The 121,896-nt window shown below is 47.0% G+C and overlaps 1 protein-coding gene across 3 annotated transcripts; it reads left to right on the forward strand.

The window, feature by feature from the left end:
- The first annotated feature begins 26,141 nt into the window (after positions 1-26,141).
- Positions 26,142-111,423, forward strand: COMMD9 (COMM domain containing 9). Of its 3 annotated transcripts, none has more exons than XM_086959894.1 (7): positions 26,165-26,262; positions 37,915-38,040; positions 79,551-79,690; positions 84,997-85,031; positions 88,135-88,238; positions 93,220-93,380; positions 108,478-111,423. In XM_086959894.1, exons 1-6 carry the CDS (start codon positions 26,212-26,214, stop codon positions 93,358-93,360), a joined length of 597 nt encoding a protein of 198 aa, XP_086816020.1. In that variant the 5' UTR covers positions 26,165-26,211; the 3' UTR covers positions 93,361-93,380; positions 108,478-111,423. The 3 variants fall into 3 exon arrangements, with proteins under 3 accessions (XP_086816019.1, XP_086816020.1, XP_086816021.1); XM_086959895.1 differs by having other exon boundaries at positions 93,220-93,374; XM_086959893.1 differs by lacking the exon at positions 108,478-111,423 and having other exon boundaries at positions 26,142-26,262; positions 93,220-93,402.
- The last annotated feature ends 10,473 nt before the right edge of the window (positions 111,424-121,896 follow it).

Below are 121,896 nucleotides of genomic sequence, written 5' to 3' on the forward strand. Positions count from 1 at the left end.
CGGCAACCGAAACGCATCCAGTTGACCCTTCAAAGCTTGACTGTAAATCGATGGACTTTCACAGTAGCCCTGAGGAGCGCGTTTAAACCGGAAGCTACGTCCACCAAGAGAGAAACCGAAAAGGTCCCTGCTCTCTTTGGCAATCGGGATGCTGAAAAACGCATTTTTCAAATCAATCACCGAGAACCATGAAGCGGTAGCTGGAATCAGAGTCAGTAGCGCCGTGATGTCAGGCACAACAGGGAATTGAGGAACCACAATTTTATTTACCTCCCGTAAATCGATAACAAAACGATAAACAGGCGGTTTTGTAGGATCTGTACGCTTTAGGATGGGCAGTACAGGGCTATTGCACATGTTTCCCCGAGTTTCCTCAATAACATCTTTCTCGATCAAATCATAGATGATCGCTAACAAAGCTCGTTCACCATCAAGGGAGATACGGTATTGGGGAATACGTGGCAATCGCACATTAGATTTCAACTGAACAACATAAGGGGAGATATCAAGTAGGCCCACATCATTTGGACCCGTCGCCCACAAAGACGCAGGAAGAGAACTCAATTCCGGTGGAAGCTTATCGAGGGACAAATACATGGGAGAGACTACCCTCTCTCCTAACGTAAGCTTTACACCCGTAGGAGAACAATACAAAGTCGCATACAAACGTTTAAGCAAATCCAGACCCAAAAGATTTTCGCCACAACCAGTAGTCAAAATCAACGGAGCTTCGAGCTCACGAGGCCCAATTTTAAGGGGCAAAGGGCGCGAAACTGGATTGCTAACGGGGGCGCCAGAGAATCCAACGGAAACATTTGTTAAGCCAGACAAAGGTGCGCCAGGGAGTTTCGAATGCATGATAGAACTTTTCGCTGCACCAGTGTCCAACAGAAAAGGCTCAACGACGCCCGATGTAGCAACTGCGACGTAAGGCCCTCTCTGATCAACCGGAACTGATACCACTCCCTCTCCTTGTCTTTGGCTGTCCTAGTAATTACTATCGTCAGTTCCCTGATCGACGTAATAATCGTCTACATTGTACTGCGCAGATCGTCCTTGCGATGATCCACGTTGATCGAAACAGTTATTAGAATTTGATGAATTGTCAGAGCGATCATTCTGAGCACCACGACCTCTACCACGTGATGCGTGCTGTGAACCACCACGGCCTCCTTTAGATGAATTACCACTGTTACGTTCATTTAAGGCAGGGCAATTGAATTTAATGTGACCCTCCTGTCTACAATAAGCACATTGATTGTACCCTAACGAAGATCTTTGGAAAGAGGAATCATTACGCGGCTGCGATCGATTCGATTGCGACTGTGATCTATTCTGCTGAGACGCATTCTGATTAGAACGTGGCGGAAACGCTTGTTGTAACAACACTTTAGTTTTTAACTCTTTCGTCTTTTTATCAGCACGGTCATTTTCTTCTTTCTCTCTATTCTCGTAATATTGTGCCGTTGCCAATATCTGAGCTGAGGTAGAAACGGCCCATGCACTTTCTGAATTCTTTAATTTATTGCTCAAATCGGGCAACAAGTTCGACACGAATTTATCCACAAACAACCTCTGTCCACCCTCAGTACCCATATCCTGTCCACTATGGTCAATAAATGCTTCTTCGAACCTCGTAAAGAAGTCTGAAACACTTTCGTCTTTCTTCTGTTTGCAAGCTGACAATTTGTCCCAATTTACTCTCATAGCTGGCATAAGTGTCTTCATTAATGTTATTATCCGCTGAGGAAGAGCAGCAATCAATTGATCGGGCTTAGTAGCAGCCACTTGTCCAGCATCTGCCGCTGTAATGGCAGCCCAATCACCACCTAATTCATTTGCGTGATCTTGGTGACGAATCTTAGCCCATACCGGTTGCGGTACGACGTTGCCAAACAACATGTCGATATCGGCAAGATTCATTACCGTAGCATCTACGAGCTGCGATAATTCCTTATAATACCCAGTAGGATTTTTACGAGGATCGGGCAAAGATTGTTTCACCTGAAGCACTTCCGAACGTTTCCATGGGAGGTGTATCCATACTCTCTCAAAATGTGCCGCTACTGGCTGGGCAGCATTAGTATTATCAGCTGGTATCCAAACCGGCGGAACTTCACGCATAGGATATTGGCCAGACTCGTCTTGTCTTTCAATATCCTCAACGAACAATGCATGAGGAATAGGAGCGGGACGAAGAGATAGCAACCGCTCAATAGCACGTCGGACATTAGTGTCGACTATCAGTCCAGTTGCGAACTGAAGCCGAAGTTCAGACAGGGCGGTCAGCACCTCGTCAGGCGCATCGGCCGCTATCTGATCATGAAGGAACTTGCACATTTCGTCAAACACATATCTCTGAGTTGGTATGTTGAATTGATTAAACGTTTCGAGGACAACACGAGGTGGATTTCTAAGAGGGTTTACCATCCAACCCATCGCCATATTATATAGCGCAACACGTTCTCTGTTACCAGGGAGCTGACTACGTCTCTGAGGACCATCAGAACCAACAGACCCAAAAACAGGTCCGAGCGACTGAAAGAAGTTTGTCGCAAGGGGAGAATTACGATTACGAGTAGAGGGAGAAGAGTAAGACACAGGACTAACAAGAGAAGGAGTAGAGACAGTAGCAGCAACAGGGGTTAATAGCACAGGAGCAGTAGCGGGAGCAGGAGTATGTGGAAGCGGAGGAGCAGTGGGAATAGAAATAGACAAAGGAGCAGGAACAGTCGGAAGAGCGGGTGCAGGTTGAGGAACTGGTGGAGGAACAATAGGTGGAAGAACAGGTACGGCAGGGACCACAAGAGCTGCGGTACCCTGTACGTACGGAGGTGGCGACTTCATAAGATAGGACATTAAAGGATCCTCAACTGCCTCTTCCTTCTTATCCGACTCCGTAGGCAAAGACGGATAGCATTTATCTATGGACATACGCTGTAGTCTTTCAAACACTTCCTTATCCTTATCCTCCTTATCACGCTGGAACTGCTCAGCTTTCTTCACTATAGTAGCAACATTATCTCGCTGACTACGTTTATTCTGTCTGATTTCTTTCTGTCGGGCTTCTTTGCGCCACAACCGAAAGGCATCAAACATGGCCGGCCTTGATTTACGTTCGAACAACTTTATTTCTAGATTATCTAAGATCGATGCCTCGAAGCTACCGTGAGGTGGCCAACGAAGGTCGCCGTCTTTCTTTGTATATTTAACCCAATAATCGTTAAAAGCAATCGGGCCTAGCCCATGTTTGCTATATAAGTCATAAGTAGGAGTTCCAACCGGAGGTATCGGACATGAGTCCTCCAGCAGGGAATCCGCACCACAAGGTCTAAAACAACTGAACAAAGTACTGCGACCAGGCATCTTGCACACTAGCCGAGTTTCACAAACTTCAAGGGTTACGGGATTTACCAAGTCCCAGCAAAGAACAAAACCCTCGGTCTTTGGCGGCTGCAGTCGTCAAACAAATACAACAACAAAGTACGCTAGCAAAGTGTCACCGACAAAAACACTCACACAGCGTTTACAACAAAAACACTCGCTAAAGTGTCAACAACCAAGAACTCTGGGAGCGACCCACAAATACTTAACTCAAAGATCGATGGCGTCACCAGGAAGGCCCGTCAATCGTCTCGCTATACCAAGGTCTACGCCAGGCGCCAAAACAGGTCTACAGTCAGGGCAGCAGTCCGTCGCAGCCGTCAGGAGGCGGGAATCTTCGCGGGAAAAGTCTTCGGGCCACTTATTTCGACAACAGGATCGATGAAGCGGGGTGCACCTTCCCTCGGAGATTTCACACGAAGTTCCTCACGATCGTCGGGCTTGGACCGGTACCACTGATGCAGCCCCACGTTGGGCACCAACTGAAGGACTGGGTTCTTTTGGACCCAGCGGTGCCAGGGCACAACACCTGAAACCTTCGTGGGTAACCTGCTCCGGCGTACAAATCACAGAGACACGGGACACTTCCTTCGGCGTCAAAGATTCAAGGTTTATTTGCTGCAGGGAACACAGAAGTCACAGGAAGTACATCGAGTGTAGTTCAGGGAGACTGCTTCAAATTGGTTCTGTGGATCGCTCCTTTTATACAGTTTTTACCCATAGGATAACATTGAACACAAAAGTTTACAACCCGGTTCCCACATTTCGCTCTCAGAGGGGTCGCTTTGGTCACTTTGAAACACACAAGGTCCGGAACATAAGTGCGGAAACATTTGGCGGTTCCCAACTGTAAAAACCCATCTTCCCACCATTAGCAAATTCCAATCAGCAGTAAAGTAGATCGAAATAGGAACGAAGACAGGTGCAGGGGAAGACGGAGACAGTGGGGAGATCGGAAAGGGTGTAAAAGGGGAGGTGTCGGAAAACACGAGATACAGGCATCAAAGGGACGTGCCTAATGAGATGCACGGCTGAGACAATAAGTCCGTGCGGCAAGATGAGCCTCGAGCGGCGCCATCTGCCTTACAGCAGCAACCCCCTCGTCATAAAGACACTTACAAAGAACATGTGTCTTCCGCAAATATCTTGGGAGTCCCAGGGTCGCGAAGCGGACAGCGTCCGTTCGCTGGCTACTTGAGGGCAAGAGACAAAATGGATGCCGTATCTAAGATGGAACCCGTGGGTACAGATGAAAAACCCACATAACAAACGAACGGTCTAAGTTAGCACAGCGAAACTGCGCATACTTACTAAACTCATCATTTGCGGTTCATAGATACCAGACTCGACCATATTCGTGCGAGTCGAAAACACCACTTACAATTGTCACGGAACCTCAAACCCGTTCAATAAAGGTCGTCGGAAATAGACGATTTTGGTGGCAGCAGACCGCAAATGATGAGTGTAGTGTGTCTGAGTGTTTTCGCATGAATCGATCAATGGGAACACTCCGTATTCAAGGATTTAGTTTGAACCATCGGGTTCCATTTTGTGTACGGCAGCCATTTTGTATGGTTGCCCTCACATAGGCCGATGACTGCGGCCGAACGAGTCCTTGAAACACGTATGCCTTAGCTGACTTCTGAATGACCTGGCCGAACTGACTCCTTGCCAGAGGCTGACCTCGCTGAGCCAGTTCCTTGTTAAGCAGCTGGTTAGATAAAGATCAAAGAGTAGGACATGCCCGAGTTTATGGTACACTGCTCCCACCTTTCTATCTCACTTCCAATCTGTTTCTGTTCCTTCCTTTACGACATAATCACTGATTTGGGTTGAGGGTTTTATGATGGGTTTGTCCGGCCTCATCCGACAAGAAACCTGGAATGTGCTTGGTCATTTCTGGTGGGCTGGACAACGGAAAATGGATTGTCGTCATACGCTACTTTTGTAATGTCATGTTGCCATTGGCCAATTTGTATGAACCCTATGCTAATTTGAAATGTTGCCTGAGGCTTGATTTTTGGCATAAAAGACCATGTTCCGCTCATTGAATTTGTGCAGTCTCTAGCGAACCAACCGTGTGTGCTTCGTAGATCTCTGTTCCTAGTTGCAGCCAATAAACTTTGGTCTTTGACGTCATCAAGAAGTATCCCGTGTCTCTGTTTGCCAAGACAGGGGAACTCGAAGGCATCGGGCGTTCTCCCTGACGCCGCTGGGTTCTAAAACCCGGTCCTTCAACTCAGCACGCCAGATTGAGTCTCATAGTGAGAGCAGGTGGCACAGTCTGAGGCAGGTTAGCATGGCTCGCTCTCTAACTCTCGAGACAGGCTAGAGATCCACGAGGTGCCAGGCCACCAGCACGTCTCCGTGGATCATTCTGACAGCTGTCAAGAGATTCAGGTAAGTCTGATATTAATTTATTAATCTTCTACAGATGACATTTGGTATGTTTGTGACGAGGATGGTGCGAGGTCATAGCGCCTTGGAAATGGGCACACTAACGTTGCCTGTCTGTGCTGTAAATGTAGGGTCATCTAAATGTAAATGTAAATGTAAATGTACATGCATTTATATAGCGCAAATCGCCCACATCGCTGGCATCTATGCGCTTGCTTAGGGAACCCGTCCTGGTATTCCCCTGTGAGATAGCCCCGGCAGGGTATCCACAAGGTGAAAGCCAGGCATCCCGCCGCGAGGGGCCGTTGTGGAGATTAAGCAAGCTATTGCCCAGAGTTGCTGAGTGTGAACCCGTGAGTCGAGTAGGCACTGGAGCGAGAATTATCGAGTCCGTGGAATTATTGAGCCCAACCCCCGTCAAGGCGGGGAATTGAACACTGGTCCAGGGCCGATCTCAGCTTCCGGGTCTGCCGCCTCTAACCCCTGAGCCACACTTCTCTAAGGTGGAAGTTTTGTCTAAACTAGCAGCTTTTATGATTTATTAGAACAAAGTTTAATATCCTTGCTTGACAGTTTGGCACAATGAAGCAGCAACCTTTATTTTCACAGCGCAGTGAGACTTGTAATGTCAGAGATAAGTCAAGTGATTAATGTTCCGCTGAAGAGAGGTTAGAGTTTTATCTAGTGGCACTTTCAGTTTTCACCCTAACCATTAAGTAGGCCAGAGGGTGAATATGCTTACTGCAAGGAAAGTCTACCAGCATATTGTATTTTATTGAACTGTATTATATGTGGATAGCTCAGTGGGTTGCAGCTTTGCAGCTTTTGTCGGAGAGATCCATTTGTTACATGTGGTTCAGTAACACCTGAAGCTGAGGTTGTGGTAGGGGGTGCTGATTTTTACAAAAAATAAATAAATAGCTCTAAAAGCACCTGCTGCACATTTCGAATTTCTTGTAGCTCAAATTAGTGTTCAAGTTCAAGTTCAAAAACAACTTTATTTCGATTCATAACGAATCATAAAAAGCACATAGACACAAAATGCATAATTAAGGGGTTTGGTTACATAAAATTGATGTCACTGTTAAAATAGAACAGTTAAAATATTTACAAATTTTTAAAAAAATAAGCAGCAATTTTTCAATGGTTCCATAGGGTGTCGCCAAAACTGTTATATTATCTGTTTCCAGAACGTTTTTTGAGGCGAAAAGCAGCTACCAAGAAGTTTGCGACACTAAACATAGTTAGTGGTGAGTCTAACTTTTTTAAATAAAATAGAGCAGGCTTGGCTTGGACGAACCCCTTGTTTTTAAGCAACGGAACAATGTACTTTTTCGTAGGCAGGGCATATATACTGCAAAAGAACATAAAGTGAATAGTGTCCTGCAGAGAAAAACTATCACATTTGCAGACCGCTAAATCCTCGGGCTTGGCCCACACCTTAGAGTCATTTAACAGGAAGTGAATCTGGTTAAGTCTTAATTTGGTTAATAACCAGCGATGTAATGGAATAGACACTACCGTTAGATAGGGTTCGATGGCCAGTGTAGTTTTAGAAATATAATGCTCCCTCACAGTGGGTTTCACAAGCTCACAGCTCTCCCGCTCTATTTCTCTCGCTTTGATAAAAGTCGCTTTGAACCATTCCAGGTCATCTTTAACAATGCAGTCTGGTTTGTAGAAAAGATCTGGGCGGCCCAGGGAAGTTAGTATTTTTTTAATGTATGCTAGCCACGGGATGTTTTTCATATTGTCCAAAAGTAGGAAGTCTCTCATAATTGTGTGGTTCAAAGTTAAATTAGAGTTCAGCCATGTTTTTAACCACATCAGAATTGGGGACTGTTTGATGATATCGCTTATATACCCCTGGCCTAATTCCATATGGACGGAGAAAGTGGTTGTAGATTGAGGCAGACCTAAGAGCATACGTAAAAATTTGTTTTCTTCCACCTGGATTGCTTCTACATTGTTGAAATAACCCCAGATGGAAGCCCCGTACCTTGCTACTGGGATTGATTTCGCTCTATAAAGTGCCAGCATTGCTTCCGTGGGCTTACCACCCAGACGTTTTGAAAAACCGACAATGGCAGCTGCTGATCTTTTCATGGCGTTGATTTTGACAGTTATTTGAGGTGCCCACGTGCCCTTATCGTCGTAAACTACCCCTAGGTAAGTAAAAGTTCTGACGCTAGAAATTGGTGTGTTGGCACAGAAAAAGGTCTTCAAAACCTTATTTTTTCTCCCACCCACAGCCATAACATGAGACTTGTCTGTATTGATTTTTAAATCAAGGGAGGTCATAAAGGCATCGAAGGCTGTCAGTAGTCTTTGTAGCCCAAGGGGAGTACGTGCCACGAGCACCGCGTCATCCGCCTAAAGGAGGACCGGGGTGGACAGTCTGCCAAAACGCGGGACGTCTAGTGTTGCCAACTCCAGTGTTGTAGGAGAGTAGGGTCTGCTATCCTATGGTCACCCCAATTTTTGCTTTTTGCTTCACTGGTTTTCGACTTACTGAGGCTGTGGGCCTGCTAATCAGACCCCCAGCCTGCTGTTCTCTCTCTAAATTTGTAATACATGTGCTATAGGTACATACCACAATTGGAAATGGACTCCTTGTCAGCCCCTGTACCTTGCACTATAGGTGCCCAGGGCATAGGTGCCACCAAGGCCTACCAGGGGCTGAAGCATAGCTTTTACCACCCCTGGCTGGTTCTTAAATTGACACAACTGGCTGATCACTCAGCTGGGGCAAGTGGGTGTAATCACCCCTTGCTTAGATATAGTATACCTATATCTAAACCTATATCTGGACACATATATAGCCTGTAAGCCACTCCTATGGAAGGCCTCATCAATCCTGGAGGCAGAGTGCGTGGTTTTATGTGAGATGGTGCTCTGGCATGAGCTGAGCCTGTCTGCAGCTGTCGGGAACAACTCCCTAAGCTGATCCGGGATAATGCCATACCATATACTCTTAAGCGCATTATAATCCTCGCGGTTATATAGCAACTTTGGTTTGGCTTTATCAAAACATGTCGTGTAAGGTGTCATACGAATTGGAATACTATCCCCTCGCCAGTTCTGGCGACGGGGATAGCATTCCACCCTTCTAGAGGGAGAAGACATGTTACTTTACTGAAACGCGGTTGATTTAAAATGAGCCTCAGATCCACAAAATGGATGCCCCTGCCACAGACACGGGTCTGACCTCCTGCTGCTGACCGAAACCCGGCAGAGGAGGCCTGGACAAAGAGTTTCCTGTCACAGGGCGGTGTCAAACCACCCCAGACAGGAGATAGTGGATTGGAGTAGGGAGGTTTCAATGAAACCAGACACTGCCTGGGGAGCACAAGGCTGCCCCTTGCAGGATCCGGCCAAACCGGTTCTGGGGCCTCCCAGCCCCTGTCCCAGCGCGGCCAGGATCAAAGGAGAGGGGTGTAACCACCCCCTTCCTGGGTCCCACCCATAGGAGGGGACCTAGCAGGATGTCCAACCCCCTAGATTCGAATAAGAGGGGGAGCAGTCCCAACGGACCTCAGATCATCCTGAAGAAACATAAGAAACGAAATCTGGACCCTTCGACTTTCTACACGACGTGAGAAGACTGAAGAATCTCCCTTGTGGTCAAGGAGTGACCACCCTGTGCAAACAGGCACCATCCAGCCCTCGACCCTTGCTTTGTTGCAGTTCCCGCCGGAACTCGAGCGACAGAGATCGACGAGATCAAGCTTGCCTGCCTTCTACCTGCCCGATCCACAGTCCCTGCAGAGCTGAGACCCGTGGAGGCGACCGGAAGCGTGGGGCACGCCATCTTGAAAAGGCCACGAGACGCTGACCGTGCGACCCACGAGTGACCCTCGAAGCTGTACACCGGGGTTTGAGAAGCCCCAGCCCCGAGCTCCACTTGCACCAAAGCTCACCCCTCCACACTCGCTGAGTGCTGCGTGGGGCCCTTCTGCTTGTGTGCGCTCGACGCGTTGGCCCGGTCACTTGCCAGCTGGCTTGTGGCCCCTGTGCCGACGAACTTTGAAATACGACTTGCTTTTCTGGTTGCTCCAGATCTGCACCAGCTCCTGTGAAAAGGAGCACCCACTCTGACCCTCCTGGTTCGAGTGATAAGCAATCTCCCGGTTCCGCGTGGATTGCTTTTGCCAAGTGCTGTTTGCTACAATCTTCAAGCCGACGGTGCTGACGGCGAGAGCCTACGTGGGACAGATCGTGACCTGCTCCTGGACGTCGCAGATGCCCCAGAGCCCACGTGACAGCGGAGAAAAGCCTATCGACAACCGCCTGATTGCGCCCGACATTGCCTGGTTCCGTCCTGGTTCCACCCTGGTCACTGCTGAGTGACCCAGACTCTGTCCCCTCTGCTTTCAGGTACCTTTCTACATCGATCCACCCTTGGATCGCACCGGACACTTCTGCTTCACAGCGCCTGCAGCTGCAACAGCTCCAAGCACCCAGAACCTGCGTGACAGAACCCGACGCCACTTCGACCCTGTGCACCCACGGCCTGTGGGTGAGGTAACTTTGCAACGCCGGTGTCTTTACACTGGTACACACCTCTAGGGTCTGTGTCTAAAGTTTTGTGTTCCTAGGTTCAGCGGAAGTATCTTTTTATTCACTTTAATTGACTTTTACGCACCATTGACAGTGCATTGGTGCGCGCCGCACTTTCCGTGCTGCACCCGTCTCCTGTGGGCTACTCCCGACTTCTTCATTGCTTGTCCTGACTGCTCCCAGCGAATCTCTAGGCCCTAGGCCTAACCATTGTTCGTAAAGTGTTACTTATACCACTTTTTTGATATATGGTCTGAGTGGCCACCCGCCCTCATCCATAAACGTGCAACTTTATATGTGTAACAGTGCTTTTGATTTAACGCTTGTGCCCCTTTCCTCATAAAGAGTACTGGGGAGTAATTTAGAAATAAATACATATATTTTTATAATATATACTTGTGTGGTGTCCTTTCATTTGATTACAGGATTGTATGTGGTAAAACAAGCTCGCTTAACACGACCTCTTAAGTTAAGCCTTTAAGGCTGCTTAGTCCATGCTACCACTAGGATAGCTTGTCTACAAGGTTGACTTACAACCTGACATCTTTGGGGTTTGTTTGGACTGATAACCAGTGGTTCCAGAATTGGAAACACTACCTATCAGGCCAACTTCTCACATTGGTGTGCAGCGGTGCGGATTTGAGCTTGCTGTTTGTTTTACCATTGCAATCTTTATCAAATTGAAAGATCACATCAAGTACCTCTAGGTACATATAAATCAAAAGCTTAGCATATTAAGTTCTACTGAACTTAGTAGTTGTAGATTAAAGGGATTAGCACACCCTGACTACAACTCACTAGCAAGGTACAGTAGGAAACCACTTAGTGTAGGTAAGTGCACCACTTACACCTCACTAGCAGTCATGTCTGATACAGGTAGAGCCTCAGGCTCTGCTCCTGTAGAAGTTGATCCTATAGGGACAACATCCAGATATGACAACCTTAGCCACAAAGACCTGAGTGCCTTGTGCACAGCCAGGGGGCTAAAAAAGGGCAGAGGCCCTACCATTCCTTCCCTAGTAGCTCTCCTAGAAAAGGATGACCTAGATAAGGTGAGTCAGACTCCCTTAGAAACAGAGGAAGGGATAAACTCCCCTGAGAATGAGGATCTTCAAGATGATGTAGTGGAGGAGGAAGAAGAAGAGGAAGGCTCTGATGTAGAAGAGCCTGAAGATCAGGATCAGGTGGGAAACCAGGTACAGGTTGCCAGGCTTAACCAGGCCAACTTGGACCTACATGGGAATGGAGGGGGCCAGCACCACTCCAGATCTCATAACCAAATTCTCCCAGGTAATAGAAGGGAGAGATCTCTGTCAAGGGACTCTCACCTTTCTAGTGCCTCAAGAGAATCTCAAAGAGGAATGACTTCCTCCCAGAGAAAAGAGCATAGGGCCAGGATGAGGGCTGTCCAACTCCAAATAGAAAGGGAAGAGGTAGCCTTGGCTCAAGCTAAACTTGCTTTAGCAAGAGAGAGAAAATTGTGTGGCTTAGATGCCACTGGTGGCAGCAAAGTTCCTAAAGAAAAAGACAGGGCCTATGACAATAGAAACCTGACAAAAATTGTGCCCCCCTACAAGGAAGGGGATGATATCCACAAATGGATGACTGCTCTTGAGAGGGCCTGCATGGTACAGCAGGTCCCTGAGGATCAGTGGGCAGCAATTTTATGGTACTCCTTTTCTGAGAAAGGGAGGGACAGGCTCCTCACTGTTAGACCTGAGGATGCCAAAAACTACTCTGTTCTGAAGAGTGCTCTTATTGAAGGGTTTGGCCTAACCACTGAGCAATACAGGTTGTTGTTCAGAGACACCCAAAAAGCACAGACTCAGGACTGGACTGATTTTGTAGATTGTGCCACTAAGGCTCTGGAGGGTTGGCTGCAGGGAAGTAAAGTTTCAGACTATACAGGATTGTACAATCTTATGATGAGAGAACAGATCCTTAATAACTGTCAGAACCAGCTGTTGCATCAATAACTTGTTGACTCTGATTTGACCTCTCCCCAAGAATTGGGAAAGAAGGCAGACAAATGGGTCAGAACAAGGATTAAGCAGAAAAACCAGAACCAAGGTGACCAGAAGAAAACAGACCAGAAGGGTGGGAATCAGAAAGATAAAGAAAAGGACCAGAAGTCTTCAGGCCCCCAAACTAGCAATAAGGAGGGGGGTTCCCAAAATGGAAACAAGAAAAAGAAGAACGATGGCCCAAAGAAACCTTGGTGTAATACCTGCAAATCAGTTTCACACTGGGGCAGTGAATGCACTAAGAAAAATCCAGTCCCCACCACTGCAGCTCCTAAAGCAACTGCACCCCCTAGTACAGTCAGCAGTGGTGGTACACAGCCAAAGGGTTTAGTAGGGTTGACCCTGGGTACTGAGGTGGAATCTGGCCTAGTCAGAATCCCCACACAGGCAGTTCTCCTATATGATGTGGACATATCTTTGCCCACTGCAGTAAGCCCCAGTAACCTGGGAAAATATAGGCAGACTCCCTTAATTAATGAGAAACTGGCTCAGGCCTACAGGGACACTTGTGCCAGTGTCACAATGGTGGCACCTGGCTTTGTGGACCCTGGACAAATTGTACTAGGTGAAAGTTACCTAGTGACCAATGCAAGCAACTCCACTACTTCCCATAGTGTGGCTGTTGTGAACTTCTCCTGGGGAGGGGTAGATGGCCTAAAGAAAGTTGTTGTGAGTGCAGACCTCCCAGTAGACTGTCTGTTAGGCAATGATCTTGAAAGCTCAGTTTGGTCAGAAGTGGAGTACAGGACTCATGCAGAAATGCTAGGGATTTCAGCTCATGTCCTTGCAGTGACAAGGTCTCAGGCAAAGAAGTGCCTTCCTGAACCAGTGGTGGATCTTGAAACAATAGACCAACCACAACCCAAGAGAAGGAGCAAGAGGGTTAAGGCTGTGCCTTCCCACTTGCCCCAGGTTGAGGATCAGGTTTCACAGGAAACTGATTCTGCAGTCCAAGAGGAGACTGTCTCAGAGGAGCTTGAACCTGATCAGGTTGAGTTTCTGGGGACAGGGGGACCCTCAAGGGCAGACCTGGGGCAGGCCCAATTAGATTGCCCTTCACTTGAACCCCTCAGACAGCAAGCTGCTGCTGAGGCTGCAGGGAATGCTCAAGGTACCCATAAAGTGTATTGGGATGAAGGACTCCTTTATTCAGAGGCTAGAGACCCCAAGCCTGGCACAACCAGGAGGTTGGTTATACCTTTGAAGTTTAGGGGCTTCCTTCTTACCTTGGCCCATGATATTCCCCTTGCAGGACACTTAGGCCAGAATAAGACTTGGGACAGGCTTGTTCCACACTTTCACTGGCCTCACATGTCAGAAAATGTCAAGGAGTTTTGTCGCTCCTGTGTCACTTGCCAAGCCAGTGGTAAGTCAGGTGGCACAACAAAGGCCCCCCTGATACCACTACCTGTGGTGGGGGTACCCTTTGAAAGAGTTGGAATAGACATTGTGGGTCCCATGGATCCTCAAACAGCATCTGGGCACAGATTTATACTGGTGGTAGTGGATCATGCCACCAGGTACCCAGAAGCAATTCCCCTGAGGACCACCACAGCTCCTGTGGTGGCAAAAGCCCTCATTGCAGTTTTCTCAAGAGTGGACTTTCCAAAGGAGGTTCTTTCAGACAGAGGTACCAACTTCATGTCTGGATACTTAAAAGCAATGTGGAAAGAGTGTGGAGTAAACTATAAGTTTACCACACCCTACCATCCACGGTGCAATGGGCTTGTGGAAAGGTTCAACAAGACCCTAAAGGGAATGATAAAAGGGTTACCAGAGAAGCTTAGGCGGAAATGGGACATCCTTTTACCCTGCTTGCTCTTTGCTTACAGAGAGGTCCCACAGAAGGGGGTTGGCTACAGCCCTTTTGAACTTTTGTTTGGCCACCCTGTAAGAGGTCCATTGAGTTTGGTGAAGGAAGGATGGGAGTTACCTCTCAAAAAGCCTAAACTAGACATTGTGGACTATGTACTTGGTCTCCGCTCCAGGATGGCTGAATACATGGAGAGAGCATCCAAAAACCTTGAGGCAAGTCAGGAATTACAGAAAGCCTGGCATGACCAAAAGGCTGTTCTGGTTGAGTACCAGCCAGGGCAGAAGGTGTGGGTGTTGGACCCAGTGGGGCCAGCAGCTCTCCAGGACCAATGGACTGGACCCTACCCTATCATTGAAAAGAAGGGAGAAGTCACCTACCTGGTTGACTTTGGCACCCCTAGGAGCCCCCACAGGGTGCTCCATGTCAATCGTTTGAAAGCATTTGTTGACAGGGAGGACATGAGTCTCCTCATGGCCACAGATGGGGAACAGGAGGAAGAGAGTGACCCTCTCCCAGACCTGCTTTCCCAGAACCCTGATGATGGTTCAGTTGATGGAGTAGCCTTGGCAGGCAGCCTCACTGAGCAGCAACAGGTGGACTGCAGACAGGTGTTGCAGGCCCACAGACAATTGTTTTCACTCACACCCAGTCAGACTAACTGGTGCACCCATGAGGTGGATACTGGTGACAATCTGCCTGTGAAGAATAAGATCTACAGGCAACCTGACCATGTCAGGGATTGTATAAAGGCTGAGGTGCAAAAGATGTTGGAGCTTGGAGTGATTGAGCCATCAGAGAGCCCATGGGCTAGCCCAGTGGTCCTTGTGCCAAAACCTCATACCAAAGATGGGAAGAGAGAAATGAGGTTTTGTGTGGACTACAGAGGTCTCAATGCTGTCACTAGGACAGATGCTCATCCCATTCCAAGAGCAGATGAGCTCATTGATAAATTGGCTTCTGCCAAGTTTCTGAGCACATTTGATTTGACAGCTGGCTACTGGCAAATCAGACTAGCTGAGGAGTCAAAAGCCAAAACAGCATTCTCTACCCCTAGTGGGCATTATCAGTTTGTGGTGATGCCCTTTGGTTTGAAGAATGCACCTGCCACTTTCCAAAGGTTGGTGAACCAAGTCCTTGCTGGGTTGGATGACTTTTGCGCAGCATATCTAGATGATATTGCTGTCTTTAGCTCCACCTGGGAGGATCACCTGATCCACCTGAAGAAGGTTCTGGAGGCCCTGCAAAAGGCAGGCCTGACTATCAAGGCTACTAAGTGCCAGATAGGGCAGAGCAAGGTTGTGTACTTGGGCCACCTAGTAGGTGGGGGTCAAGTTCAACCACTGGAGAGCAAGATCCAGACCATACAGGACTGGACTCCTCCAACTACCCAGACACAAGTCAGAGCCTTCTTGGGCCTGACTGGGTATTACAGAAAATTTGTAAAGAACTATGGGTCCATTGTGACACCATTGAATGACTTGACATCCAAGAAGATGCCCAAAAAGGTTCAGTGGACAGTTAGCTGTCAAAAGGCATTTGATGACCTGAAGAAGGCCATGTGCTCTGCACCTATCCTGAAGAGTCCTGACTACTCCAAACAGTTCATTGTACAGACAGATGCTTCTGAGTTGGGGGTGGGAGCTGTGCTTTCACAACTTAATCAAGATGGTCAAGACCAGCCCATTGCTTTTATTAGCAGAAGGCTGACCCCCAGGGAGAAACGTTGGTCAGCTATTGAGAGGGAGGACTTTGCTGTGGTTTGGGCCCTGAAGAAGTTGAGGCCATACTTGTTTGGTACTCACTTCCTAATTCAGACAGACCATAAGCCCCTCTTGTGGCTAAATCAGATGAAGGGTGAAAATCCCAAACTGCTCAGGTGGTCCATTTCCCTACAGGGGATGGACTTTACAGTGGAGCACCGCCCAGGGACTGACCATGGTAATGCAGATGGTCTCTCCAGGTACTTCCACTTAGAACATGAAGACTTATCTGGTCAAGGTTAAGTTTAATGTCCCTGCGTTTGGGGGGGGGGTTATGTAGGAGAGTAGGGTCTGCTATCCTATGGTCACCCCAATTTTTGCTTTTTGCTTCACTGGTTTTCGACTTACTGAGGCTGTGGGCCTGCTAATCAGACCCCCAGCCTGCTGTTCTCTCTCTAAATTTGTAATACATGTGCTATAGGTACATACCACAATTGGAAATGGACTCCTTGTCAGCCCCTGTACCATGCACTATAGGTGCCCAGGGCATAGGTGCCACCAAGGCCTACCAGGGGCTGAAGCATAGCTTTTACCACCCCTGGCTGGTTCTTAAATTGACACAACTGGCTGATCACTCAGCTGGGGCAAGTGGGTGTAATCACCCCTTGCTTAGATATAGTATACCTATATCTAAACCTATATCTGGACACATATATAGCCTGTAAGCCACTCCTATGGAAGGCCTCATCAATCCTGGAGGCAGAGTGCGTGGTTTTATGTGAGATGGTGCTCTGGCATGAGCTGAGCCTGTCTGCAGCTGTCGGGAACAACTCCCTAAGCTGATCCGGGATAATGCCATACCATATACTCTTAAGCGCATTATAATCCTCGCGGTTATATAGCAACTTTGGTTTGGCTTTATCAAAACATGTCGTGTAAGGTGTCATACGAATTGGAATACTATCCCCTCGCCAGTTCTGGCGACGGGGATAGCATTCCACCCTTCTAGAGGGAGAAGACATGTTACTTTACTGAAACGCGGTTGATTTAAAATGAGCCTCAGATCCACAAAATGGATGCCCCTGCCACAGACACGGGTCTGACCTCCTGCTGCTGACCGAAACCCGGCAGAGGAGGCCTGGACAAAGAGTTTCCTGTCACAGGGCGGTGTCAAACCACCCCAGACAGGAGATAGTGGATTGGAGTAGGGAGGTTTCAATGAAACCAGACACTGCCTGGGGAGCACAAGGCTGCCCCTTGCAGGATCCGGCCAAACCGGTTCTGGGGCCTCCCAGCCCCTGTCCCAGCGCGGCCAGGATCAAAGGAGAGGGGTGTAACCACCCCCTTCCTGGGTCCCACCCATAGGAGGGGACCTAGCAGGATGTCCAACCCCCTAGATTCGAATAAGAGGGGGAGCAGTCCCAACGGACCTCAGATCATCCTGAAGAAACATAAGAAACGAAATCTGGACCCTTCGACTTTCTACACGACGTGAGAAGACTGAAGAATCTCCCTTGTGGTCAAGGAGTGACCACCCTGTGCAAACAGGCACCATCCAGCCCTCGACCCTTGCTTTGTTGCAGTTCCCGCCGGAACTCGAGCGACAGAGATCGACGAGATCAAGCTTGCCTGCCTTCTACCTGCCCGATCCACAGTCCCTGCAGAGCTGAGACCCGTGGAGGCGACCGGAAGCGTGGGGCACGCCATCTTGAAAAGGCCACGAGACGCTGACCGTGCGGCCCACGAGTGACCCTCGAAGCTGTACACCGGGGTTTGAGAAGCCCCAGCCCCGAGCTCCACTTGCACCAAAGCTCACCCCTCCACACTCGCTGAGTGCTGCGTGGGGCCCTTCTGCTTGTGTGCGCTCGACGCGTTGGCCCGGTCACTTGCCAGCTGGCTTGTGGCCCCTGTGCCGACGAACTTTGAAATCCGACTTGCTTTTCTGGTTGCTCCAGATCTGCACCAGCTCCTGTGAAAAGGAGCACCCACTCTGACCCTCCTGGTTCGAGTGATAAGCAATCTCCCGGTTCCGCGTGGATTGCTTTTGCCAAGTGCTGTTTGCTACAATCTTCAAGCCGACGGTGCTGACGGCGAGAGCCTACGTGGGACAGATCGTGACCTGCTCCTGGACGTCGCAGATGCCCCAGAGCCCACGTGACAGCGGAGAAAAGCCTATCGACAACCGCCTGATTGCGCCCGACATTGCCTGGTTCCGTCCTGGTTCCACCCTGGTCACTGCTGAGTGACCCAGACTCTGTCCCCTCTGCTTTCAGGTACCTTTCTACATCGATCCACCCTTGGATCGCACCGGACACTTCTGCTTCACAGCGCCTGCAGCTGCAACAGCTCCAAGCACCCAGAACCTGCGTGACAGAACCCGACGCCACTTCGACCCTGTGCACCCACGGCCTGTGGGTGAGGTAACTTTGCAACGCCGGTGTCTTTACACTGGTACACACCTCTAGGGTCTGTGTCTAAAGTTTTGTGTTCCTAGGTTCAGCGGAAGTATCTTTTTATTCACTTTAATTGACTTTTACGCACCATTGACAGTGCATTGGTGCGCGCCGCACTTTCCGTGCTGCACCCGTCTCCTGTGGGCTACTCCCGACTTCTTCATTGCTTGTCCTGACTGCTCCCAGCGAATCTCTAGGCCCTAGGCCTAACCATTGTTCGTAAAGTGTTACTTATACCACTTTTTTGATATATGGTCTGAGTGGCCACCCGCCCTCATCCATAAACGTGCAACTTTATATGTGTAACAGTGCTTTTGATTTAACGCTTGTGCCCCTTTCCTCATAAAGAGTACTGGGGAGTAATTTAGAAATAAATACATATATTTTTATAATATATACTTGTGTGGTGTCCTTTCATTTGATTACAGGATTGTAGGTGGTAAAACAAGCTCGCTTAACACGACCTCTTAAGTTAAGCCTTTAAGGCTGCTTAGTCCATGCTACCACTAGGATAGCTTGTCTACAAGGTTGACTTACAACCTGACATCTTTGGGGTTTGTTTGGACTGATAACCAGTGGTTCCAGAATTGGAAACACTACCTATCAGGCCAACTTCTCACAAGTGTGGATTCAAGATGGTTGATATATAATGTAAATAACATTGGGGCGAGGATGCACCCCTGTCGCACCCCTCTAGTGGACTTGAAGCCAGCTGTACAGGCTCCTTCCTGTGTCATCCTGATGGAGGCTTCTAGGTCCCGGTGTGCCTCAGCCAGAAAATAAACCAAGGAATGGTCCATCCCCAGGTCCAAAAGGATTTCCCACAGCCTAGACCTATTCACTAGGTCGAAGGCTGTGGACAGATCCATGAACCCTAGGTAGATTGATCCACTGGATGCCACTGTGTATTTGCCTAGGATCAGATGTAAGTTGAGGCACTGGTCCTCCGTCCCTCTTCCCCTTCGGAACCCATATTGGGCGTTTGATAGGATGTTATTACTGGCGGCCCACTCATCGATCCTTGCCAGTATCACTTTCCCCAGGATTTTGAACGACGAGTCAATAAGTGAAATGGGGCGGTAACACCTCGGGTCTCCCCTCTGGCCTTTCTTAAAGATAGGTATGATGGTGGCATGTGACCAGGAGACAGGCAAGCTGTGTTTCATGGCGGCATTGAAGACGTTGGTCAAGATGTTAGCCCAGAAGGGAACATTGGCCTTGAACATGTCGGCTGGGATGCCATCCGGGCCTGGCGCTTTCTTCCCTACTGTGTTGGTTATGGCCTTCTCTACTTCTTCCATGTTAAAGGAGAGTGCTGGCTTAGGGGAGTTAGTTTTGAGGAGAGTAGGTGTTTCACATACTTGGTACTCCCATAGATGATTTTAAAATGAGCTAACCAGTCCTCCTCACTAATGTTAGCCTCCAAGTTATCATTCGCTTCTCCAGAAAAAAGAGGATTGTTTATAATGGCCCAGAAGCTAGCACTGTCTCTTAAAGTGCCCTTTTCCATTAGTGAGGCCCAGGCATCCTTTTTGAGAGCGTCTTTGCGTGCATGAATGATGTTATAGTATTCTTTTCTTAGTCTGGCAACTTCCCTTCTGTCCCTTGGTGATTTTTTTAATTCTTCCAGGAGGCAACTGTGTGCTTTTGAGCAGGCTTTATCAAACCAGCCCTTGGTCGGTCGTGCCTTCTTTCTGGATTTGACTGTAAGTTCATCAGAGATTAAAGCACACATGGTGGCAAAGGCGGTGATTGCTTCCTCCCCCTGTTTTGAATTATCTTGGCAGATATCTAATTCATTGCAGGCTTTACTGGTTAAAATGTTAAAGAACTCAGCTGGAACTACTTTGGACCACTTCAGCCTTCTTCCTTGGTCCGTGGGCCGCACAGCCAACTCGGGCATTTTGATTGTTCCCTCCTTAAGTAGGCCCACAGAGCTAGCAAGCTCAAGGATGACTGGGTTATGGTCACTGAACGCAGCCACAACTGCGTTGTAAAAGAAAACCAGACTTAATAAACCAGGAGAAACAAAAATATAGTCAATAATGGATTCGGAGTTTCTAGCGCTATAAGTCATGACCCTTTCACTATAGTCATTGAACCCCGGTTCGTAAAGGTCCACGTTTGCTAAAAGATTTTCTAGTGCTAGACCTTTAGGGTTGTGTTCGAAATGTTGGTAGTGAGCTGAGGTGGGGCAATCAGTATCTTCAATGTGACAGGAAAACCTACAAAGATGAATATTAAAATCCCCCATAATTATAATGTGCAAAAAAGTGGCTTGGCGTTCTTTATAATTAATCAGAAAGGACTGTAGAGAGCAGAGATGCTCAGTAGAGTGTCCGTCTGCTACAGAATTATAAAAGTTAATGAGGATGAATTTGTGGCCATTGGCTAAGCTGATCTCTAGACACAGGAAATTGGGGGAGCCAGTGGTTATTTGTTTAGCGGTTCCCGCCAGTTGGACAGTGATCAGGATCATGAGGCCCCCTTTGTCCCTACCACAGGGAGATCTAGTAGCTGGGACAAAATAAGATGTGAACCCAGGATCCCAGAAGTTGCTGTTACAGTACCAGGTTTCTTGCAGGGCTATGATGTCATGTTGGTTCAAGAGGTTCAGCCATGCACTATCCTCCCTTTTTGATCGGAGGCCGGCTATATTCCAGCTTATGATTTTAGGCCTTCTACTGGGTATTCCTAAAGGGGGACTGTCCCCTGTGGATTGTCTAAGCAAAGAGTTATTGATTACTGGGCGTCAATTTTGTTCAACCGCTGAGCCAAGGGCGTGAATCTATTGTGCAAGGTTATAGGACTGTTAGAGGGCATTGGTGTATGTATGCCCGACTTATGGTTACTCATCCTATTAATCGTGGACCAGCTATAGTCAGGTTCCAGACGAATGTTGGCGGGATGAGAGGGCAAGCTAGGAGTCCTGTCGTATCCCCTGCCTTGGTCGTGACTCATGTTCGAGAATGGGTGAGATTTAGGTTTGGGATAGAAAAAGCCCAAAGGTACGGCGCGGGGCCCAGCGTCTAAACTCTCTAGGGGTGAAGCATCCCAGAGTAATCTGCGAGCCTCTCCCGGATTATTAAAGTTAATTATCAGGCAATCACCCTCCGTTGTTTTGGTAGTTCGCCCAATCCAGCCGGACTGAAATGATGGCGTTAGAAACTTCATTGTCTCCCGAACAGGTCGAATTTGCCCAAGACTTAGCCCTGGCTAACAGTTGGGGCGGTTGTTCATGTTCACCTGACTTGAGTGGGGGAACATTAACCAAAATAGCTACAAAAGGAGCAGCCTCGGGGGGTAAGTTGATGTAAGGTTGACGAACGGGTTTGGGTAAGATGGGTAGATTCTGTTGACCTATAGTTACAGGGATAACAGACCTATTTGTATCTCCTGTTGATCTGGGGACGACTGTCGGAGTAGTTGCTGGGCCAGAGGACAAGTTGGGTGCCACACTCCTAGCTACTGGGGATTCTTCCCTTGGTCTTTTACTGCCACTGTTTGGTTGAGTACATATAGTACCTAATACCGCCGGTGTATTTCCTTTAAAAACAAAAGTAGCAGGTTCAGCAGTTTTAAGGCATACATTCAGGCGCTCACATTTCCTTAAGATGCCATCGACGCACTGATGTAAGACGTCAATGATGTCTGAGGCTATTTTTGTAAGTGTGGGCTCTATCTTGTCAGTGATTACTCTTTCCACCATGTCTCTGATAGCCTTTTCAAGTGAGCCCACTGTGCCCTTTCCTCCCTTGGGTTTGTGTGTGTTCCTTTTTTTGTACTGTCTTTTCGTTTGCTTTGTGCATGTAGCTCTGATTACTCGAGCTGAGCTAAGGAGTTTAGGAGTTGCCCCATTAGAGTCATCAGTAGTAAGAGTGGAAGGTAACGCAGGCTCCTTAGGCGGGGCAATAACGATTTTAGGTTCAAGGGGAATAGGTGTAATGCCAGATTGTGGAGGGCTTATGCTCTCCTTGCTATTCAGCGATGGTTCTAACCCCAGTTTGCGTTCAGTTCTTGCAATTTCAGTGGTCAACTTCCCCACCTCCGAGGTCAAAAAGGAGAGAATGCTATTAGATTTCCTGGGGGCCTTATCCTTGGGTGTACCACCAGCAGTAGGGGAGGGTAGCTTTCTCTTACCCATTTTGAGCTTGAGTCCTGATTCCTAGGTCCTGGGCGTAAGGGGGATGGCCCGTCCCGTCCCTCGTCGTCCATAGACGGCCACAGACGGCCCGCCCTCTGCCCGGGCTTCGCCCGGCGCCGTCCGCGTGCGTCTGCGACGCGGAGGAAGCTGTTCCCTTTTGTGCGCCTCCTGGCGCTTTCCGCAGGAAGGGGAAGCGGTGTGGGTGCAGAGCAAGCTGGGCGCTTAGCAATGTCCTCCGCTCCTCTGTGGGAGCTATTCCCTTTTGAGCGCCTCCTGGCGCTTTCCGCAGGAAGGGGAAGCGGTGTGGGTGCAGAGCAAGCTGGGAGCTGTAGTCCAATCACAGCGTCAGGAACCCAGCGGCGCTGCGTGGATTTGCCTGTCAGGTCAGTGCAGCGTGCAGCATGCAGTAAAGCGCTGTGACCCCTCCTGGAGCCGGTGTGCGTGTAGCGATGTCCCCCGCTCCTCTGTGGGAGCTGTTCCCTTTTGTGCGCCTCCTGGCGCTTTCCGCAGGAAGAGGAAGCGGTGTGGGTGCAGAGCAAGCTGGGAGCTGTAGTCCAATCACAGCGTCAGGAACCCAGCGGCGCTGCGTGGTTTTGCCTGTCAGGTCAGTGCAGCGTGCAGCATGCAGTAAAGCGCTGTGACCCCTCCTGGAGCCGGTGTGCGCTTAGCGATGTCCCCCGCTCCTCTATGGGAGTTGTTCCCTTTTGTGCGCCTCCTGGCGCTTTCCGCAGGAAGAGGAAGCGGTGTGGGTGCAGAGCAAGCTGGGAGCTGTAGTCCAATCACAGCGTCAGGAACCCAGCAGCGCTGCGTGGTTTTGCCTGTCAGGTCAGTGCAGCGTGCAGCATGCAGTAAAGCGCTGTGACCCCTCCTGGAGCCGGTGTGCGCTTAGCGATGTCCCCCGCTCCTCTGTGGGAGCTGTTCCCTTTTGTGCGCCTCCTGGCGCTTTCCGCAGGAAGAGGAAGCGGTGTGGGTGCAGAGCAAGCTGGGAGCTGTAGTTCAATCACAGCGTCAGGAACCCAGCGGCGCTGCGTGGTTTTGCCTGTCAGGTCAGTGCAGCGTGCAGCATGCAGTAAAGCGCTGTGACCCCTCCTGGAGCCGGTGTGCGCTTAGCAATGTCCCCCGCTCCTCTGTGGGAGCTGTTCCCTTTTGTGCGCCTCCTGGCACTTTCCGCAGGAAGAGGAAGCGGTGTGGGTGCAGAGCAAGCTGGGAGCTGTAGTCCAATCACAGCGTCAGGAACCCAGCGGCGCTGCGTGGTTTTGCCTGTCAGGTCAGTGCAGCGTGCAGCATGCAGTAAAGCGCTGTGACCCCTCCTGGAGCCGGTGTGCGCTTAGCAATGTCCCCCGCTCCTCTGTGGGAGCTGTTCCCTTTTGTGCGCCTCCTGGCGCTTTCCGCAGGAAGAGGAAGCGGTGTGGGTGCATAGCAAGCTGGGAGCTGTAGTCCAATCACAGCGTCAGGAACCCAGCGGCGCTGCGTGGTTTTGCCTGTCAGGTCAGTGCAGCGTGCAGCATGCAGTAAAGCGCTGTGACCCCTCCTGGAGCCGGTGTGCGCTTAGCGATGTCCCCCGCTCCTCTGTGGGAGCTGTTCCCTTTTGTGCGCCTCCTGGCGCTTTCCGCAGAAAGAGGAAGCGGTGTAGGTGCAGAGCAAGCTGGGAGCTGTAGTCCAATCACAGCGTCAGGAACCCAGCGGCACGGCGTGGTTTTGCCTGTCAGGTCAGTGCAGCGTGCAGCATGCAGTAAAGCGCTGTGACCCCTCCTGGAGCCGGTGTGCGCTTAGCGATGTCCCCCGCTCCTCTGTGGGAGCTGTTCCCTTTTGTGCGCCTCCTGGCGCTTTCCGCAGGAAGAGGAAGCGGTGTGGGTGCAGAGCAAGCTGGGAGCTGTAGTCCAATCACAGCGTCAGGAACCCAGCGGCGCTGCGTGGTTTTGCCTGTCAGGTCAGTGCAGCGTGCAGCATGCAGTAAAGCGCTGTGACCCCTCCTGGAGCCGGTGTGCGCTTAGCGATGTCCCCCGCTCCTCTGTGGGAGCTGTTCCCTTTTGTGCGCCTCCTGGCGCTTTCCACAGGAAGAGGAAGCGGTGTGGGTGCAGAGCAAGCTGGGAGCTGCAGTCCAATCACAGCGTCAGGAACCCAGCGGCGCTGCGTGGTTTTGCCTGTCAGGTCAGTGCAGCGTGCAGCATGCAGTAAAGCGCTGTGACCCCTCCTGGAGCCGGTGTGCGCTTAGCGATGTCCCCCGCTCCTCTGTGGGAGCTGTTCCCTTTTGTGCACCTCCTGGCGCTTTCCGCAGGAAGAGGAAGCGGTGTGGGTGCAGAGCAAGCTGGGAGCTGTAGTCCAATCACAGCGTCAGGAACCCAGCGGCGCTGCGTGGTTTTGCCTGTCAGGTCAGTGCAGCGTGCAGCATGCAGTAAAGCGCTGTGACCCCTCCTGGAGCCGGTGTGCGCTTAGCGATGTCCCCCGCTCCTCTGTGGGAGCTGTTCCCTTTTGTGCGCCTCCTGGCGCTTTCCGCAGGAAGAGGAAGCGGTGTGGGTGCAGAGCAAGCTGGGAGCTGTAGTCCAATCACAGCGTCAGGAACCCAGCGGCGCTGCGTGGTTTTGCCTGTCAGGTCAGTGCAGCATGCAGCATGCAGTAAAGCGCTGTGACCCCTCCTGGAGCCGGTGTGCGCTTAGCGATGTCCCCCGCTCCTCTGTGGGAGCTGTTCCCTTTTGTGCGCCTCCTGGCGCTTTCCGCAGGAAGAGGAAGCGGTGTGGGTGCAGAGCAAGCTGGGAGCTGTAGTCCAATCACAGCGTCAGGAACCCAGCGGCGCTGCGTGGTTTTGCCTGTCAGGTCAGTGCAGCGTGCAGCATGCAGTAAAGCGCTGTGACCCCTCCTGGAACGGGTGTGCGCTTAGCGATGTCCCCCAATTTAGTGTGATTTCTAATATTTCTAATATTTGTCTAATTCCATGGACTTCATTGCATGATTTTGGTCGAAGAAAGTGTCACACATTTAGTCATTGCATGCCGCTCATAAATCCACGGAATGTATCAAAATGTCACACATAAGCAATCCGAAACATTAGCAGCTATACTCAAATGGGTTTAATTTCTGCTATCTATAAGAATCCCTCATCTTCATTGTTTGATTTTGCACATGAGAAAGTGTCACTCAAAGTCCTTGAAAATGTCACTCATAATTACACTGAAATTTTGAAAATGTCCCACATAGTAATCTGAAACCTTGGCAGCTATATCCCTCCCACCCCTCACGCTTACGGGTGAGTAGCGTGCTTTACAAACGCCTGTTTCACTGATTGATTGAGTGACTTGTCCTGAAAATGTGGGATTTTCACCCAGTTTGTCAATCAACGGAAAATGATGTCCTTTTCATCAAATGTAAACACTTCTTACATATGTGATAAAAATGAAAAATGCGACATAGCCACGCCACGAAGTCAGGCGGTAATTTACTTCAGAACGGTTAAAATAGTTAATTGAGTTACAGTTAGATTTAAACATGTTACCTTGTCTGGTATGGGGGACTGCGCATCAGAGGTATCTTAACTCAGTGACCTCCATGCCCCCTTAGCAGCCGTTTCCTTCGATTCTTAAACGTCCATTGATGTTAATTTTATCTAAATATCGGAGGAGTGGGAAGATGCGAGCGCTAAATTCACGCTTGAACTACAACCCCCATGATGCACAGAGGCATCACGTGACCATGAGTCACTTCACTATGAAGAGCCAGGTCACATGACAGGCTGAAGATGGCAGCCCTGGGAGAGGAGGACTTTGCAGCTCTGCAGATTCTGCTGAAGGTACGGTGGATAGGTCTGCTGTGGCGTTGATAGTGCTTGGAAGAGGCGTGTTAGCGCTGCTGTCATCAATCGTGTTCACCGCGCTGACAATGCACTACCCTCGAGATTAGGGGCGCCAGAAGCCATGATTACTTCTCGTCACCCGAAGGCACAGTTTTTCAGGCCTGGGCTGTCAGTTTGCATCGCAATGCATTATGGGAGTTGTAATCTCTATGAATACCTGAGTGCAGGGAGTCAATGGCTCAAATTACACGCGATAGATTGCCGTCATTTGGCAGGACTCACTCGAGGTGTTATCACTGCAGCAAGCAATGCATGCGGGGTGCACTATTGCAGCTGGAAATGTCACTGTAGTTCTGCAAGACCACAGCTGGCATTCCTCACTGCATCCATTCTGGCACCAGAGAGCACTGTTTGAAATGTGTTTGCATTGCCAATGAATGCGGTAATGATCATGCATTGTATTGTATATACTGTTAGTCGAACTCATTCCATGTAACTGCAGCTGGCAGTGCTTGCACTATTGCAGCTGTGAATGTATGCGCCATGAATTGAATGGTGTCACTGCATTTGTTCGTCTGTTTGGAACTTCTCATTTGATTAATTATCGCTGCAGTTTAGGTACAGCTGAAAATCCCAGTGCAATATATTAACTATTTCGACATTTAGCAGAACTTCTGCTTTGAGCTATCTCTGCAGCTGACAGTGCTCGTTGGATGCATTGTTTTCCCAGCTGGCAGCAGTGACAGTTGAAACTGGTGGATTGTAATACTTGTCATGAGTTCACCTCATAGTTTTTACATCTTGCCTTGAGGTTTCCCCATATATTAAGAATTACCATCAGGGTCCTTATGCCAGCATGTTGTTGTGAGTATATTCTGAAGCCAGCAATTACATACAATATTCCGGTACCGGAATTATATAATTGATGCAACCCCCTAACCATGGGTGCCCGTAGGTCTAAAATGACCTCCGGAATTTCAAAACCAGCTTTTTATCATGATTTGCCTGCCCGAACCCGCTACCTCAGCCCCCATGGGCCATGGCTGACCTCTCTAAGGCTAAGAATGACCTCCCTAAGGCTAAGAATGGCCTCCAGTATGCCAGCACCAGCAATTCCCCATATATCAAGTATTACTTCTAGTATTTCAGGGTCTAAATGTTTCCTAGTGTGCCCGTCCTTATGCTTCCAATATGCTAGCGCGGCATGTTACCATGGACGCCGCCATAAGTCTGGAATTATATTGAGAATGCCATAGCCAGCGGCAGACTCACAATCATAAAACATGTAAACAAAGCCACTCTTACTCACTTGCAGTTTCTCACTCACACAAACTCCCTCTTTCATTTAGTCACTTCCCACCCACTCATTTAGTCACTACCCCCTCACTCATCCTAACACACACACTTAATCATTCTCAATCATACCAACTCCCACTCAAGTGTACACACATGTACTCACACTCACCGGTTCTCACTCTCACTAACAAACACTCACACTTTCATACTGGCAGTTCCTGATGGACAAGCGCTCTGCTATAATAAGATGCAGTATCTCAGTCTGCCAGCTAGGGTGCAACTGCTACTGCTGCACTATTGTTAGCTACACACACAGTTGGGTATAACCAGGCGCTCTATAAATGGAATTATTATTATTATTTTTCAAGTTGGCAGTGCCCATGCCTTCAGCTTGGGACTTTTCAAACAGATTATTTGTTTTGGTTTCTGTCCCATCCAAGAATGGAGAATTACCACCAAGTATATTTTGTCTGCTGTTATTTAACTATCTATCTGTAGCGAGTCTTCCCACTGGCACCTACCCACTGTCTAGAGGGCTATTGGAAGAGGGAGGAGGTGGGGCATGACATGTTACTCATTCACGCGGCTATATTGTTAAATGGAGGTAGGCTTTCAAGCTGCAATATACCTGCAGGTTTTGAAAGCAGATGGTGGCATAGAAAGGGCTCACCAGCCCCTGCACCCTGTCTTTTCCAGGAACTTTTAAAATACTTATCATTGGTAGGCGAAAAGTGTAAACAGAGGGTACCACGGCAGCCATGTTGGATGTGTGCAGCTTTCACCCAACATTGCCCATGTCATCTCCTCTAATGACAGTAGCTACACAACCACTAACCATCACGCTGCAACACGTGTGACAATTCAGACTGTTTAAGACCCCAAAAGCTATAAGAATGGTCTAGGCGGCAGGTTTGAGTTGTTTTGATGTATATTGAATTGATAAAGGACTCTTGTTCTGCTCATCTCTAAATTACATAAACATGGCCACCATATGGCAGACTAATAAGTACAGGTGTTGACAATTTAGTGCTGGTGCCGAGCACCGGAAACCACTGCCTCAAATTAAGCACTGGTATTTCTATGGAGCAGACATAGCTGGAAGGCACTGGTGTGCTGTTAGGGTCAGAGGGAAAGTTGCAGTCAACAAATTATTGGAGGGATAGCACAGTTCTGAGTAATATGTTGTAAATTCGAGTGTGAAAAGATAAAATGTCAAATCAAATTTTATTTGTGCATTATGAAGATGCCATAGAAGGATCCATTTGAAACTTTTTGTTAATGCACGGGAAGACCCTTCTGTTGAGTGTGGGGGAAGTAAGTAATGGGGAGGTTAGAATGAGGTAGGTTAGTAAGGATGAGGTGATTTGCCCACTTCCTGGAATTGTACTGATCCCTTGGGATAGTGTGAGACTACAACGCACCACAAAATTAAATTACAGTTTGGCTTAGATCATGGGTCAATAATTCAACAGCAGGAGGCCGCTCTTTCACTTTATTGGCCCCAAAACTATGGGATTCTCTTCCTGTACGTATTAGGAGTATGACATCAGAGTCCACCTACAAGGCCTTCCTGAGGACACCTCTCTACAAAGAGATCTGATCGGGCCTGCTCTGTGTAGACCCTGAGAATACTCGTCTCTTGCTTCTCGCTACAACTCAGCCCTGGGATATTCCTGCCTTATAAATCCTACTCATTCATTCAATCATGTGTACTCACAAACATTTTCTATGGAGCCAAATAGTACTGTCTGGGGCTTGCCCGAGGGCGGTATCTGTGCTGTGACAAGCCTCCACAACCCCCCCCCCCTCTCTTGTTAATTTTTTTTGTAGCACTGTAGGAGAAAGGTGCATTAGTGCTGTATAAAAAAGCACATTTCGGTCTACTTTTATTTATCCATGTTAGCGTGTACCGATAAAATGACGCAACAGCCATGTCATAGCATCAATTTTCATTATATTATTTTCAGCCATGCTGCATAGCCGCTGCTGCTATACACCATGGCTAAAAAATATTGCTAATGCCGATAGGGTTCATAGGTGAGACCTATCGGCTTTGTGAATGCTTGTTAAGTTTAGGTGTCTTTTATAGTAATTATCTATTCTACTACATGTAGGTTATAGACCGCATTTTAGGCACAGAATATTTTCTTTTTAGCGGCCTGACGCACTGCATCTCCACACTCGCTAACCCTGCTACACCGTCACGTGTGAGCAGGGCTGCCTTGCAGAAAGTACGAGTCAGACTGGCTGTAGAATCAAAGCCCATTAGCAACATTTCACAAAAACATACCCTTTCCGCATTGTATTTGTATCTTTCTGATTGTAGGCTTTGTTCATGCAGTCATTTGAGGTTGCTCTATGAGCAGGTCAGTTCTGCTCATAAAACAAGCAACCCTCGCTGAAGAATGCAAGTTCCGATTCACAAAACAATGTTGCTTGGATAACATAAGCACCACAAAAAAGGTACAAAAGCAGGCTTCTCTGCTTCAAATCTCTGGTTATCTGGCAGGCAAGACAGAGATCTGCAGGTGCAAGGGATGGTACACCAATCCCAGAGGAAGAGCTGCGGGCCGGAAGGAGGGTGAACCAACCCCAGAGGAAGAGCTGATGGCCGCAAGGGAAGGTGGACCAGACCCAGAGGAAGAGCTGCGGGCCATAAGGGAAGCTATATCAACCCCATAGAAAGAGCTGCGGGCCGCAAGGGACCAGCCCCAGAGGAAGAGCTGCGGCCCGCAAGGGAAGGTGGACCAGACCCAGAGAAAGAGCTGCGGGATGCAAGTGAAGGTGGACAAGCCCCAGGGGAAGAACTGCGGGCCATAAGGGAAGCTATATCAACCCCATAGAAAGAGCTCTGGGCCGCAAGGGACCAGCCCCAGAGGAAGAGCTGCGGCCCGCAAGGGAAGGTGGACCAGACCCAGAGGAAGAGCTGCGGGATGCAAGTGAAGGTGGACAAGCCCCAGGGGAAGAACTGCGGGCCATAAGGGAAGCTATATCAACCCCATAGAAAGAGCTCTGGGCCGCAAGGGACCAGCCCCAGAGGAAGAGCTGCGGCCCGCAAGGGAAGGTGGACAAGACCCAGAGGAAGAGCTGCAGGATGCAAGTGAAGGTGGACAAGCCCCAGGGGAAGAACTGCGGGCCATAAGGGAAGCTATATCAAACCCATAGAAAGAGCTGCGGGCCGTAAGGGACCAGCCCCAGAGGAAGAGCTGCGGCCCGCAAAGGAAGCTGGACCAGACCCAGAGGATGAGCTGCATGCCTCAAGGGAAGCTGGACCAGACCCAGAGGAAGAGCTGCGGGCCGCAAGGGAAGCTGGACCAGACCCAGAGGAAGAGCTGCATGCCTCAAGGGAAGCTGGACCAGACCCAGAGGAAGAGCTGCGGGCCGCAAGGGAAGCTGTACCAGACCCAGAGGAAGAGCTGCGGGCCGCAAGGGAAGCTGGACCAGACCTAGAGGAAGAGCTGCGGGCCGCAAGGGAAGCTGGACTAGACCCAGAGGAAGAGCTGCGGGCCGCAAGGGAAGCTGGACCAGACCCAGAGGAAGAGCTGCGGTCCGCAAGGGAAGCTGGACCAGACCTAGAGGAAGAGCTGCGGGCCGCAAGGGAAGCTGGACTAGACCCAGAGGAAGAGCTGCGGGCCGCAAGGGAAGCTGGACTAGACCCAGAGGAAGAGCTGCGGTCCGCAAGGGAAGCTGGACCAGACCTAGAGGAAGAGCTGCGGGCCGCAAGGGAAGCTGGACCAGACCTAGAGGAAGAGCTGCGGGCCGCAAGGGAAAGTGGAATAGACCCAGAGGAAGAGCTGCGGTCCGCAAGGGAAAGTGGACCAGACCCAGAGGGAGATCTGCGGGCCTTAAGTGAAGGGGGACCAGACCCAGTGAAAGAGCTGCGGGCCGCAAGGGAAGGTGGACCAAACCCAGAGGAAGAGCTGCGGCCCACCAGGGAAGGCAGACCAGACCCAGAGGGAGATCTGCGGGCCTTAAGGGAAGGTGGACCAGAACCAATGGAAGAGCTGTGGGCCGCAAGGGAAGGTGGATCAGCCCCAGATGAAGATATGCAGGCCGCAAGGGAAAGCAGACCAGCCCCAGAGGAAGAGCTGCGGGACACAAGTGTAGGTGGACAAGCCCCAGAGGAAGAGCTGCGGGCGCAAGTGAAGGTGGACCGGCCTCAGATAATGATCTGCGGGCCGCAAGAAAAGGCCGACCAGCCGCAGAGGAAGAGCTAGGGGCCACAAGGGAAGACCTGCTTTGTCTGACATTCCGCCCTGCACTATAGTGCGAGGGTAAGTCGTACTCTCAAGCATGGGATTTCTACTCCAAGTTCACTTTACAGTACAAACCGGAGAACCCTGTACAAGGATAATCAATGTAAGATATGTGATTTCATGTAAATCACACCTGTTACATGTTGGTGAAGCAAATTATGTATTTAGTGACTATTTTTGTCTGGAGTCACTTAACAAGAGTAGGTTAGGCTATTTTGCTAATTTGGCTTTCTGAAAATCCAAGGGCTGTTTGCTCTCGTCTGTCCCGGACACTACATTTGTGCACATGGTAACGGAGGATCTTCGCATTACAACATGAACTGCTTTTGATGTGTGATGGTCAATTTTTGCTGCTATAAACCTTGTGTAACACCTGGTTCTCATTTTAAACTTCCGGCTCTATATGAAGTGATGTGATGCCTTTCGGCAAAATTGGCGCCCTATAAAGGTGGCTGTCACTGACTAAAAAAAGAAACAGAAAATGCACTATGGGTTGTTGGGTTATTTCTGCTTCTACATTCTATTTGTATTTGGCATTTATATAGCTGAAATCTAGCCAAAATGCATTGGAATGCTGTACAGAGTACAAGGCAAAGACACCATCAACATGTAATTGAGATGGGAGGTTACTGCATCACCATATAATGTTCTACAAAGAGGTGTGCTTTCAGCTCTTTCCTAAATTTCTGCATGGTTTGGGATGTCCTCGTGGATAAAGGGCTGTTGTCACAGATTTTGGTTGGATAGATGGAGAAGGCCTAATCACTGTTTTTTCCTAGTCTCCAGCCTGCTGGGCCTTGGCTATGGGTGTGCCGAGAACCAAAAGAGATATTATGATTGTAGGCCGGATAAGCAGGGGTTCTGGTTGCAATGGCTTTGTAGCGATGCAGCTGCTTTTGAGTTTGGTGTGGGCTGGCATTGGCAGCCCCTGGAGTTCCATCAGGGTGAAGGATCGCTGAGCTGTTGTTTGGCAAAGGTCAGTGGAAGTCATTTGGAACTTACTTTACAATCTAACCATGCTGATAGTTGTAATTCACAATTCTAACAACGAAACCAAATGAACTGCAGAATCAGATTCCAATTGTTTGAGCTATAAACTGTTTTTTGGCCTTGTAGTAATTTATATAGTTCTTCTTTTTCTGAATAGGCCTTATTTTCTTTTCTTTGTTGCCACCTTAAATTTCTGCCATTGTGTGAAATTTCTTCTTTGTTTTATTATATTCAAAATATAAACTTTGATGGGAAATTGTTCTGTGGAGCAGTTTCTCCATCTTGGAGGGACAATCCGTAACAAACTTAGAAAATGGTGTATTAAAGCTACATATTGTAATTCATGTACTTTGCTGTGTGACTCCTGAGGCGTGAGCCGGGAGCTTTATTTAGCGCTTTGTGGTAATTTTAGAACAATCTGACATCCAGGTGTTAACTGTGCATTATTGTTAGGACAAATCTCTTACCTCATTTTCGCCGCATTTTTAAAACCGTATTTTGCTGCTGCTCTTGGGAAACGCAATGTGGGGGCAAGGGCGGGAGTTGTGTCGGCCATCTTGGGGAGGAATCGACTAGGTCAGCGGACTAGTGTCTGTATCCTCACCTGCCTGGCCACCTCCTTGCTTGGCTACAAATAGTGACGCTTCGGCGCCCGCGCAGACACCAGACTCCTGAGGCGTGAGCCGGGAGCTTTATTTAGCGCTTTGTGGTAATTTTAGAACAATCTGACATACAGGTTTTAACTGTGCATTATTGTTAGGACAAATCTCTTACCTAATTTTCGCCGCATTTTTAAAACAGTATTTTGCTGCTGCTCTTGGGAAACGCTGTTTGGGGGCAAGGGCAGGAGTTGTGTCCGCCATCTTGGGGAGGAATCGACGAGGTCAGCGGACTAGTGTCTGTATCCTCGCCTGCCTGGCCACCTCCTTGCTTGGCTACAAATAGTGACGCTAAGGCGCCCACATGCAGCTGGCGCGCCTTAGGCAAGCCCGTCTGCGCCCGTCCGGGCCATCGCCAGTCGCCATAACCCCTGCATCTAACACAGGCCATTCCTGTAGATACAACCGTGAACAACTTGTGAACCTGGCCTCCATGTGCCCATTAGCACCGTGGTCCTTGCAAGAACCGACTTTTGTGTGCAAATTCTGCGCTTTCAAGGTGGACTCTGAGTAGCAATTTTCCTGCTCATCCGGCGGTACTGAGTCAAACTTCTCAGCCTTAACTGTCGCTCTTTGGTGAGTCACTATGCTGAGGTTTTTGATTTATTAATGGATGAGAGCCCCGACACCCTTTTTCTTACTGAAACCTGGCTTACCCAGGATTAGCCCTCCCGGATGGCTACATCCTACATAACATTAATAGAGAAGGGGGAAAGGGGTGGGGGGGATTGCGGTGATAGCCAAAGCTATCTACACCGTTAGCCTGTGGAACGAAAATATAGTAGATTGCGAGAGTGCATTGTTTAAAATAAAGTTTAGCAGCAATTTGACCATGTCTGGCCTGTTAATTTAGAGACCCCTGGGCCCTCAGGAAACTAGTACCTAGTAACTAAAATTGGACAGCTGGCCTGCAACGCAGCCAACTTTACCATCTTGGGGGATCTGAATCTACATCTCGAGCGGGAAGGAATGGCTGAGATTGACAACTACCTTGCGGATCTGGAAGCTTTTCAGCTCCCGCAACTGGTCGCGGGAGGTACCCGGGCGGCAGGCCATCTGCTTGATCCGATTTTTTTCCAATCTTGGCTGTCTAAAAATCTCTTCTCCGGTTCCACTAACATGGACCGACCACTCAGTAATTCCATTTTCCCGACTGTGGCAGGGTAGAATTGATGCGGTCCGCCCAGTCACGGTGGCGAAACGGCCCTGGCATAAGTTAGAGCAGGAGCTGCTCGCTACTTGGTTAGCGGAGCACAGCCCCCAGCTTCCTCATGACATAGAGGGGGCACTTGTGAGTTTTCATGACTGGCTGGTAGCTGGTCTGGATAGCTGTATTCCAGCTAAACGGGGCGAAAAGGGACGTGGGCTATCTAACCCATGTTCACTGGCCTTCTAACCCAGGCAAAGAAGGGTTGCAAACAACTAGAACGTGCCTGGCGCCGTTCTTATGAGCCTACCGCCAAAGTAGTGTACCGTAAGGCAGTCAAATATTATCACAAACTCATCCGCAAAGCGCAGGCAGAGTTTGTAGCCAACAAAATCATGGCCAGCTCCAATCCTACTAAAACCATCTTCACCTGCTTTAAAACATGAAGAGCGCAGGTATGACCAATATTTCCCCCGTAGCATCGAACCATCGCTGCGAAGATTTAGCACTCCAATTTGTGAAGAAAGTGGAACTGATATCATGATTTTTCCACAGGTATGACCCCCGCTGAGGATGTTGTGCTGACAGGGACTGACTCTAGGGTGGACATCTGTGTGTCATCTTTCCCTCTGTTGTCACTCCAGGAGTTTGAGGTTTTAAGCGCTAAAATCAAGTCTGGCTCGCCGGAGGACCCGATGTTGGCGATCCATTTTCGCTAGCTTCTTCCTCTCATTTCCCCTGTGGCACTAAAAGTGGTCAACCTGTCATTGAAATCAGCCTCTGTCCCTAGGGCGTGGAAGCACGCAAAAGTGATCCCATTGTTAAAAAAGCCATCGCTTGATCCGGACGATCCTAGTAATTACCGTCCTATATCTCAACTACCTTTTATGGCGAAAGTAGTGGAGGCACATGTCAATTCCGTCCTGTCTAAATACATCTACACGCATAACATCTTTGACCCTTCCCAACATGGTTTCCGCCCCCGCCATAGCACCGAATCAGGTCTCCTTGCTGTTACGGAATCCATCCGTAGCCAGCTGGATGTAGGAGACTTCGCCGCCTTGGTCCATTGGATCTAAGTGACGCTTTTGATACGGTGTCACATGCGATCCTTCTTGATCTCCTTTGGACGATCGGAATCGGGGATTCTGCCCTGGAGTGGATTCGGTCCTTTCTGGCTGGGCGTTCGTTCCAAGTGTCAGTACCTCTGTTTCACTCTCAGGATCACGCTCTATCTCGTGGGGTGCCACAGGGTTCCATCCTGAGTCCACTTCTTTTCAATCTGTACGTAGGACCTTTGGAGTAGGTGGCCAGAGGTAGGAGGCTATCCTTGGTGTCGTACGCTGACTACACCCAGCTGGTGATTGCCTTCTCTAAAAATTGCTGTGCAAATTTGGAAAGATAAAAGGAGGATCTATCGGTAATCTCGGATTGGATGAAGGCTAACTGCCTTCAAATAAATGCCAGCAAATCTGAGATTCTTCTCTATGGGAAAGACCAAGAGCTTTGGTCGGAGAAGTGGTGGCCTGATCATCTTAAACCCGCTCCGTCACTGAAGAAGATGGTAAAGAACCTGGGTGTTTAGTTCGACACTGGCCTAACCTTCGAGAAACAGACCAGAGCTGTTGCTGCTGTGTGCTTTGGGCTTCTGCGAGGTTTAAGACCTTTGCTTGGCTTTTTCCCTCCTGGGATGCGTCCAATCATCCTGCAAGCCACCATTCTTGCGAGGCTTGATTATGGCAACGCATTGTATTTGGGCGCCAATAAAGCAAGTATTAAACACCTCCAGAGGGTCCAGAATGCGGCAGCATGCACGCTAGTAGCGCTTCCTAGATGGCAGTCGGTTGCTCATGTGCTCCCTAAGTTGCACTGGCTGTCATTGAAGACCGCATTCACTTTAAGGTGATGTGCATCGCGCACAAAATTCTGATGCACCAAGCACCTATTGGGATCTCTAGTTTATTGAAGCCCTATATGCCCGGGCGTGTTCTGAGATCCGCCAACTGTGGGCTGGTCTGTGTCCCTCGAGTAAGAAAAGCTAGGGTGGTGGGCCGCTCGTTTGGCCTTTTGGCGGCCAAACTTTGGAACTCCCTCCCAGCAAACAACCGAGTCACATCCAATCTTTTGACGTTTTGGAAGCCTGTTAAGACATGGTTGTTCCCTACTGTCTAACAAAGGACGCTTGTTGTAGCTGCCCGCTCCTCTCTAGTCTCTAGTTTGCGCTGGGACGCCTCGTTGCTGTGGCAGCCATGCGCATTATAAATCCTGTATATAAAATATATGTTACATGTGGATGCATTTTGGTGGCTCCGGGGTACAGATGAGAAGCGAGCAGATTTCCCTCGACTTCTCTAGCAGACCAAGGAACTGGAAGTTGTTTTTTGAATGTGACAGATGAATAGATATAGATGGTGATGAATAAATACACGTAGATGGTTCTCCATCTCACAGAGAGGGAGGTAATTGTATCCTGAGCGCTGAGACATATACGCGGTGTGTTATTACCCTGTATCCCAGCATTTTGGAATCTTACTGTATAACCTCTGTCCTGTGGAGGCCTAAGAAGAAAAGGCTGAAACGTGGTCACGTCAACACTTCTAAGGAGGAGTCATTGGAATTATATTGATTTGTGAAATTGTGTTGTGTTACACTAGAGCTAGGTGAGCTAGTCAACATGCCTTAGGTGTTTCACCTTGACTACCTCTAAGTGCTTTACCCAAAAAAACAAGGGGGACACTAGTGAGAATAATTTTCTAGGGTTAATGTGATATGTATTTTTGTTTTATGTTGATGCATAGAATGTTGTGATATATGTAATTCTTTTGTCCTCAATGATTAGGTGCCATTGTTTGTATGTGCTACAAACAGATTTTGATACATTCGTTTAGAATAACTAATACATGTAGAGAGGGTAATTACATTGTCTTGTATTGTTTCCTATTATACCAGTTTCCATTGTATAAAAGTATGTTACATGTTCTGCAAGTTATATTTTTTACCTTCAGTAGATTTGAGTTGACCAATAGGAAACGTAGGAGACTTTCTCACATACAACAGTCTCTAAATGAGTGTCCGATATGTGGCTATCCCAACCCCTACGTCCTTGCTAGGTGTGTGTTGAAACCTCCCGATTTTACCTAAGCCAGTGTTGTCCTCTTTATTGATGCAATAAAGTAACTCTACATCGTGTCATACGTACACTGCTGTACGCATGTGTCACTTGCGAAGAAGTCCTTTTACTGCGCGTCACACGTAATGCAGCCATCTTTTGAAAATCTTTTGTGTTCGCCTCTATTCCTAGGCCTCTTCCAAGGATGTGGTCAGAAAGCTGTGTTGTGATTGTTTTGCAACATCCACCATTGGCTCCTCCAGATTGATTGACAGCACTTGTTCCAGCCTCTCTGCTACGCCCGAGGAGGCTGAGAAGGTAGGTATGAGGCGCTCCAGAAAGGACCCTTCCTGTAATGTTCTTTTGACAAGATATGTGATGCATATTGTTGTAATCTCAATAGGGGATGTCCTGTCTGGGTGGATAGAAGCACAGTCAGTAAAAAGATTGGAAAACATGATCATAAAAATAGGTATGACAGGAAAAGGGGTACTGTGAGACGTCTGTAGAGTGAAGGACAATGGGTAGTGATTAAAGACCTTATAGCCAACACTCTAAAATATCCTCTTACTCTAAACCAGCAAGCATTAAACGTGCCAACCATAATTATGTGGTATTGGAGGATGGATGTACTTGGAGTATGACCAATGTGGCCCGTTGTCTTGATGCTCTCATTCCTGTAATTGTGAAAGTAGCAAACCAAGAACAGCTTCACACAGATTATGCAAGATCCAAAGAATTCGGGTACCGCCGCCCCCCTGATTGGCAAGGCAGACTATAAAATGGATTAACTTTCCCTCTGTATTTGCGTGGTATATTTATCCTGTCTTCAATTCCACGTATATTGGACCTTTACTGCCTTTTCATAACGTGGATAACTATATGCCTTCGTACTTGTGCATTTTCATGTTACTTTATACTATGTATATACGTTTGAATTTCTATTAAAGGGAGGTGTGTTCTAATCTATAATGGTACATTCCTTTCCACTCTACCCCCCCTCTGCCTTATCATTGTTATGGTCCACATTCCGATTGGTGCCTTCTGGTGAAGCTCACATGACAGTGTTGCTGTAGAGCTACCTGACGGGCTTATATGAAGGGGACTCTCTGTCAAGTAATAAACATTGCTAACTTAACTTTCTCACGTGGAGTTTTTCTAACATATATATTTTTACATTTCCTCAAGGTGAAACAGTGTGGTTGCTCCTCCTGATTTGTAAAAAAAAAAAAAGAATCCTTTACTATAATTTATCTCCATATAGAAACATTAATTCCCTCATAGACATTGACTGCCGCCCCTCGCTACCAAGGGTCTGTCGTGTCCACAACATTCTGTAACAACCTTTAGGAACAATGAAGCATACATTTACAACTCAGATGTAGTTCTAAACACATGATTGAATAGTTATAGAACTTGACCCCACATGTCTGACGGAATACATGAATAGAGGTTTGGTCAAAACAGATATAGAAAGGATAGTTTAATCAAACCTTTTTGCATTCACACTACATAAATGTACTTACAATGAGTTCAATTTAAATTCATGTACAGTGAGTGATCATCCTTAGAGTTTTGCAACCCTACCCCCCTCCTGAACCGACGTTGGACACCCTTCTTTGTACAATTTTATTTTAAACTCCAAGTTACCAGTGAATATATTTTGTCTACATTGTATGTGGTTGCGCATCATAAAGTCGGACTCAAAACAATTTCCATCTCCTATAGATGATTTTTTTGGGATATAGTTCTTGTTGATAGTCAAACAAAATAGTTCAGTATTAAATGTCATGGTGAGAAGAGATTTGTTATTTCCAACCTCTTGAGCAGTTATTCTTTATTCCAATCGCTGTCAAAACAAGAACCCTTCACCCCTCCCTCCAATTTGTGGTGTCTTCCATTTTTCAAGTCCAATTAATTAACGTTTCCCCCTTTCACTTTTCTCTGGGCTAAATCTAGGATACTCTACCTGGGTTTCACGGGATAGTCAGTGTCCCAGTCAGGGTAAGTTAATGAGACTTCAGACTCTCAGGTTCTCTTAACATATTCCTACCCTACAGTCTCCATCCATGCACTCCAGTACTGGTTTCCATACTGTCACTCAGTTTTGAAAGTCTTTTAGTTTTCTAGTAGCTGCTCCTTTTTGTAGGCTTTGGGTAGCTCAGTGCTCTACTGTTGGTATCTAAACGCTTCTCCTTCTTTCCTGAACACGTACTGTAGCAAAGCTCGAATGATATGACTTTTCCTTTATGGAATAGATCAGCTTGAACCCTACAGTCCCCTTCTTCTCAAGGTCTGTATGGTTTTACCACGCTAGCCACTGTGAAATCTTCATTAACATGAGTGGGTTTTTATAAGGTATTGGATTAATATTTAGTGTCGGTGACTACCCACCTCAAGGAATAATCGCAATTCTTGACCGGGTGAACCCTAAAAGTCACGAAGTGGACCAGAGCTCAACCCCCTGGTAGCGATGCCACTGATCAGACCAGATTAACTAAAGAAAATGTGTAAAGTATTTATGCAGTACCAAAACAGTAATTCATAACAGTAAACATCGTAAACAGAAAGGGTCCAGTCCAGGTCTAGTTACCAGTGTGTGTGTGTGTGTGTGTGTGTACGTGAGTGCGTACACAGACAGCGGATACTCAGTAATTGTCATGGCAACCTGTTTTCTACCTTTCAAATGTGCCCCCAGTGTTGTTTGTAAAATACAGAGCCAAGAGTCTGGTAGGGCAAGAGCGGAGGTGAACTGCACCCAGACAGTGCATACACAGGAAGTTTCATGGCAGACTGTTTCCTTCCATTCAAGTGCACCCCCAGTATCCTATGTAAACCTGGCCGACTTGTCAAGTAGGAATTGACACTACAGCAGTATTTGCCACTGTAATGTCAAAAAGGATAATCCGAGCCCCCACCTTTTTGCTGACCGCAACAGAGTTATCCATACCCATTTAAGTCCACCTCTTAATCACATTGATCTATTGTGTAACTTCTGGAACGAATTTCACATCTACTTCACACTTATTTAAATGCCAACTACTGATTGGGAGAAAAAACAGCAAATACAAATTAGCCTAGAAAAACGTCAGGCAGTATATAGGTAACTGTCTCAAAGTTACTTTTCCTTAAAATGTATTAAAAGTCCAACTTCACCACACAATTAGATTCTAACAACTATTATCAATAGTTTCATTATTTTTCTAGCTAGTCCCATCCATTTGCAATAATAGCATTTTAATCTGTACTTTGGTTTTCTACCTAGGACAGCTAGGCCTGCGACAGTAAAAAGTTATTTTTGGGGGCTAATCGCTATAAGGACATAAAAACATTACATTTCTACATGTCCTACTTTTAAAGTTCAAAATAAGCTTTATTGAAAGTTTTAAAAAAGACATATAAACAATTTAAATACACGAATGCATGAGATTGATACAGAAATAATAAATGAAATACCATGCAGCGACAGGTTGATTTGCAGTGGTTATACTGCATCAAGCAGGGTCCAACGGTAGGCATGAAGCTATATTTTACACTGTTACTGTAGTGGAAAACACAATAGTTGCTGTAGTCCACAAACGAGACAAGGGTCTTACAGGACTAGAGTGCATTTTGTACCATGAAATAGGGACTTGTAGGTGAGCTAAATTAGGAATATACCAATGTGACCATGTATAAAGGGGAACCCTGGCACTTTACCAATGGTTAGACGGGTGAAAGTGCACAGAGTTCTAATGCCAGCAAAAATATAAAGTGCAGCAAAAGGCAAAAAAACATGGTCACTACGCAGAAAATGCAGATTCCTTACAGGTGTTAATGGAGAAGATAAAGTAGTCAGTGATGGATAAATGCATGTTATTCCACATCTTGAATGCATAGATTCAAGAGTCTGGCTGCATTGTTTTTCCTTTTATAAACATCCTAGTCTGAAGTTGGGTGGTGTATTGGCTGTGGGTGTCCTCACAACCACCCACTATGTTGAAATTGTTTGCAAAAAAATGGGTGCTGGTCGTAATAGCTTTGTAAATGTTGCAACTTGTTTTGAAGATGATGAGGGCTGGCAGGGGGATCCAGTGGAGTACCATCAGGATGGAGTGATGTGACGCTGTGGATGAGACTTGCTGCAGCATGTAGGATGCCCTTAAGGGGTGCCAGTGTGGAGTCTGGGAGTTACTAGGCAATCAGTGAAAATTGAGGTTGGAAGCTGTCCGGTCTCATTTAATTTAGCTAGGTTTTTGCTGGTTATTGTTTGTTGTTCTTTGCAAATAATAAACATTCTCTCTTGGTTCGGTTGAGCTACAGGTGGACATCCAGGTCTGGGTGTTGTGCAGGCAGGCGCTGGATTTCTAAAGCAGGGGATACTTTCACATAGAGTTTCGTTTCATCAGCATATTCGTGAATATTGATGTGGTTATCGGTGAGTAGAGGAAAAGCGGATCCAGGTAGAGACTTTAGATGACAGGAGAAAGTATGGAACCCTGTGGACACTGCAGGTGTTAGGAATATTTTGATTAACCTAGAGGTGCCCATGTGTACAAACTGGTGTTGGCTGGAAAGGTAGGAAGAGCAGTGGAGGACATGGCTGTTGAAACCCATTTGAGACCCCAGGATGTGTCATTTGTAAGAGCTGTGAGGATGAGCAAATTCTCGAGGCAGGGGCCATTTTCCACCTGTGTTTCAAGATGTGTGGCTACAATTCGTACGGTAGCGGTCTCCATGCTGCAGTGCAGCATTGGTTGTGCCAATCACTTAAGTAGACCTTTAAACATGTTTCAGGCCTGCCATTACAGCCTGTGTGTAGTTTTAAACTACCAATTCGACCTAGCAAAATAAGCCCTTTGCCAGGCCCAAACCTTTGTTTTTAATACATAAATGTCTACCCTAGTGTACGCCCTCGACAGTACAGAGGGCAGGGTGCAATGATTGTAAAAAGCAGGACATATATGTTTTAGGTTTACATGTCCTGGTAGTAAAAAAACTCTTAAATTCAGTTTTTCATTACTGTGAGGCCTATCTTTCACATAGGATAACATATGTTGCCTTATTACATTTTATTATTGTAATTTCCAAATGACAAGAGATCAACAGTTTATATTTGGTGTCCTAACTTAAAATAAAACCAGATTTTAAATTTCAATTCTGAAAATGCCACTTTTAGAAAGTTGGGATTATCTTAGCCTGGGCTGCACCCTGTCTCTGGGTCACATGATTCGGTGTAGCTGACAGGCTTTGTGTCTTCCTACTAAACAGCCATATAGAATCGGAAGCTAAGGTGTCACTATGGTCCATAACTGACAAGATGGGTAGAAGTAACTTGTCCAAGCCCCACTTACACCTGAATAGGTTATGTCCTGTCTCCACACAAAGGGGTGCATACCTCATGTAGTCGTTCTGGAGCAGGGCCAGGAAGGTAGGACATCTGTTCCATTCAATTGCACCAAGGGTGAGTAGTTCGCACTTTACGAATTCCAGATTTTTACTCATTTTTACTCTAAAAATCCAGCACAAGCCGCCAACCCATCCCAGAGCTGCATCTGCCACCTACAGGTGACCACTAGCGCAAAGCCCTAGCCACCCATGGGCTGGGGCTGCCTGCTCTTCATATCACACCGACTAATGCCTGCAACACTCCTTGCTGCCTGCTTCCTTCTCCAACACGAATGTGACTCTTGGTACAAAACTTGAGACGGTAAACCTTTAGCAGGGCTTATCTAGGACTTTATCTGACCCCTCCCCCCCCACCCCCTTTTCATTTTAGTAAGCCTGTTCTTACGGCTTAGCCCAGTACAGCACTACCAGATAGCCGCAGTTAGTGCTTTGTGCTTTTTGGTGTAATTTTATCCTTTAATCTTTAAAAATGAAATCCATTACTTCGGTCCTGCTGATAGGATTTTTGCCACTTTGGTCTTGTTTTTTAAATTGAATTCAGCTCTATTTTTCTAACCTAATATCTTTTTGTGTGGTGGTTTCATTATTATACTATTTGAAGTTTTTCACAAATACTTTACACATTGCTTCCTAGTTAAGCCTGACTGCTCTGTGCCAAGCTACCATGGAGTTAATCACAGGTTTATTTGGAGTGTGCTTGTGAATTACCTTGACAACTTGTAGATGCTGCTTGAATAGGGCTCATACCCAAGTCCACCAGTAACCCAAGGTCTCACAAACACAGAGTGCCTTTTAAATGATCCTGCTAATAAATAGACAGTGCGTGAAGGGCTGGTAGTTGGAGTGGTCATCAAGGTGTAGTATAGGTTTCTTTAGAAGTGTGATGATATGGCCTATCTTGTGAGCTTCTAGTAGGTGTTTTAAGTGAAGCAGGCATTGACAAGGGTGAGTAGGGATGAGAGAGAGACCCCAGAGAGTGCTTTGTTGAATGATGAAGGAAATACATCATCTTCATTAGAAGTGACTTTGAGGGAGTTGAGTATGTTAGCAAGATCTGCGAGAGATGGGAGTTGGAAGAATGACCATATCTGGATTCCAGAGGAAAGAGAAGAGCAGGCTTAGTGTTGTGAATGTGTTTCCGGACCTTCTTTGTTTTCTATAAGAAAGAGGCTGATGGCTTTGCACTTTTCTGCGGAGCGAGGAGCAGGTGGGTGTGACAGGAGGTATATACAGTTCTTGATTGTCTAGAAAAATGTTCTGTTTCTGTTGGTTTCTTGATTGATAGTGTTGCTATACTCTATTTTGACTGATATGATGAGCTATGGAGTGTTGTGTGGAAGGACTTAGTTATCATGAAGTAATTAAGAGTTCTGTGTTACTTCTGTTTTCTTTCCAGTCTGCAGATAGTTAATTTATTGTCAACGAGGTCTTTAGGGCACCATGGTCCTATAGTGCTAGTGGGACCATATCCCATATTTCTACCGCTGTGCTTGTAATTTCACTATAATACAGTTTTTGCAGCCTCCAGGAGTTTTGGCAGTCACAGTATATCTCATATGGGACCTTCTCACAACTGCCCTGTACATATGCACTCCACGTCTACCCGAATACCTCGATGATGATTCAACGACCATTCTCCATTCAAGTTATAACATCGGGAAATCCCAGCCCACTATTATACCTTGATCTAATGTTTTCGAAGATGACGCCGAGTGTCATCACCATAAGACACTCACAAAGTCACATGTTCTTATAATGGTAGCCAGTGTTGTCGTGAAGTTTGTAGTGGGTTGGGCTAAGGATTTATAGAAAGCATGTCTGATTTGAAGGAGGACAATAGCTGCATTGAGTTCTATCATTAAGATAACCCTGGAACCACTGTCGAGCCATAGAATGGATACCAGTCTCATGCATGCGTTGGATAAGTATGGCGTGCAACACAATGTTGAATACTGCAGAGAGATCTGTCGGAATAAGCGGTTCCTAGCAAAGCAGTTTACGAACTGAGGAAAGCCCTGAAGCCGTATTGAGAAGGATCTAAAAGAGTGTTACCTAATGTAAGGTCTATTCCAGGATCATTCACCAAGTAGCTGTTTAGTTGACCTTTCACTTTCATTACTGCCCCTTTATCTGCCCTCAAGCCAGTCTGTTTATGCTGTTCTTCATCTAGCTACAGTTCATGATCCAGTCTGCCCTGTGTTAGTGTTCAGTAAAATTTATCAGTTCTCAACAACACTATATGCTTGATTCTTTCTACAACTTTTAATGTTTCCCATAGTGTCTGAACAGGCAGTCTGTTAGGGGTTTGTATTATCTCTGCTCTTTCAGCTGTGTCGTCTTGGCTATCCTGTCCCAGGTCCCTTTTTCATGTTCCCAGGTGCTTTGTCTATGCCTACTGCCTCTAGTATAACTTGAGCATGACCAGAGATCATAACTACTATCACGGCTGCTACGTTATATATCAGTTCTACTGAGATGGACAGGAGATCGTGCCTCGTGTATCAGTAGGGGATGTTTGCACTTTCTCAGTTAAATATAGCAATCTCCATTTGTCCAACTATTCCAGATCTCTGATCACTTTAGATGTGTCGTGTGGCATCTGATCTGTCTATAGTGGTGTCTTGAATGACCTAGGCTGCTATCCGGCACATGACTAAACTCCCCGTCCAGGATATTCACCCCCTCTACAAACCTCTGGAGTTCAAGGGTATGCAACGTTTATAACGCAACCGTTACAACGCCGTACCATTACGACGCGGTCATAACAACGAAAGTTGTTACAACGAATTATGCTGGGGGGCGCTCAAGGATAGTAAATCATTTACTTTACTATCCCAACACCTTCCCTGCTATCCACGGGGACTGGTGTTGGAATAGTAAACTAAATTTTTTTAATTTGTGCCCCCCCAACGCAAGTCGTTGTTACGACTTGCGTTGTTACAACCACGTTGTAATGGAACGCGTTGTGAAAGTGTGCGTGGTAATGACGTACATCCAGTTCAAGTCAAGTCAAGGAAAGCTTTATTTGGCTGCATTATAAAACAGACATAAAAGCACATAACAAATCATAGACATTTCATATTATATTACAAAATGTTGAAAAGCAATGGTCCTATCACAAGTTCTACAAAAAAAATATATTTACAGCAATTTTCTGAGACATGAGCACATGCCCGCAGGAAGATGATGCTCATATTACAACTTATCAGTGACACCACACTTTCTCTGTTGTAGCACCTTCTTTAAAAACATAGCTAATCTCCATGCTGTTTGCTCATCTTCCAGTAGCTTGAGTAAAATAAAGGGTGGGCGACACTGCCTCAACGCTCGGTTTAAAAAAAGTGGAATTTTTCCAAACTTTACTTGGCTCAATATTAAATGTGCAAAACAGGACTTAGTGAATAGTGGATTCTTCTGAACTTTTGTCACAGGGACACCGTTGTAACACATGAGACCAGTCAATTGACTCTTTGGGAAATGACACTTATCTATGGACATTACCCAGTCTAAGTCTTGTTAAGAGGAATCTATCGAAGGCCCGGGGTACAAAGGTTAGGTAAGGCTCCATCCCTGTGGTAGTGCGTAACAGTTAGTGTTGCCTCACACTTATTTTGGAAATTTCCCCTAGCATTCTGATAGAATCCAGTAATTGGAGGCCCTCGTACTTTAAGATCTTTCTGGGTATCGCCAACATAGAACTTGGTTTTGGAAAATATTTCGGATAACCCAGATTGTTCATGAAATTATGAACGAATCTGATCCAAGGAATCTTAAAAGTCCCTACCAGCCTTAGGCTGTCTTCCAGGATCTCCTTATTTAACGTAGTCTGGTCTTTGCACCAAATCCTGTGCCACAGGAGTGCAGGCTCTAGTTTAATGAGCTCGGCAATGTAGGGAAGGCCCAGCTCCTTGTGGCAGACATAAGAGGCGGTACTAGAAGGTACTGACAGAATATACCTCGAAAAAGCCTTTTCTACAGTTTGTAAGGGAAGAGTGTTTACGAAACCCCACACCCCTGCCCCTTAAGTCGCCATGGTGATACACATGACTTATATATCTGCAAGAGTTCTAAGGATGGTTTCCTGCCTAGCTTTTTTGCGAAGGTTGATAGAGCTGTTGTCAATCTAATAAATGCCAGTTATTTGGCGGAGATAGTTTGTGTCCATGAGTCCTGCTGATTAAATAAAATGCCTAAGTAGAAAAACTTCTAGTTGAGGCTAACTTCTTCCCATCAACAAACATTTCATGTGTCCTCTGTGTCCGTTTACCACACCTCATGACTAAGGTCTTGGATATATTTATATTGAGGCCAAGATCCTTCAAAAAGTCATTAAAGATCTCCAAAATCCTCTGTAGGCCGTTTTGAGTGTGTGCCAAAAGCACAGCATCATCCACATAAGGAGTGCAGGAATCAGTCGACCTCCAGCTTGGGGAAGATCTTTGCTCTTCGAGAGTAGCGCTTCTCCAAGTCCATTAATGTAAAGGTTAAAAAGGAAGGGGGGCAGCACGCAACCTTGTGTGACCGCTCTCCTAATGGGAAAAGCCAAAGTGTTCTCCCCAGGCCATACCGCATGCTTGCAGTAGCACCACTATACAACCGTCTTAAGAAAGCAATGATATGGGCTTCAACCCCAACTATTTTGAGGACTTTCCACAGCCTCTTGTGTCTTACAGAATCAAAGGCTGCGGTGAGGTCCACAAAAGCCAGGCACAGACCACCTGTCTTTGCTCTTATATATTTTCCTACCAAGATGGCTAAATGTAAGCTTTGTTCTAAGCCTGGCACTGAAGACGTACTGTAAGTCAGATAAGATTAGGGTATCCACTGCCCAGTCTTGTTGGCGCTCAAGAATGACCCGTCCGGCCACTTAGACCAGGGTGTCCAACAAGGAGATGGGTCTGTAGCTTCTCTGGTCATGCTGGTCCCCCTTTTTTCAAAAATTTGAATAATAATTGATTCCACCCAGGTCTTGGGGAAGGTGCTCCGTAGCAGAACTGGCACCACACGTTTTAGACTATGAGGATGAGTGAGCCTGTATTTCGTAACATCTGAATCTGCCTGTGTCTCCCTTTTTCTCCTGCGGAAAGACTATCTCTAATCCCAGCTCTTCAATTCTGGCATACACCAGTAACATTTCATAGAAGTTTTAGGTCCCTCATATTGAAAGCGGATAACTTCAGCCCCACGTTTTTCAAAGGTGTATATTCTTTCCTGGTGTTTCCTTGTGTGCTCTATATCTGATATAGTCATCACAGGTTTCCCCCTACCCTTTAAACCAGCTTGTGAATCCCTCCCAGTAACAGGAAGTACAATCCACTGATGATCTTCAGTGTATCAAATGTAACGCTGTACCAACTCCCATATCAGAGGTGACTTCACTGACTTTCCAAGGCCATCTCTCCAGTCTTCCACCCTTCTCTCTCCCTCATGCTTCCACTGCTCTTAGGAACTGTCTGACACATGTAATGTCTATAGTTAATGTCACATGAGGCTTTTCCCAGCAATTCGTCTTGTTGTCTCTGCAATTTGCAACTTCCAGGAATACTCCACATTGTGGCTCATTGGCTCTGCTTTGGGGCGTAGGTATTCAAACTTTATTCTGATCCTGGAACTGACTTTCCTGCATAGTCTTTGTGCTAATTTCTGCCATTCTTTGAGTTACATTCTTGTGGATCTACTTTATTCATACTCTTTCCGTTTCGATCTGCTCTGTTGCAATCTCCAGGAGTCGTTTGCATTCCAATATCATTCTAACATGTTGATCTTTTCAATTCGCTCAAAAATTAAATCACAGAGGAACAGCGAGCAGGAAAAGTCCCCAATTCATTAGTTCTTCCATCATTGTTTCTTCCTTTTCGCTGAAGTAAATGCTCCAGATCTTGTAAAAGTATTATTCTGGAATTTGAGTATACCCTTACAACTGGCCTTTTAGGTAAGACGTTGCTTCTGTTGTAACAGAGTTAGCTTTGCCACACTATCTCTTGGTCTACTGTTGGGTTTTTGCCGTTTTTTCTGTCTCAATGTTAAATAGGTCTCCTTCCTTTAGATCTAGGATATGGGCACAGAGCAACTTTGTATATGTTACTATCTTAGTGCCTTGTGTCTCTTCCAATACTTTCCAACTCTGATATGATTGCGTCTATCACGAATTTCAGGGTCTCTGCATTGATCACGCAATGTTTCTATTTGTTCTCCTCTCCTTTAATTTGCCCAGCAATTTTTTTCCCACTAATTTCATTAATCTGTGATCAAGCCTGTCTAGGTCCCGCCAGAGGAAAGCGAGTGCCCCTTTTAGGGATTTGTGCTTTTTTGAAATTTCTTGATGCAGTAGGCGAGAGGAACCCCGCTAAGCGTAGTGCCGTCTGCTTATGTTTGGAAGCGGAACTTCGCTCGAGTATCGCATTTAGTTAGATTTCATCTGCCTGCATATTGAGATTTATTGTAGCTGTTCTTTTTACTGGTTTTTAATCTGCTTTTTATTTGCTTTCATTCATTATTCAATTGCTTTTACCTACTCTTTGCACTTTACCACTTCCCTGGTCCGCCACAGCATTGCTGTTTGTGCAGAGGGTAGCAGTTCCTCTCCCTTTGCCTTACTACTTCTGTCAGAAGTGCCCGGTCAGCTACAAAACCTCATGCTAAGCCGGACGCACGGCAGTGGCAGTAGGCGAGATAAACCCTGCTAAGCGTAGTGCCATCTTCTTATGTTTGGTAGCGGCACTTCGCTTGAGTATCACACTTAGTACGATTTCATCTGCCTGCATATTGCAGTTTCTCTTAGCTATTCTTTTTACTGTTGTCTTAATCTTCTTTTAATTTGCTTTTAATCATTACTCAACTGCTCTTATCTACTCTTTGCACTTTAGCACTTCCAAGGTTCGCCGCAGCATTGCCATTTGTGTGGAGGGTAGCAGTCCCTTCCTCTTTTCCTTACTTCTTCCGACAGGGGTTAGACGTCAGGTGAGCTCCCGGCCAGCTATAAAACCTCATGCTGGGCTGGAGGCACAGCGGGTGCAACTTTGGTGCGACAAAGGCACGCCAAAGGCTAGCTTGTCTGTGCCCGTCCGCACCAGAAACGCTCTGAGGGCCGGAAATTCTACCTGTTTTGTCCCAGTAAAGGAGTCTAGGGTTACGTGGTCATGTAAAGCCCTTCAATTCTTCAATAAACCTTATCACTGCTGCTTTCAAATTCATCACAGTCAGGATCTCTCAAGATCTCTGTGTTATAACTGTGGAATCCGTTTCACCAAACATGCTTTCTTTGAAAACACTCCGCATCACACCTTACCTAAATTCCGCCTTGCTCTAATCAACCCACGGTCTCTAGTAAAACATGCACATGAGCTTGCTAAATTTATTGAGAGTCATCAATTGGATGTCCTGATTATCACAGAAAATTGAGCTAATAATCCTTCCAGCCCTGCCCCTTTGATAGCAACCCCACAAGGCACCTCAATGTCAAGAGGAGATAGAGTGGAACAAGAGGTGGATGTTAAGGGATAATTTATAAAAGCTATTTCAAATGTAAAAACAACTCTAAGAACAATTCGGAGTGGAATCCCTCTCCTTTAGCCTAGAGTTGACCAACAACTGCTCTTTCAAAGGCCTTCTCCTTTATCGTCCCCCATCATCATCAGCATCATCAAAACAAACCTAAACAACCTGCCCCTCGGTTCACAGATACCCTTCATCTTGAAAAACAAACTTGTGGAAGGCTCGAAAGTAAATGGAGATCAAACTACAATTCCTCTGACAAATTAATTTACAAATGCTCCCTGGCCAAATATAAGATATCTATTACCAAGGAAAAGTCTAACTATTATACGCTAGAAATTGTAGCATCAAAGCACATAAACTACAAAAGCCTCTGAGAATAATGGGAGCAACATTAGGCAATCCTTCTGGGATAGCCTCTCACTTCTGTGACAAAGTTGAACACATTTATAACCAGTTCACTTCCTCTAGAACCTCCGATCTCAGCTGTAGCCCCACTACACCTCAAGCTACCACTAATAAAAGACCTCCATCTAAGTACAGCCAATTTTCATGTGTCACTACTGCAGATGTTCTCGACTTGCTTAACGCCGCAAGATTAGGGTTGACCTTATGATCCTTGCCCCCTTTTCATAATGAAACAGATTCCGATTTCGATTTCTTCATATCTAACTACCATCTCTAACAGGATGTTTAGCTCTGGCACCTTTCCCGATTTTAGAAAAAGGCTTCTATTTTGCCACTCCTTAAGAAACCTAACCTAGAACCTGATAATGCAGCTAACTATCGCCCTATCTCTAAGTCACCATTTCCAGCAAAAATAGTGGAAAAAGTTATTACACAACTGACACAGCTCATTCAACAAAATGAGTTCCTGGATCCCTTTCAATCCGGCTTTAGGGCCAAACACAGCACAGAGACGGCCTTAATAAAGATCTCAGATGCATTGAGGACCATCTTGGATAAAGGAAGCTCTGCAGCACTTATACTGTTCGACCAGTCAGTGGCTTTCGGCACAGTTGATCATGCTAGTCTCACTGATTGCCTCAAAAAATTGGACATCACTGATAAAGCTCTTGCCCTACTTCAATCGTTCCTAATGGACAGAAACCACTCAGTCATGTTGGAGAATTTCTCATCCAAGTCCTTCCCTCTTCTATGCGGGGTTCCTCCGGGATCTTCCCTGTGCCCCCTACTCTTCAATATTTGTTACTGAACCGGCTTCCCTGATAAGATCCTTTTGTGTTCATTCCCACATCATACGCTGACGATACTAGCAATGCGGAAGTCACTATTTCTCCATTTCACAACTGCATGAGATGAATATGCATTGCCTCAAATTGAACTGAGAGAAAACTGAGCTCATACTCTTAGGTAATAATCCACATTTCTGGAACCCAGCACGTTGGCCAATAGAGTTAGGAACTTGGCATAACTATAGATGACAAACTGAACTTTAATAAGCATTTCCGCTCAGTCATCTTCTCCAGTTTAAACACTTTGAGAATTAGCAGGTAGATCCTTCCTTTCATTCCTCCTACTTATATAACAAGCATTGGAAATGCAATAGGTCTCGCATTAGGAAAGTTTGAGCTATTGGTATTGTAAATGACACTTTTTAGGTTTCGACTTTTGGCGAGGGGCGAAGCCCCTCCCAGTCGAAATCTTTTGTTTTTAGTAGTGAGGTTAGGGCAGCCTCTGTTTCCAATTGGCTAGCTCCATAAATGGAGGCTAGCCATTGGGAGGCAGAGGCTGTCAATCGCGCTTTCTCACGAAAACGCGATTCGGGGGCGTTTCTGGTGCTTTTTTTAAGCCCCGCCCCTTTGTCCCGGGCCTCGCTGCGATTGGCTGCCGGCCCGGGACACCCCTGTGACGTCATTCCCGGGCCGCGCTGTGATTGGCTGGCCGGCCCGGGACACCCCCCTGACGTCATTCCCGGGCCGCGCTGTAATTGGCTGGCCGGCCCGGGACCTGACTTGTTTTTTGGGTTGTTGCTGCGGTGTTACTTGGAAGTGAGTCCAGAGCCTTGCTTAGGGGGTTAAAAACCTCAGTATGGTACTGTGCCCGACACTAGACTTATTGAGGCTGTTACATATGTGCTAACGAGCAAAAACTCCATACATGAGCAGGCTTAGTTGGCGGCAGCAAAAACTGTGGTCACACAGACTTGTGTTTAGCTGCGTTAAAACAGACGCTGCTTGAGTTTCGTATGTTTTTTTTTTTCAAGCCCAAGTATTTCCTTTTTATATTGTTAATCATATTCCTTTTTCCTCTCTAATTTCGTCTTTGGGCGTTCCTCCTTGCACATTAATGATTCTAGTTTTCGACTTGCCTGTGTAGCGACTTGGAACATACAGCGCTCCGACGTCCAAATATAGTGCCTGTGTGCTGCACGCTGCTCCGAAGCAGCCCCCTATCCTGCCGCCTGTACCCTGATACCTCATAGAGAGGCCGTCTACGGGTCTTGAAAGCACGGAAGGTCCAGATGTGGCCGCAGGCACAGGTATGCACGGGCGCCGTAGCAGGGGCGTATGTCCGTTCGGTCCGGTGAAGGTACCCAGTGTCGGAGTGTCCGGGGCACTCCCGATGGTATGGACAGGCTGGATGCATCTACCAGCAGACCGTCGATAGTGCGCCATACAGCGCCTGTTCCTGACGCACAATACACCCACCGCCTCTGAAATGACGAGGTTTCTTTTCTACGCGCTGTTTTGGGACATGGCATCTTGGTCCGGAGCCTGTCATGGGGGCGTCTTTACTCGGCGGCAGTTCGTTAAACTGTAAACATGGGCGCTGAGCGCTAACCATTTCGGGGCCTTCGGCGTGCTTCGTGTGCACTGTCCTTGTGGTGTGCACGCTGTGCAGCGTGCACGCCCGAGTGCGCAGTGCAGTGTGCATGCACGCTCTCCCGCCCGGACACCCGCAGGGGCAGTAAAGGCCATCGGTAGGCAGAGCTTTGAATTCATGCACATACATGGATTAGCGAGGTCTTTGTAGCGTGCCATGAGGTGGGGTTCGCAGGTGATGAGACGTCCTCGGGAGGCGGCGATCAGTTTGAGTCAGTCATTCTGCGTCGAAGGTTGGGAAAGAGCTGCCTGATGCCGAAGGAAGTGCCATTCTTTGGACCAAACCCTGGCAAGAAGTGGGTATCTATGGATGCTGGTGGTTTCCAAGCAGATCTTGTTTGTGCTCCAGGGTTCAGTTCAAAACGCCCTCTTCCCTGGAGAAGGGGTTTTCAGAAAGTATGTAAAGATTGTCCAGATCCTGTACAACACTATCTGTACTTCCAATTTTAGCATCAGACAATGCATATCTTTATGTAACTGAAGAGAGGGTCTAACGATAGGTACACGTTGTACAAGCCCACCTGCATTATCATGGGAGTGCAGCAAAATGGCGTCTTCTGCTTATTTGCCTAATCTAGAAAAAGAAAAGACTTTTTTTTTTAGCAGAGTGTGTGCTTTTGCAAATTAGTTTTCCATCTTCAGATTTGCTAGACAACATGCAATAAAACCGGGTCAGCGCCAGTGCACAAGTTTATCAATTTGGGAAAGATGCCATTGCAACATTCTTGCTGCTGCTTTTGAAGTGATCTCATATACAGGTAGGACATTTTTGGATTTCGGTAATCGATGTAGTAGCTGTCTTTTATTACTGTAGTTTTACGGTTCGAAAATGCTTCAACACTTAGGTGTGCTATCGATCTGGGTGTTTGGAAAACAAAAAAACGTACATCTACCCAAGTTCTGTTTAGAGCAATAAGATATTGGACGAGGTTCCCGCCCGTAAATGCGGTTTCTTTGTATGCAGGGGCACGCACAAGACGCATTAGAATGTCCTTTGCCTGATGTTACCATACAAGTTGGAAGTTCCAGAGGAAATGCACTTTCAAGAAAAGGAATCATTAATATTGTTTTATGATGGCTCCCTCCAGTCGCTGCACCTCAGTTCCATCTGAATGCAGACTGTGTCCGCCATGCAAAATCCTCAGCTGGTGCCTTTTGCCGGATTTAGAGGTTATTAGAGGAATAGTAACGGCAGCTCAGGGAGCAATCAAGAGCAAGCTGCTGTCTGTTGTGTAACCTTGACCCGCTTCCTTAAATCTTCATGTGACGTAGTTGAATCGTTTCTGATGAATTGTAAATCAGCTGATCAGAGTGATAAAGTGTGGCAGCCACACCACTAAAATATTCATTTTCTCACAGTGTTTACCTCTCGCCTAGAGATTACAGTCCAGTTTTCACGGAGCCTCCCTTCAACACTCCTGTGACACTAGGATGTGTTAATGCCGAGTTAACATTTTTCTTGTATTTCGCACTCTACGGGCAGAGCAGTACTGAGGTTCCGTGACAATCGTAAGTGGTGTTTTCGACTCGCACGAATATGGTCGAGTCTGGTATCTATGAACCGCAAATGACGAGTTTAGTAAGTGTGCGCAGTTTCGCTGTGCTAACTTAAACCGTTCGTTTGTTATGTGGGTTTTTCATCTGTACCCACGGGTTCCATCTTAGATACGGCATCCATTTTGTCTCTTGCCCTCAAGTAGCCAGCGAACGGACGTTGTCCGCTTCGCGACCCTGGGACTCCCAAGATATTTGCGGAAGACACATGTTCTTTGTAAGTGTCTTTATGACGAGGGGGATGCTGCTGTAAGGCAGATGGCGCCGCTCGAGGCTCATCTTGCCGCACGGACTTATTGTCTCAGCCGTGCATCTCATTAGGCACGTCCCTTTGATGCCTGTATCTCGTGTTTCCCGATACCTCCCCTTTTACACCCTTTCCGATCTCCCCACTGTCTCCGTCTTCCTCTACACCTGTCCTTGTTCCTATTTCGATCTGTTTTACTGCTGATTGGAATTCGCTAATGGTGGGTAGATGGGTTTTTACAGTTGGGAACCGCCAAATGTTTCCGCACTTATGTTCCGGACCTCATGTGTATCAAAGTGACCAAAGCGACCCCTCTGGGGGATAATGGTGGGAACCGGGATGTAAACTTTTGTGTACCATGATGTCTTATGGGTAAAAACTGTATAAAAGGAGCGATCCACAGAACCAATTTGAAGCAGTCTCCCCAAGTTGCACGTGGTGTACTTGTCGTGACTTCTGTGTTCCCTGCAGCAAATAAACCTTGAATCTTTGACGTCGAAGGAAGTGTCCCGTGTCTCTGTGATTCGTACGCCGGAGCAGGTTACCCACGAAGGTTTCAGGTGTTGTGCCCTGGCACCGCTGGGTCTTAAAGAACCCAGTCCTTCAGTTGGCGCCCAACGTGGGGCTGCATCAGTGGTACCGGTCCAAGCCCGACGATCGTGAGGAACTTCGTGTGAAATCTCCGAGGGAAGGTGCACTCCGCTTCATCGATCCTGTTGTCGAAATAAGTGGCCCGAAGACTTTTCCCGCGAAGATTCCCGCCTCCTGACGGCTGCGACGGACTGCTGCCCTGACTGTAGACCTGTTTTGGCGCCTGGCGTAGACCTTGGTAGAGCAAGACGATTGACGGGCCTTCCTGGTGACGCCATCGATCTTTGAGTTAAGTATTTGTGGGTCGCTCCCAGAGTTCTTGGTTGTTGACACTTTAGCGAGTGTTTTTGTTGTTAACGCTGTGTGAGTGTTTTTGTCGGTGACACTTTGCTAGCGTACTTTGTTGTGTTGTTTGACGACTGCAGCCGCCAAAAACCGAGGGTTTTGTTCTTTGCTGGGACTTGGTAAATCCTGTAACCCTTGAAGTTTGTGAAACTCGGCTAGTGTGCAAGATGCCTGGTCGCAGTACTTTGTTTAGTTGTTTCAGACCTTGTGGTACGGATTCCCGACTGGAGGACTCGTGTCCGATACCTCCGGTCGGAACTCCCACTTATGAGCTCTATAGTAAACATGGGCTAGGCCCAATTACCTTTAACGATTACTGGATTAAATACACGAAAAAGGACGGCGACCTTCGTTGGCCACCTCATGGTAGCTTCGAGGCCCCGATCTTGGATAATCTAGAGATTAAATTGTTCGAAAGAAAGTCAAGGCCGGCCATGTTTGATGCCTTTCGGTTGTGGCGTAAGGAAGCCCGACAGAAAGAAATCAGACAGACTAAACGTAATCAGCGAGATAATGTTGCTACCATAGTGAAGAAAGCAGAGCAATTTCAGCGAGATAAGGAGGTTAAGGATAAGGAAGTGTTTGATAGACTACAGCGTATGACCGTAGATAAATGTTATCCTGCTTTGCCTACGGAGTCGGAAAAGAAGGAAGAGCCAGTTGAGGATTCTTTAATGTCTTATCTTATGAAGTCACCACCTCCGTATGTACAGGGTACCGCAGCTCCTGTGGTCCCTGCCAGTCCTATTCTTCCGCCTATTCCTCCTCCGCCTGTTCCTCAACCTGCCCCTGCCCTTCCGACTGTTCCTGCTCCTTTGCCTGTTGCTATTCCTACTGCTCCTCCACTTCCACATACTCCTGCTCCCGCTACTGCTCCTGCTACTGCTCCTGTTTTGTTAACCCCTGTTGTTGCTACTGTTTCTACTCCTTCTCTTAGTCCTGTGCCCTATACTTCTCCTTCTACTCGTAGTCGTAGTTCTCCTCTTGCGGCAAGCTTCTTTCATTCGCTCGGACCTGTTCATGGGTCCGCTGGTTCCGATGGTCCTCAGAGACGTAGTCAGCTTCCTGGAAACAGAGAACGCGTTGCGCTATATAATATGGCGATGGGTTGGATGGTAAATCCTCTTAGATGTCCACCCCGTGTTGTTCTGGATACATTTTGTCAATTCAATATACCAACCCAGAGATATGTATTTAATGAAATGTGTAAGTTCCTTTATGATCAGATAGCGGCCGATGCGCCTGACGAGGTGCTCGCCGCTCTGTCTGATCTCCAGCTTCAGTTCGCAAATGGGCTGATAGTGGATACCAACGTTCGACGTGCTGTCGAGCGGTTGCTATCTCTTCGTCCCGCTCCGATACCTCATGCATTGTTTGTTGAGGATATTGAAAAACAACCAGACGAGTCTGGCCAATATCCTATGCGTGAAGTTCCGCCGGTTTGGATACCAGCTGATCCTGCTGCCAACCCTGCGACAGTGGCACATTTCCAGAGAGTGTGGATACATCTCCCATGGAAACGCTCGGAAGTGTTACAAGTGAAGCAATCTTTGCCTGATCCACGCAAAAATCCTACAGGGTATACAAAGAATTATCGCAGCTCGTAGATGCTACGGTAATGAATCTTGCTGATATCGATATGTTGTTCGGCAATGTCGTACCACAACCGGTATGGGCTAAGATTCGGCAGGAGAATCATCCGAATGAATTAGGCGGTGATTGGGCTGCCATTGTAGCGGCAGATGCCGGACAAGTGGCTGCTACTAAACCCGACCAGTTGATTACTGCTCTTCCTCAACGAATAATAACATTAATGAAAACGCTTATGCCAGCTATGAGGGTAAACTGGGACAAATTGTCAGCCTGTAAGCAGAAGAAAGATGAGAGTGTTTCCGACTTCTTTACGAGGTTCGAGGAAGCATTCATTGACCATAGTGGACAGGATATGGGTACTGAGGGTGGTCAAAGATTGTTTGTGGATAAATTTGTTTCAAATTTATTGCCCGATCTGAGCAATAAGTTGAAGAATTCGGAAAGTGCATGGGCCGTCTCTACTTCGGCTCAGATATTGGCTACGGCACAATATTATGAGAATAGGGAGAAAGAAGAGAACGACCGTGCTGATAAAAAGACGAAAGAGCTAAAAACTAAAGTGTTGCTTCAGCAAGCGTATCCTCCACGTTCGAATCAGAATAATTCACAACAGAATAGATCGCAGCCGCAATCGAATAGATCCCAAACTCGTAATGACTCCTCCTCCCAAAGATCCTCGTTAGGGTACAATCAATGTGCTTATTGTAGACAGGAGGGACACATTAAATTCAATTGCCCTGTTTTGAATGAACGTAATAGTGGTAACTCATCTAGAGGAGGTCGTGGTGCTTCACAGCAGGCATCACGTGGTAGAGGTCGTGGTGCTCAGAATGATCGCTCAGATAACTCATCTAATTCTAATAATTGTTTCGATCAACGTGGATCATCGCAAGGACGATCTGCGCAGTACAATGTAGACGATTATTACGTCGATCAGGGAACTGACGACAGTAATTACTAGGACAGCCAAAGACAAGGAGAGGGAGTGGTATCAGTTCCGGTTGATCAGAGAGGGCCTTACGTCGCAGTTGCTACATCGGGCGTCGTTGAGCCTTTTCTGTTGGACACTGGTGCAGCGAAAAGTTCTATCATGCATTCGAAACTCCCTGGCGCACCTTTGTCTGGCTTAACAAATGTTTCCGTTGGATTCTCTGGCGCCCCTGTTAGCAATCCAGTTTCACGCCCTTTGCCCCTTAAAATTGGGCCACGTGAGCTAGAAGCTCCGTTGATTTTGACTACGGGTTGTGGTGAAAATCTACTGGGCCTGGATTTGCTTAAACGTTTGTATGCAATTTTGTATTGTTCTCCTGCGGGTGTAAAGCTTACGTTAGGAGAGAGGGTTGTCTCTCCTATGTATTTGTCTCTCGATAAGCTTCCACCGGAATTGTGTTCTCTTTCTGCGTCTTTGTGGGCAACGGGTCCGAATGACGTGGGCCTACTTGATATCTCCCCTTATGTTGTACAGTTGAAATCTAATGTGCGACTGCCACATATTCCCCAATATCGTATCTCCCTTGATGGTGAACGAGCACTGTTAGCGATCATCTACGATTTGATCGAGAAAGATGTTATTGAAGAGACTCGGGGAAACGTGTGCAACAGCCCTGTGCTGCCCATTCTTAAACGCACTGATCCTTCAAAACCGCCTGTTTATCGCTTTGTTATCGATTTACTGGAGGTGAATAAAATTGTGGTTCCTCAATTTCCCGTTGTGCCTGACATCACGGCGCTACTGACTCTGATTCCAGCTTCTGCATCATGGTTTTCGGTGATTGACTTGAAAAATGCGTTTTTCAGCATCCCGATTGCCGAGGAGAGCAGGGACCTTTTCGGTTTCTCTCTTGGTGGACGCAGCTTCCGGTTCAAACGCGCTCCTCAGGGCTACTGTGAAAGTCCATCTATTTACAGCCAAGCCTTGAAGGGTCAACTGGACGCATTCAGGTTGCCGGTTGGTGCGGCCTTGATCCAATACGTCGATGACTTATTGGTGGCTGCTGATACTCAGGACATTTGCAAAATTGCTACAGTATCGTTGCTCCAACATCTCTGTGAGTTGAATCATAAGGTGTCCCCCTCTAAACTCCAATATTGTTGTCAAGAAGTAACCTATCTAGGTCACTTATTGTCAAAGGAGGGAAGGAGGTTGACCCCAGAGAGAATTGCAGCAATTGCGCGAATGGCTGTGCCAAAAACCCAAAGAGATGTGCGTGCCTTTCTAGGTATCACGTCGTACTGCAGGCAATGGATTCCTAATTTTTCATTGCTAGCGAAGCCATTGGTGGCTCTTACGTGCAAGGATGTTTCAACTCCTTTACCATGGACGGAAGACTGTCAGAAAAGTTTTTCTGAACTGCGTGATTCATTGTGTTCGGCTCCTGTGTTAGGTACCCCTGACTACAGTAAGCCGTTTACATTATATGTTCACGAGAGGGAAGGTTGTGCTTTGAGTGTCTTAACGCAACCTTTTGGTGGTAAGCAACGTCCATGTGCATATTTTTCCTCGACCTTGGACCCGGTAGCTAGAGCATTGCCGAGTTGTTTGAGAGCAACTGCGGCAGCCGCGGTCTCCATCCGACAGTCAGCAGGATTGGTCATGGACAATATGCTTACGGTGATGGTTCCGCATGCAGTCGATACTCTTTTGAATCGAACGAAAACTCAGCACTTGACGAGTGCGAGGTTGTCTGGGTATGAGCTGACGCTGTTGGCAAGCCATATTCAAATAAAACGTTGTAATGTTTTGAACCCGGCAACTTTGTTACCAATTAGCACAGAGTCAGATGAAGTAGCAGAACATGACTGCTACTTGAGGACCGAAGAAGAAACAAAAGGTCGAGTGGACCTTAAAAACACCCCATTGGAAGATCCGGATGGTACTTTGTATGTGGATGGGTCATGTTTTAAGTTGCCGAATGGCGATGTGACTACTGCTTATGCTGTTGTAACGTTGAATACTGTTGTTGAGACTGCGAGGTTGAATCAGAATTCTGCCCAGGCTGCAGAATTGATTGCTCTTACTAGAGCGTGTGTGTTAGCGAAAGGGAAACGTGTGAATGTGTTTACCGACAGCCAGTACGCATTTGGCGTCGCTCACAGTTTTGGACGATTGTGGAGAGAGAGAGGTTTCTTGACGTCGCACGGTACGAAGATTCAGCATGGCCAGCTTGAGAATGATCTTTTGGATGCATTGACTTTGCCTACGCAAGTTGCGATTGTTAAATGTAGTGCGCATCGTAAGGTGACGGATGATGTTGGTCGTGGTAATGCGTTTGCGGATGAGACTGCTAAGGAGACTGCCCGGAACCTTAGCACCCGAATGTATGTGACGAGTTCGGTTAGGTGGCCTACAGAATCGAGTATGTGTGAGGACACTATCGAGAGTGTGAAAGCAATTCAGAATGAGGCCACCGAGACTGAAAAGGCGAAGTGGAAAGAAAGTACGGGAAAGTTGGATGCGAGTGGTTGTTGGATTGATTTGATTGATCAGAAAAGATGGATGTTGCCTGATGCGTATGTGCTGACCGTTGTGACAATGGCGCATGGGTTAGCACATATTAGCGTGAAAGGTATTTGTAAATTGTTGTCTCCGGTGTGGAAGAATGATGGCATTACGAAATGTGCTGAACGTCTGGTGAAGAATTGTATGGTGTGTATGATGTACAATCCTGGCAAAGGAACCCCAACTCCTCCTGGCAGTTTTGCTCCCCCTTCGTATCCCTTTGAGGTGATTCAATTGGACTTCATCCATATGGAGCGATGCAATAACCTGAAATATGTTTTAGTTGTGGTTTGCGCATTCTCCCGATGGATCGAGGCTTATCCCCTCAAAGACAATACTGCTTTGTCTACTGCGAAAATCCTGCTGAAGGAATATTTTCCTCGGTATGGAATGCCTAGAGTCGTGTGGTCAGATAACGGAAGTGAGTTTGTGGGTAGTGTGATGAAGAGTGTGTGCAAGGGCCTGGGAATTAATCAGAAATTCCACAGCGCCAATCATCCCCAGTCAGCTGGATTGGTTGAAGGGTACAACGGCACCCTTAAACTAAAGTTAGCGAAGATTCAGGCTACGACTGGTCTTTCGTGGCCTGACGCTTTACCTTTAGCATTACTGTCAACTAGGGCGACTGTACACTCCCGAGTAGGGCTTAGTCCCTATGAAATAGTGTTCGGCCGTCCTGCGAATGTGTGGGGGGTTCCTAGGCCAGGAATGTTCTCTGATCTTGAGTACCCAATGTTGATCGATTATCTACATGACTTGACTGCTAAACTGAGGTTAATTCACCAACAGGTTTACGACGCATTGCCGACGCAGACGGAGGGCCCAGGCCACCAGCTCCAGCCCGGAGACTGGGTGGTGACGAGAAATTTTTCACGCAAGAATAACCTAGACCCGAGGTTTACCGGACCCTACCAGGTGCTCCTTGCCACGAGGACTTCTGTTCGTCTCGAGGGACGTAAGAATTGGGTGCATGCCACCCATACCAAAAGAGTCCCCATCCCTTTGCCGGCAGACCCGTGGGTAAGGAGAGGCATTGCGTCATCTGAAACAGAAACATTGCCGGCGTTTGTGCCTTTTAGCGACGCACAGCTTGTTGGAGAATCCTCAGCGCAGCAGAAAGACACTGTCAAACATTTGGCATCACAAGACTCAAGACCAGAACACTCAACTGATCAGCAGGACGCTGTCTCTTCAACGGATCCTTTGTTTGACGAGCAGACACGTCCTGGGAAAACCCGATACTTTTTGCGATCTCGCACTAAGGACAAATAAAAGATCCTGCTCTGTTGTATTGACAACTGCATTATCCCGTTTTCCATGATCAGTTTTGAACCTTCGTATTACTGTAATTATTCATTGTACGTATATTGAGCTTTATTCCTTGTACTTTTTGCTTCCACAGCTGAGAGACTTTGCTTTTTGCATATATACATACTGTGCATTGAAGGCCGTAGGGCCGCGCGCGTACTTCCTTCTGGATAGTAGGTCTTGACGCTAGGTTAAAGGCCGTCGGTTCCTGGGAACTCCTAGGGATTGACTATTGCTACACAGAACGAAGTGCGTCAAGAAACGTTGCGGACGGTCGTAGGGAATGGCATTCTCGAAGCTGAATGATTTGGAGGGAGCTCAGGTCCACAGATTCAAGCTGCAGCAACTCAGTCGTACCAAATGTTTTATATTCCAACTGTTTGTATTGTTCTTGACTGCTTCTGCATTATTGGCGGGTGGGGTGTATTACACGATGTCTTATTTCTTACCTTCTGCTACACCTACTCCTACTTCTGATCCTAAACTTACCTCCACTGTTTCTCCTCATTCCTTTCACATGTTACCGGAACACGAACAGGCTAGACGTGTAGAATTCCGCAACAATTCCTTTATTCAGCTCCTTCATCAGCATCAGTTAGTGGTTAACACTACTAATTGTTGGGTGTGTGGGTTGATGCCACATACTACGGATAAGGGAATTCCATATTTGGTGTTACCGTATAGTTCCCAAGGGTCAGCTCGAGCATTTCAGACAATGTTTCGAAGCGCACTGGGTTTCCACCCCATTAGAGAACCACGTTCCCCCTACTCTGGTCCTACCTCGTATCAAAAACCTTTGTCGATAGCAATAGAGGATTTAGATAGTGATATCTATGATCCCTCGCTTATTCCCGAAGAAGAGATACAGGCCTATAGGGTCCTAAGTAGAGGTGAATATAGTGCGTTCACTAGCGAAAAGCAGTGTTGGACAGGCCACATGAAGGGCCACTCTCCCCCGGCCCGACCAGGCCCGAGCCCGGTCACGCAGGTACCCCACACCACCATTACACGTCCTCCGTCCCCTCCGGGACCCCTACCCTCGAACATGTCGACCTCGTGGGCCTGATCCACTGCCGGCCTGCGCGCCCATCCTGGGCGCCATCTTGGACACTCCACCACGAGGCCGCCTGGCCCCAGATCGACCTCAACCCTGGGCCTGGCCAGGTCTCAGACATCCCGGCACCACCATCCACCCAGGAGGTGAGCGGGCTACTTGGCAAGTCACTGGGGCAAAGAGGTGTCGATGGCTCTCCCCCGCCAGGTGCCGCTCGCCCATCGCCTCCCCGGGCGCTGGCTCCACCCCCCTGCTGGGTGTCTGAACTCCCTCATCCCGGACCTCCCGACCTCCAAGTGCGAGGGTCCGGACATCAAAGAACACCAGCCCTATAACTGGGGCAGCTCCACAGCAGGAAGGCAGTTGTATCTTGGAGTCGAGAGACGCAGAGAAGAACTCATCCTTGACGGACTACTGGCGCTGCCATAGCTCTGTCTCGTGCACCATCGTCTTGCCGGCTGGCGCTGCCGCAACCTTCGTAACCTTCATATCCTTCATCGTCGTCGGGACCTGCTGGCGTGGCCGCGGACCGTTTGCATTCACCATCTTCATCGGGACCTGCTGGCTCCGCCGCGGACCGTCGTTTCCTTCGTCCATCTCGGGACCTGCTGGCTCCGCCGCGGCCCGATCATCTAGAACGCCGAGCTCGAGGATTGAGAGCTAGTTTCATCTTTTGGTAACAAGACTGTCCCGCTACCCTTTTCCCAAGCCAGAGACCAAAACCGAGGGGACCCCTGAGTCCAGACCTCCTTGTACCATTCCATCGTAAACTTAAAGAATTGCCTATAAAGTCTCGTTGAACTTTACCCTTGTGTGGTGTCCGTCTGTGGGGGGGAAGTTACTTGTCTGTACGATCGCTGGAGACGGCTCTCCCCGGAGACCTCTCCCCTTATCCTCGGCCGACCCTCCCGGTCCGTCTAACATTGGTGGCCAGCGGCGCGATCCAAATCACCGCATAACCGTACAGAGAGTAGCTCACCCCACGGCGAATCACGATGTCAACTAAAGAAAGCGGATCAACGGAGAAATTCCAGATGGAGAAATTGGACGAGTACAGCCATCGTGAACTAAAGCAGTTCTGCATCGAACTAGGTATCGCTACCACCGGACTAAGTACCAAAGACGATTTTAAGCAGGCCCTAGAATCTGGGGCAGAAACCGGGGCTGCCGGAACCTCGGATCAAAGCATCGCAGCAAAAACCACCACGGCCCCTGAGGAGCGAAGAACGGGTCTCTCGCAAGACGAGATCCAGGAACGAGAGAAAACCCGACTACACGAGCTGGAAATGGCCCGGCTCAAAATGGACATTGAACTTAAATTGGCCGAACAAAAAATCAACTTAGAGCACCTGCGTCTCCGAGAAGAAAGAGAGGAGAAACAGAGACAAAGGGAGCTCGAGGAAAAGAAACTGGCATATGAGCATGAGCGGAAACTAGCTGAGATCGACCTACGCAAGCAGAATAAAGAAGTAGGGGTGTCCGAGCAACCCCACACCCCAGGGGCAACAGAGAAAAAGGTACATATCCCCAAGGATGTCGTTCGAGAGTACTTCCGAGAGGACGACATCCAGCAATGGTTTAAGGCCTATGAAATCGCTATGACTGCACACCGGATCGATAGAAGCGATTGGGGAGCCGGTCTATGGGGGAGATTCCTCAATGAGGGCCGCGACGCCCTGCTGCAACTCCCGGACCACCAGATGACCTCCTATGACCATATGAAAGCTGCACTCCTCACCCGCTATGGCCTCACACCCGAGATGTACCGTCAGAGGTTCCGAGACTGCACCCGCATCCCGGGTACAACTTGGGTGGACTATGTAAACTACTTTAGCCGAGCCTTCGAAGGCTGGATCAAAGGAAGCAAGGTCACCACCTACGAACAACTGTTCAATCTTATGGTCTGGGAGCATCTGTCGAACAATTGCTTCATTGAACTCCGCCAGCACCTCCTCGACAGCAAGTTAACGGATCCCCGGCAGCTCGCAGCCGAAGCTGACCGGTGGGAAATCACCAGAGTGGGCCGAAATGGGTCCTACGAACAAAACCGGAACAACAGTGGTCAACACCGTCCCCGAGGAGGAGGAGGAGGCCAAGGACGCGGAAGAGACAACGTTCCGGTCGCCCCCGCTACCAGCACCACCCCCCCGGCCAACCGGGGCAGCACCCCGGCGCGACCGGGATATCGAGCCAATGTTACGTGCCATCGATGCCAACGAGTCGGACACTATGCAAACGACCCAAACTGCCCCCAGTACCAGAGCCCAAGACCCCGCCAAGTAGCCGCTGCTGCTCTGGGGGAGGAACAGATCTCAGAGGAACAGGAGGAATATGAACAGGAACACCAAGAATGGGAGCCAGCCGCCATGGCTCTAGCCTGCTTAGGGGGGAGAGACATGGTTCCGCGGGTCCCCCTACCCGCTAACACCCAGAAGTACAGCCAATGGGTGAGCATCAATGGACGCCGGGCCGAAGCCCTTCGTGACACTGGGGCCAGTGTAACAGCCGTCCGCTGTCACCTGGTGACCCCGGAACAATATCTACCGAACATTCTCTGCCCTGTACGTTCAGCCGATAACTCGGAAAGTCTGTGTCGGATGGCCTGCGTCCCCTTCGAATGGGGAGGGGTCTCCGGCATGTTAAAGGTAACGGTCCGAGATGATGCCCCCGTAGACTGCCTCCTGGGGAATGACCTTGAAAGCTCTCCGTGGGAAACCGTAGAACGAAGAGAACACCTGGGGATGTTAGGCGTCCCGGACTGGGCGTGCGTCACCACCCGGTCCATGGCCGCCCGTGCCAACCCCCGCCCAGAGGAACCCGAATGGCCGGCGCCACCGCCTCCGGTCGCCCCAGCCGAAACCACCGACCGTGACGTCCCCCCAGAACCAGCTCAACCTCCAGACCTCGCTAACATCGACCAGTGGCCTCAAGAGGGGGGGCCCACACAAGAACAATTTCGCCAGGAACAGAAGACCTGTCCCTCCCTCGAGGGACTCCGCCAACAAGCGCTCGCCCAAAGTGCAGGGGATACCTCCGGAACGCACTGGGTCTACTGGGACAATGAACTGCTGTACAGTGAGCAAAGAAGCGCGGAGCTGGGGGCTAGCCGAGTACTGGTGGTGCCCCTCCGTTTTAGAGACTTTCTGCTAAACCTGGCGGGACACCTGGGTCAAGATAAAACCTATAGTCGTCTGGTGACCCACTTCTTCTGGCCCAAAATGAGGAACGATGTACACCAGCATTGCCGATCTTGCCCCACGTGCCAAGCCAGTGGAAAGAGCGGCCGCAAACTAAAAGCCCCCCTGCAACCTTTTCCCGTGGTCACCACCCCGTTCGAGAGGGTCGGGATAGACATCGTGGGACCCCTGGACCCGCGCACCAAACAAGGCCATCGATTCATCCTGGTGCTAGTGGACCACGCCACCCGCTACCCCGAGGCTGTTCCCCTGCGAACTGTGACAGCCCCGGTAGTCGGCCGGGCTCTGTTGGGGATCTTCTCCCGTGTGGGCTTCCCCCGAGAAGTCGTCAGCGACAGAGGCACGAACTTTATTTCTAAATATATGAAGTCCCTCTGGCAACAGTGCGGGGTTACCTACCGATTCACGACCCCCTATCACCCTCAAGGAAACGGACTCGTTGAGCGGTTCAACCGCACCCTCAAAGGGATGATCGGGGGGTTGGAAGAGCCCCTCCGTCGCCAGTGGGACGTGCTGCTGCCGTGCCTCCTCTTCGCCTATCGAGAGGTTCCCCAGAAGTCCCTGGGCTTCAGCCCGTTTGAACTACTATATGGACACCCAGTGCGGGGGCCGCTCAGCCTAGTCAAGGAAGGCTGGGAGATGCCCCCTCTAAAGAACCCACCAGATGTTTTCCGATACCTCCTAACCCTCCGCAACCAGACCCGGCAGTTCAGAGAGCTGGCAAAAGCCAACCTAGAGGCCAGTCAAGAGGACATGAAAAAGTGGTATGACCGGAATGCCTCCTCCATCGAATTTGAACCTGGGCAACAGGTATGGGTGATGTCCCCCACCGAACCCTGCGCCCTGCAAGACAAGTGGACAGGGCCCTTCAAAGTAGTCGAGCGCAAGGGTCCTGCCACCTATCTCATCGACATGGAATCTCCCCGGAACCCCCTCCGGGTCCTCCACGCCAACAGACTGAAACCCCACTTTGTGCGTTCAGAACTCAGCCTCCTGATGGCCACAGACAATGGGGCTGAAGAGGACTCCGAGCCCCTCCCTGACCTCCTACGGACTCAGGAGAAAGACGGCTCCGTGGATGGGGTCCGACTCTCAGAGGCCCTCATCCGAGAGCAACGCCAGGAGTGTCGAGTTCGCCAGCCTGTTCTCCCTCACCCCAGGTGTCACTTCCTGGTGTGTGCACGATGTGGACACAGGGGACAGCCCCCCTATCCGCCACCGGGCCTACCGCGTGCCAGATCGGGTACGGGCCTGCATCCAGGAAGAGGTAGCAAGAATGCTCACGCTCGGGGTCATCGAGCCCTCAGATAGCCCCTGGGCCAGTCCTGTAGTACTGGTCCCCAAAGCAGCCGCCCCTGGCACCACGCCGGAACTCCAGTTCTGCGTCGACTACCGGGGCTTAAATGCGGTCACCAGAACAGACGCACATCCCATCCCCCGGGCAGATGAACTAATCGACCGCATGGGAGCTGCCCGCTACCTCAGTATTTTCGACCTGACGGCGGGCTACTGGCAAATCGGCCTCACACCCCGGGCCCAAGAACGTTCTGCCTTTTCCACCCCCGATGGCCATTACCATTTCAAGGTCATGCCCTTTGGCATGAAGAATGCCCCCGCAACCTTTCAGCGGCTCGTCAATCAAGTCCTGGCGGGGCTCGAAGGGTTCAGCGCCGCCTACCTAGATGACATCGCTGTATACAGCCACCATTGGACCGAGCACCTCCACCACCTCCGAGCCGTGCTACAAGCCCTTCAGCGAGCTGGCCTCACGATCAAGGCCAGCAAATGTCAAATTGGTCAAGGGTCTGTAACCTACCTCGGACACCAGGTGGGAAGCGGCCTGGTGGCCCCTCTGCAGCTCAAAATTGCCGCCATCCAGTCCTGGCAGCCCCCCATCACCCAGACCGAGGTACGAGCCTTCCTGGGCCTCACGGGCTACTACCGAAGGTTCGTGAAAGACTATGGTACTATAGTGGGTCCCCTCACAGAACTCACGTCAAAAAATCAACCCAAGGAAGTCAACTGGACCCCAGAGTGTCAAACAGCATTCGAACAATTGAAAGCCGCCATGTGTTCCGCCCCTGTGCTCCAGGCCCCCGACTACAGCCGGGAGTTCGTCGTCCAGACGGATGCCTCCGACCATGGCATCGGGGCAGTCCTGTCTCAAGTGAACACCGAAGGCCTTGATCAGCCAGTGGCCTTCATCAGCAGGCGACTCCTACCACGAGAACAACGCTGGAGCACCATTGAGAGGGAGGCCTTTGCCGTGGTATGGGCCCTCAAGAAACTCCGGCCCTACCTCTTTGGCACACACTTTCGGGTGCAGACCGACCACCGACCCCTGCAGTGGCTGATGCAGATGCGGGGAGAAAACCCGAAGTTACTACGTTGGTCCATCTCCCTCCAAGGGATGGACTTCACAGTTGAACATCGGCCTGGGCCAGATCACGCCAACGCGGATGGCCTGTCCCGGTTCTTCCGCCTCGACGAGGAGAGTCCCCAAGAGGATGGGTAACTCTCCCCGCCTTCAGCTGGGGGGGACGCATGTTGGACAGGCCACATGAAGGGCCACTCTCCCCCGGCCCGACCAGGCCCGAGCCCGGTCACGCAGGTACCCCACACCACCATTACACGTCCTCCGTCCCCTCCGGGACCCCTACCCTCGAACATGTCGACCTCGTGGGCCTGATCCACTGCCGGCCTGCGCGCCCATCCTGGGCGCCATCTTGGACACTCCACCACGAGGCCGCCTGGCCCCAGATCGACCTCAACCCTGGGCCTGGCCAGGTCTCAGACATCCCGGCACCACCATCCACCCAGGAGGTGAGCGGGCTACTTGGCAAGTCACTGGGGGAAAGAGGTGTCGATGGCTCTCCCCCGCCAGGTGCCGCTCGCCCATCGCCTCCCCGGGCGCTGGCTCCACCCCCCTGCTGGGTGTCTGAACTCCCTCATCCCGGACCTCCCGACCTCCAAGTGCGAGGGTCCGGACATCAAAGAACACCAGCCCTATAACTGGGGCAGCTCCAGAGCAGGAAGGCAGTTGTATCTTGGAGTCGAGAGACGCAGAGAAGAACTCATCCTTGACGGACTACTGGCGCTGCCATAGCTCTGTCTCGTGCACCATCGTCTTGCCGGCTGGCGCTGCCGCAACCTTCGTAACCTTCATATCCTTCATCGTCGTCGGGACCTGCTGGCGTGGCCGCGGACCGTTTGCATTCACCATCTTCATCGGGACCTGCTGGCTCCGCCGCGGACCGTCGTTTCCTTCGTCCATCTCGGGACCTGCTGGCTCCGCCGCGGCCCGATCATCTAGAACGCCGAGCTCGAGGATTGAGAGCTAGTTTCATCTTTTGGTAACAAGACTGTCCCGCTACCCTTTTCCCAAGCCAGAGACCAAAACCGAGGGGACCCCTGAGTCCAGACCTCCTTGTACCATTCCATCGTAAACTTAAAGAATTGCCTATAAAGTCTCGTTGAACTTTACCCTTGTGTGGTGTCCGTCTGTGGGGGGGAAGTTACTTGTCTGTACGATCGCTGGAGACGGCTCTCCCCGGAGACCTCTCCCCTTATCCTCGGCCGACCCTCCCGGTCCGTCTAACAAGCAGCTTAAAAGCTCGCCTCCGATATGGGTCGTACCCCACACTGGTAATTTTTGTCTCATGGGTCGTGGTCGAAGATCGCAAGCCCGACTTGGAGCAAGTGCTTGCACTGAAAATTACATTCTGCCGATGTTCTCGTCCCCTGTGTTTCTGGCTGCCAAGGGTACATACTTTATCTGTTATGATCGTGCATATGCATGGTTGCCCGCTGACTTCATGGGCTCATGCCTCATTGCAAATTTGTTGCCTCCGACGTTCACTGTAGATGCCGATTATCATAAGACTAGAGTTGTGCGAGGCGTAATTAGCGAAGACGATACTGCCGGTCAAGAGGCAGGAGACTTTTTCAAGGGTTTCCTCCCGTTTTGGGGACCTATGGTCAATAGTAGGAACCTGAGACAGTTGACTCGAGTGGTAGAATCGACAGCTAATATTACTGCCAGTGCCCTTGGTAATATCACCACAGAACTTCAGGCGGATAGACTCATGACGTTACAAAACCGTATGGTTTTAGATGTCATCTTAGCAGATCGAGGTGGGGTATGTAAGGTGATCCATTCGAGCTGCTGCATTTTTATTCCAGATAATGCTCCTACTGTCTATCAAGCCATCTCGAGGTTGCATAAGATCTCTGAATCCATACACGTGGATGTAGGGGATTGGACGCTACTTGGATGGTTTTGGGGCCTGATGTCGACTTGGGGTTGGAAGATTCTGATTATCATCGGAGTCGTTGTAGTGTTCCTGTTCACGTGTTGCCTCTGTGTGCAGTGTGGTCCTGCCTTATGTGGCCTCTGTGCTACAACGTGTATAAGACAACCACCTGTTACCAGGGGGACTCGGTTGGACAGAGCTATGCTACAGCAACATCTCGATGGTCTGATGAATATCGAATATGATTCCGACTAGTGCTTGCCTACATGAGGGCAAAAGGAGCGTCTGAGGTTCCGTGACAATCGTAAGTGGTGTTTTCGACTCGCACGAATATGGTCGAGTCTGGTATCTATGAACCGCAAATGACGAGTTTAGTAAGTGTGCGCAGTTTCGCTGTGCTAACTTAAACCGTTCGTTTGTTATGTGGGTTTTTCATCTGTACCCACGGGTTCCATCTTAGATACGGCATCCATTTTGTCTCTTGCCCTCAAGTAGCCAGCGAACGGACGTTGTCCGCTTCGCGACCCTGGGACTCCCAAGATATTTGCGGAAGACACATGTTCTTTGTAAGTGTCTTTATGACGAGGGGGATGCTGCTGTAAGGCAGATGGCGCCGCTCGAGGCTCATCTTGCCGCACGGACTTATTGTCTCAGCCGTGCATCTCATTAGGCACGTCCCTTTGATGCCTGTATCTCGTGTTTCCCGATACCTCCCCTTTTACACCCTTTCCGATCTCCCCACTGTCTCCGTCTTCCTCTACACCTGTCCTTGTTCCTATTTCGATCTGTTTTACTGCTGATTGGAATTCGCTAATGGTGGGTAGATGGGTTTTTACAGTTGGGAACCGCCAAATGTTTCCGCACTTATGTTCCGGACCTCATGTGTATCAAAGTGACCAAAGCGACCCCTCTGGGGGATAATGGTGGGAACCGGGTTGTAAACTTTTGTGTACCATGATGTCTTATGGGTAAAAACTGTATAAAAGGAGCGATCCACAGAACCAATTTGAAGCAGTCTCCCCAAGTTGCACGTGGTGTACTTGTCGTGACTTCTGTGTTCCCTGCAGCAAATAAACCTTGAATCTTTGACGTCGAAGGAAGTGTCCCGTGTCTCTGTGATTCGTACGCCGGAGCAGGTTATCCACGAAGGTTTCAGGTGTTGTGCCCTGGCACCGCTGGGTCTTAAAGAACCCAGTCCTTCAGTACTAATTGTTTGAAGATTGTATATTTATTGTATATTTCTTGATTGTGTCTCATTTTTTAGCGTGATTTTGTGTTATGATTGTATGCATCTTTAATGTATGCTGTTGCCTCCCCGGTTTTATTTGAGTGCATAGCTAACAGCGCAGGGACCTGGAAGGAGCTCTGCGAGCCTTACCTTATGCTCAGGGAGCAGTCCCACAGATGCGAAATGATCAACCTCCACCGTCCCTTGCCGTCCTCCAGTGATAGCAATGGCACCGACCAGGTTGTAGGTTGGAGTCGGGAGAGGAAATCCTAAACGTTGTAGTGCCTGTTCTCTTGTAGGTAGGCCTGGTTGTATATGTTACGTGGCTATATGGGAACCCATCTGGGAACAGCAACCTGCAAAAATGGTTGACATCAAACTCAGGGTTGTTCTCTGGTGTCTCAGTTAGTAATCCACTAAGAAGGAAACTTGAGGTTTGGCGTTCAGGGGAAAAGGAACCAGAAAACAAAAAGTAGAGAAAGGCAGGAAGCACAGCCATTGGAGGTTGTGTATAAAGAAAGGATAAGCGCTCCTGTGCAAGTAGGAAATGAACAGTGAAGAGAACAGCCTCTGGAGTCACTCCTACAATAAAGACAATGTGCTTCTGCGCGTGTGAGTAGAAAGGTATACATGGAAGCGTTCCTGTGCTGGCACTTCAGGCTCCCCCAGGGTTGATAAGGGTTTATGCAATGTGCAAGCGCTCCTGCGCTGGGAAATCAAATGTGTAAATGTGAACACGCCTGCACTCACCTAAACGGCAACAAATGATAACCCTCTCCTGCGCTTGTGAAAACAAATGCAGGAATGCAAGGGCTCCTGCGCTTGCGCAATAGGTAGATATGATAATGCGCTCCTGCGCGTGAGAAATAAAATGTGTGAAGGTGAGCACTCCTGTGCTCACTCAATTGGCAACAAAGGACAACGCGCTCCTGCAGGTGTGAAAATGAATGCAGGAATGTAAGCGCTCCTACGCTCGACAATATGTAGTATTGACAGCGCGCTCCTGCGCATGTGAAATCAAACTGTAGAGTTGCAAGTGCTCCTGTGCTCATACTATAGACCCCACTGGTACCGCTGGTCAGTACTCTCTGGGCTGCTGCGGTACGCTGGAATCCAAAAGGTTTGAACAGGCCAGCTTCGCTCGATAACAGGTGAATCCCCGATGGATACCGCGGAACAAGAAGAGAGGCTTGCAGGATAGAAATAGAATAACGCCGGAGAGAGAGGGACGGCGAGGAAGAGAGGGGAGAGTGAATAGAGGGGAAGAGAGAGAGCGATGGGGAAAAGACTTAGAGAGAAGGGTGTGAAGATGGGAGATCGCGATAGAAACGGAAGAGATTCGGAGGAGTGTAGAGAGAGTAAACAAGAGAGTGAGGGGACGGGTGATCGTGATACAGAGGGCGTGTAACCCCTGGTGCAACGTTTTCAGAATAGCCATGGCCTGGCCTTTCACTTCCCCTTTCTTTATACTGTAAATCTAGCCTCAGACCGGGACTGACAGCGGCCACCCTATTTCCCATAGTCCATTGAACCAGCCAAGTTCCACAACAGTGCTTTCCCTTCTACTTAAACCTGGCGTCTCCAACAAGTGGCTTGTGAGCTACCAGTAGCTCGCCGCCTACCAATGAGTGTGTGTTTTCGGAACTGACAGGGTGATGTTTGGAGAAAAAGCATTTACATCTTCAAAATAAATTTAAAGCTGTTATTTAAGTTGGAGAGATGTATCACTCATATTGTTACCTTGGTGCATGGTGACTGCTGCTATGGCTGTTATGCATAAGCAATGTAGATGCAATGCAAATTTATAGTGTTTATTTACTTAACTGCTGGCAACCCTGCCTAATGCATTGATGTATTTACTGCTGACAGTCTTTGATGGACTATCACATCACTTATAGTAGCTCCGGATACAATGCCAATAGCTCTAACTTTGGCAAAGGCGAAACCGTTGCATTTTAAATGCTTGTTTTATTTATGTGTTGGTTTTGAAAGTAGCAAAATTAATAGCTGTCAGTTGCAATGTCAATAGTTTTAACTTTTGCAAATGTGACACCTATAGCATTTGTTATGCAATGTGTGTTGTATTTACGTGACTTAGATGAATTGATATTACAAATAACAATGGCTTTTAATTTTGTAAATAATTAATACTTAAATAAAAGTTATTGTAATTTATAATGGCAATAGCTTAAACGTTTGTAAATAACTTTTGTGAATATTATGTTCAGTGTATTTTATTGTGACGATCCAAGAACATTTAATTTGCACCTACACACACACAGAGCCACACACATATAGATGTGGTGCTGGTGGATCTGGGGGATATGGTGGTGGTGGATGTGGTGGTGGATGTGGTGGTGATGATGGTGGATGTGGTGGAGGTGGTGGATGTGGTGGTGATGTGGTGGATGTGGTGGTGGTGGATGTGGTGGTTGTGGATGTGGTGAAAGTGGTGAAAGTGGTGGTGGATGTGGTGGTGGATGTGGTGGTGGATGTGGTGGTGGATGTGGTGGTGGATGTGGTGGTGGAAGTGATGGTGGTGGGTGTGGTGGATGTGGTGGTGGTGGATGAGGTGGTGGATGAGGTGGTGGATGTGGTGGTGGATGTGGTGGTGGTGGTGGATGTGGTGGTGGTGGATGTGGTGGTGGTGGATGCGGTGGTGGTGGATGCGGTGGTGGATGTGGTGGTGGTGGTGGATGTGGTGGTGGTGGATGCGGTGGAAGTGGTGGATGCGATGGTGGTGGAAGTGGTGGTGGATGTGGTGGTGGTGGATGTGGTGGTGGTTGTGGATGTGGCGGTGGTTGATGTGGTGGTGGTGGATGTGGTGGATGTGGTGGTGGATGTGGCGGTGGATGTCATGGTGGATGTGGAGGTGATGGTGGATGTGGTGGTGGATGTGGTTGTGGTGGTGGATGTGTTGGCGGATGTGATAGATATGTGGTGGTGATGGTGGATGTGGTGGTGGATGCGGTGGTGGATGTGGTGGTGGTGGATGCGGTGGATGTGGTGGATGCGGTGGTGGTGGTAGTGGTGGATGGGGTGGTGGTTGTAGTGGATGTGGTGGTGGATGTAGTGGTGGTGGGTTGTGGCTGCGGTGGTTTGTGGCTGAGACCGCTTCTCTTTGCACCTTCTGTTTGTTTTCTACTTTATTTATTGAGGAAGAGGCATTTCCCTGTAGCTACATGCGTTAGTGTTGAGGTGTATGTACAGCAAGAGAGACATAATGTGTCTTGACTTTTGTCGCCTCTTGGCTTGCAGGTTGCTTCCTTTAGGGAATGTAGGAACAGCTGCAGGCCATTTTGCCACCTGCCTGAGGCTGCGCGTGTAATGCTCCCATCTGCCCATCGGAGAGCCACTGAGTGGACAGTGGAGCATGAGTTCTGTAGAGATAGAGGATTCAAGCAGATTTCAATTCTGTTTGACATATTTACAAAGGGCTCGAGATCTTAATTTACCCTCCCTGTACTCCTGCAGGGATCAAGAGCGAGCAGAATCTTTAAGTGGTTGCGTGTTGGTTATGAGAGCTGAAAATCGGTTCTGGGCTGAAACACACATTCCTAATTCATGATGAAGCTAACTTCAACTGCATTTGGATCAAGACGTGTTTTCTGCACCACTACAGAAGATAGACTTTCACAAAACTGTAAATGTCCAAAATACATATGACTAACATGTGCTGTGACTCTTTTTGTTATCTCACTATGTGAAATCCATTGGCTTTGTCAGTGTTTTTTTACATATTGCACAACAGTCAAAGCTGTCCACGTCATAAGCTTGTTAAAACAATTAAGCCATGTTGCACCATGTAAAGAACATTGAAAAAAACAATCGATTTTGCATAGGTGAAACCTATTTGCTTTGCCACGGCTTGTTATTAGTAGACAGAGCGAGCTTCAACAGTAAAATGCCATTTTGCCTGCAGCTTCGAAAATTCTACTCCAGCAACCACATTCATCTCTTTGCTTGAAGGAAGTGATGGGACATCGGATTTGCCCAATTAGGCCCACGTAGATAAAGTTTGGCCTACCATAAAAACCCTATCGAGCAATTCAGCCACAACCACGGCTAGAAGAAACACCGGCAACTCTGGAATCCGAATATGTATTAATTCCATTGATAAAAGAGAGGAGTAGTCGCTAAACACAGGGTCATTTATCCAAGTTCCACTTTTACAATTGAATGCTTAGCCTGGCAGGTAATATCAGTTTCCTCTATGTGTTAAAAAACCCTTTACATGCTTTGCGCCTCTCATTTTATAAACCCGAAATTCAGAATCACACATGAATATGGCAAGTTGTGCTTCTGTAAATTACCACAGGTTGACACCAGGGGGCAGTAGTGAGCTATCATTGCGTTCGTAGTTTCCTGTACAGATAAACAGCAGAAAAAAACGGAGTCTGACTTCTTTGTATCCACCTAAATATTTTGTACCATGTATGACATTAGGCTCGTTGAACCTTAGAAAAAGTAGACGCCTGAAAAGATTACTCATTCGTGTTAAATTACCATAATAGCAGGTAATACGCAGAACAGTGAAGTCAGAAAACGAAAATGGTGATGCATTTTAAGCAGCCCCAAATAAGTAATGATAATTAACCACTTAACTACAACAAGACCAGCGTCCCTCGTATCACCTTCTCTTCCGTCCTGTGCATCGGAGCATTTCACGGCCACAACTGATAAACTGTAAACTAGTACAGAGGGGGGATTTGTCCCGTTTATTTGAAGACCTACGTGCCGGGGGGATGAGCCTCAGACAGAGTTACAGCGAAACCGAAAGCAGCTCTCAGGACTGGGCTGCGACTGAGGGCGGGGGCTGCCCGCGCATGCGCGCTCTTTGCTTGAGAGGGAGCCCCGGCGCTAAGGCAGCTGAAGTCCCGGGTCCCATCCCGAGTGACCACTAGCGCTGTGGAGCTCCCACGCCGAGACACACCCAATGGCTGCCGAGGGAGAGAGGGACATGGACGAGGCAGAAAGAGCACGTGGGGGGGGGGGGGTGTTGTATCTGTGTGTGCGCCCGTGAGTGGTGGGGTTGCGTGCGTGGCTGGGGGGGGGGGGGGGGGGGGGGGGGGATGCGTGTGTGGATGTGTGTGCGTGCGCTTGTATGTGCCTGCGTCTGTGTGTGTGTGCCTGCCTGCGTGTGTGCCTGACTGCGTGTTTAGGTGAGAATCAGAGGCAGGGAATGTGCACGGCGCCGGCTGGGCGTGCGCGCCCACGAGGTGAAATCGCCGATGGAAAGCGGGTGCACATTCCCTGTCTCAGATTCATCGGAACACGCCAACAACAGTTGTCTTCGCAGACAAAGCAGGCTCCGCCTGCTTTTAGGTCTGCTCGCCCTAAAAATAGTCATCTCTCTACTAATTGTCACAAAACTGGACTACTTTAATGTACTCTGTTAAGCACCACAAACAATACGTGAAGAAACTTCAGGGCATGCAGAATGTGGCTGGATAGACTTGTTCTTTATCTTCCATAGTTCCATCCTGTCTCAGCCTCCAGTAAGGGACTGCACTGGCTTTCAGTGAGTATCCATATCAAATTCAAGGCTCTATGCCTCACCTGTAAGGCCCTGCATGATTTAGAACCTGGTTACCTCAAACAATCAGAAACCTACAATCTAAAAACACCTTTATAGTCTCCCGCCCCAGCTTAAAGAGACTCAAGTTGAGGGGTAGTTGCTTCTCCGATGAAGCCCTGGCACTGTGGAAGTGCCTGCCTATAAGTATCAAAGCAGTTTCTACATTACTGAGTTTTAGGAAACTGCTAAAAACTTGGCTTTTTAATTTCTAGTCCTCTCTCACTCTTGCCTATACTGCTATTGCTTATCAGCACCAAGACAACCATGGATGTACGAGCGCTTTAGAAATGTATTAACATAACAAGAAGAGGAAGAGTAGTTCCTCTTTCCACTCCGTGTGGAGTTTCGATAGAACCACAGTTCTTTTTTAGTAATGTGGGCTTCACTCTTTCTTTGATGCAATCCTTGTTGTTGTTGTGTCTAGCGTCTTAGTATCTTTCTTTACACATGTGTGTCCGCCGTCTTTAGAGGTGAATCACAAATCCAATATCTTTTACCCAATCTGCTCTGATGTCAATTACTGGTTTAAGGCACCTACTTTCCAAAAGAAGAAATTACCACTGTAAAAATGAAATGACCATTGTGATGCTGCACTTAACACTCAGAAATATTGACTGTAGCTGACCCAGTTGGAGCGCAGCCCTGATGTTTGGTCCCCCGATGCCAGACCTGTATTCTATGAAATATATTGTTTTTGTGTCTTACAATCAGCCAAAAAGAAAACAATAATAACAACGCCGAAGGGCTTCAAAGACACTCAAACCGTTCCTCAATGGCGCACAATGACTATAGACCCTTTCTTAGAGGACATATAGAGCTTAGCCGTTCTACTCTAAAAGCGCTTGGAGTACTATCTTGAGGCTAGACGTTTTCACCTTCTTCTAGTTTTTTTTTTTGGGCTCTGTTTCACAAGCCGGTGAATAAAAAGCTATTCTTACTAGCAGGGCTAGTTTTAGCTGTGCATTGGGTCTATTAAGTGGTATATACTGTGTTGGACTGGGTCTAAGTTTCCAAAATACTACCATCACCTAGCATTAGGATTGATTGTTTCATTTTGCTACCTCTGGTGAGTGAGCTGTCCAAAAGGAGTAGCTTTATTATCTAATTGTAGGGCATCCGTGTTTGTGGCCTTGGCAATAGCCTCACCATGAACACTGCCCAGGACCCTAAGACAAGCCTCATATTATACTTGGATGCTCACAAACGTAGCAACTCATGGGTACATGTATGTTCTACAGTTTATTCCTTGTCTTATTATGATTTGGCAGATCACGTCCAAGAGATAAATGGCAGAAAATATGGAAAACATACATTTGGCTATTATTAAAAATGTGCCTCTAGATTCCCAAGTAGTCATTTTTTCACCAAAGTGCAAGTGGCTAACCTCTTAATTTCAGCTAAAGAAACATTGTCACTCATGTCAGTGGAAGAGGGGTTCCTAGAAGAAATTGTTCATGGATGCAGGTACCCATTCAGCATCCACCACCAGCTATGAATACTAATCTGTTATTGGGCAATTTGTTATACAGACCAAAAGAGGAAATGTGTCTGCTGTGATGGAGTCTTCCCTTTCTGCATTGTTGTTTTAGAGATATAACTGTCCGTCAGCGTGTGCATATTTGTCAGCGTCTTCCATACTTCTTCCTCCTGCAGCTGATCCGCTCCCTACACCTCCTCACCCGGCACATCGTGTACCGAGGCTTGAATTCAGCTGAAGAGATCTTGGCTCTCTTTCCAGAAACCTTTCATCAAAGTCTGAAGAACCTTCTGGCCAAAATAATCCTACAAAGCGTGTAAGTATGTGAGCTTTGAGAGAAGCGGCTTATAGGGATTAAAATTGCATTGTGTGAATGTGAGGCCACCTCCCATAGCTAGGAGATTGTTGTCTCAGAAGTACCTGTAGGTAGATAGATTGACAGTCTGTCTCCCTTGAAGAGACTGCTAGGGCTAGAGAAGGTAGAGTGTGATCCACCCAGTAGAACTGGGGCTACAAAGGAAATCTAATCATGTTGTGAAAACCACCCCAAAATCCAGCACTGGGGAAGACTGAGAAAAATGACACCTGGGGAGCACAGTAGTAGAGAAGAGATAGTCGAACATTGTGGTAGCAGAGTCCATGCCAATGACAAGGAGATGGACGGAGGAGGAAGGGGAAGGTTAGCAGTAGACGCTGGTGGTGGGGAGGGTGGTGCGAGTAGGCATCACAGTATGGTAGTGAGACACAAAGGCGATCCTTAATGACCTAGACTAGCATTAAAAATGCCATATTTGTACTCCATAGTTTTCCACCTGCATTCACTGACACTATTGTTTTGGGCCGTGTGAGGCCATGTGCACGAGCCCAGGGTCCGCTTTTCTATATTTGGAGCAGGGACAATATAGTAAAGGTCAGAATTAACATCCTTCCCAGTCCGCAAAATAAGACACTCTTGAAAAAATCCTACTTCCCACTGACTTCTGTATGCCATCTGGCAGAGGAAGTCTGGATGGCTGGAAACAGGCGGAGGCTTGGACTGTACAAATAGGCCACAACTGTAGTTGCTCGAAATTGTTTAGCATATTTTCTTTGTTTGTAAGGGAGGAGGCCCCCCACCTTTTCCCCAACAAGAAGAGTGTCTGTCAGGCAGAGCAGAGGTCAGTCACAGACTTTTCTTGATCAGGTCAGGCAGCCTGGAGCTAGACATGCGCTAAATGTCCAGGGGCACTCCTGCCTGAGCTAAACTTTGCCAGGCTGAGGATTTCACTGCTGTATTGGTGTGACCCCCTTAGCCTGGCAAAAGTGCCCTCCCCCTAGTGATAAGGGTGAGTCTTACTGATTGTCTCGAACCTGGGAACCTAAGTTTTAACCCCCTGAAGTTCCCATGGCCCGTGACACCTCATCCCAAAGCGGAGTGGAGTGAGGGACTGCTGCCTTTCCTGTGAGTGAGTGTGTATGTGTGCTTGCGTTGCCCGCCACACCCAATACTTGCTCATATTACCAGCTGCCACTATGTGTATGGATAGTATCATTCAAATCCGCAGATACAACTCATGTTATTTTTATGCAGGAGTTTTTGCAAGATTGAGGTAGGATCCAATCTGAGGAACTATAGAGATTAAAAATAAAGTCTGACAGTTAATTACCTATGGGCACGTGATATAAGTCGTCCGTCTGGCTTTTGATGGTGTTTATACAATCTGTTGTTTTTTTGTTTTGCTTTTTTACATAGAAATTGAATATTATTGAAATTGTTTGACTTTGTTCTTGTTTTAATAGCATGATGTGTTATGTCCATGTAGTGGGTTGTCGAAGTTTGTCTACTGCTATTTTCAGGCGTGTACAATCATTGGTGTATGCATCTTTTTACGTGTTTATTTTGTTGAGTTTCTAGGCTGATATTAAGGGTTGTTTGTTAATGATTCTGTGGATGAATCATTTTTTCGATCTTAGAGCGCCCTGGAGGGTATGTGTCTGTAGGGAGGAAATGAGAACTTGTGGATTCTTTGATGGATCAGATTGGGAATAAGCAGGTCTTAACTATTCTTCTAAACTCGTAAGAGATTTACATTGGCTCTGATCTTTGCAGGTAGGGAATTCCGAGATTGTGCTCCTTTAACAAAAAAAGTAGAACCACTAATGGTTTTCTTCCCATAAACAGGAATAATAAAGTTTTGTGCCAATCTTCTATACTAATATAATAAAGAGAGAGCCCAAATCTTTGAGGTGGGTAATCTCAGGAACCACAGCACCAATCACAACACTCAATACAGCGTTGGAAAAGGCAGTTTCAGCAGAAGGACATAGGCTATGCAGACGCCCACCATATACATTTAAAAGGTAAAAGTACCGTGCTAGCAAAGTAGTCCCTTGTGGGCGGGTCTGCATTGTGCTGTGGCCGTGTGCTGGGCAGTGGGGCGTGACAAACGCTGGGGGCGTGTGGTACGTTCCGTCCTTCATGCCATGTCTCATATCGTGTGCTGTGTGAGTGGGCGCTTGCGGGGCGCGGGAACACGGTAAAAAAAAAGCGAGCGTTGTGTCCAATATTTCATTGTTTTTTCTTCCCAGGTTCTGTACATTCCAGCTCCGGGTGTCCACCCTGCTCTCTTTAAATACCCCTGCACCCCATAATCACAACCCACCCTTACTCCTTAACATACCCCAACCCCCTTAAACACTAACCCATCTTAACCCTATAAATATACCCTGTACCCCAAAACCCAAACCTATACCTAAACCCTAAAAATACCCCTGTACCCCAAAACTAGCCCTGAACCCTATAAATACCCCTGTACCCCAAAACCCAAACCTAGCCCTGAACCCTAAAAATACCCCTGTACCCCAAACCCCATAAATTACCCCTGAACCCTAAAATACCCCTGTACCCCAAAACCCAAACCTAGCCCTGAACCCTTAAAATACCCCTGTACCCCAAAACCTAAACCTACTCCTGAACCCCAAAAATACCCCTGTACCCCAAAACCCAAACCTAGCCCTGAACCCTAAAAATACCCCTGTACCCCGAAACCAAAACCTAGCCCTAAACCCTTTAAATACCCCTGTGCCTCAAAACCCATCTACTCCTGAACCCTAAAAATACCCCTATACCCCAAACCCCAAACCTAGCCCTGAACCCTAAAAATACCCCTATACCCCAAAACCCAAACCTAGCCCTGAACCATAAAAATAACCCTGTACCCCAAAACCCAAACCTACCCCTGAACCCTAAAATACCCCTGTACCCCAAAACCCAAACCTAGCCCTGAACCCTAAAAATACCCCTGTACCCCGAAACCAAAGCCTAGCCCTAAACCCTTAAAATACCCCTGTGCCTCAAAACCCATCTACCCTGAACCCTAAAAATACCCCTATACCCCAAACCCCAAACCTAGCCCTGAACCCTAAAAATACCCCTATACCCCAAAACCCAAACCTAACCCTGAACCCTTAAAATACCCCTACACCCCAAAACCCAAACCTAGCCCTGAACCCTAAAAATACCCCTGTAACCCAAAACCCATACCTATCTCTAAACCCTAAAACTACCCCTGTACCCCATAACCCAAAACTATATCGGAACCCTTAAAATACCCAAACACCCCAAACATATACCTCAGTAACCCAAAACATATACCCCTATACCCATACTTACCTTATCCAAACATTTTAAAAAACATGCTTTTACCATTCATGCATTTACAACTAATTTCGTTGTAAATGTATGCGCGGTAAAAGCATATAAAATGTAATGCCATGCGTTATAATGGCATTGCGGAGTCATGGTACTTTCGTAATGAAAGTATGCGGAGTGATGGTATTCGGAAAGAAAGTTGCGGAATAATGGGTGTTTACCCTCCTACGATAAGTACATTGGTGGCACGGCGGCCCACATCTCCAGCAACATACTCATTTTTTTTCACCACTGATTTGAAAAATGCACAGGTCTCTCTCATTGATGGCCAGCACCGACATACACTTTTAGACACACCTCCCGCCACAAGGTCTAGAATTGCGAACTTTAGAGCTGGGGAGCTATGTTTGAATCTCGGCATCAGCTCAATATCCTGTGATTCCAGGCAAATTGCTTTGTCTCCCCGTGCCTACCACAAATTAATGTGTTCTTCTGTAATGTAAATTGTGCTCATGCATGTTGTCGAATTCGCGCTTTATAATATTGCAAGGAAAAATAAAGTAGGGAAACTCGAGTTCACACACTACTGAACGAGCACTCTTAAGTGCATCAGCAGTGCACTGTGAATCGGAGCGATTCACAAGCCTGTCACAGATAAGAAATGCTATCAAAACGAAATCCTACAAAACAATATACTACTGGCCGGCAGTAATTCATACCCGGACAACGTCAGGACGGGCTGCTAGTCTGTAATATAAATTTCCAGGTTGGGACAATTTTTTAGTGTTTGCGTGGGTGACTTTTTCTCCTTTACTATTAATAACTCTGAGTGAAGCACAGTAGTTTGAAAGAGGACCGTCTTGCTATTGGGAGACAGTTCAGAGCTTTCCACACTGGCTCGGTATGCATGTGTATATTTACACGTAGAAGCAATCTTGCTCCTTAGTTTAAGATTTAATTGTTGCCTTCCGAAAGTTGAGAGTGGGGTGCTATGTTATAGTCTGTTAGAATAGTCCAGTTTTGAGAGGGTGAAAGATGTTGATGCTTGTACTTTTTGAGGAAATTAAAGACGTCGAAGGGTGTGTCTAAGTGTGTCCACTGTGTAGGAGGCTGATTGGGACAACATGTCCTATGAATAGTCTTGGAAAGTGTGAAGCCAAAGAAAGTGCTCGATTTTTCATGGTTGTGGCTGTTTTTGGCAGAGGTCAGAGTTTACCTGGCCAGGAAGATATAGGGTCTTGGTTTTCACTGCAGGTCAGTATTTGTTTTTGTTGCATTCAACTCGAGTTGATATAACGTCATCCATTGATCTCTGACTACAAGACAGGTATTTAAATGTTGATGCTTCTCGTGTCCTTGGAGTTGTCTAGTTTGTGAATTATCTGTGTGCCATCTGTGTAGTTGTAGCAGGTGTGTATGTAGCTGCTGATAAAATATAGTAATAGTTTGCTGTATAAGTTAAAGAGTAGAGGTCAGGTGATCCTTGTGGAACTATTTTTTGCACTAAGATTCTGACTAGGAAGGAGGTGTGTGGATCTAGTAGAATCTAGAGAAAATCCAGTTGAGGGTGATGTGATCTATATCAACTTCTTTCAGTTTAAAAAGCAATGTGTCCCGGTGTACTGTCTCAAAAGAACTAGTAATGCAGCAGCTCCGCTATTGTTGACTGTTCTAACACGCTTCAAAGGTCCCCTGCTGTGCACATTACTAGCTGTATTCCCCATGGGCCGAAATGTGAGTTTAAAAGGTGTTTCACGTGCATGCACAAAGGCATCCGTCTATCAATCCATCCATCCATCCGTCTGTCTGCGTGTGCCTCACTGAAAAGTCAAAAATAAATGTAGGCCGTTAGACTGTACCCAGAGTCTCCTTAAGTGCAGTCAACTTCTGTTAGAAGCACTTGTGTAAATACAATGAACTATTAAATGAAATGGGAAGTTAACGCCTGGAAAGAAATTACTTATGACTTTTTTTTTCATTTTGCTCCATAGGTCCAGCTGGAGACAGGAGGCAGAAGCTAGTCAGAGTAAGTTACTGTATTTGCAAACCTTTTCACTCGAAGTAGACTCCGAAACAGTATGATATTCAAGCCCCGCTGAACGTGAGAGCAGGCTGTGCCCTTGGCTCATCCTTGTACTGTTGTAAGTCTGATTGCTTTCAAGCACTTCCTCTCCTTCCACCCGGTTGAGCATCTTTGACTGGAGCAACCAAACTACTGGGACAAGGCAGCGTGTGGTCAATGCCATAAAAGTGTAAAAGTTACTAAACATGTCTGCTTAATATTAACAACAGTCTTACTGGAAATAAAATAGTATTCTTATTGTGAGTGAAGTGTGCTATCAAAACCAGACGTTCTACCCCCATAACTATCTCCTAGGAGTAAGCCTTGATTGTTCAACCCCATCACCACCTGCTGAAAGTCAATATCTAACAAGCCTTGGCAATGCTAATTGATCTGGCTTATAACTGAAAGTGCTTCTTTAGTCACTGGTGAGTTTGGGCACTCAGTAAGTCATCAAACACTCATTCTGTTACTCCTCCATACACTTATGCGTGTATGTATCCACCCACTGACTCATTCTTGCATTTACACACCTACCCCTCTACAATAATAATACAAACTCAACTTTGATATGCAAGATAAATCAAAAGAAGAGAAAAAGAAAATGTGTTTGCTGTCAAACAAAGCGGATCCTTGAAGTCTGGTTTAACTAGGGTTCAGTGAGATTTTCGCTGCGAGAATCTCTCCATATCACGGTTTGCACAGAGGCGTGCTTCTTTTTTTCAACCTAAAGTGACTCCAAATAAAATCCTGCCATGGGGCCTGATCATCTGATGGCTATCAGTCAATAAATGACATATTTAAGTGTTTTACAGTGAGCAGATGTGTTTGAACCTGTTTAGGCTTGCCAATGGCATGTAAATTTGTGCTAAAAAGGGTAATCCATCTATTGTAATATTCATTAGAGAAGATGCCATCCCCACAGGTTTCCCGCACACAACAGTAGCACCTGCAGCCCTTTCACAAGGGTTGTACTCAGGAATCATGGCACATACAGGTGTACCCATACAGAATTTCACAGAGCTCCTAACCTTTTAACGTCATTGTAATAATAGTTGTAAATTTGAGCCGGGAACAGAATTTTTCTTTTAAGGATCTTTTCAGGTGTATGCTTTCAATAAAAACAAGCATTGGAAATGCAAAGAGGTCTGGCTTTAAAAGAATATTGTATGGTAATGTGAAGCATTACTAGTAAATTGCATGACATTGGATATGTATTTGTGTGGAGCAAAGAACTTTAGAACATTAAAAGGTCAGGTAACAGTTGCACTGTCTAGCCAGCCTTAAAAAAGATTATGCTAATTAGCCTTCTGACAGTTCAGGAGGGTAAAAGGACACTTAATAAAGGTGCTTTTAATATTTATAACAAATCCAACTATACAGTTAAATTGAATGTTTTTAATTACTAGTTATTTTACTAGCTGGTCCCTTTCCTCACTTGCAGTGTAGTATTGTATTCTGTACTGAGGTTTTCTGCAGTAGGTAGCTAGTCCTGCCACAGTGAAAATAACCTTTAGGGCCTTGTCACTGTAGTAATATGGTAACATATATGTTCTCCCTGTCCCTCTTTTAAATTCCATGCACCCTACCTTGTGGGCTATAAGGCTGACATTGAATTGGTGTACTAATTTTTAAAAGGGAGCGTTTTACCTGTCATGAGAGGTTTATTTTGACAATTTGTGGTGCTTTTTTACACTATTACAGCTGTTTTACTATAGTAGCCCTGGAGGCAGGGTCGGACTGGGGCAATAAATGGGCCTGGGCACCAAAATAAAAGTGGCCCCATCAGCTAAGCATATAGCAAAAAAAGTGGTGTTATCTGGGAAATCAAGAGTAAAAACTGCCTGGTTCTAAAACCGGCCACATAACTGCTAAAAAAAGACTACCAATACACTGATCTGTCAGACCAGCCCATCGGCCCTGCCTGCCCTAAAGGCCAGTCCAACCCTGCCTGGAATTATGTTTGCAATGCCACTGTAGTGATGACGCAATGGGTGCTACATTCCTCTAGTGACATTGCACTACCAAGCTCTAGGCACTTTTTGTTCCATTTATAAGGGACTAACAGGTAAGTTAAATATACCAATAGGAGTATGCAAATTTGACCATGTTTAATAGGGGAGGGCAAGCGCTTTACTGCTGGTGAGCAGAGGTCACATGTGCAACGTTCAATAGCACCCAAAAAGATAAGGCCAAGAAATCTGAGTGCCACACACAAACAGAGTATTTCCAATATATGCTTTTCACATTAAACATGTGCATCCTAGTGCATCTGCCGTAAATTTTCCTTCATAAAACTGAGCAGGCCTACAGCTTTAATCCAGTGCACAACTACTGCCCAATAAAATGTTGTACTCAAGAGAATCACCGAGTGGCTGGAGATAAATCTTCAATCTCTGTATTGCTTCTGAAAGCTTTTGTTATATTTATCACATAATGTCTTCGACATCTGCGCTATCATTCCCATAATCTGTTAATGTCATCTAACAAAATACCTGTTTACAACCTTTTAGCTATCCACCCTCAAAAGCCTATTATCCTTAAACACTTTTCAAAATAAATAAGCCAACATTTGATAATAAACAAATGAGACCTGTGCATCTGACAACTTATCACAAAGAGCCAATCTACTCTATTGAGCATAAACGTTTGTTAAGGTGACCATTCTATTGAAAATACTTCACCACATATGAGAATCAGCTTCAAGAATACAGGCCGAAAGCTTGTGACTGCACTAAGCAATACCCTTCATCCTCCACAGGCAGGCTGAATTTGTTTGTTCTCCGTAATATGCCTCATTATTACTGACTGCAAACTTCCGCAAGTCAGTAACTTTTTGTCGACTTGAGGTCAACAGGTGAATGCAGGTGGAGTCTTGACAAGGGCAGCCTATCACAAGCCAGGAGGCAGCTGGGCTACTACCTAGAGTAATTCAATAGCATAAATGCTACTTGGGTGAGAGGAAGGTAGCGTCGTACATATTCACTAATTGTGTTTTTAAACTACTTTTTCTGGTTTTTGTGTACATTCTCTACCGCCTTCACAAAGTGTGTCTCTTCTCCTGTAGTTTCTCTGCCGCGTCTTGTTGACATGGATTGGAGAGTGGACATCAAGACCTCATCGGACAGTATCAGCAGAATGGCCGTACCCACCTGCCTGCTCCAGATGAAGGTAAGACAAGGCCCCCTGTAGAAACGTGGTAGCAGTCACACTTACGGCAGGAATACAGGAGACTCTGTGTGTGTGTGAACCAGAATGGTTTATTGAGAGAAATAACAGACAGAGGACCCCAGCCACAGCTGTGATCGCCCGAACGCTCCGTCAGTGCTCCGCACACGGAGCTCACCTTAGAACATTGCCGCTGTGACATTCTAATGACTGTCACAGCGGCGCAGCCCATCCACACATTGTCAAAGGGGTATGTGGTGCAGGAAAGTATTCCCCCGAGGTGGAGGATACCACACATCCCCCTCCTTACACATTTGAAGTATAATGCAGATACGGTAAAGAACAAAATTAAAAATTATTTGTCAACATACAGTTCTAAATACTTGGGGCGGCAAACCTTCCTGCAACTCGCCCTGGGAAGAGGCTTAACCAGTGTGGAACACATCCGTTTGGGGCCCTCGTCGCTGCCCAGGGTACAGTTCTTGCTCATAGAGGCATTGAATGTGTCTACAGAGGGAGCAGTGTATTTAACTACCCTCCCCATGTTCCATATTGTCCCTTCTTGTGTCTAAACTGCATTCTTAAACAACTTTACAATCTTGGTGGGTTCAGTGTACTCGGACCAGTGTGCCCTGCCCGTGGGTGCTTTAATTCTGACTAGGTCCCACACCCGGAACTCCATCTCCTTGACTGCATGCTGTCTGTCAAAATCTATTTTCCTCTCTAACATGACCTTGCATTCTCTGTCCTGCCATTTTGAATCCTAATTGTGACTTGTCCACCCTTTATACCACTTCATCCACCCTGGAACTAACCTTAAGTTGGGTTTTCTTGCTTTAAGCTACTCGAAAGGTGTCACACTAGTAGTTTGGTGTGGTGTAAGTCTGTATGCTTCCAGTCGCTTCAAGACCTCATCCTTCCAACACAACCCACTGACCTTCGCTAGTTGGATGCCTGCCTTAATAGTCTTGTTCAAACGTTCGACCATCCCATTGGTCTCTGGGTGGTATAGCGCACATCTCTTATGTACAATACCATTACATTCTAGAAATTCTCCAATTTACTTCGAGTAGAGCTGCACCCCATTGTCTGTCAACAGACTGCTTTGCAAACCTTCCCTGATGTACACTTACACCAACAAGTCTACTACCACCCTGGTCGTGATTTCTGACACAAACTTCACTTCAGGCCAACTGGCGTAGAGATCCATCAGCACCAATATATAGGGTATGCGATATCCCCCGGTCAGAAGACCTACGATGTCCAAAGCCACGTCCACCCACGAACCCACAGGCAGAGGCCTACAGTGCATGGGAGGTGTGTGTTTTAGGACCTTGTCGCTGGTAGTGCAAGGCACACAATCTCTCACCCTCCTCTTGATTCCCAAATCCATCCCTGGCCACCAGTAGTCTAGCCACACCCTTTGTTTAGTTTTGGTGACTCCCATATGTCCCTCATGGGCTAGGTTCACCAAGCTCTCTCTCAACACTTCTAAGGGGACTAGCCACGTGCCTCTGAACAGACAATCGTCGGCAAAGGATAGTTCATCCCTGACCATCCCTTATAGCTTTAAAGTTTCTCCTTCTTGTCTTGGTCTTTCCAGCCGCTCTTGGTTTTCTCACAAACCCTGTGCAGGAGTGCATCGGCACTCAAAGCCTCCTACCACCGTTCTTCTTCAATGGCGCTCTGGGTAATGACGCACACACTCTCCGCCTGCATTTCCTTGTCTGAGACATCGTCACCTTCTTCTTCGTGAACCTCATTGTGATCTTCACTCACCAGGCGAGAGAGGCAGTCGAAGTTCCTCACCCCATGTACATATTCCACGTCGCACGTGTATTCCTGCAGACCTATTACCCACCGTCTGATTCTGCTTGATATGGCATCGAGGCCTTTCTTGCTGAAGACTTCGACTAAGGGTTTATGGTCTGTCATCAGTTGAAACTTCACTCCCCATACAAAGTCTCTGAATTTATTGATCGCCCAATGAGCCGTCAACACCTCTCTCTCGAGCGTGATGCGAACGCTATTGTCTCCTCCCCACCTTCTGCTATTTGCGTCTGGACTGCCCCTTGGCCTTTTGATCTGGCATCCGTGGTCAGCACGATCTTTCTGCCAGGAACGAAAGAGTTGAGGTTGGGTGCTTCAGATAACGCCTTCTTGGTGACTTCAAGCTCCTTTTGACACTCTGTACTCCATTCAAACGTCACTCCTTTTTTTAGTAGGTTACGGATGGCATAGGTGCGCCTGGCAAAGTTCTGCACAAACTTGTTGTACAACTCTACCATTCCCAAAAAGGATGTAATCTTGTCTTTACTTTTTGGTGCTGTGAGTTTGATGATGGTGTTTAGTAAATCTGTCTTGGGGCGAATGCCGTCCGTCGTCACTCTGTGTCCCAGGAATTCCAACTCTTGCACTTTTCTCGCTTCACGGTGAGCCCCTGTTCTTGGAACCTTTTTAGTACTTGTCTGAGTCTAAGTTCATGCTGCGTTGCATCTTTCCCAAACCCCAGCACATCATCATGATAACACATTACCCCAGGGATACCATTTAGGAGGTTGCTCTTGAACCTCTGGAAAACTGTGGCAGCAGATACTAGACCAAACAGCATCCTCTTCATTTTATACGCCCCCATGGGCGTGATAAATGCTGTTAGCTCTGGTGAATCGGGGTGGAGCCTTACCTGGTAGTATTCTGATGTCAGATCAAGTGTAGAGAAAATGTTAGCCCCAGCTAACCTGCTTACTATCTGTGTAATATTCGGTATAGGGTACTTGTCAGCTATGACTTCCTTGTTTAGAGCCCTCAAATCAATACATAGGCGTACAGAATCATCCCCCTTCCTGGCTACAGCTATGGGAGCTAACCACTCAGTGGCCTCCACAGGTTCAATCACCCCCAACTCGCATAACTTCTCAAGTTCCTTTCTCACTGCTTCTTGTACGGCAATTGGAAGATTCCTGACCTTAGCTGAGACAAGCTTACAATTCTCTCTGAGTTTTATTCTGTCAGCGTAGTGATTTAGGTATCCCAGTTATCTAGATTGTACTCCAGTATGCGAAAATCATTATAATGAACAGTAAAGAAAATGCAAAACTTTTAACCACTAGGTGGCAGCATATACTTGAGACCGTTTTCAGTACAAGCCACGGTTTCTTTCACAGACTACTCGTCAGGTGTAAACTGTCTGCAATATTTCCTCCTTTCCGTGACTAGGGAAATCCAGGGCTGAACTCCACATAGACTTTGCGACCAAAATCACGACTCACGATTAGCATGTGTGCTCGCACGCTTCCACCTAGTCCAAAATAGTGAGAGGAAACGCAGTGCCTATCAGCGTGACAGGCAACAAGCATGTACTCTTGTGGACCAAAGCTGCGCACGAAGATCCCCTATGCCTCACGGCTCTGCCACTCAGCGTGACTGGCAGTTCAATTTAGTTATGCTCGAACTCTACCACAGAAAATAAATCTCCTCAGAGGAATGTTCTCCCCATGGTGGCCGGGCGCGCCACTCGCATGAAATAATGCCTAGCGGGGGGTTGAGGTGCGGTACTCCTTACTGGCAATACTAGCTGTGCCAAACTGTGCTATAATCAATGAGGATTAGCTGTTGTCATTCGCCCTTAGAGTCACTTCCACACCAGACACTGCAGATGTCACTCGCTGCGTTGGCTTCGCCCCAACTAACAGTTTTTTTTTTACAGTGAAAACGTAGCTGAATCACAGCTGCGCTAGCTATGCTGGATCTCCACTCGATTACCAAACCCCCACTCTCAATACTGGCGGGGTGTCTGCGAGAAAGCACTCCCAATGGGGCAATACACACAACCCCTTGAATTTCCAGCTGTTCCACATTGTCAGTCGAACACAGGAATGCCCCTGCCAGGCTTAGTGAAAGCAGTCCCGGCTGGCAAAGTAAGTACAAATGTCACTATATTGACTGTGTACCCATCAGACAACCGTGAAACTAATTTTCCTTTGACTTTCAGATTTCCTTTAAACTGTAGATGGGCGCTGTTTCTTTATTACTCACAGTTCCTTTCAAACGTTCTTCTGCAAATATCCTGAGCGTGTTGAGGTCCTTCTCATAAGTACTTCTCCATCCCGTCGATCGTCGCCAGTGTAGAAACGTGGTAGCAGTCACACTTACGGCAGGGATACAGGACAATCAGTGTGTGTGAACCAGAGTGGTTTATTGAGAGAAATAACAAACAGAGGACCCCAGCCACAGCTGTGATCGCCCATCCGCTCCGTCAGGGCTCCGCGCAGGGAGCTCACCTTAGAACGTTGGCTGCTGTCACATTCTAATGACTCACGGCGGCACAGCCCATCCGCACATTATCAAAGGGGTATGTGGTACAGGAAAAGATCCCCCCGAGGCGGAGGATACCACACCCCACTTTTGCAATACCATACTGCCAAACCTAGAAGGGCAGTATAAAGAAACATTTCTCATGATTGCTGGAGTATCACTCAGCCTCCTGGTCTGTGAAATATTTAACTTTTGGCTACTAAGGTCATAAAATTGGCAATGTTTTAAAAAATAGTGAGTTAATATTTGACAAATAGTAGGTATTCAGGAAGAAAAAAAACACACAAAACCAGTTTTTTTGAGGAGGGAGAATTCTTGCTACCAACATATACATTTCAAAATAGTCCCTCACAAAAGTTTGTTTTGGAGATAGTAAAGGGTTAGGAAAAGGACAATCTTTATTACTGCATGCAGTTGTAAGATTTATAAACCTTGCAAAACATTACCAGCAAAATTCTAATTTGTGGACTGCAAGGACCTGACAGTCCTTATCTCCCGTCACATTTGGAGAGCCTGTGGGCGGTGGCCTGGTAATCTACATTTGTGTATCCGACCCGGACTATTCCTTTTTAGAGAAGAGCCTGAAAACCTAAAGGAATGTTCATAATTCTCTGAAGAAGCCATCGTGGTCGGATTTTCACCCTGTCTCTCACACTTGTTTCTTTTCCAGATCCAGGAGGATGCCAGCCTCTGTGGGGACGAGCCCTTGGTATCATCGGTAACAGTTGAGTTGAGCAAGGAGACGCTGGATACCATGTTGGACGGGCTGGGGAGGATACGAGACCAACTGTCTGCTGTAGCGAACAAGTGATGGAACGCAGAAAGGTTAATGTAAATAAAGGACATTTTTGCATCCCTTATCTCCCAAGATTTCTTTTTTCCTATCTACAGAGAAGATCTGCCGATGAAAGGCAATGGTATCCTCATACTTGTTAATGACATGCACAGAAAAATCAAAAATTATTGGTGATTGGTTTTTAAAAAGTTCATTAAGGAAAATGGGATTAAAAATGGGGTTAAATTTTCCATGTGATACCATGTAGGAAATCTAGAACTGCCACTGGACCATTTTTCCTCTTGTTCCGCCCCTCAGATCCTGTCCTCTGATTGTGCCATATGGTACTACCCAAGCCCCTGACTCTAAGGCTGTTCCAGATCCTGGCACAGTAAAGCTCTTTACCCCATGACCGCATCCTGGCGTGATATGGTCTGTGGTCCTCTTCCAGGCAATAGTTCTGCTATTGCTTCCGGGCCTACCTCAGCGTCACCTTTCATACAGTACCGTAAGTACAGAGAGTGTCTTGGTTTCCAGCGTTCTCTGTCTGTCAGTTTTCGCGAGCAGTCATCCAAAATGGTAGTATTCAAATGAATTCACAGAGGAATAGGATACGCTACTTTCAAGTCTCTAGGAATGTATCTCGGCATTAAAAATTCCCTTCTGATAATTTGTCTTAATTATATTGTCACATTAGTTCTGCTGCAGCAAGGCTTATTTCTCTTTTCTTCAAAAAACTAAGCCTCTAAGGATGGAAAGACTTCAAAATAAAGGGAAGATAGTAAATTAATTTCAAAATAAAGGTAAAATAAACCCTACATTAAGTGATAGATATGGTGTTCTATAAACCAGTTATAATCTACATATCAACCTGATCTAGATACAGTCACCTGATAATTTACAGGCCGGGGCTAGAGCCAATTATAAGAATATTATTATATTGTTTAAATTATGCATTTTACTACCATGTTAATTACCTTTGAAAAAGTGAGCTTTGTTTTTTACATAATTTTTTTTAGTATTTCTCATAGACAGCAAACATGGTGAATGGCTTCACAACCATTTATACTAGTGGATGGTGAAACCTCGAAAAATGGGAACAAGGATAAGACCATTTTTTAAAGCATATAGCGAAGGTGAAGAACCAAGGTGAACATCTGGAAATAAAATATATATATATATATATATATATATTATTACATTTAGTTCCTGGTGGTTTGAACCATACATGGGAAGATCTAGATCCATGTTTTCCCCAAAGTGTGTGCAGCCACCTGTCTTTAAAATAAAATTCATAGCAAACAAGGGCCAAATGAAATATAGATTACTATAGATCAAATCACTAATGATCGCTGTTATTCAGGAGTATTACAAAGCAAGTGGATGAGAGATAAGCTACTCATGCATATGTAAATAGCCCTAATACCCAAGTCGTTCTGTGCGCTAATAGGAGAATTTGAAATGAAGGAGGTCATATCTTTTATTTAAAAAGAAAAAATGTCAACGGTAAGTAGAATGTGCGTCAAAGCTGTGCTGAAGGGACTTGGTGCAGAAGAAAAATATATTCTGGCGAAAGGGAAGAAGGGGAAGGAAAATGAGCTAGATACATTTAATTAAATAGACCACAAGGACAACCGCAAGGAGGAACTTATGAAAAGAAGTTTGGGAACGAATAGAAAAGAACAGAGATATACACAATAAATGTTACAGATGTGATAGCAATGAACATTTAGCCTTAAGCAAAAAACGTCCTACAGTATCACAGAAATGTTTTGATTATGCGAAAATTGGGCACTATTTAGGAATATTTAAATACTAACAAAACCATTCAGGTGAATGTGTGACAGATAAGAAAGATTATTCATCTAAGTCTAGTACGTCAGATAAAAAAATATGTGTGCGGAGCATAAATGAACATGTATTGAGCACAGGTGGATGATCGGAAACAAGATTGTGTGTAACATAAGTATTATAGGGCAGTGAATTTGAGTATTGTTGGTGACTCAGGGTCTCCATATAAAATAGTAAATGAGGAGGTGTGTAGAGATACATTTTAAAACAAGTTAGGATAAGAGTTGTCTCCCTAAAATATTAGACCAAAAGGTTTTTCAGGAGAAGAAATAAAAATGATAGGATTTTGACTATAAATGTTTGATTTTAACTATAAACAACCTGAATCTAAGGTATATGTTGCACAGTTGGAACCTTGCTTTTAAAGCAAAATTAATTAAAGGGAACTAGTCATCATTTTGATTCCAAACAGCACAGAATAGACCTTGTGTGAAGATCAGTTATTTGACAAAAACTGATTAAGGAATTTCCTATGATATTTTGAGTGAAAATAGTGGAAAAAGAAGACTTTTCCAATAACATAATATTGAAGGTAATAGCCCAACCTTAAATACACATAGTGAAGTATGAACTTCTGGTAATTCGAAAGGAAGTAGCAGAGGAACTGGACATATTGCAGAGAGAAGGAATTATAGTAACATCCAAATGGATATCTCGCTTTGTGGTGGCTTGACTAGATGGTGGCAGAGTGAGATTGTGTGTAGATCTCCAACTTTTATATTATAACATACTTCTGTACAGGTTTCGGCTGCCAAAAATGAATTTATTGTTGGTGATGATAAGGGGAATAAAACAGTACTCCCGGATTGACCTTTTGTCTACATACCACCCAATGTTATTACCTAGAAAGTGCTGTAGATTAACCATGTTCGTAACCCCTATATGGAGTTTTCAATTTAATAGGATGCCACTTGTGTTGGCCTCAGCCACCTCAGCAGTATTTCTCAGACCAATGCACACGATTTTTAAGGGCAAAGACGGTGTCTTGTTTTTCAAAGACATCATCTTTTGATTGGGTAAATCAAAAGAGGAACATGACAGATTATTGAAAAAGTATTGTAGAAGTTAAGGATTAAATGAAGAGAATAAGAATGTAAGTTTGTGTTGAGTAACGTGACTGATATTGACCATGTAGTAGGAAGTCAGACCAAGTCAAAATTTGATTGGGCAGTAAGGAACACCCCCCTCCATTGAATAAAGACAGTGCAAGGGCTTTCTCAGAGTTGGTAGCGTAGTATTTCACGTTTGTGTACACATTAGCATGAAAAGCCGTAAAGCTAAAGAATAGAGTTACATTTTGCTGCTGAACGGAATGTCAAGTTAAATTTCAAAACGTAAACTATTATGTTTGTAAGGCAAGTCATACTCCATGGTTTTGATACAGAGCTCAATAGCATAGTAACAACTGATGAGAGTGGAAAAGAAATATGATCAGTGCAGACCCAATATGTAGAGGAAGAAAATTAAGCTGTGAATGTATTTGCATTCTGTTCATTGACACCACCGGGAGAGTAATATTCCATTATTGAAAGGGAAACTATAGCATATTTTTGTGGACTAAAATGTTTTCGCATTTTATCTGCGATTTACAAATGATAGTAGCTGGTTGGGTTGCTCTGCGCTTCATCACTTTGTACACGGTTTTCAATTAAGTCTTAGGAATTCAACTACACTGTTAGCTATGTACAGAAGTTAAAGTATGGTGGAAAATGTTCAGTGTAGAATACTTTCTTTATAAAAGAGGAACCAATACCTGGACGTGATGATTGTTGTGTTATCCTAATAAGGAGCAAAGAAGTGTGGGTCATTGGACAGGACTAATTGGAAAAAGGATGGGAGGTACTGACCGTGTAAGGACCGTGTATTGGATAAGGGGCCAGACAAACCGTTTATAGAGCATGGATCAATGTCGTTCTGGGAGATATAAAAATTAACATTAGATATTGTAGTTCATTTGGGTGGTGGAAAATGTATTCCAAAGAAGGATTACGAGACAAAGTGATAAATATATGTCCCAGACGACACCTAGTAATTCTTTAAACCCTGAAAAAATAAAAGGGCGGTATTGGTGGCCGGATGGAGATATGGTTATATAAAAAGAGTCAAGAATTGGGTGGAATGTAATAAGTGTAATAAATCACAAGTAATATTAAAACAATCATGTTGCGTAAGAAGCCCTAGAATGTCCTGGGAAACACTAGTTATTGATCGTTATGGGTCCAATGGAGACTGAGCAAGATGAATGGAGATATAGAATTGTTTTGGTCGATAGGTTTGGTAAATGGCTCTAAGTGGAAGTTGTCACAGGCGTTGATATTGATATGCATGTACAGTGTAGATGTGTCAATTTTTAAGAGAAAGTCATCCCAAGTGACTCTCTTTAGGTCCGAAAATATTGCGGATATTTAACGAGGAATGGTACTAAACATAAACATGTGTATTTGTAAAGCGCACGTTTACCTGCAGGCATCTTGGCGCTGAATAACATTAACCACTACTGTCTGTCATGAAAGTGGTAATGGAGCACTATAACTATTCAACCAAGTTATTAAGTGATCAGTACAATTAGAAGGGTTAACAAGAACAATTAGAAGAATAACTGCCAAAAAAATGGTCTTATACACAGTGTGGGACTATAGGATATAGTCATTTTGAATACAAAACCAAATATGGTGTATCATGCTTAATGTTATCGCAAAGGGATGTGACATCCAGTAAAACAACACACTGAAGAAATTCTACTTGGACATTGCCTAAATTCAATAATTAAGTCATTTTTATTTTTTTGTACCAAAAAGGTATTCCAAAAACGGAGCAACTCAAAATAACAAATTTGCTTATTTAATTTTTATAGATGAAAAAATAGTATCCAAAAAAGTAAAAAACAATATCATACAGTTACCCTATACATGCCCCTCACAAGGTTAAACACTACAACATCACTCCTCTCTTCTAAAAAACATAAATACAATACATCTGACACAATTAAGAATGAAAAGCAAAGGAAGTCAGTCCGAGGGTCTAGAGGATCATGTTTGGAGGGAACGTATGGAGGAGCCCCTTTCATCTAACTCGGTAACTGGAGTGAAAAGTCAGTCATTCATTTTCAAGAACTAGGAATGAATTGTCTGATGGACTGGATCTTCACACACTGAACGTAAAGACTGCTATGTGTTATCGCGCAAGAAGAATAAAGCTTTGATGTGGGCTGCGAGTACAGAGTACCAACCTTTATGATTTCACTGGACCCGTTTTGAAAGGGTCCTTGAAGATATAACAGGTTGCTGCAGTACCCTTTAACTAGGTAACCCTCATCAAGTTCTGCGGATGAGCCCCGAAAATGAGTTAAGCGACAGATCAGAAGCTCCATAGGGCAATACAAATGTGTGATCTAGGAATATGAAAACATAAGGAGGGCATTGTATCTTCGATACATGATAGTCTATGCCGTTTGTGAGAAGTTGGCCTGATAGGTAGTGTTTCCAATTCTGGAACCACTGGTTATCAGTCCAAACAAACCCCAAAGATGTCAGGTTGTAAGTCAACCTTGTAGACAAGCTATCCTAGTGGTAGCATGGACTAAGCAGCCTTAAAGGCTTAACTTAAGAGGTCGTGTTAAGCGAGCTTGTTTTACCACATACAATCCTGTAATCAAATGAAAGGACACCACACAAGTATATATTATAAAAATATATGTATTTATTTCTAAATTACTCCCCAGTACTTTTTATGAGGAAAGGGGCACAAGCGTTAAATCAAAAGCACTGTTACACATATAAAGTTGCACGTTTATGGATGAGGGCGGGTGGCCACTCAGACCATATATCAAAAAAAGTGGTATAAGTAACACTTTACGAACAATGGTTAGGCCTAGGGCCTAGAGATTCGCTGGGAGCAGTCAGGACAAGCAATGAAGAAGTCGGGAGTAGCCCACAGGAGACGGGTGCAGCACGGAAAGTGCGGCGCGCACCAATGCACTGTCAATGGTGCGTAAAAGTCAGTTAAAGTGAATTAAAAGATACTTCCGCTGAACCTAGGAACACAAAACTTTAGACACAGACCCTAGAGGTGTGTACCAGTGTAAAGACACCGGCGTTGCAAAGTTACCTCACCCACAGGCCGTGGGTGCACAGGGTCGAAGTGGCGTCGGGTTCTGTCACGCAGGTTCTTGGTGCTTGGAGCTGTTGCAGCTGCAGGCGCTGTGAAGCAGAAGTGTCCGGTGCGATCCAAGGGTGGATCGAAGTAGAAAAGTACCTGAAAGCAGAGGGGACAGAGTCTGGGCCACTCAGCAGTGACCAGGGTGGAACCAGGACGGAACCAGGCAATGTCGGGCGCAATCAGGCAGTTGTCGATAGGCTTCTCTCCGCTGTCACGTGGGCTCTGGGGCATCTGCGACGTCCAGGAGCGGGTCACGATCTGTCCCACGTAGGCTCTCGCCGTCAGCACCGTCGGCTTGAAGATTGTAGCAAACAGCACTTGGCAAAAGCAATCCACGCGGAACCGGGAGATTGCTTATCACTCGAACCAGGAGGGTCAGAGTGGGTGCTCCTTTTCACAGGAGCTGGTGCAGATCTGGAGCAACCAGAAAAGCAAGTCGGATTTCAAGGTTCGTCGGCACAGGGGCCACAAGCCAGCTGGCAAGTGACCGGGCCAACGCGTCGAGCGCACACAAGCAGAAGGGCCCCACGCAGCACTCAGCGAGTGTGGAGGGGTGAGCTTTGGTGCAAGTGGAGCTCGGGGCTGGGGCTTCTCAAACCCCGGTGTACAGCTTCGAGGGTCACTCGTGGGCCGCACGGTCAGCGTCTCGTGGCCTTTTCAAGATGGCGTGCCCCACGCTTCCGGTCGCCTCCACGGGTCTCAGCTCTGCAGGGACTGTGGATCGGGCAGGTAGAAGGCAGGCAAGCTTGATCTCGTCGATCTCTGTCGCTCGAGTTCCGGCGGGAACTGCAACAAAGCAAGGGTCGAGGGCTGGATGGTGCCTGTTTGCACAGGGTGGTCACTCCTTGACCACAAGGGAGATTCTTCAGTCTTCTCACGTCGTGTAGAAAGTCGAAGGGTCCAGATTTCGTTTCTTATGTTTCTTCAGGATGATCTGAGTTGCATTGGCACTGCTCCCCCTCTTATTCCAATCTGAGGGGTGGATCTCCTGCTAGGTCCCTCCCCTATGGGTGGGACCAGGAAGGGGGGTGGTTACACCCCCTTTCCTTTGTCCAGGTCTCACTGGAGCTGGGGCTGGGCTGCCCCAGAACCGGTTTGACCGGATTATGCAAGGGGAAGCCTTGAGCTCCCCAGGCACTGTCTGGTTTCATTCAAACCTCCCTGCTACAATCCACTATCTCCTGTCTGGGGTGGTGTCACACCTCCCTGTGACAGGAAATCCTTTGTCCAGGCCTCCTCTGCTGAGTTTTGGTCAGCAGCAGGAGGTCAGACATGTGTCTGTGGCAGAAGCATCCATTTTGTGGATCTGAGGCTCTTTTAAAAATCAACCGCGTTTTAGCAAAAGTAACATGTCGTCCCCTCTAGAGGGGTGGAATGCTACCCCCGTCGCCAGGACTGACGAGGGGGTAGTATTCCAAATCGTATGACACCTTACACGACATGTTTTGATAAAGCCAAACCAAAGTTGACATATAACCGCGAGGATTATAATGCACTTAATAATATATGATTTGGCATTATCCCGGAACAGCTAAGGGAATTGGTCCCGACAGCTGCAGACAGGCTCAGCTCATGCTAGAGTACCATCTCACATTAAACCACGCACTCTGCCTTCAGGATTGTTAAGGCCTGCCATAGGAGTGGCTCACAAGTTTATATGTGTCCAGATAGGTTTAGATATAGGCATACTATATCTAAGCAAGGGGTGATTACACCACCTTGCCCCAGCTGAGTGATCAGCCAGTTGTGTCAATTTTAGATAGCCAGCCAGGGGTGGCAAAAGATATGCTGCAGCCCCTGGTAGGCCTTGGATGCACCTATGCCCTGGGCACCTATAGTGCTCTGTACAGGGGCTGGTAAGGTGACCCAAGCCAATCTAGTTATGCACCTAGGGTACATGGAATCCATTTTACAGAGATAGCAGATAGCCTGGGGCCCTGATTAGCAGGGAACCAGGCCAACTAAGTCGAAAACCAGCTAAACACAAGGCAAAAAATCTGGGGTAACCATAGTCAGGTAGCCACCTTCCTACATAACCCCCCCCCAAACGAAAGGAGATAAGGCTATCCTTGGCCAGGTAAGCCTATATTGCCTGAGTGGCCATATAAGGAAGTACCTGCACTAGCATGGGTACCCCCTGTCTCATGGTCCACTAAGCAGTCCCTCACCCTAGGGGTATTAGAGGGTCTCCACCATAGGGAATCACTACCTTGGGTGTGTTTATGCAAAGTTAAAGGCTGGTTTGGATATGGAGTATTGAAGTGAGGCTCCACTATTTTTGGGCTCAACTTCCTCCAATTATCTTCCACCATATGTGCCTTTCTTTCTTCAACTGAGTTGCACTGAGCTCTCAGGGTCAACCTCTGGCTACCTAAAGCTGGAGGCTGGGTCCCTCTGTTTGGCTTGCTGGAGGGACAGTTCAGGTTTGGGCCCTTTGGGTCCCAGGTTTGGCTGTGCCCAACAGAATCCATCTGTGGGAGGTCCCTAACTGTTTTTAAGGGGGCTCCCTTAGGAGTTTTTAAAGTTTTCACCTTACTAGGCCTACTAGTTTTGGTGCCCCTAATCTGTTGATGGGGGTGCTTTATTTGACAGGGGGCCCTCTGGGTCTCACTGTCCTTCTTGTCCTCTGCAGCCCTGGGCTGACTAAGGCAAGGTAGAGAGGGGCAGGTTACCTGCTCCAGACTGGATCCCACCTGAGAAGGGTCCACTGCCATCAGAGGCTCTGTCAGGCCAGGCCTAACAACCTCTGGGGCAGTTCCTTCATCAGGGGTAAGATCAGTTCCCTGAGGAGGCTGATCCTGTCCTACTGTCTGGTGAGGGGGAGATTTCTCTTCCTCCTCCATGCTCTCAGTTTGGGTGGAGTGATCCATCATTTCAGGCTTCACAACACACATATCTGTTTGAGTTTGGGCTGTGGCCATCACAGCCCCACCAACCTTTTCAGGAGGGGACTCAGTTTGGGTTTCTGCTGTTATCATAACAGCTTTGCTATTCTGGTTTCGAAGAGCTTCTGGTAAAGATGGGGCAGAGAGTTGCTCAGCCCTACCAACCTTGTCAGGAAGGACATCTTGAACGGGGGCTATAGCCAGTACAGCCCCACTAACCTTTCCATTGGAATTTACCATTCTAGAATGGATTTCCTGTTCAACCTCAGCCCAGGCTGAGATTTCCAAATCATTACCCAGTAGACAGTCTACAGGCAAGTTTGGTGACACTGCCACTCTCTTTGGGCCAATGACACCTCCCCAGCTGAGACTTACTACTGCCATGGGATGATTTGTTTGGATACCATCAATGTTTGTTACCTGGTATGTGGCACCTGGTAAAAGTTGCTTAGAGGGGACTATACAGTCAGCCACCATGGTGATGCTAGCCCCTGTGTCTCTAAAAGCTTCAACTTTCAAACCATTGATGATGGGTTCCTGTCTATATTTGCTCAAGGTATTTGGGCAAACAGAGAAGTTGGCAAACCCCATGCCAGTCTCATAGACAAGATCATTTGGGGATGGAGACCTGGATAGGCCAGGGTCCCCTTGGGCTCCAAAAGTAAACCCACCCAGATTCCTGGGTGTGCTCCCACTTCCTGGGGGATTACTGCTGACAGTAACAGGAGGTGTTGGAGCTGGCTTTGGAGGTATGTTTTCTTTATTGCCATTCTTGGGACAACAGCTGTCTGTTTTGTAATGCCCAACCTGTTTACAGGCATGGCAATAAGGCTTTTTTTCTGTTGAAGAAGTGTCTTGGGACCCACCCCCCTTCTTGGAGTTTTGGGGCCCTGGGGAAGTGTTTTCTTTACTTTTATCCCCACCCTTATCTTGAGGCTTGGTAGACTCCTTCTTCTGGTTATTGTCCTGATTCTTAGGCCTAATCCTGGTTCTGACCCACTTATCTGCCCTCTTTCCCAATTCTTGGGGAGAGGTCAAATCTGAGTCCACCAGGTGCTGGTGTAAGAGCTGGTTTTGACAATTACTAAGGATCTGCTCCCTCATAATCAAATTATACAATCCTGTGAAGTCATGTACTTTGCTGCCATTCAGCCAACCCTCCAGAGCCTTAGTTGCACAATCAACAAAATCAGTCCAGTCCTGAGTCTGTGTCTTCTGGGTATCTCTGAACTTTAACCTGTACTGTTCAGTGGTTAAGCCAAACCCATCTATCAGAACACTCTTCAGGACTTTGTAATTGCTGGCATCCTCATGTCTGACAGTGAGGAGCCTATCCCTCCCTTTCTCTGAAAAGGAGTACCATAAGATTGCTGCCCACTGTTCCTCAGGAACCTGCTGTACCATGCAGGCTCTCTCCAGAGCAGTCATCCATTTGTGGATGTCATCCCCTTCCTGATAGGGGGGCACAATCTTTGTCAGGTTTCTACTATCATAGGACCTGGGTTTCTCTTTAGGAACTTTGCTGCCACCAGTGGCATCTAAGCCACTTAATTTCTGTTCCCTAGCCAAGGTAAGTTTAGCTTGAGCTAAGGTAAGTTTAGCTTGAGCCAGAGCTACCTCCTCCCTCTCTATCTGGAGTTGGACAGCCCTCATTCTGGCCCTATGCTCTTTTCTCTGGGAGGAAGTCATTCCTCTTTGAGATTCTCTTGAGGCACTAGAAAGGTGAGAGTCCCTTGACAGAGATCTCTCCCTTCTATTACCTGGGAGAATTTGGTTATGAGATCTGGAGTGGTGCTGGCCCTCTCCATTCCCATGTAGGTCCAAGTTGGCCTGGTTAAGCCTGGCAACCTGTACCTGGTTTCCCCTCTGATCCTGATCTTCAGGCTCTTCTAAATCAGAGCCTTCCTCTTCCTCTTCCTCCTCCTCTTCTTCTTCTGGAAGATTCTCATTCTCAGGGGAGTTTATCCCTTCACCTGAATCTAAGGGAGCCTGACTCACCTTATCTAGATCATCCTTTTCTAGGAGAGCTATTAGGGAAGGAATGGTAGGGCCTCTGCCCTTTTTTAGCCCCCTGGCTGTGCACAAGGCACTCAGGTCTTTGTGGCTAAGGTTGTCATATCTGGATGTTGTCCCTATAGGATCAACTATTACAGGAGCAGAGCCTGAGGCTCTACCTGTATCAGACATGACTGCTAGTGAGGTGTAAGTGATGCACTTACCTACACTAAGTGTTTTCCTACTGTACCTTGCTAGTGAGTTGTAGGCAGGGTGTGCTAATCCCTTTAATCTACAACTACTAAGTTCAGTAGAACTTAATATGCTAAGCTTTTGATTTATATGTACCTAGAGGTACTTGATGTAGTCTTTCAATTTGATAAAGATTGCAATGGTAAAACAAACAGCAAGCTCAAATCCGCACAGCTGCACACCAATGTGAGAAGTTGGCCTGATAGGTAGTGTTTCCAATTCTGGAACCACTGGTTATCAGTCCAAACAAACCCCAAAGATGTCAGGTTGTAAGTCAACCTTGTAGACAAGCTATCCTAGTGGTAGCATGGACTAAGCAGCCTTAAAGGCTTAACTTAAGAGGTCGTGTTAAGCGAGCTGTTTTACCACATACAATCCTGTAATCAAATGAAAGGACACCACACAAGTATATATTATAAAAATATATGTATTTATTTCTAAATTACTCCCCAGTACTCTTTATGAGGAAAGGGGCACAAGCGTTAAATCAAAAGCACTGTTACACATATAAAGTTGCACGTTTATGGATGAGGGCGGGTGGCCACTCAGACCATATATCAAAAAAAGTGGTATAAGTAACACTTTACGAACAATGGTTAGGCCTAGGGCCTAGAGATTCGCTGGGAGCAGTCAGGACAAGCAATGAAGAAGTCGGGAGTAGCCCACAGGAGACGGGTGCAGCACGGAAAGTGCGGCGCGCACCAATGCACTGTCAATGGTGCGTAAAAGTCAGTTAAAGTGAATTAAAAGATACTTCCGCTGAACCTAGGAACACAAAACTTTAGACACAGACCCTAGAGGTGTGTACCAGTGTAAAGACACCGGCGTTGCAAAGTTACCTCACCCACAGGCCGTGGGTGCACAGGGTCGAAGTGGCGTCGGGTTCTGTCACGCAGGTTCTTGGTGCTTGGAGCTGTTGCAGCTGCAGGCGCTGTGAAGCAGAAGTGTCCGGTGCGATCCAAGGGTGGATCGAAGTAGAAAAGTACCTGAAAGCAGAGGGGACAGAGTCTGGGCCACTCAGCAGTGACCAGGGTGGAACCAGGACGGAACCAGGCAATGTCGGGCGCAATCAGGCAGTTGTCGATAGGCTTCTCTCCGCTGTCACGTGGGCTCTGGGGCATCTGCGACGTCCAGGAGCGGGTCACGATCTGTCCCACGTAGGCTCTCGCCGTCAGCACCGTCGGCTTGAAGATTGTAGCAAACAGCACTTGGCAAAAGCAATCCACGCGGAACCGGGAGATTGCTTATCACTCGAACCAGGAGGGTCAGAGTGGGTGCTCCTTTTCACAGGAGCTGGTGCAGATCTGGAGCAACCAGAAAAGCAAGTCGGATTTCAAGGTTCGTCGGCACAGGGGCCACAAGCCAGCTGGCAAGTGACCGGGCCAACGCGTCGAGCGCACACAAGCAGAAGGGCCCCACGCAGCACTCAGCGAGTGTGGAGGGGTGAGCTTTGGTGCAAGTGGAGCTCGGGGCTGGGGCTTCTCAAACCCCGGTGTACAGCTTCGAGGGTCACTCGTGGGCCGCACGGTCAGCGTCTCGTGGCCTTTTCAAGATGGCGTGCCCCACGCTTCCGGTCGCCTCCACGGGTCTCAGCTCTGCAGGGACTGTGGATCGGGCAGGTAGAAGGCAGGCAAGCTTGATCTCGTCGATCTCTGTCGCTCGAGTTCCGGCGGGAACTGCAACAAAGCAAGGGTCGAGGGCTGGATGGTGCCTGTTTGCACAGGGTGGTCACTCCTTGACCACAAGGGAGATTCTTCAGTCTTCTCACGTCGTGTAGAAAGTCGAAGGGTCCAGATTTCGTTTCTTATGTTTCTTCAGGATGATCTGAGTTGCATTGGCACTGCTCCCCCTCTTATTCCAATCTGAGGGGTGGATCTCCTGCTAGGTCCCTCCCCTATGGGTGGGACCAGGAAGGGGGGTGGTTACACACCCTTTCCTTTGTCCAGGTTTCACTGGAGCTGGGGCTGGGCTGCCCCAGAACCGGTTTGACCGGATTATGCAAGGGGAAGCCTTGAGCTCCCCAGGCACTGTCTGGTTTCATTCAAACCTCCCTGCTACAATCCACTATCTCCTGTCTGGGGTGGTGTCACACCTCCCTGTGACAGGAAATCCTTTGTCCAGGCCTCCTCTGCTGAGTTTTGGTCAGCAGCAGGAGGTCAGACATGTGTCTGTGGCAGAAGCATCCATTTTGTGGATCTGAGGCTCTTTTAAAAATCAACCGCGTTTTAGCAAAAGTAACATGTCGTCCCCTCTAGAGGGGTGGAATGCTACCCCCGTCGCCAGGACTGGCGAGGGGGTAGTATTCCAAATCGTATGACACCTTACACGACATGTTTTGATAAAGCCAAACCAAAGTTGACATATAACCGCGAGGATTATAATGCACTTAATAATATATGATTTGGCATTATCCCGGAACAGCTAAGGGAATTGGTCCCGACAGCTGCAGACAGGCTCAGCTCATGCTAGAGCACCATCTCACATTAAACCACGCACTCTGCCTTCAGGATTGTTAAGGCCTGCCATAGGAGTGGCTCACAGGTTTATATGTGTCCAGATAGGCTTAGATATAGGCATACTATATCTAAGCAAGGGGTGATTACACCACCTTGCCCCAGCTGAGTGATCAGCCAGTTGTGTCAATTTTAGATAGCCAGTCAGGGGTGGCAAAAGATATGCTGCAGCCCCTGGTAGGCCTTGGATGCACCTATGCCCTGGGCACCTATAGTGCTCTGTACAGGGGCTGGTAAGGTGACCCAAGCCAATCTAGTTATGCACCTAGGGTACATGGAATCCATTTTACAGAGAGAGCAGATAGCCTGGGGCCCTGATTAGCAGGGAACCAGGCCAACTAAGTCGAAAACCAGCTAAACACAAGGCAAAAAATCTGGGGTAACCATAGTCAGGTAGCCACCTTCCTACACCGTTGCATTGTATCCTCGATACATGATAGCCTATGCCGTCGCATTGTATCCTCGATACATGATAGCCTATGCCGTCGCATTGTATCCTCGATACATGATCCCTAGGTCATCGGGATCACTTTCTTTGTTTTTCAAGGAAGTGCTTTTAGAGAAAGTGAAAAGAGGTCACTGAAGAGGAAAGAGATGAGGTTTAAGATATAGGGTGAGATGTGGAGAGGGGAAAGGCATAACTGAAGACCCATACTCCTTCCACTCCTTCAATATTTAATTCACAGTCGAACAATTTCGGAATTGAAACATTTTCAATATTAACTTTTTGCAACAAGATTATTGTTGTTATTCAAATATCTTAAACAGCTGACAACCACTGACAAAGCCAATAGTCTGGTAGGTTGTGGGTGCATGTCAGGATGCAATAACTGAAAGCTTAGAGAGAAACCAAAGACTGGTTGAGTGACACACATGGGACTCACAGAAATATATTTTACAGGTTTCCTTTGAGAGAGCCCCCACATGTTATATCCCACTTAAAGCCTTGTCTGCACATTTTCTATATGACTGATTGCAGCCAGCAGCTGTGCGTTCATCCCCAAGCCTGGTTGGAGCATTTTCTTCCAAAGTTGAAGCCGCATGGAGTGTAAGACCCTAGGCAAGCACACACTTTAAAGGGTCTGAAGTTGTCACACTGTAAAATTTACATACCGCTGAATGTTGAGGGATTCCTAAAGCACGTTAGGACTGTCCAAGCCACGAGTCGCTAGACTTTGGCAGCGTTTCCTGAAGTAGGAAGGGATTAGAAAAGGTGTTTTTAACTTCATGTTAAATGTGGTTAGATCTTTATCCTTTCCGATTTGTTGAGAAGTGTGCTCCATGTTTAGTACCAAAGTTTCCGGTGTTTGAGACTGAAAGCAAGGGAAAGATGGATGCAGTGCCCTTTTAGAAGAGGAACCCCACCTGCAGTCCACCTGAGCTCCCTGTTAATAGCCCAGGAGACGGTGTAATAAATCCGTCCCAGACGAGATGGTAATTTAATAAAGTGGTTTATATCTATCATCTGGCATTTTATAAGGGCTTTTCTTCCATTGCAGGTGCCGTGATTTCCTGAAGGCCGGGGTCCCATCAGAGGGATCACATTTTATATACTCGGACTCTCTCGCCATGTGTGACCCCCCCACCCAACCTCCACCACCCTTCGTGATCGATGTCTGCTCCACCTCTCAAGTTACATGGATAGTTCTAACCCTCAGATACTTCAGTGAAATTCAAAGCTCTTTATTGAAAATGACGCTGTGTTTGCGACTAAACGGAGATCCAGGGATGTGGTATTCTGGCCACAACATCCGGTGCAAAAGAACTCAAAATCCAACTATCCCATTACCCAAAAAGCTGTCATCCTGACCCCAGAAGCATTTTGGTGGACACCAACAAGAAACGTAATTTTCCTTAAGTGTCCAGAGTGACGCTGGGGGTGCAAGGATGACCAGTATAGTGCTTTTTAAAATCCCAGGATGGCCACCACCTGCCTTGAGCCTAGCTGAGACTGAAGACTGCAGTAATCCAGTCCTGAGTTTGAGCCCCTCTTGTCCTAGGCAGAGGTCTTTAATCTGTGGGCTGCGACCCCCAGGTGGGCCGTGGAGTCCTGGGAAGGGGTGTGTGCATTCCCTAGCCTAATTTACGCCTGGAAACCAAAGTGTTTGCTTTCATTTTGGAAAAAGACAACTATCCCAGGTCAGCTAATTTCAATCGTTAAAATTCTTCAGCTGAAGTTTTATTAATTGAGTCTCGTGTGCTGCGTAAGGCCTTTGTGTCAGGGTGCCTGCTTGCCTGAATGAAATGTTGACGTGCGCTATTAGTGTTAAGGATGCTTGGGCACCGGTTCTAGCTTTAATGGACGGAATCGCTCCAAGCATTGTGATGACAAAGATTATTTTTTTTGTGGTAGTGCAAAGAGTTAACAACTGGGCTTGAAAGCGTGCTTTTAAACACACTTGTATTTACACAGCCCTCAGTACCCCTAAGGAGCTGTTGAAAGAGCAGTTGTCGTAAAACTATGTGCTTATTTTGTATCAGTCTATCTTCTACTGTGTGTAATGCTGGTATAAAATAAAGACTTGCATATCCACTGTGCTTTCTGTCACAGGCTGTGACCTCACAGCTAAAAATACATGTCACTTTTCTCCACTTCACCAACCAAGATTTAATTCTATGGCTATCACAAAGCTCTGCAGTGCGTTAACTAATAGAGGTTTCATAATGTACTACAGTGCATTTCCCACTGAGCAACAACGTTTTTATTTATTTTTCATTGAAGGAGCCCATTATTTTATATGTAGCTGCCTGTTGGTGAAAAGCCGAAAACAACTTACAGAATATTTTGGGGCTTATTTACGGGACCTCGGCCGTGGGACCACAGGGGCCAGAGAGGTGTGCAGGCCGCTGTAATAATGAGACTTGTGACAGCAGATTGTGTAATAATGGGAGAGCAGAGGGGTGAAACAGGACCTCAGGCCGTGGGGCCAGAGGGGCCAGAGAGCTGTGAAGGCCATTAAAAATCCTAACGCGTGAGGAGAGGAAGAAACGTAAACGTAAACGCAAACGGCTGTTTGTGTCATATGTGATTGTGCGCTTGTTTTAGCACAAATTGCATCCTTGCACCAAAAATGGACACTAGGGCACATTTTGTGCTTAATAAATAGTGCAAAAAGCAGACGGCGGCATTTTGTTTAAGAATGGGATTTTGTGTAATCTCTGGGCGATTACAAATAATTTCCGCAGGTAGATCATTCAATTTTTATCCGGTCTTACAAAATTTAATACAATTTAGACGTAGCTTGATAGGGTGCTCTGAAAGGTAAACTTTGACAACATTTTAGCGTTTGTGCTTTCTGCAACAGGTCCACTCAGTTCCAATCTGTACAGTGAGGCAGTTATATAAAAATAATTTCCCTTTTATTGGAATGCAGACTTAAAAACAGGCAATGTAGATGACTAACATAAATAAGAATAAAGATTTTTCATGTCATTTCTAGGGGGGGTCATGCCCCCCAAAAATATACATCTGACTACCAGCCTAACTTTTGCAAAAGTGGGTGTAAAATCACAATTGAAAAGTTGATCACCCAGCATTTTGTACAAATGAAAATGTTAATGAAATTATATTTTTTGTTAGAATACTATTAAAAGGAAACAAATCTATTACTGGCGTCCATTCTACTGAGATGATGTTGGCAATATCCAGATTTATTTTGCGATTTGTAAAGCGCCTGGTGAGCCGTAGGCATCCCCGCGCTGTAAATCTGTGGAGACCAAGAGGGGGGGAGATAATTTCCTAATCAAAAAAACTAAAACAATAGAGTTACATGTCAGTTTTTAGCTCTCCTCGATACTTGACAGGATCTTAGGGAGGGATACAATAACCAAGGAAGCTGACACGAGTGGGCAGTATCCTCGCTCACAGTTTTGTCCCTGGTCGGGGAGAGATGCACATTCCACTGCACTAAGTGGCCAGTGCTCAGCCACACTAAAGAACAAAGATGATATGCTTGTCCCTGCACAGCAATGCTTCTGAAACAAATTCCTTCGCTCCTCTTCAGTACAGTGGAGGATTGAGATGCAAACAGAGTCCGATATAGAAACTATACTGCTGTTCTAATGTGAATTTCTACCATCTTAAATAATGCATTTTTTTGCATTATATTTTGTTACGCAATACGCAATCACTTATTTGCACGGTAGGAAAGGTACGGGCACGTTTAAAGGTTCACTCTTTTTTTTTTTCCTATTCATTTGCTTATCCATTGGATATTACACTGCAGAAAGACATTTGTTACTTTTGAGTGACCACGATGCTATGATCTTGATTGTAACTCTTGGCCTCCCCTAGCAGAAATGTGATGTAACTATTGCACTCTGCACGACTACACCCGTGACATTCGTCAAGCAGACATACTACATTTTTATTGCATTACACTGTTTATGTAGATGGATATGGAACTTCTGCAATGTATATGCAAAATTTAATAAAAACAGATTACAAAAATTAAAATAAAGAATAAAGATTTTTTGGTTTCTCTGTTAACTGCACAGGAGGCAACTGCACAGAGAAGATGCCCTGGGCATCGTCTTTGACAGGAAAGTGCAGTGGTCTATGGTGTTTTTTGATCCAGCAACCATGGGCGTAGCCAATGTAATAAAAGGCATGGTTTAAAAACATGTAAACTAAAAATCTGTGCCTAGTATAGTGTGCCGTTCGACTTGTATTTTGCTGTTTCGGTCATTGCATTCAAATATATGATACAACAAGTCATGACTATTGCTTTCTCAATGGTTGTTAGTTGCATAAGATAAATAAGCAGCAACTATGGCTTGTAGATAATATTGAAAATAATATCAGTGAACGCCTCAACCGCGGTGGCAGAATCCGCCGTGGAGCGGGCGTTCTAAAGGGTGGGTGGGACTGCATCGGCCAACGGTCGTGCGCAGCACCAGGGAGGGAGTGCTAGGGTTAAAGCCCTGGTGACGCCATGACAATGTTGCTGCTCCTGAGTTTCAAAAAGAGAAGAGTAATCCAGACAGAAAATGACTCTTTTTAAATGATTTTCCCTCCCCTACAACGCTCACCTGACATGACGCCATGCCTAGAGTGACCATGTGTACTGGATTTACATGTAGTTTTCGGAAAATGTTACTCATGTTCCGGTTTTTAGAGTGGGTCGACTGAAAACGGTGGGGGGGGGGGTCTTTTAATCTTTTCCAAAGCAGAAATAGTCAGCAGCTGTTATAAGGAAGCAATATAAGTAACAGGCATGCTAATGGCTTTAAAAAAAGCATTTTATTTATGTTCTTATAGCCTATTGTGTAGATCTCTGCTGAGGAGCGCTGTCATTTGGTGCGCCTTGTTGAAGTACAATCGTAGTCCTTCTATTTTTTGTGAAATGTCCCGGTTTTTGGTTTTGGAATTCTGGTCACCCTAGTCATGCTGTAACTTCTCAACTTGTGAGAAGTGAGCAGCAGCCAGGAAAAAAACGGACCGTTGTGCCAGGGCACAAAACAGAGTCTGATAGAGATCTGTTTTGGGGCCCCTTTTTAAAAAATTGCGGGTGCTCGGCACCGGTGAGACCCGGCCCACTTAAAGCCCTGCCAGACACTCAGGGTTGGATTGGGATTAAAAATCGGCCTGGACAAGCAAAACAAAAAGTGGCCGACATTTGCATATTGCCTTTCCTCAAAACACTGCTTCGGCGAAATTTTATTTTAAAAAAAAAGGGGCGGGTATAAAAAAAATGCACAGATTAGTTTACACTGGTGAAACACCTGAAAACAAGTGAGGCCAAGCGAGTAAAAGGGAGTGACACCTCCGCTTGTTGCGAAACGGGAGGTAATGAGCTTCTGTCTCCAGAAAAGCCACTCAGACACCCACTGGGCAACTGGCTCTATCCGAACAACAGCGACACTGACCAAATCGGCCCCCAGACTGCTCAAAAAAGCAGCCCACAGTTGGTACTCGGACACCGGCCCCTCTGGCATTGTACGAGTGCCCACTTTACCAATCCGACGCTGCTGCAGACACTTACTTCAATAGTCAGCTGCAGGGGAACTTAAATCCGGCATCACTAAATGTGGAAAATCTACTGCTAAAACCTCCCACTTTCAAGAAGGAAAGATAGATGGCCCAATCCTTTTCAGGCAACACGGTGAGAATCTGGAACTCACTTCCACCTCTGCTCTGGACAACCTCCTCCTCCCAGGCCTTCAAAACTGACCTCAAAGTTCTCCTCCTTCAAAGACACTTCCAAATTTAATTCATGCCCTCTCTATTGTCTGAAGGAAGACCTCATAGAAAATTCGATTCTCCATAACTATAGAAGTGCCTTCCCAGTGTATTCTTGTGGTTTGAGGTTTGCCATTTATTGCAGTATTACCCTTTTACCTGTGTTTGTTACTCTTTTGTAACATGCACACGTCACTTTTCTCTTGTAACACACTGTTTGCTACCTCTTACTTTTTGTTTGCTTTTGATACTTGCACAAGTGCCACCATTGCCTACGTAACGTTTTTTCTTGTGTTTGAGTGTCTGCCATGTATTGCAGTATTTTACCTCTACTTGTACTTTGTAAGCTTTTGTTACTTGCACACTTGTCACTTTTTCCTCCTGTAATGCACCGTTTGTTACCTCTTGTATTTGTTTGCTCACGATTGTCACTGTTGCCTCATGTAACTTAGCGTTTGCTTTTGTAATTTTGTTCACTTGTAATGTTCTCATGTATCAGTTCTGTTCCTATTGTGAAGCGCTCTGACACCTTCGGGTAAAGTCCGCGCTATATAAAAACGCATAAATAAGAGAAAATAAATAGCAGTGCCTGTTAGTTAGGGAACTGTCGAATATTAAGCATTATAATTCTGGCCTGCAGGTGGCAACCGCGCACCGCACATTGAGCTTGGAGGCTCTGACGCCTTTGAATTCCATTCACTCATCGGAGGCAGCGAGGATTTCAGAGGCGAGCTGTGGCTTTAAACACAATAATACAATGAGTACTTTTATTTGGGCGCCGCAGGGCCCTCAAGAAAGGGATGCTCGCTTGAATAGAGCTGCGAGGCAGGGCTGCCATGAACGCGCAGCGGGTGAACGTCGCAGGGCGGGAAGCTCAGGACAGGCTATCATTTTATAATTGTTCGTCGGGAAGACTGGCACAGCACGACTTTGTGGCCGACACGTGACAGCAGCTCTGAAGACAGGAGATGAGAACCAGAGATGTGTCGGAGACGAAAACTCCTGGGTGCGCCCCTTCAAGTGAGAAGGCCTGGCTGCGTCCCCGAGCCTCCTCTCTGCGGCCCTTGTCCATGTCATGTAGCGCATCCCAGGCGAGACGAGGATTGCACGAGGCGCTAGGCAGGCCGCCGCCTGGATCACAGCACAGCAGCGGGCTTTATAGTCCAGCTGTGGCATTAGGGAGCTTAAATGTGTAAATCGAGAACAAGTTCCCATGTTGGCACGGGCGTAGCTTTATTGGTGCAGCAGGTACAGTGGCACCAGGGCCCAGAGGCCTACTGAACAATGATTATTGCAGTATATCCCAGTTCGAACAGCACTCAAGGGGGCTTTTTCCTTCCTTGCATTAGGGCTCTTGAAACACTGGCTCAGCCGTTGTTCTGACAGACACTCAGATTATGGGGCCCACCCTAAAACGCATACCAAGTATCATGTCTCATTTGTTCTGATGTCCCAGGTTCATCCCGAGAACCCTCATTTTTATTTATAAATGTTGTGTAGCGCGAAAATGGCCAAAGAGGGTATCGGAGCGCTTCACATTTATAGTAGGTAGGATACATTTGTAGGAAAAGAACGTTAATTACATATATGTGAATAGCATGGTAATGCTGGAGTTCACAGGTGTACAACAATGAAGTAGTCTTCCAGGGCATCAGAATAGGGGACAGGTAAGTAAACAATAGAGCCATGGTCTTTTAGGGCAGAAACCTGTTCATTAGGATTATTTTCACTTTTTTTTTAAAGAAGCAGTAGATAAGATTTGAAGGACTTCCGGTGGCAGACAGTTCCAAATCATCGGGACACTGTAGGTCTGCAACCCCCTGATAATTCTAGCTTTTGTGTGAGGGTCTTAAAATATAGGGCTTTGTAAGTCATGCTGGCAATCTTTCGCTGTATTTTAGCTGCGTACGACAGGCAGTTTAGGGTTTTTAGGGCTGGGGATATGTGATAGTTTTTTTTCATACCGGTAATCGGTCTGGCCACTGCATTAATGGAGGCATTAATTATGTTTGGGAAGACTACAAAGAGTGGAGCTTCCGTAGTCCAGCCTCGGCAATACAAGAGCTTGGACTGCCTGCTTAAAGTCGTCCTATGGAAGGAATGGCTTGAGTTTCCTTAGTATACTCCTATGGTATTTGGCTCTCTTGTTGGCATTGCTCATATGATTCTGCATGTTCAATTGTTTGTCTAGTGTGATTGCAAGGGATTTAGCGGACTCATTAATGTGGCGAGAATAGCTGAAGGGTTTTAGATGCTTCGTCTAAAGGTCAAGCGTGGGATTGAGATTAGGGGGGAGTAATGTGCATGAGGTGGTTATCAGTGAGACAGTTTTGAGTGTTCATCAAGGTAGAGTTGAGTGAAAAAAAGTCTGTTGGGGAGTAGATTTTAAGATATAATTGAGTGTCATCAGCATACATGTGATAAAGAATGTTCAGAGAGTGCAGTGCATTTGCAAGTGGTTCCATGAATAAGTTGTAGAGTATGGGGGAAGGGGCGGACCCTTGAGGAACCCCCATATTGATGGCAGAAGGCTGATAGAGGGATTGATCAACTTGACTCTTTGGAATCTGTTGTGAAGGAAAAAAGTTATTTGGATCAGAGCTGTCTGTATTAGGCTTTTTTTTAGGATGGGTGTTGCCTGCTCGGCTTTTAGGCAGTTAGGGATAATGCCTTGCAAAAGTGAGGCGTTAACAATCTTTGACAATTAGGAGAGATTGGCAGCTTTTATTTCTGTGAAGATTGGAGGTGGAAGAGGATCATTGAAGTGGTTCGATGGGTTAATCGTTTGAAGAATTTCTCAGATGTCACTTTCGTTGAGGGGAGTGAAGGTGTGCCAGGAGGCCTTGTTCTTGGGGGCATCACTAGTTGGACCGAACCGCTCCAGGGGAGCGAGTGGAGAAGCTATCCCTGAAATTGGAAGAAGAGCTATTTGATTCTTTGTTGATATTGATGCTTTTTGTTGTCTCCAGGAAGACCGTGACCAGTTTGTCTCCTGTTGGGCTGCTGTCACCAAGGTCTGGACGGTTAGGTGCATTGACCGATTGTTGCTTAACGATTTCAAAAGTTTTTGGGGGTGGTTTATGGCTTGGTTTAGTTGAGTTCTAAAGAAGTCGGCCTATGCAACCTTGATTTGTCTGTTGTAAGAATTGCTAACAGATGTAAAGTGTTTTAGGTGTTCGGTGGAGGGTATGGATCTCCAAGTTCTTTCAGCTGCCCTTAGATTGTAATGTTTAGAGTTTAGATTGTCGTTGAACCAAGGTGTGGAGATTTTGGTGGAAGCATATTTTTGTTGTAAAGAGGCAACAGAATCCAGGATACCAAAGGTAGAGGAATTCTAGAAGTCTGTATTTGTATTTGTATTTGTATTTATTGCTTATTAAGCGCAACTGTCACCCCCAAGGGTATCCTGGCGCTGAGACCGAACCGTGCATCTATTAAGACAGCTACATTACTCTGGGGAACAGATAAGTTTTGAGGCTCTTTTTGAAAGTGAGCAGATCAGGGCAGCTCCTTAATGCCAGGGGGAGGGTGTTCCACATCGTGGCAACCGCAAAACTGAAAGCGCGACCACCCAATCTGATCTGTGAGATCATGAACCTCTTTCAAGCCTCCTTGCGTAGTAAAGGCAGTGTTATATCGGGTTGCTAGTTCTTAGGCATTTCTGAGGATTCTTTTCCATTGCTTTCTGTGCTTGTGTTGGTTTATCTTCGGCGACACCTCCCTATTGATAAAGATGCTGATGCTGGAGTAGTCAAACCAGTCATTTGGGACGATGGAATCCAGTGTGATTGGGTTTCTTTTAGATACGATCAGTTCCAAACCCTTGTTGTGAGTTGGGCTGTCGCAAAACTGGGTCAGATCATGTGCCAACAGGAGGGCTTTTAGACAGTTCACTGCGTGATCATTTGGGTTAGACCAGTGGAAGTTGAAGTCTCCAAGTAAGATTTGGGTCCCTAGAGGGTCATCATTGGATGAGATCATTTCCATTAATTGTTCAATGAAGGAAAGATTGTCTCAGAGGGGGTAGTAGAATGTGTGTAGTTTGCAGACAGAGAATGTATTGCTTGAGATGTTGATGCAGAGATATTCACTGGAGGACAAGGAGAAGGAATCTTATTGAGATACTCGTACTTCGGTGTATACAAGCTATTGCTCCACCCTGGTTCATAGATCTGTCCAGTCGAATTATGTTGTGGCTAGGAGGGACTAGAAGGTCAAGGATAGAGGAGGAGTAACAGTTTAACCAGGTTTCCATGGAGGAGATTGTAGATATCGGAGATATGTTTACTAGTGCATCTGCAGTTGAGCAGTATGCATTTCAGTTGGGAAGTAGAATGGGAGATAGGAGTCTGTGGTTGTTGCTATTTATACCTCTGAGACTGTGGGAGGGATCTAGGTAAGGATTAGCTTGAATGGATTGGATTTGACCCAGAAAGGTCTTGTTAGTGTCTATTGGGTAGGACTATGAGAGGAGTAAATCACAAATATCGCTGATAGATAGATCAGCCTTCAGTCTTCTGGGACAATAGGAGGCATTTGGGAGGTGTAAAGGTTTTGAAGAATGGTAAGAGGTGTGTGGGTCAAAGGCAAGAACTGAACCTATTTGGGTGTTGGGCCGGGTCCCCATGGGACTAGAAGTTCTGAGCAGGAGAAGATGCTCAATAGTGATGGCTGTCAATTTTTGGAGTTTGTCCGTGAGGTGGCACAGGTGGATAGAGATTTCATCAAGGCGAGCGGCCCAGTGTGTGTGGTGGATATTGGTTAAGGGTTGCATAGAGAGTTCCATGGGAGAGTGTAGACCGTCTGTGAACACTAGTAGAGTAGAGGTGCCATTAAAATGGTCAGGGGGAGCCAGTGAGTCAGGGAGGTCTTGTGGAGTACTAATTTGAGTGGAGAAAGGAGCTGGGTTGAGGGGACGGTAAAGGAGCTTATGGGTGGCGGGCAGGATGTGGGTGGTAACGAATTTAGAGGTATAGGTTCCAGGGTAGGCGGTTTCCTGGTATCAGATTGGGCTGGTGGTGTGCTAGAATGGATCTTGCAAGGAAGTCCATAGGAGAGAGATAAAGCGGGAGAGGTTACACAGGCTGGGGACCCATAGTGGATCTGCGTAAACACCAGGGAAGTATGTGTCAAAGTAAAACAACTAACCAAATTGATCAATGGTCTTGTAGGCAGTGAGTCTTCTGGTGTTACTAGGTCAATGCTGTTGACTTGGAACATTTTTGGGCGTTTAATTAAATCTGTGACTTAACTAGTTGATCTAAATTGAACACTCACTTCTACTAGTGTTTGTACTTTTCATGCATGATTTCAATTTGTGTCACTTTTGCTTTATTGGTTGACACCAGAAATAATCTGCTTTTTAACTTCACTTGACCCTGTTAATAACCTACAAAAAGCCACCTACGACATAGTACAACTTTAGCTTCTAAAAGCCTTCACTCTGTCCCATTGTCATCCTGGCCTAAAACGCTGTAGTCTGACATAAACAGTCAAATAAAAAAAATGCTCGGTCCAGCAACAATTAGCCATTAGGTTTTGTCTATGCAAGATCTAAAGGCTTTGTCATTTTTTTTTACCTCTTTCAATTCAGCACAGGCTAATGTGCAAAATGGCTAAAAGAAAAAAATGCTCTATGATGCCATCACTGTTTACTGCGTCATAGTGCTTTTTTCTGTAAACTATTTTGCACAGCAGCCAGCGCTGCTCTGCAATACCCGATATATCTAAAAATCATTATACAAAACCAAATGCCTCTCGTATGCACAAAAGCAATTTGGCTTTTTATAATTTTTTTTGCGTCAGAAGGCCGTGATTTAGGGGGCAGTAGTAACTGGGGCTCAATGACACAACAGACATCGGACAGAAGGTAGCGGCGCAAGCAACATGCTGGAGGTGTGGGGGAGGATGGAGGAAGCAGCAGCACAATGGGTGGCAGGGGGCAAGCAACACAAGTGAGGTAGGGAGAGGAGATAGAATGCAGAAACACAACGGATGGCAGGGGCAAGCAACACAAGTGAGGTAGGGAGAGGAGATAGAATGCAGAAACACAACGGATGGCAGGGGCAAGCAACACAAGTGAGGTAGGGAGAGGAGATAGAATGCAGAAACACAACGGATGGCAGGGGCAAGCAACACAAGTGAGGTAGGGAGAGGAGATAGAATGCAGAAACACAACGGATGGCAGGGGCAAGCAACACAAGTGAGGTAGGGAGAGGAGATAGAATGCAGAAACACAACGGATGGCAGGGGCAAGCAACACAGTGAGGTAGGGAGAGGAGATAGAATGCAGAAACACAACGGATGGCAGGGGCAAGCAACACAGTGAGGTAGGGAGTGGAGATAGAATGCAGAAACACAACGGATGGCAGGGGCAAGCAACACAAGTGAGGTAGGGAGAGGAGATAGAATGCAGAAACACAACGGATGGCAGGGGCAAGCAACACAGTGAGGTAGGGAGAGGAGATAGAATGCAGAAACACAACGGATGGCAGGGGCAAGCAACACAGTGAGGTAGGGAGTGGAGATAGAATGCAGAAACACAACGGATGGCAGGGGCAAGCAACACAAGTGAGGTAGGGAGAGGAGATAGAATGCAGAAACACAACGGATGGCAGGAAGAAAGCAACACAAGTGAGGTAGGGAGAGGAGATAGAATGCAGAAACACAACGGATGGCAGGGGCAAGCAACACAAGTGAGGTAGGGAGAGGAGATAGAATGCAGAAACACAACGGATGGCAGGGGCAAGCAACACAGTGAGGTAGGGAGTGGAGATAGAATGCAGAAACACAACGGATGGCAGGGGCAAGCAACACAAGTGAGGTAGGGAGAGGAGATAGAATGCAGAAACACAACGGATGGCAGGGGCAAGCAACACAAGTGAGGTAGGGAGAGGAGATAGAATGCAGAAACACAACGGATGGCAGGGGCAAGCAACACAGTGAGGTAGGGAGAGGAGATAGAATGCAGAAACACAACGGATGGCAGGGGCAAGCAACACAGTGAGGTAGGGAGAGGAGATAGAATGCAGAAACACAATGGATGGCAGGGGCAAGCAACACATGGGAGGTAGGGAGAGGAGATAGAATGCAGAAACACAACGGATGGCAGGGGCAAGCAACACAAGTGAGGTAGGGAGAGGAGATAGAATGCAGAAACACAACGGATGGCAGGGGCAAGCAACACAAGTGAGGTAGGGAGAGGAGATAGAATGCAGAAACACAACGGATGGCAGGGGCAAGCAACACAGTGAGGTAGGGAGAGGAGATAGAATGCAGAAACACAACGGATGGCAGGGGCAAGCAACACAGTGAGGTAGGGAGTGGAGATAGAATGCAGAAACACAACGGATGGCAGGGGCAAGCAACACAAGTGAGGTAGGGAGAGGAGATAGAATGCAGAAACACAACGGATGGCAGGAAGAAAGCAACACAAGTGAGGTAGGGAGAGGAGATAGAATGCAGAAACACAACGGATGGCAGGGGCAAGCAACACAAGTGAGGTAGGGAGAGGAGATAGAATGCAGAAACACAACGGATGGCAGGGGCAAGCAACACAGTGAGGTAGGGAGTGGAGATAGAATGCAGAAACACAACGGATGGCAGGGGCAAGCAACACAAGTGAGGTAGGGAGAGGAGATAGAATGCAGAAACACAACGGATGGCAGGGGCAAGCAACACAAGTGAGGTAGGGAGAGGAGATAGAATGCAGAAACACAACGGATGGCAGGGGCAAGCAACACAGTGAGGTAGGGGGAGGAGATAGAATGCAGAAACACAACGGATGGCAGGGGCAAGCAACACAGTGAGGTAGGGAGAGGAGATAGAATGCAGAAACACAATGGATGGCAGGGGCAAGCAACACATGGGAGGTAGGGAGAGGAGATAGAATGCAGAAACACAACGGATGGCAGGGGCAAGCAACACAAGTGAGGTAGGGAGAGGAGATAGAATGCAGAAACACAACGGATGGCAGGGGCAAGCAACACAAGTGAGGTAGGGAGAGGAGATAGAATGCAGAAACACAACGGATGGCAGGGGCAAGCAACACAGTGAGGTAGGGAGAGGAGATAGAATGCAGAAACACAACGGATGGCAGGGGCAAGCAACACAGTGAGGTAGGTAGAGGAGATAGAATGCAGAAACACAACGGATGGCAGGGGCAAGCAACACAGTGAGGTAGGGAGTGGAGATAGAATGCAGAAACACAACGGATGGCAGGGGCAAGCAACACAGTGAGGTAGGGAGTGGAGATAGAATGCAGAAACACAACGGATGGCAGGGGCAAGCAACACAAGTGAGGTAGGGAGAGGAGATAGAATGCAGAAACACCACGTTACAACATTTATCATGGAAAACGGTGAAATGTCTATCTTAGAACTGAGAATGAAAAAGTATGCTATCTACAGATTTCTCGCGCTGCTGCCGTTTGTTTAAATAGTACCAGATAGCCAGCAGGACCGCATCATTTGCTTTAAATCATTCTCTTACCGCACGTTATAAAATTGATCATGTAATATGGTGAAATGCTTATCTTAGGACTGGGAATGAGAACGTATAATATTTAAAGAATTCTCGCTCTGTATATATCGAGAAACCTAGACAATATCCATGGTTTTTTAGGTGGCAACAACAAACCAGACTAGCATGCCGATGTTGTACCTAATTGTATTACAAATTACCTAGTGGATTCTTAACGCTTCCTATCTGGTATTATATCTAGAACACCGGTATAAAA

Source organism: Lissotriton vulgaris, chromosome 2_2, assembly GCF_964263255.1.
Source record: "Lissotriton vulgaris chromosome 2_2, aLisVul1.2, whole genome shotgun sequence".
NCBI lineage: Eukaryota > Metazoa > Chordata > Amphibia > Caudata > Salamandridae > Lissotriton > Lissotriton vulgaris.

What these genes read in the sequence shown, in the direction of transcription:
- COMMD9 (XM_086959893.1), top strand. Translation starts at nt 26,212, where the DNA reads ATGGCAGCCCTGGGAGAGGAGGACTTTGCAGCTCTGCAGATTCTGCTG. An exon ending in GGAGGCAGAAGCTAGTCAGA is followed by an intron (nt 85,032 to 88,134) that starts GTAAGTTACTGT and finishes CTTCTCCTGTAG; the next exon opens with TTTCTCTGCCGCGTCTTGTT. An exon ending in CCTGCCTGCTCCAGATGAAG is followed by an intron (nt 88,239 to 93,219) that starts GTAAGACAAGGC and finishes TTTCTTTTCCAG; the next exon opens with ATCCAGGAGGATGCCAGCCT.